This window comes from Hydra viridissima, unplaced genomic scaffold (genome assembly GCF_058129835.1).
Source record: "Hydra viridissima isolate aposymbiotic clone 2 unplaced genomic scaffold, HvirCarnegie_v1 scaffold_1, whole genome shotgun sequence".
NCBI classification, from domain to species: Eukaryota; Metazoa; Cnidaria; class Hydrozoa; order Anthoathecata; family Hydridae; genus Hydra; species Hydra viridissima.
Window position 1 is genome coordinate 12,384,440 of NW_028324300.1, and position 106,690 is coordinate 12,491,129.

General features: G+C 28.3%; 6 protein-coding genes, 1 long non-coding RNA gene and 2 pseudogenes across 16 annotated transcripts; 4 read left to right on the top strand and 5 right to left on the bottom strand.

The window, feature by feature from the left end:
* Nucleotides 1–4,076: 4,076 nt before the first annotated feature.
* LOC149893385 (uncharacterized) lies at nt 4,077–4,576 on the bottom strand. Its single transcript, XR_016447083.1, has 2 exons — nt 4,449–4,576; nt 4,077–4,280 (listed from the first exon to the last, which is right to left on the bottom strand). It is a non-coding gene; the product is annotated as an uncharacterized LOC149893385 (long non-coding RNA).
* A 12,253-nt stretch (nt 4,577–16,829) lies between these two features.
* On the top strand, nt 16,830–30,638 carry LOC145187978 (atrial natriuretic peptide receptor 1-like). 5 transcript variants are annotated; one of them, XM_090071845.1, is made up of 16 exons: nt 16,830–17,024; nt 18,976–19,875; nt 22,816–23,111; nt 23,223–23,358; nt 23,620–23,835; nt 23,990–24,092; nt 26,436–26,577; nt 27,367–27,441; nt 27,711–27,788; nt 27,881–28,135; nt 28,219–28,312; nt 28,478–28,639; nt 28,864–29,306; nt 29,390–29,458; nt 29,695–29,869; nt 30,015–30,638. In XM_090071845.1, the coding sequence occupies exons 2-16, from the start codon at nt 19,185–19,187 to the stop codon at nt 30,311–30,313; spliced, it is 3,234 nt and encodes a 1,077-aa protein (XP_089927971.1). In that variant the 5' UTR covers nt 16,830–17,024; nt 18,976–19,184; the 3' UTR covers nt 30,314–30,638. The 5 variants fall into 5 exon arrangements, with proteins under 5 accessions (XP_089927971.1, XP_089927960.1, XP_089927964.1 ...); XM_090071834.1 differs by lacking the exon at nt 16,830–17,024 and adding an exon at nt 26,956–26,994 and having other exon boundaries at nt 17,291–19,875; XM_090071852.1 differs by lacking the exons at nt 16,830–17,024; nt 18,976–19,875 and adding exons at nt 21,970–22,006; nt 26,956–26,994.
* Nucleotides 30,639–31,233: 595 nt separating this feature from the next.
* Nucleotides 31,234–39,138, bottom strand: LOC145187424 (uncharacterized). The gene is made up of 4 exons (XM_090072199.1): nt 38,981–39,138; nt 38,122–38,463; nt 34,717–34,878; nt 31,234–31,615 (listed from the first exon to the last, which is right to left on the bottom strand). Exons 1-4 carry the CDS (start codon nt 39,051–39,053, stop codon nt 31,500–31,502), a joined length of 693 nt encoding a protein of 230 aa, XP_089928325.1. The 5' UTR covers nt 39,054–39,138; the 3' UTR covers nt 31,234–31,499.
* Nucleotides 39,139–39,414: 276 nt separating this feature from the next.
* On the top strand, nt 39,415–41,927 carry LOC149893386 (uncharacterized). The gene is made up of 3 exons (XM_090069270.1): nt 39,415–39,518; nt 39,874–41,328; nt 41,398–41,927. The coding sequence occupies exons 2-3, from the start codon at nt 39,879–39,881 to the stop codon at nt 41,925–41,927; spliced, it is 1,980 nt and encodes a 659-aa protein (XP_089925396.1). The 5' UTR covers nt 39,415–39,518; nt 39,874–39,878.
* A 1,228-nt stretch (nt 41,928–43,155) lies between these two features.
* On the bottom strand, nt 43,156–47,133 carry LOC145187711 (phosphopantothenoylcysteine decarboxylase-like). Its single transcript, XM_090069281.1, has 6 exons — nt 46,979–47,133; nt 46,692–46,799; nt 45,048–45,086; nt 44,843–44,932; nt 43,572–43,740; nt 43,156–43,308 (listed from the first exon to the last, which is right to left on the bottom strand). The coding sequence occupies exons 1-6, from the start codon at nt 47,069–47,071 to the stop codon at nt 43,229–43,231; spliced, it is 579 nt and encodes a 192-aa protein (XP_089925407.1). The 5' UTR covers nt 47,072–47,133; the 3' UTR covers nt 43,156–43,228.
* A 10,555-nt stretch (nt 47,134–57,688) lies between these two features.
* Nucleotides 57,689–66,246, top strand: LOC145202481 (uncharacterized; annotated as a pseudogene). Its single transcript, XR_016448794.1, has 18 exons — nt 57,689–57,862; nt 58,259–58,306; nt 58,737–58,813; nt 59,335–59,383; nt 59,480–59,574; nt 59,717–59,800; nt 59,930–59,964; nt 60,469–60,512; nt 60,698–60,757; nt 61,071–61,135; nt 61,239–61,280; nt 61,794–61,970; nt 62,190–62,366; nt 62,791–62,850; nt 63,381–63,431; nt 63,579–63,616; nt 63,711–63,801; nt 63,953–66,246. The product of XR_016448794.1 is annotated as an uncharacterized LOC145202481 (transcript).
* A 2,400-nt stretch (nt 66,247–68,646) lies between these two features.
* LOC145187613 (uncharacterized) lies at nt 68,647–102,069 on the top strand. 5 transcript variants are annotated; one of them, XM_090075513.1, is made up of 20 exons: nt 68,647–69,714; nt 70,056–70,344; nt 74,118–74,179; nt 74,424–74,592; nt 74,782–74,849; nt 76,194–76,306; nt 84,502–84,608; nt 86,020–86,223; nt 87,787–87,920; nt 88,231–88,388; nt 89,761–89,876; nt 90,174–90,336; nt 91,916–92,001; nt 95,395–95,484; nt 99,858–99,953; nt 100,072–100,251; nt 100,720–100,891; nt 100,995–101,156; nt 101,265–101,706; nt 101,869–102,069. In XM_090075513.1, the coding sequence occupies exons 1-20, from the start codon at nt 69,434–69,436 to the stop codon at nt 101,957–101,959; spliced, it is 3,183 nt and encodes a 1,060-aa protein (XP_089931639.1). In that variant the 5' UTR covers nt 68,647–69,433; the 3' UTR covers nt 101,960–102,069. The 5 variants fall into 5 exon arrangements, 3 of the variants coding, with proteins under 3 accessions (XP_089931639.1, XP_089931647.1, XP_089931660.1); XR_016448808.1 differs by lacking the exon at nt 91,916–92,001; XR_016448810.1 differs by lacking the exons at nt 91,916–92,001; nt 95,395–95,484; nt 100,720–100,891; ... (1 more) ...; nt 101,265–101,706; nt 101,869–102,069 and having other exon boundaries at nt 100,072–100,250.
* Nucleotides 70,720–73,641, bottom strand: LOC145187986 (uncharacterized). Its single transcript, XM_090075545.1, has 2 exons — nt 72,856–73,641; nt 70,720–72,287 (listed from the first exon to the last, which is right to left on the bottom strand). Exons 1-2 carry the CDS (start codon nt 73,502–73,504, stop codon nt 71,209–71,211), a joined length of 1,728 nt encoding a protein of 575 aa, XP_089931671.1. The 5' UTR covers nt 73,505–73,641; the 3' UTR covers nt 70,720–71,208.
* Nucleotides 78,606–79,441, bottom strand: LOC149893387 (uncharacterized; annotated as a pseudogene).
* Nucleotides 102,070–106,690: the final 4,621 nt, after the last annotated feature.

A 106,690-nucleotide genomic window follows, 5' to 3' on the forward strand; every position in this document is an offset into this window, starting at 1 on the left:
CATTGTTACGAACTAAGGTATTAAAGGTGAGGTGCTGTCAGAATTGGTTCCGCCATAAATACCTTTGCGCCGTAAAATCTCTATAGCGTTCTTTTATTTTTTTTATCCTTTAATCTTCGCAAAAAATTTTAAATCAAGTTAATTGAGACCACCCTTTAAGTTTGGAGTCTTAACGTTTCATCGACGGGCCTTTTTAAATGTTTTTAAGTACAAATGAGATTTGAAAATATCAGCTTGTAATCAAATTTTCTGATGTGATTACAAGCTGATGTTTTCAAGTCTCACTTAATTATTGCCGACCTTAAGTAACTTTTTATTAACTTGTTAAATCTAATTGACAGAAAATATTTATCCGTTGTTAAATTATTCTTCAAACAGGTCTGTATTTTTGATGGAATCAAAATCATTATCTCTGAATTCTTTCAAAAAAACTTTTTTATTACTAAAATTGACCGTTAGCAAAATCTAAACTCATCATCACGGCTAAACGAAGTAATCAGAATTAATTTTCGGATCTATTTTCCCGAGTCGTTCCAGCAAAAAATCTTAAATCATTGCAGACATCATGATTCCACGTTGGAGATTGAGATGGCAGCTCTATAAATCTCCTTTGGTAAATGTTAAATAACCATCAAGTTCATGCTCTTCAATTTTTGATTGTTACAGCGGAAAACTCATCCAACCATAATAAAATAATTGGACAGAACGGTTGAAAAAAGAAGCCATGAAAGAATTGAAGCAGGAACAATTTAGCTGATCAAAATTTAGACTTCTGTGAAAACGATTATATATTATTTAACAGTAAAAATATATATTTTTTTAATTTTGATATTTGTTTCTCTGAGTTTACCCCAGTCATGAAAGAGCATTTAGAGCGGCATTTAAATTAAAAAATATAAAACCCGAGATGAATTTATTAAGCCACAAAAACAGAAATTAAAGAAAATCTAGGCTATGTTAATACAAACTTAACTTGTTCTTGTTCTTAATACTTCAATAAAGAGTTCTTAACTTCCTAAAAATTTTTATTTCTTTGTTGCTTTTTTTTTAATATTTAACTATCTTTAAAATATTTTCTTTCAGCATCACAAGCTATTTTCAAATTATTTTAGCATTTATCTGTTTATAAAGTTTTCAAAGAATATTTGAATTAAATAATCCCATTTAAAAAAAGTTAAATGATTTCGTAGATATACATTTTTAGCTCTACATTTGAGTACTATAATTTCTTCAATATTCAATTCAAATTCACTATATATATATATATATATATATATATATATATATATATATATATATATATATATATATATATATATATATATATATGACCTAATAAAAAAACTGACTTATTAAGAAAAAGCAGAAAGAAAGAAAACTCAACGACTTATTGTCGATCAAATAGTTTGCGAGTTGTAATAATTGTTGTTATTATTTTAATCAAAACTTATAAGTTTCTAGGTTATCTTGAGTAAAAAAAAACAGTTTGAAAAATGCTTGTTGAGTGATAAGCAAACAGTCTCTATTATAACCTGTATGGAACACATTAAAGTCGAATTGTAGAGCTTATCGGTATATATTGCGGTATTTCCTAGCTGCTTCATCCAGTTGTATCAAATTTATCATTTTAGCAGACATCTAGCTTAAAATTAAATTCCATATTTTTAACTATTAGTGCAGAAAAGGTTATTTAGAATGATACGAAACTGACCATAAGAAACTAAAAGACTCTTGACCCTACACCGTTTAGCACCTTTGCACAAGATTATGCATGAACAAGTAAGAATGTTCCCAAAAGTTTGATTTCTTATAAAAAAAATTTAAAGTCGCTCGAAAATTGTCACGCGTATTCTTACTGGCACACCTGTAAAAACCAGAACGACACACCTGTAAAAACTAGAACAACACTCCTGTAAAAACCAGTATTGAAACGACACACCTGTAAATATCCGGTTATTGAAACTGAGGACTTAGAAAGAAAAGTAATCCCTTGAAATTTCCAAAGAAAAGAAAAAATTTTCTGAATGAGTTTTTTTTAATGCTCTAAGTCATTTTTCGGCGGGGGACACCCATTTTGATACAAGAGAAATGATATGTTGCTTAGTCTATATAATATAGAAACAAAACATTTGATTAATTTTTAAAAATAAAATAAAAATTAAACATTTAATTTTTGATCAGTTCGCTGTGCAGTAGTATCTACTTGCTTAGGTTAAAAGACAAATGCAATTGTGTTTTTAAAACATTTGAATCGGTTTGCTACAATTAAGTTTGAAATAAAATGAAATTTAATTTTAAATTCTCTGTTCACCACGAATAGTTTTTAATATTTATAAGCTTTTAGAAAAAAAGAAATATACATATCCGTTTACTTATACATATGCATATGCATATGCATATGCATATCCATATACATATACATACATACATACATACATACATACATACATACATACATACATACATACATACATACATACATACATACATACATACATACATACATACATACATACATACATACATACATACATACATACATACATACATACATACATACATACATACATACATACATACATACATACATACATACATACATACATACATACATACATACATACATACATACATACATACATACATACATACATACATACATACATACATACATACATACATACATACATACATACATACATACATACATACATACATACATACATACATACATACATACATACATACATACATACATACATACATACATACATACATACATACATACATACATACATACATACATACATACATACATATATACATACATACATACATCTATATTATAACATTTCGAGTTTCATCGAGAAGTCATTAATAAATAAAATTCGTACAACTGCAGTTGTTTGAAGTTGAAAAATGGAAGAAATAATTTACAAACCAACTGTTTGATATGATTATTCGAAAATTAGACTATTTATAACTTGCAAGTGGGTACAAGCTTCTGAATGCTTGTTTTAGTTGAATTTTGTAGCAAGAATTTAATTTTTATTATTTAGAAGCTTTTACGTACTTTTACGAAATTAGAATGATGTCACAGATATTCAAAGCTGAAATGAAGCTAAATTTATGTCAGTTTCAACTGGTTATGATATTGAGAATTAGCTGAATCAATGATGTCATAAATTGATCATGAAGTAATGAATAATACTGAAGTAGTAAAACAAGCTTTTGTATGTAAATTTGTTCCGCCTCAAGCTTTATTTAAACGGCTTGTGCATTAAAGCGTAAAATTTCGCAACTTCCTAATACATTAATTTTTTCCCCTCTTTTTCAGTTTCTTTATATACATAAAAAAATGCTCTGCCAGCGTTTATATTTCTTGATCGATGCATATAATACTTCACCACGACGATTAAGAATTTACAATCTTTAACCACAAGGAAAAAAAAAAACAAAACTTAAACGTTAGTAATAACAGTCACATCTAAAATAACCTTAACTAAATTTCAAGACTCGAAGAGTCGTTGCTATGCAAGACTCACGTCCGTTGATGTCAACTTTTATCTAGAGCAAGATTGCATTTTTCAATAACTTTGTTTTTATTTACCATAGTATTATTTACCAACGGTTAACTAAAAGATAAGAGGGGAAGGAGGAATGAGGAGGCTTGCAAATGTCCACTTACCCGTTGCCCTCGAAAATTAAAAACCAGCGGTAGTAATGTCACATAAGTTATCCAAAAGTCTTAAAATGAAGTTAACTTTATGATTTAGTTGTTTGTTTATGAATGCCTTTTGGTCATTATTAATAGTATTTTGCAATTCATTATGGCTGTATGCTTCAACACAATATTAATGCTTAATTAAGTTTTTAAAAGAGCATCAATTCTATTTTAAAAAATGAACTATAAGTATAAATTAAAATAAAAAGTTTAAAACAATCTGACTATACCTACAACTTTAACCCTATACAAGTATAAGTTATGGGCCACTAGAAACACTATGAGCTTCTAAAACACAACGCCAAAAAAAGGTTAATGATTAATTTCATTAACAAAAAATACGCAAAATGTGTAATTTGTATTTGTAGGTAATTTAAAAAAAATTTGGAAACAAAAAATCATTTTAATGAAAAAGTTTATTTCTGTAGTTTCATCTCGTGTATCAGCGGTATTTTTTAATAGTAGCTGTTTGTAAATGTTGCATAAACAATAAGCGTAAACAACAGTACTGTTTCTTCTAAACTTGACTTGACTGGACTTGACAAAAATGCATCACCTAAACATTCACCCAAAGATGTATAGCAGTTATTTAAACGCTCAAGAATAAGAACAGTTAGAGCAGACGTTTCATCATTAATTCTTAGCAAATTTCATTTTCACAAAAGAAGGCATTTATTGTTGGAAACAAGATTATGATCTACGTCACGAGCAACAAAATATCAACCTTTTAGATCCAGAACCATTTTAATTTCATCGCATTTAAGTAATTAACACATAAGCTTCATAACAATATCGCCAGATTTAAATCGGGCTAGGATTCCCATTAATCGAATGATTGATGAAATTCCGAAGAGATATTTTCCCATTACTTTCAACTAATTTATTTAGCTCTTTTTAACGTTGGTCACGTTTTTTGTACAATTTGTTTATCCTCGCAATGACTTTAAACTTTAAAAATATCTCTTAATAATTAGCGGAATTTAAAAAATTCAAAAAATTAAATTCCGCAAAACTTCAATTGTGTTTCGTTCGCAAATTAGAGTTCATATGAAATTTTTTTTACTTTAATTTCTACACTGACATTTTGTAAAATAAACATTTCGTGCTTTAGAGGGCTTCTTCATTGAAGTTTACTATTTAATTCTTTTTATACTTAGCAACAATACCTTAAAATAAACTGAACAGTTACAATTGGTCATAAACGTTTATTTAATCACTTATAGTTATAAATGATAGAACTAAATGCTTTTTCTCTGCTCAGTTTAATAAAAAGATGAAACCCCTCAAAAATTAATTCCGCCTTTTTACAGATTACTTTTTATAGTTTTACTATTTTATAGTTTTAAAAATTTGCAAAAAAATGCAAATTTATTAACACCAACTATACTTTTAACATAATTTTGAAAAAAGTACAAACTAGTTTAAGTGCGTCGCACTTTATTACGGAAACCAGTTTGATGTTTAGTATACCTACGCGGTGTTCAATTATATTCGTGTCATTTCACATTGTCACAGCATGAGTTTTTTTCTTTTTACCATCAAAATGGTCAAATTTTAGAGCTTTATATGTAATATTCTTAAAAGATTATTGATAAATTATGTTTTAATGAATATATATTTAACACGACACATAGTTTTTCATTAGCCTCTGCGTAAAAAACTTTATTTAGGTGTGCCACGGCGTGATAAAAGATGTCAGATTATTATTTAGATTAAGCTCTTGCAGACATTTGAAAGATAAAAAAAGATCTATGCTTCAGATGCTTTAATGACTTCTTATTAAAGTTTTTATTCTTTTAACACCATATTTTTTATAGTTTGCAAGCAAATTATTGAGGCGAGTTTATCTCACAGCGTGACCAAAACAAAAAAAAGTCAAAGCATTAAACTTTTTAAAGCCGAGTGCATCTTTTATTTCGTCACAGCTTTATGAAACTGTGACTTTAACAAGTTTTTTTTTTTGGAAAATCTTTTGCGTTGCTACTATTTTTATAGTTCCTTCTATCCCATCAACTGGTTCCTAAATGGTAAATGTGCGTGTGTATGTGCGTGTGTATGTGCGTGTATATGTGCGTGTGTACGTGCGTGTGTATAAATGTATGTGTTTATGTGTTTATGTATGTATGTATGTATGTATGTATGTATGTATGTATGTATGTATGTATGTATGTATGTATGTATGTATGTATGTATGTATGTATGTATGTATGTATGTATGTATGTATGTATGTATGTATGTATGTATGTATGTATGTATGTATGTATGTATGTATGTATGTATGTATGTATGTATGTATGTATGTATGTATGTATGTATGTATGTATGTATGTATGTATGTATGTATGTATGTATGTATGTATGTATGTATGTATGTATGTATGTATGTATGTATGTATGTATGTATGTATGTATGTATGTATGTATGTACAGGGTGACCACAAAGTATCCGCACAGATAAAGAGCTTAATAAAAAGCATGTAGAAAGTATTTGGAACACAAATTTTATTTTAAAACATTTATTGAACTATAACAATTATGATTCAAAGATTGAATACGAATTTTCCTCCATCAGCAAAATAACAGGCCTGTAGGCGTCTCGGGAATGCTTCGACGGTGGCGAGCAAGTAGGCAGGGTCCAGAGAATCCCAAGCTTTCAGTAGTGATTTTTTTAAACTTTCAATATTTTTATGCGGCTTTTGGCATGCCTTTCCTTCTAGGACGCTCCAGACTGAGAAATCCATCGGGTTAAGATCGGGGCTCGATGGTGGCCATTGAGAAAAGTTGATAAAATCAGGAAAAGTTGCCGCACAAAAATCCTGAACTGTCTTCTTTTTATGGGCTGGAGCTCCATCTTGCATGAACGTCCAAATACGATTTCCAAGTTCTTTTTGAGCCCAAGGAACAATTTCTTTCTTGAGCATATCCAAATAATTGTCACCGTTGACCTTTATACCTTGTGGAACAAATATGAGCGGTGTCTTAACATGAGCCGTTATCCCGGCGAATACCATAACTGAAGCAGGATGAGAACTGCGTGAAACCGAGACATTTGGTTGAGATTTTGCCCAAACTCGATCGTTCTGCTTATTAAGAATGCTTTCCACTGTAAAAATCTTTTCGTCAGTGAACAAGATGTTGCGATAATCAATTCCGTTGAAACGGTGCAGAAGTCTAAGAGAACGGTCTTTACGTTTGACTTTAGCTGCTTGAGAAAGAAGTTGCGACTTGTTCTTCTTGTATGGTTTGAGCTTAAGCTTCTTTTTGATTATCTTTGCCATTGAAGTTCGTTTTATCCCCATTTTCTTTGCGAGACCTCGAGCAGATTGATTGGGGTTCAAACGCAGGCGATCGCGTACCTTTTTCACATTGCTCGCAGTGATCACTGTTCGAGGTCTTCCGGATTTTGGATGATTAGAACTTGTTCCCAACTCGTCAAAGCGTTTAATTGTGTCGTAAATTGTCCGTCTTGGCGCATGTAAACGGTTCTGAATGTAGCTCGCTGAGTAGCCTTTTTTGTGAAACTCGATGATAGATTGACGATAAGGAGAAACGCGCACCATTCTAAAAAAACCAATTGAACATAGTTTACAAAGTATATAAAGTAAAGTAAATAAAGTTTATGACATAATATTAACCAAAAACAACAAATAAATAAGAAAATACATAAGTGCTTTTATGCTTATATTTTCACAAGATGAAACCGTCTCGTGTGCGGATACTTTGTGGTCACCCTGTATGTATGTATGTATGTATGTATGTATGTATGTATGTATGTATGTATGTATGTATGTATGTATGTATGTATGTATGTATGTATGTATGTATGTATGTATGTATGTATGTATGTATGTATGTATGTATGTATGTATGTATGTATGTATGTATGTATGTATGTATGTATGTATGTATGTATGTATGTATGTATGTATGTATGTATGTATGTATGTATGTATGTATGTATGTATGTATGTATGTATGTATGTATGTATGTATGTATGTATGTATGTATGTATGTATGTATGTATGTATGTATGTATGTATGTATGTATGTATGTATGTATGTATGTTTTCCAAACTTTGATAGAAACAATAGAAGTTTTAAGGCTGTATGGATTCAAATGTTTCACCACTCGCAACTCGATTGCTAAACTTGATCATCTTGAATCTCTTATTTTTAACCTATAAAATATTTTAATTAACTTCAATTTGCTAATTCAAGTTTAAACAACGCTCTGTTGTTGCAATAGCAAATAGAATAGGAGATACCTCACATGTTAATGTCACTCTATTAAAATCTATGTTCTGTAATAAACCTCACACATTCTGCTTCCATCCTACTTAATTACTTTTTAGTTTATCTTTATAAACAAACAAATTAGTTTATGCTACGTAAAAATTCTAGAAGTTTGGTAATTCAGATATTTGTTTACAAATGTCATGGCTTCGAAATTCAATTCAGAAATGGTTTCAAATTGCAAGCAGTCTTTTGTCTAAATTACAAGCAGCCTTTTGTCTAAATTACAAGCAGCCTTTCGCGTTTTCTTGTTTTGATACCATTTTTTTTTTTTAGAATTTGTTTAATTGTTTCAACAGATTAATTTCTGTATTTTACCTGTGTTTTAGACCTGGAATTCAGAATAACTTCATACTTGGACAAATATTTTTTAATAAATCATTAAAGCTCCTTTTGTTTGCACAATTTAAAAATCGATCCTTGATCAATTTAAAAAAGTGAACCATTACTTTTCGCACGTACATTTTCTAAAAATCATAACGCTTGATTATCAAAAAAATCTGAATATGTGATAAAAATCTTTTGGGGGCCCCTTAATCCGCGATGTCTCTCCCCCCCCCCCCCTCTCACTCCTTACGGTGGTGAGGGAGCTTGAACATTGTCACTACCTTAAACAAATCTGATTAAATTACATAGTAGTTTTCTGTTGTTGTTGTTCTTTTAAATATATCTTTAGATGGAATCTAAATTATTGCTTTATTTGTAAACCTTTTAACGATGTATCAAACTTAATACGTTAATTTACTCCAAGTTGATTTTCCTTCATTTTTTTATGCTGATGATTTTTTTTTATGAAATTAAATCTTTTAATGAGTATGAAAAACAATTTTTAAAACTATCAACAGATCTTTGATGCATCTTTTCGTAACTTCAAATAACCATTTTAGCCGTAATTTATATAACAGTTTGCCACTTGTGGCAAACTATTATATAAATTTAACAGAGATAAATATAACAGAGATAAAACACTTGCATAATTTAGTTTTACTTCTATATATCTTCTTTAGTTTTAGTTCTATATATATAGAACCCCCCCCCCTCCTCCCCCGATACGAAGAGCATCTTAATGTAACAAGTTAAACACGGTTTTCGCTAGGTATAACTTTTTGTTTAAAAAAAAAATACATGCATTTTTGGGGTTCGTTATATCAAGATTCTGTTGTGTTTCTTTATGTTTTTATTTTTGTGATCGCTTATTTGTTTTTAACAGAACATCTTGAATCGGTGAGCTTTACAAATCAAATTAAATTTTTTTGATCTCGAGACATCACATGCGTTTTCCGGCACGAATTTTGTCGACTAAATTTTGTTGTTAAAAATAACGTCATGCTTCCTGTAAACATTTCATAAATTCATCAAAACTCTGTTAAAATAATTCTTTAAGTATTTATTATTTAAACCCTCCCTTAACACTTTGTCTATTTAATTGTAACGATCCTTTGATTAAAAAGATCTTTTAATTCAAAAAAACCAATCGATTTATTTCATTTTGGGAGAGGTTGCGGAAGAGAGATGTTACGATTTATTAAATTAACGTTCGAAATTTTTTAATGAAAAAAAAACAGCAATTAACAACGATAAAAAGTTTTATAATGAAAAATTTTGGATTAAAAAATTATACAGATTTTAGAATTTAAGATCTGCAAGAAATTCTCATAGAGTTTGTAAAGTTAAGCAGATATTTTTTAACTCCGAGTGAGTGTTGCTTAGATAACACACGTCGTTTTAGAAGTGTAAATTCGCAAACAAAACACTAATCTTATTATAAATATAGGATATTACCATATCTTTAGATATGTAACATAAAATATGCTTCTTTAATCAGTTCTTCTTTTTTTAAACTATACTTTGTTTTCTTTACCATTATGAAGAATATTTCGATAATTTAATCCAGTTGATTTGAAACTTTTTTGAAAAATAAACGAATCTATTATTTATATATACAAACCATTATTTACATAGTAATAATATTTATCATCATTTCATCACCTTTATCTGTAAAAAGGTATATGACGTTTCGGATTTATGTTATGTTGTTGTGTTTAAGTTATTTTTTAAAACAACTACACACATATATAGCAATGAAAACTGGTCCATTTTTTTGCAATGATGAAAAAGAATTTAAACAACAACATGTTTAACTTATCATCTAGTAAAACAAAAAAAATGTAGTTAATTAGCAGTGTATGTTATTAAAATAATCAAGCTTCTCATTTTCTCACACTTTTGGCTCTTTTTTTTTTTTTTAGATCAGCATCGTTATCTATTTTTATCATCATTCATTCTAAAGCTTAAAAAAATTAATTTTTTTCCCACCTTTTTTTCTAGCGAATCTGTAAGTATATTAACTTCTTTTTTTTTAATAAGTTAATAATGAAAGTTTAAATTTTTTAAATAAGTATGTCTTGTCGAAATAACACTCTCCGTAGGAGAGGACAAGTAATTTATGATCAACTTAATTAAAAACCTATAGTGCGATTATAATTTCTATTGTAAAAAGGAAGGTTACTAGAGTAAAGAAAAATACCAGCGGGTTCAATTCAAGGCCATATCTTTTTGTTGCCAAAGCATTTTGTACGTGAGTTAATAAATAATGCGTTTAATTACCCTTGTTGGCGAATCGATGTTAATAGAATAATTTCTGTTTCGCTTTTAACGACATAAATTATTCAAGACTTGTTTTAAATAGCGAGATGAAATTTTTAAATTTGAAAGAATTGAAGTGAATAACTGAGGAATTTGATTAAATACTTGAGTCCGGGATAAAAAAAAGAGTTTTGGTTTTGGTTACCACTTTTAGTATTAAAAATAAACAAAAAATCAACAGAAATAATTCGGTGGCTGTATAATTGGTTAAATTGTTTTAAATGGAGTTAGTAGAGCTGAAAAATTGTTTGACAAAATGGTAGCCAGCTGTTTAAACGTTATCTTTTTGAAGAAGCTAATGTATGTTCAGAGCAATGAAAAGAGTTATTTACATGGCTTTAAGTTTTATATATTGCTGGTATGAGTAGGTATTCAAAGTTTGAACGTATATTTTGTTGTGGGATTATGAAGTTATCTTAAAAAGTAACCTAGTCTAGTTTAAGTATATTATATTCTAAGTCAACGAAAGGCAATATTTGTGAAACATTTGTTCTTCGATATAAAAATGATTTTTTTTTTCATCCTTTTTTTTAAATATGAACTTTACACCTTTTTACATAAACTCTAGACCATACTGAGACAAAGAGACATAAACAACAGCTCCTCATAACTTTTATGGCCAGGATAAACTTGCTTAACTTATTGAACACGAGTTTTCAGAATTTTCATGCTGAGATTTTTAATTTTCAATTTCGAAGTTCATTATCGATTACATCAGTTGAAAGTGACAAGCTGCAACTGATGTAAAAGTCCACTAACATGTTCGTCTTAAAATGCAACGAATATGACTTAGATGGTTTAAATATAGCAAAGTTGCTTAAGTTACTGTTAAATATTCTCTCGAAAAAAAAAGCAGCGTGAGAATGTGCATTATTAATGAAAATTTTTAAATGTTATTTTTAAATAATTAAATTGAAGCTTTAACATGTATTGAATAAATTTCTGTAGCACTATGAAATTCTGTTTCGGGTTTATTATACATATGGTAATATATATTTAAGGGATTTTGACCCTGTGAAAATGGTCTCTATTGCGAAAGAATGAAAGCACGCACAAGCTCTTATTGCTAAAGATTTAGCCCAACATTTTTAGACAAAATGTAAGAAATTTCAAAAAATGTGACGTACAAATATTTTTAACGATGAGCAACTTTGCAAAAATTTTTAAAATTTTCTTGAGTATTAATGTTTTATAAGTATTTTACAATTTAAACCCCGTTTCTGACAATAGCTTATTATACGCTTTCTCACGATAGGTCATTATTAAACTTGATTCGTGTATTCTAAAAGCATTAATTATGTTTTTAAAATCGCTGTTAAAAAAGATGACAAAGAATCAACAGAAGTACAATAGAAACAAGCCTGTGTTTTCAAAGTACAATAGAAACAAGCCTGTGTTTTTCAAAGCGTGTTTTTGAGCATTTCTTTTTTTTTTTTTAATTCTTTTAGGCAGACATAACTTTAGAGCATCATTGTTATTCCATTTTTTCCCATTCAAAAACCAAAGACTAAAGTATTAGTCAGATTAACAGTTCAACGATTATATAGAGAGATAAAGAAAGCTATTAATTAAATATTAATTAACAAGTTGACGATATAAAATCAATTTAATGATTTCATAAACACTCATGATAACAATAATTTAATACTAATTTATATAATTTAAGATTGCTGACTTTTTTTTGTTTTCACTAATTTTCACTTTTATTTTTCTCTTGTATGTATACATGGTTATTGAACATTTAAGTCTATTAACATGGAACAGATAAGTCTATGAAAGAAACAGTTAACCTAACTAAGAAATCTTAAATGTGCTGCAACGAAGTTTTTTGCATTGCTTCCTACTTTTTGTTTTTCTGTTTTTTGTTCGCTGTCCGTGCAAAAAGTGTAGACAATTTTCAGCATAGAAATACAAATTATGAGTTTTATTTTACAAAACATTTGGAACTCTTGGTTGTTACTCTTTTCACTATTTGGTTAATTTCCTCGTTCGGGAAAAAGTTTTGTCAGCTTTTAACATTTTTCTACTTTTTTCAATTTTCCGAATGGCGTTTTTTAATTTGCATAAATTAAAGATCTCTGTTTTTTTTTTTAAATTACATTTCAATATCTGTATTTAAAACCTTTTTATTCGTTGTCATGGTACAATTTTCGTTGAACGGCCTTTCTTTTTAAATTTCAGACTTCTTCAAAGTCTTATGTAAGTCTTTTGTTTCCATGTTAAAAAAAAAAAAAAAATACGAAAAAAAAGTAAATTGTTTTTATTTACCTCAATATCCTGACGTTGTTTATTATTTTTTGGGTTGGTTTTCGGGAAAAACGTGCGAGAAAAAAATCTTGTGTTGTTTCTTTTTCTATAGTTTTTATTATTTTTAAATAAAAAAGTTCCAGCTTTTCCTATTAAACGCACTTCGATTCCTTTTCCTTTTAATAATAATAATAATAATAATAATAATAATAATAATAATAATAATAATAATAATAATAATAATAATAATAATAATAATAATAATAATAATAATAATAATAATAATAATGATAATAATAGTAGTAATAACAATAAAAATAATAATAATAATAATGATAAATAGTAATAATAATAATAATAATAATGATAAATAATAATAATAATAAAAGTAATAATAATAATAATAACAATAAAAATAATAATGATAATAATGATAAATAATAATAATAATAATGGTAAATAGTAATAATAATAATAAAAATAATAATAATATTAGTAATAATAATAATAATAGTAATAACAATAAAAATAATAATAATAATGATAAATAATAATAATAATAATAATAATGATAAATATAATAATAATAAAAGTAATAATAATAATAATAACAATAATAATGATAATAATGATAAATAATAATAATAATAATAATGGTAAATAGTAATAATAATAATAAAAATAATAATAGTAATAGTAATAATAATAATAATAATGATAGTAATGATAATAGTAAAAATAATGATAATAATAATAATGATAATAATAATGATAATAATAATAATAATAGTAATAATAATGATAATAATAGTAATAATAATGATAATAATAATGATAATAATAATGATAATAAAACATTTTGCTAATATATTTATGTTAGACATGAGAAAAAATTTGAATACATTAAGAATTTGAACTAAAAGAGCAAGCATTTTATATAGAGCTATATATAAAGAGCTATATATATAGAGCATGCATTTTTCAAGAACCGAAGCGAACCTGTTATTGAGCATTCTAATTAATGGTGAATAACAAGTTTTTCTACTAAAAATGAGATTAAAAAATAGCAAAGTTCTATAATTGGTAAATTGATAAGCTAAAAAAAACAAACTGATCATCAGCACTTTTGTAATAACAAAAGCTAACAAACTTTACTATTTTTAATATCTTGTATACTAGTATTTTTAAAAAGTGTTTTAAATCAAAGCATTTGCAATATGAGAAATACCATGTTTGTGTATATTCAGTCTACACTGATTTTTACCAAAGTTGTCTATAAACTCAAAAACTCAAAAGCAAGAATGCAAGGATCGAATCCAAACTTGAAATCAAACTTGAATGTTCAAGTCATTTTTAAAAATTGACTTAAAGATGAAAGATCGATACCTGAAATTTCCATTGTTGAAAGTTAAATTTCGATTTTATTTATTTATTAAGAAAATTATTATTATTAATTATAAAAATTATTAATTACAAAACAAAAATTAACTACTATGACAGAATACCAAGAAATTACTAAACAAAAAAAATACACTGTGAAACAAGTCGTAAAAGTAAAATATGGCCAATGACGTCACTACTTAAAAAGACAAACGTGGGTAAATTTGAAGCTGGTCAACCATTAATGCATGGTTAATTAACTAATGTGTAATTAGTAACCGACAACCCTTTATGTCTCTTTGTCAAATGTTTCTTAGAAAATTTTAAAAAAAATTTCGTGGAGCAAACTCAAGCATGCAAACGTGAAGCGAACCCGCGGAACTTCTATAAAATTTACTCAAAACTTAAAAGACTTTAAATACCAGAGTTGAGCGATTTAGGAAAAAACTCAGTTGTAATTAAATTTATTTTCATTTTCTTTCAAGTTGTTCGAAATTTTCTTGTGAAGCAGATTTAGGATCAAAATCTTTATAAATATTTGAATATAAATATCGAGGAAAAGTAAAACTGAATCATAATGATCAAATTTTTTTTTGAGAACAATCGAAGAACAAAAAAGAAAAATTTTAAATTTTATTGTTTGTTATCTTTCTTTTTTTTTATTCTTTCTATTTTTATAAATATTGATCTGATTATGCAAACAAAATGAAAAATCACCTACGTCAACAGTAAAGAGCAGTTAAAGTTACTATATCCTACGGAAGTATAAGCCACGTTTAACCTTTAGCGTCCATACTTCTCAAAAGTTGAGAAATGTGGCATGTCTTTTTTTTCTCCTGTTGTCTTCAATTATCATTTAAGGTCTTTGTATTTCTTTAAAATTTGTTTCAATTTTCCCTTAGAATTACCTCGTCACTTCAAGCTCATTACATCCTCAATAAATTTTAAAATGGCTAAAAATGAAGTTAATTAAAATGAAAATTAAATATTCTAAAAATAAGTTTAATGCTAAGAAAAAACCTAAACGTTGAATGATAATTTAATGAACCAAACAATAAATAATGAATCAAATCCAAAGAATATTAAATTAGCGGTCAGCTTTCTTCTTCAGCGTATTGAAGTAACAAAAGTTGTAAAATAGAAAAATTTCTGTATTTTTATTTCCTTCTCATTTCATTTTTTAACGGTTTGTTTAAGTTAATGACAGCACAACATGCAAAAAAAATCAGTAATAATGTCGACGTTAAATATTTTTTGTAATATATAAAAATGTCAGTTTCTTATGATAATTCGAAATGATTATTATGATTATTATTATTATTATTATTATTATTATTATTATTATTATTATTATTATTATTATTATTATTATCATTATTATTATTATTATTATTATTATTATTATTATTATTATTATTATTATTATTATTATTATTATTATTATTATTATTATTATTATTATTATTATTATTATTATTATTATTATTATTATTATCTATTACTACTAGCATTATCATTACTATTACAATAATAGTAATAATAGTAAAATTAATAATATTGATATTAATAACAGTAATAATAGTAGTAATAATGATAATAAGAATAACTAGTAAAACTACAAATGTTTTGTAATAAATTGGATGACTGTTTTCTTACACTGTTTAAATCTTAAATTTTTTGAAAGTAAATAGCAAATTAACGCAAATTAAAGAGCCAGATTAAACTAAAATTTTACAACCAAACCCCAAATAAAGCTACAGGTTAAGGAAGACTTTTATTAGATAGACAAGCTTTAATCAATTAATTATCTGGCGATTTTGTGATTTTTCATTTCTTGTTTTGAAAAAACGTGCGTGTTTAGAGGTACAAGTCTGCAGCACGCACGCGTGTGTATATATGGGCAAGTCACACTTAAGTGTGCATTCTTTAAAATTGTGGGGCAGTTTTTGTGTATTACGTTTGGAATGTGGATAAGATAAGATCTTTACGTCGATGGGAGCATTTGTTTGTTCTTTAGATATAAGTTTTCTTAAAAAAAAAAGTTGGTTTACTTTTTTTTATTGGCAATATGTCAGACTTGTTCAATTTGAGATATTTAGGATGTGGGCGAGTGAGACAATACAGGAGACTGAGAGTGTTCCGGTATGAAGTGCGCTAAAAACACCTTTTCTACCAGGATACAAAAAGTCATTGTTTTTTCTGTCAGAACCATTTTTTGAGAAGAAAACATTTTGTCGACGTTTTAATGGTGTTTTGCAAACAGATTAATCAGACAAGCGCACACAATTCCTTTAAAGTAAAACGCAACGCGAAAGAACTCTGCGGAAGTTCTGTTTTCAAACTAAGCGCGAAGATTTGTTTATGATAAGCAGAAAAGCTAAACAATATAGCTATAAATAATAAACGAAGATAAATATATAACAAAAGATATTTCGCATACTATTAATATTACTACTAATCTTAATTATTGAACTATTCAATAATCAGTCTATGCACGCGGCGTTTTATAATACATTTATCAAAGAGTTTAAACCTTTTCGTAACGGAATTATAAAATCAAGCATTTTGAAAGGATTCGCATCTGAAAATGTATTGAAGAATAGCTGAATGAAGCCTTTAAAAGCTTTACCGCTCTAATCAAAGAGGAACCTAAAGTAGAAAGTATGGAAACGAATATGGGGCTGAAGAAATTTAGTTTACATGTTGATCCTAGGTATATTCCACTCAAATATGTAAGTTTTTTTTTCCATTTTTCTTATGGTTGCTCTTCTCCATGTGAAAAAATCTTGAAAAAGTTTTCTTCACTTATTAAGTGAACTATTTTACACCTACTGCATCAATGACGCAACTTGTCTCAATCTCTATTTCTAAAAATCTTTACTTCATGTATCTGCCGTTAGAAGTGTCCTCTTTATCGAGATTCGGATTTAAACGTTGTTTGAAATATTTAAGTCGCTACGTAAAACAAAAGCTACCATTTTGTCAAACTTTACTCACCTTTTTTTTTCTTTTTTTTTTTTTTTTCGTCTACATCTTTTTTTATTTAGAGTAAGAAAAGGCATGAATATCTCCGCCTTTATTGTAACCATAAGATATATTGTCAATATATTTTTCAAATGTTCTCGGGTTTGCGCTAATTTTGTTTTGCTTGTGTTTAGTGGTTTTTTATGCTAAGATATGAATTTCCTAATAGTTCATCTTTATACTTTAACAGAGCGAGGCAGCTCTCAGTTAAGTTTAATTATGCGTGGTGCCATTTCAATATAATCGCTTTAAAAAGGAAATCAAAATAACAATGATATTTTAATTGACGTTTTACATAAGTGTTTGTATTGGTCACTTAGACTTCGTTTCAGAAACTGTTCTTGTTTTCTTAGGCTACATTCTTACTGACAGTTGAATTATTTTAACGTAATTTCTTTAACAGATGAATATTCCAGACTTAGAAATAACTATTCTTTTTTTTATTTAACACATAATTTGATAGAAAAGAATATTTATCTAATAACTAGAATATATGGAATAATTATCAAATAATTATAATTTTTAGTAGCATGGAATAATTATCATGTTATGACTTAAATAGTATGAATACGTTAGATGTAACATTAGATGTAACCATTTTACAAAGTAATTATTTCAAAGTCTACATTTGTATAATTTGAAAATTTCACAAAGTATAATTTGTATAACTTTAAAAAAAAATTTGTATGATTTAAAAGAATAATAATGCATAGAAACAAAATCCTACTGTGGAAAACAATACAGCTAACTAATAAAATACAGACAAAGTTTTGCTCTGCAGGAAATCGATCTCAAGGTGATATACGGCATAGTTCAAAAAAGCAACACGTCTGACTTTGATGTTTTTTCTCAGTGTGCAACCAAACTTTTTTTTAGCTTAAAATCATTGAATTCGATTACTTACACGAAATTTTCTTGAAAGGTTTTAAAGTTTGGCCACCAGATAATATCTACACTTTCTCTTTATGATGTCATAAACGTAAACCTACGAAATATGAGGCCATGCTTGTTTATTTTTATAAAAAAAGATAACAGTTGTCATTTTTCATTAGTATTTACAAATCAAGTTTATAATACTTTCCAAAAATATTCCGTCCCCTCGGCTTAATAGAAAGTAAAAATATTTTATAATTATTGTGAATTTTATTTGTAAAACAATCCAGTTTTAGTTGGGTACTTATGCCGCAAAAACAGATGATTATTTAAAATCTTCCCTTACATATGCATCAAATTATCTTTCTATTTTAGCTTCGTAGTTGACTCAAGTAAATGAACGACAACCTATTCATATTATATTTATAATTATTGATTGGTTATGTTATTAAATTGCAAATTTAAATTTAAACAAAAATGTTTTGAGACTTTAAAATTTAGAAAGTGCTTTGACATTTCTAATCAACTGAACAGTAATCAACATTCGTACTGAATAACAACAACAACAGCTTTGTAATTACTAAAATTGCATTAAGTATATTTTTGTAAAAATGAAAACTTCCTTTAAGTGCGTAGAAATTCAAATATGAGTGAAATATATTTTTAAACATAGAACTAAAGTTTTCTCTTTGTTCTAACTAGAGTTTTAATAATTTTTTAAATAAAAGTTCCACTCAAACAATGCTTCCTTGCGAAAAATCAAATGGATTTATTTGTATCTTACAGCATTGATCTCGTTAATTTCAGAACTCAGCTTGCCTGGAGCAAGTTGGTGTATATTTGTGTTAGTGAAAAAGAAGCTGGACACTATTTAAGTAAACAATGCTACAGTTGCTCTCTGGTAGAAGAATTTCTTTGATTGAGAGCTTGTGAAATTATTAATCTGGTGAACTTACATTAAAGAAAAACAAAGTGTTTTTGCTCAAACAAGGAAAATGCAACTTAGTAACATCAACAAAAATCTTACATGGCACTTATTTGTAATATTGTTTAGTACAAAGTGGGTTATTTGCAAAAATCTAACAATTGGTTTATTTGTTCCGTGGACGGGTTCCTGGCCTGTTGGTAAAAATCTAGCCTCCGCCGCCACTGTCGTCATTAACGATATTAAAAATGATCCGAGCTTGCTTAAAAACTACACTTTATCGTTTGCATGGAAAGACTGCATGTGTAACGCTCAACAAAGTGTTGGAGAGACAGCGAACTTTAATAACGAAGTATTCAACGGCAAAAAGGGTGTTGATGTTTATATCGGACCCTATTGTACAGATGGATGCCAACCGAGTGGCTTGCTGGCTGCTTTTTATAAAAAACCAATGATATCCTACAGCTGCTCCGGTACAGATCTCTCTGATAAAAAACTTTATCCAACGTTTGCCCGAACTATAATGCAGGCTCGCTCATCACCCGGAACATTTATCGAAAAGTTCGGACTTGTAATGGATGAATTCCGTTGGAATAGGATAACATTAATAGTGTCACGAAAAGCAGCGTGGACATCTTTGGGGCAGGAGGTGTTTGAAAAGCTGTATGCAAATGGAAAAACCGTACAATTCAAATACACTTACGATGACGACAACCCTGATTTCCATGATATTCTTGTGAAAGGAAAACGAAATGCACGAAGTGAGTATTATTTGTTACTATCTTTAAAAAATATATATTAATAATTGACTGACGTTCTTTACAATTTTAAGAAGAATTTCTTAAAATTTGAAGAATGAATAAAGATTTTCTTTTCTTTTTCTTTTTTTGCAAACATACCTTTAGATATTAGAAGCATCAATTTACAAATACCTTCTAATAATTGAAGAATTAATATCATAGTCGCATTTAAATTGCGGTATCGAAGCGAAATTATTTTCTCGTTTTTTTGTCAACTAGAGTCCATGTCAACTTAATAAAGCGGTTTAACCATACTTCTTTATTTTGTTGAAAATTGGCACAGTTGAAGAATTCAATGAAAAAATTATCCTAGAGATGTTAGGATATCCATTTGAAAGTGAAAGTATTTAAAATTTTCTAAAGATATTCAGCTTTTAAATACCCCCCCCCCCCCTCTTTTCAAGGGCCAGTATAAACAGTAACGTAATGAAATTATGTATTTACAATCAGTTTTCTTAGGGGGATCTGTTTTTGATGGTTAGCAACCTCTAAATTAAAAAGTTGTTTGGTTGTTGGCAAAGTTGTTTGGTTATTGGCAAAGAATCTTTATTTTTAGTTCAGCAGGTTTTTGCACTGCTTTATCAAGACGCAAAGATTAGTTTTTTCTTTTAAGTCGCTTTAGTAGGTGCTATGTTTGAAAAATGATGATGATGTCATCTGTACTTTAGGAAATATTTGACTTTAAATAACAATACTCTTCAACTGATTCATTCATAACTAAAAAAAAAAAAAAAAATCGGTTTGGAAATTTTAAAAAATTCAACATTGAAAATTTTAACTGTAGCGAGCTGTAGCAATGATTGTTAGTGCTACGATGGCTGGAATGTGGTTAATGGATTTAATAGATTTATTTCTAAACTGGCTGATTGAAAGATCGTGCAGGACCATCTGCATATCTAATGGTCTCTGAAAACTTGCTTTTGCTTTGACTTTTTTCAATGTGCCTCTAATACTATCACATGTAGATTTACTTACATGTGATAGTATCAGAGGTACATTGAAAAGAGTAAGGCTGATTGCAAAGTTTAATTGTGCTTTCATATCAAAATCACATTGATGATTTTTTTTTTCCCCTTGTGTTGGCCAGTACAAGCATCTGAAAAATACTTTGTTTTCTTTATCAGTGATATTTCGGTTTTGATACAATTTCAAATAATATTTTGTAGCTCATGGACAATATCAACTTCATGTTTCAAGTCATCTGAGATAATACAAAACGACTTGCGAGTCAATAAGCTGTTAATATTATTGTATATTACAACTGGATGTAATGTGCACTGAAGGTTATTTCAATGAAAACTCTGCTTCTCATCTTGGATTACAAAGCTATAATTCTTTGAATAACTCACATACCCACTGATGTTTAGGTTTCAATTATAAATGAACTTGCAGAGACGTGCTGCTACTAAAAGTTTAATATTTCCTCAAGTACAGATAAATTGATTGTAATTTTTTAAAAATAGCATCTATTACGGGAGCTTTAGAGAAAAAATTTTGCCTATTGACAAAGCACTGCAAAAATTTGTATAGCTAAGAATAAACTTGTTTTGCAAATAACTTAACAATTTTTTAAACAGATGAAAAAAAACAAAAAAAAAAAAAAACTTTTTTTTTTTAAATGTAAGTCTTTTTAAAACTTTAAAAAAAAATTTTTTTTTCAAGTCAGTGCTTCTCAAATTTTATGTCAGAATGGCTTTTATTAAAAAAAGTCTGTCGGCACCAATTATATATTGTATATATACTAGATGTCTAACTTGCGGGATTTTATTGGACGAAAAGTGAAGCCGCTTTCTTTGTTTACAGATTGAATCCGCCATTTGTAATAAGGGCAAAAGCTATATCCGACGTGCGAAATAAAAGTTAAAAATGCATGTTTTTGCCCGAATTAGAAATGGCTTGCACGGCTTCACTTTTCGGATCGAAGTTAGACATTTAGTATATATATCATAATATATCATTGGTAATATATCATTGGTCGGCACATCCTCACCCCCAGAACATCCGTAAAAAAAAAAACATTTTTGTTAAACTTTACGCGCCTGCTTTTGCCCAACCGCGCGCTTCCCAGTTTCGGTGCTGATATAAGGAAAGGGTAATACATGTCTTAAATAAAATATATACCAAATTCATGATATATATTTTGAAAAGGAAATGGATTCTAGTGGCTAATATGCGGGACTTAGAAATTATTGAATAAAGACTATAGATAAAATTTGTTTTACCTTAAAAGGTATAACAAATTTTAGTCACTTCAATAATTTCCTCTACATTGAAGAACTGGTCTGATACCAGCTCTTCAATGGAGAGGAAGAGGAACCTACATTTTTCCCGTGTGTGGATGGAATGATATAAAAGCTATAAATTCAATAAATCAACTATAAAACAGAATTTCTTTTTAAACAAAGTTTTTAACAGTTAAAACATTTTTCATGAAGTTTACTTATAAAATATAAAATAAAATTTGCTTCAGGCAATTACAAAAAGCAAAATAAATGCATATTTGTTTGAAGAACTAAACAATTTTGCATCGATGAGGCAATTCATATGAAGCAATATATATTTTTTTTTCAATAAACATTCACATACAATTAAAAAATATGTATAAATGTTGAAAAAACAGGTTTCGGATTTGATCAAAAGCTTGTTTAGTGGAGTGAGAACAAATAAGCATTCTGGTTGCAATTTAAATATTTTTTCATCTAAAAATTGTCTAGTCAGTCAAACAATTTTGACAGAAAACCTAGATTTCAAACATTTAATTTAAACATTTTTTCATTTTTACCACTTTATAATTTAACTAAACAGAATGTTAAATTTTAATAAACTGCAAGTGTTACTTTTCCAAGTAAGTTAGTTCTGGTACAAATAAGAGCTGCTTTTAGCATTATTTTTCTGTTTCAGTATTTGCCTTGTTTGGTTATTATGATCAGATCAGTCAACTTCTTGTTGAAGCACGGAAGTTGGGAATGTTTAATGGAGAATACATGTTCATTACAATGGACTTTAAAATTAATCCTGATTGGAAGAACAAGGAGTTTCTATCAGGATATAACATAAGTACTGCTTTTTCTGGTTTCCTTGATATCAGTGCTGAACAACCCTCTGACCTTGGGGATCAATATAATAATTTTACTCAAGAAGTTCGCACTGCAATGAGTCAGTATCCATTTTTTCATAATATGAAGTCTGATGATGAGGTAACAACATGATTTTATAAATAGATATGTTTTTTTACATGTATGAATTTTTAAATGTGGATGTTTATGCTCTAGGTGCAAAAAGAAATATATTCTTACTTTTTATGCTAGGTAAATAAAGATGCAGCTTTTCTCTATGATGCTATCTATCTTTATGCATATGCATACAATAAAACATTAGCACAAGGTGCAGATCCAGATAATGTAACTGAGCTTATGAAAAGAATATTTCATGCAAGATTTCCAGGTACTAATTTTAACATTTAATAAAACTAACAAGAAGATATTTAATTTTTTTTTTTTTTTTTTTTTTTTTTTTATAAATAAGGACTAAAATACAATATAAACCATATAAACCATACAAACCATACAAAGTGGAGCTTAACAAAGCTCCATTTTATATGGTTTTTTAGTCATATTTTTGCTCTACTTAATTAAAAATTAGTACCATTTATTAATTATTTAACAATACTAGTCAGAAACTTTTTTATCAAAAAATATTCTGTAGGGAAGTCTGGTCAAGTTGTAATTGATCACAAAGGAGACCGCATCCCAGTGTATGTGCTGCGTAGTTTTAAGGATGGAGAAGCTGATGTCATTTACACCTATGAGCCATCCAGCAATAAAAAAAAAACTACTGGAAAAAGTATTTTGTGGCCAGGTGGTCGCTTAACTGCCCCCTTAGATGAGCCACCTTGTGGTTTTAATAATGAAAATTGCCTAGGTATATTCTTTGTATTTGTATTAAGTAATAGTTGTTTATTTTAAAGATATATGTAAATTATGTTTTTAAAGAAAAGCATTTTATATGAATTTCATTAGGATTTTAACTTTAGTAAAAAATAAACAATAAGTTCTTTTTTATTTTTAAAAATCAGCCAAAGATAAATCATTAGGTCAGAGCACCTATATTCAAACAATTGCCATAGTGTTTGTAATGGTATTTATTCTTGCAGCTACAGGTGGATTTCTCTATTATAGGTAACTCTTTTATTTATTGTATTTTTAAAGTTTGTTTTAAAGTAAATAATATCAATATGGTAGTATATATATATATATATATATATATATATATATATATATATATATATATATATATATATATATATATATATATATCCTTTATTCTCATCCTCCTTTTCTTCTTTTTCTTCTTTTTTTTTTTTCTTCTGTTGTTATTAATATTGTTACTATTATTACTAATAATCTTAAAAAGATAATACTTATTACAGGATATGGGATGGTATATTTTAGAAGTATAAATCCTTTACATGTCTGTTTGTCCAAAAAAAATATATTGTTTAAAGATAACTGAAAGATTGGACAATTTGGAAAAATTGGAAAGATTCAATGTTAAATCTCATGTAGAGGGACAATTTTATTTTCTCAGAATTTTTACTCAAAGGTTGACTTGATAAATTTTCCGTAAAAACTAACAAAAATGGTCTTTACATTTTATGTCTGTATTTTTCATTTTGTTTATCAACCAAGACAAACTTTTAATATTTGTTAATGCTTTTTTTGTTTTTATGCCAAATTAAGTTTTTACGAGGAAAGTTATCTAAATTTTCTGTAAAAATATTGCACTACCAGGTGGATCATGTAAGGGCAAAATTTCAGACCAATTCTCAAAAACAACACCATTACTTTACCAGTTCTGATCAGATTTTAAAAAATTCAAAAATTGGTCAACTTTGTACATGTTTAGGAATATCATTTGAAAGGCTCTTCCTCAGCTCCAGTAACAGCCTGTGCTTGAATTACAATTTTTTAGGATATAGTCCTTAGGATAGCCAGTCAGGTCTTGGAAAATCCCTTTGTTAGAGAAGTCAAATTTAAATACACAAATTTTTAGTGGATCTTCTTGAAATATGCTGAGAAATTCCATATTGAATAAAAAGAAATTCAGAGAGAATTGTATAATTGGTCTTGATTCATAGGAGAAGTTTGGTTTCAAAGATATTGAAATAACCTTAGTGTTGAGCTTAAGGCTTTGCTTAAAGAAGACTAAATCGTAGGCAGCCTAAACACCATGATCTGGCTAGGGTATTTATTGTAACTTAAATCCTGGTTTCTTCTGGAATGTTTTTGGGAGACTGCTTAGTGATTTATTATTTCTTCTGTTGTGAGACTTATCTATTAACATTTTCTACAATGCATTTCTCATCAGTAATTAACTTCACTTATTGTCCTTCTTACAAAACTAATCTAATCATCTTACATCTGTTAAACCTAAAAGCCTTTGATGTTGTACTAAATAGCTGATCTGATGTCAATCTTGACTTTGCCCCAAGTCTTGTTCTAATGGTTGCTTTTGACACCTTGCATTCTTGGGCATCTTATGGATCTCACTGGCTTATATGGGTTTACTGGATTTGACCTTAAAAACTAGCTCACTTGTTATAAAAATGTATTCTTTTACTTTCCTAGGCTTTAGTACATCCCCATAGACTTGATTTTAATTTGATTTTTTAAATGTTTTTGACTCCTAAGTACTTCCACAATCTCTAAATTATTCTTTTGAGAGTGAAGAAAATCACAGATAGCCTCTTTTTTTGCTTTATAATTCTTTTTTTTTTTTATTCCATTACTAAATTCTGTAACTTTGAATTTACAAGACCAAATGATAAGTAATGAAATTTTTAGCTGATTCTGTGTAGGGTAAATGACAAAAAAACTGATCATTCTGAAATTCCGTGCTTACATGCACCCGGTAAGAAGTTTAGTTATAGAAAATTTGATAAAGTACCATCACCATTTGATAGGATAACTAAAAAATCTTATAAATTAAGTCTTAGCTACAAAACATGTATAAATACTATACGTAACTTTTCAATTTTTTCTCTGTCAATAATCTAGAGCTGTTTCATAGAAAGTTGTGTGATAATTATCATTGATTCTTAATCTTTATGTTCTAAACATACTAAATTATATGAATATTAAATTTTTAATTACTACTTTTTTACTTTGATTATTACTTTTAATTATTACTCTGCTTTGAATTTAATCATAAGTAAACTGTATTTTAATAAACCCTTCGATTATACTGTAAAAAAACATCTTTGATACCTTTCTAAAAATCGATGTAGAAGATAGCAAATGGATATAATCTATTGCTTTAACTATTACAAATTATTACTAATTTAATTGCTGGTAAAAAGTTAAAGATTTCTGCTACAGATTTTTACACACTTATAAATATCTAACTGACCATTTTTATAAAACAGCTCCCTGGCGTTTTACCGTTTTATAATATTTTGAGTTTTCAAGGGCTAGTTGTTTGCATAAATCTTGATTTATTTTTTTTTTTTGTTGGTTTTTTAGGCGAAAAAAGTTTGAAAAAGATCTCCTTGGGGAAGGTTTCTTTGTTTCTTATGACCAAATTATGAGTGGTAATCTTAATCAAAATGGAAAAGCTAATGGATCCGTAACATCAAAAGCAGCCATTGTTACTGGTTTATTAACAGTTGAGTGTTTCAACTTAATTGTTAATAGTCAAGTAAATTAAATAGATTTTAGTAAGAACAGTTTTCAAAACAATTTTTTAAATTCTCTGGAAAACTCAAAAGAATTGAATTTCATTAATAAATCAAAAAAAAAAATATGGAGGAAATAGTTGCAAAGTTTTGTTTAACTAAAAAGTATTTGCAAAATCTCTTTAGAAACATGAATAAGTTAAGAATTTCATTGATTAAACATGGGTCTTTATCTCTTTACCTTTTTGTCTTTGCAAGTTGATCTATAGTGAATTGCAAGAACTCAAACATTTAATACATATAAATGCACTTTTACACAAGAAATTTTAAAAATGCATATTTTAACTCAAATATTTTGTTTCTAATAGTCTATCCTTCCTGATTACTCAACTTCTGCATGGTCTCATGTAAGTAGGCACAAATAAACAATAAATGCAAAAATCACAACCTTTTGTAAACCTCTTATGTATGTTCCTTCACAATAAAATTGAAGGAAGATTTAGAGGTTTTGATGCTATATCCTTCATAATAACTTACTAAACATTTTTTACGTTTATTAATGCTTTTCTCTTTTACTAATACACATTAAATTTGCTAAAAATATTCTTTAAATTTACTAACAGGTTTTGTTTATATTGTATGATAATTGTATGTTGATATATTGTTTTTTTTTTTTTGTTTTGTTTTGTTTTGTTTTGTTTTGTTTTGTTTTTAAAAAGCAATGTTTTTTTTATTGGTGTAGTTTTTTATTTGAGTTTGTTTAAATTAATTACTATTAGTATCCAGAATCTTATTCAATGGTGAGCGATACAGATAGTATGGCAGAAAGAAACAAATTGGTTGTACGATTTAATGTATGTTCAATATTTGGAGTTTTTAAATAATTTTCATAATTTCTAATGATTTTTTAACTGTGTTATTTGTTCACTGAAAATTTTTTTTGATTCGTTAAACTTATTTTGCCTTTTAATTTGTTTTTATTTTAAAGGATAGTATATATATTTATAATTATCTATACCAGATAAGAATATTTTTAAAATACTTTTTATAAATACTATTGTTTCTTTTATAGACTATTTAAGATCAAAATATTAAACTCTTTATGAAACCTTTTCTGTATTAGGGGGACCATGTCAGGCTGAAACATTTGAAAAAAAATACTGCTAATATGTCAAGAGAAATACTTCTAGAGTTCAAAGAGGTAAATCTGCTTTTTTTAAGTAATGTTTTTATTTCTACCATATTGTTCATTACTCTTATGATTTTTAGTTAAGATCTTTTATTCTTTTTCAGGTTAGAGAACTACATCACACTAATCTTTGTCAAGTGGTTGGGGTTTGTATTCAAATTCCTAATATATGTATTCTGAACCAGTATTGTTCTAAAGGAAGTCTTCAAGAGGTTTTACAAAAAGAAGAAATTAATATTGATGGTATGTTCAAAATGTCCTTCGCTACAGACATTGCAGCTGGGATGCAAGAATTGCACAGGAATGGAATCATTCATGGCAGACTTCATTCAAATAATTGTTGCATTGACAATAGATGGGTAATTAGAAACCTTTATTTATAAAACAAATTTCATGTTAAAAGTTTTTTAGTTCAAGTATATGTTTATGGAAATTTTTTTAGGTCTGCAAAATCACAGATTTTGGAATGGACAAGTTTCAGCAGGATCATTTTAATAACAACGATGAAGAGGAAACTGAATATCAAAAGTATAGACGTGAGTTTTTTACCAAACGTTAATTATTCTTACTTAAATTTATTAAGATAGCAAGCTCTTTTCTATATGCAAATTCATTCAGGACATGATGATATGATTTGATAGATATGTTTTAATATGATATGATTTGATAGATGTTTTGATATGATATGATTTGAACAATAGATATGTTTTGGACTGCACCTGAGTTAATCACCGACATTTCTAGTGGACAAAAAAAGAAAAAAACAAAAGAAGGAGACGTTTATAGCTACGGTATAATAATGTCAGAAATTGTTAATAGAGAGGACCCTTACGCAGAATATGTTGGAGAAATCGAAATACAAGGTGATTGGATTTTATTCTTTGATTACTTTCATGGATGTGCTGCAGTTTTGTAAAAAAAAAAAAAAAAGATTTTTATTTTAATAATGATTCTTCGATTTTTTTCATTAATTTTCTAATTTAAGCTTTAACAGTTTGTTTTAAGATTAACAAGTCTTAATTTACTTTTGCACGTGCAAATATGCAAGAGTCATCATAAAGAAGATTTTTGCACTTTTTGACTTTAGACATCATAAAAAACGTTTCTTTGAGACTAACACCACCATTTCGCCCGAAAATACTATCCGATAATGATGTTAGTGAGCACTATTTAGCATTAATGCGTGAGTGTTGGAGTGATTTTCAGAATCAAAGGCCCAGTTTTGATAAAATAAGTGCACGTTTAAAGAGAATGGCTGGTCGCCACGGCGGAAATTTAATGGACAATATGATAAAAATGATGGAAAAATATACGAATAATTTAGAAGAAGTTGTCGAAGAAAGAACTAGTCAACTTAAAGCTGAGAAAGCAAAAACTGATGAACTTTTATATAAAATGTTGCCCAAGTCTATAGCTGAACAATTGAAAAACGGTCAGCAAATAACAGCTGAAAGTTTTGAGTCTGTGACGATATTTTTCTCTGATATTGTTGGTTTTACATCATTGGCATCGACTAGTACTCCAATGCAGGTATCTTTTTAAAATCAATCGGATATCCCTCTTGTTTACAATAATATATTTGCATTTCAATGATTTATTTCTTGCTTTTTTAGGTTGTCGATCTTCTCAACGACTTGTATACGTGTTTTGATAGATGCATAGATAACTATGATGTTTATAAGGTCTTTCATTTTACACTTTCATTTTTTTAATACTTTTCTTTTCCATCATAAAAATTTAAAAGAGAAATAAAGGCTTTGTGTTAAATGTTAACCATTTTAAAAAAAAAAAAAAACTGTTTGTATTATCTTAAATTCTTAACTTTTAAAATTGATGATTAATAGATGTTTTTTTGAATTTAAATGGAAAAGCTTTGGAACTGTCTAATTATTAAAATGTATGAAAAATTTATGTACAGGTAGAAACTATTGGAGATGCGTATATGGTTGTTTCGGGTCTTCCGACAAGAAATGGCATTCTTCATGCGGGAGAAATAGCTACAATGTCGCTAGATCTCCTGCATCATATAATATCATTTAGAATTAGGCATGTTCCAGACCATCATCTTCAGCTGCGAGTTGGAATACATTCTGGTAACATACTTTACACATATACATACTTTTATTCTATAAAATGTTTTTTACCAGGTAATTCGTAATTCCTGAAAATACGTTTGAAAAGTGTTAAGTTATTTTGTCAAACGCGTCCAGAAATTTAACTTTATGGTTGTATTTTCAGGTTCTGTCGTGGCTGGTGTTGTTGGTTTGAAGATGCCCCGATATTGCTTATTTGGTGATACTGTAAACTACGCGTCGCGTATGGAGTCTAGCGGTCTAGCATTACGTGTTCATGTTAGTCCTGAGTGCAAGCAACTACTGGATGAATTAGGAGGTTATTTACTTCAAGATAGAGGATCTGTATCTATGAAAGGAAAAGGGACCATAAACACATATTTCCTCACAGGGAAAGTCGGTTTCACCAAAGAGTTACCAGATCTAAGCTTAGCTGTAGGAATTGAGATGCACGACTTTAAATGATATGGTTTCAATTATTTGAGAAAAATTGATACCAGGTGTTATTAAACTCAGACAGGATAGCCATTTGAGGTATACAGGTTATAACTGGCCTAGCGTTTGAGTCCCTCAAGAAAATGTGTAAAGTCAAAGTTCAGGTTTTTAGATGTAATTTATTGCGAACTATTTGGAGGCAGACATCGAGCTGAAACACTAACAAGACACAAACCACTGATCTTTTTAATCGCTAAAAAGTTCTCATATGGAATATCTGACAGTTTTCTCCGATAGAGAGAAACGGAATTTCAATTGAGTTCCGTAATCTTTTAAGACATACAAAATGTTCAAAGTCACGAAGAACCCTTCAACGTTTAAATGTTATTTATTTACAACTTTCGTGCAGTTTTTTCGTCCACTTTTTTAAACGCTACTTTAATACTTCCTTCCATCTTTACTCTCAATTTTTTCCCTTCAAGATTTTTGAGTATCCTACAAAATCTTTTCACAGATTTTACGAAGACAGATGCTTTTTTCAAATTTCTGCCAATCTACTTTGAATACTTTCAACAAGTGACCTCTCCCGCTCTATTTCTCTCTATATATTTATATATATATATATATCTTAGTTTTTAATTTTTATCGACTGTAAATAAAATTCTTTGTACCCTGTAAGGGTTAGTGCTAATGTTTTTTAAAGATGGCTAATTTAATTAAATAAAGAAGTTTTTAAGTCAAGCTAGTTGGCGATCTTATCTGTGAAAACTTGAGGCACTCATTCCTGCATTTGTACCGAGACACCGAAATTTCATTTAGAGTTAATGATTTTTTTAAGGGAATAGTTTTTAGCTGTCGGTTGTTTATTGAACGAGACACTGCTAAAATTAAACAAATAAGAATTTATCAATTAGGAATTGAATTTTTTTTTTAAGTAAATATAACGCAATAAAAACCATGAAGTTGATTTTTGCCAAAAGTAAAGCATACAAAAGGTAAAATTAAAATAAAACAAATTGAAAAAATGAGAATATTGAAAAAAATCGAAGCAAACTCTATGGCGATGTTGTAGATACAAATTATTTTTAATCTCTAAAATAAATTTTATAAATCCTGTTATGCTTGATAAAACAAACAAACAAAAAAAAAACATAAATATATAATAGCTGATATTAACAATATTTACACACAAAATGATTTAAAGTTTGTTCAATTGTTACGATTCTCGAAGTTCTTCATCTAAGACATCTAACGAGAAACTAGAGTCATTCTCTATATTCCACAGTAATTCTTCATCAGTGATACTTGTCTCAGCAATTAGAGTTAAAAGGTCTAAAAGAAGAATATACAAAGGGATTTAGTAAAAACAGGCAGTAGTTGCCATTAAATCAAGCGATAGTAAGAAAGTTTCAATTTAAGTAAGAAAAGTCTTACTTAAATTAAAATTTTCTACTTTTATAGTTGGAACAAAACATTTTGTAATATAAAAGCATTTTAAAATTCAAGGGACCATTCTAATTTCACACAAAAACACGGCAAATACATAGCTAATTTAAAATGTGTTTATGATAAGAATGGAGTTTCCGGTTTTAATTACGAGTGCCATTTTGCTGAATTATTGCGGTGTTTCGTGATATTTTCGGTAAATTGACCGTATTGTTAACTTGCTTAATTTGAACTTCAGCAAAACTTCTACTTCAACATGTTTTTTTACTGTATTTTTTCAATTTATTGTCGTTAATGCAGCTTTAAACCAAATTTTATAATTCGTGCATGTTTATATAATGACATTTTTTAAGAATGAGCAACTTTGATTTGGTATCATTGTATCAAAATTGTCTCTGAGGACCCCGGGGTGCTTTTATCATTAGTTAATACAGTAAGTTAACTTTGTTTAGGCTGCTATAGCTTTCCTGACTCTTACTAAGTTAGAGTTTACTATTACACTGATTCAAACGTGTGGTACATTTTTGTCTAGATTTAATTACAAGAGATTCCACACACATTCTAGCAACAAGGTGACAGGAAATATGGGTATTCAGCGGAGAGCATGAAGCGCACAGCTATTGATGTAAAACAAAACGGGATGAGCATTAAGAAGGCTTCTTTCCTTCACAAGGTCAACAGAACCAAACTGATTAATCATTTAACGGGGTTACAGGAGTGTTCTAATTGTTAAGCCGACTTTGCTAATTAACGACGAAGAACGAATGGTAGTGCGCACTTATTAAATTCAGTGAGTGAGGATTCAGTGTGGATTGAAAAGCTGTGCAGTGAATTGTGAAAGATAATTTGCAGAGGGGTGGTTTTGAGCATTTATTTCAACATAGCAAACGAGGCATCGATTGGTTCTATGAGTTTGAGAAAAGGTGGAGAAATGACAAGATGAGTGGCTCAGCTACTCCAAGCAAACAGGACATATGTATGTAATCCATCTGTTGTGAATGACTTTTTTCAAAAGTTCACATCAGAATATGACTTCTTAAGCTTGAGAAGGAAGCCTCAGAATGTTTTTAATGTCGATGAGACAGGCATTTAGACAAATGTTGGCAGTTAGATGATGTTCTGCAAAAAACCCGCACAAGACGATTGCAACCTCGACAAAATGCATGTAAATTGTACAGATTTGCTGCTCAACAGTTGAAATCTGCCGATGCTTGTAGTGTATAAAGGTAAACACCTATATAACATATGGTGGTATCTGGTGGTAGATCTGGTGATAGACGGAAGCAATTCAGAGTCGTTCAAAAAGGTATTTGTTGCCATAACTAGTAGTCTGAGAATAGGACAAAACTGTTGATTTTCACCAAAAATGGCGTGTTTTTACTTTTATCTGGTGGCGTAATTGGTTTCATCATTTTTGGATCATCAATCAAGATGGCCGCCGATTTTGATGGAGCCAATTGCACCACCAGAAAAAAAGTAAAAAACGGGCGCGTGTCAGGCGTACATTAACTCAATGTCTCAACTCAGAAAAGGCAATAAGGAGAATGAGAAAAGACGAGTCACACAAACAATAGAAGCATTTGAGTTTGCCATGGTAAACTAAACTATGCTAAAATAGGTGACAAACTTAAGATTGTTTGTTAAGGTCTTAGCGTTTAAGTTAAACATTCTAAAAATTTAAAAATTGAGTATGTTCAATGTTACAGTGCCTGAATATTTACCAGCTAACAACAGTAAGCAATTATGAAACCGAAAAGAGGCGACTGTTCCCCTGGTTTGTTTAATCGCAATCATTTGGTTAAAACGCCATCGCCGTTATCAGCTGAAAGCTTTTATAAGTTTTAATACTCGCAATATTTGCAAACCTTCTTTTTTTCAGGCCTGCAAAATTTCTTAGACATGATTATCTTTACTTTGAACACTGTAAAGTTTTCTAACTCTGGATTATAAGATAATAAGTAGGGGTAACCTTGACATAGGCGTCAAAGTCTTACTTTAACTAAAAATATTACTTTAACTTAAATCAAATGTTGTTCTATTTTCAGAGTTAGCACTTGATTATTGCTATTACCATGGTTGATTATATGTCGAGTAGAATGATTTTAAAGCAAATTTTGCTGATGATATAACAAAGAAGACAAGGCCCATAACTGAAACACTTAGCAGCTTTACTTGATTTCCGACAGAATGAGACTTAATTGGTCGATACCATACACTTTTTTTTTGAAAATCCAAAGAAAGGAAAAATGGTTATAATAACTGATGAACTTATTAGTTTTTGGGGAAAAAATTAGCTTTCCAATTTTGAGAAAGCAAACAATATTCTTTTTGTTATAAACCTAGTGTTCAATTTAAGTCTGGACTACTGGCAAGTCAATGTCAAGTGTATGTACAAGTCATTAGTCTTTATGTTTAGGTCTTGTGAAAAGGTGCATTATCTTTTTAAAAATTGGTAGGATGACCTGGTTCATGTAAGAAATCAATTAATTGCACTGTTGTGATTGCAACTGTTGTTTTCAAGGGTATCAACATAGAATTATTGATTAAGATGACTATCAGAATTCTTAAGACATTAAGATCATAAAATATAAGATACACATAAGATCATTTCAAAGTATCCTAAATTATGACAAATTTTCAGAAAATATTCATGTAATTAATTATTCATTTAGATTCTATGTAAAAGTATAGTTATTTTAGCATACATAAACTTTATATATGTATATAGGAATTTATAGCAGTAAAGTGAGGCACAATTTATAACTTAATACCAAAAAATACAACTTTTTTCATATCAACAAGTAAATAAAGTTCAAGTTTAATTAAAGAAATCAAAAATTTGTTAGTTAGTTTTTCAATCTTTTTTTTAAAAATAAATATTTATCAAAAATTTCCTTTAAGATTTTCCTTTAACTTTGTTGCAAAAAGTGTACATACATCAAAACATAATGAATAACTATATAGTAATTAGATCAAACTATATATACCTTCATTGGGAAGATTATAGTTGGTATTTTCAAATATTTGCTGCTGAAGGTTGGTAACAATAGCTTTATAGTTCAGTGGATCATCTTTAAACAGAGTGATATTGTATGTTGGTTGATAATTCATAACTTTCTCAATGTATTCTGGTAACTTGATTTCATGATCTTGAATACGCAATAGCAGTTTAAAAATTCAAAATAAATAATCAGTCTTTTGGATTTACATGGGCATGAAAGGCAGATTAAAAATACACCAATTAGCATAAAAAGAGTATCTTAGCACAGCATGAATTATGAATAAACAATAGAATAAATGTACAACTAAGTTAAGAGTTAACACAACACATTATATTCTAAATTATAATTATCAAGAAAGCAGCTAATACCATAGATTTCCCTAATTCCAAACAAAATCGTACTTAAAGTTGAATAACTTTGTTTACTTTTTGAATTTCATATTAGTTTTTTTAAATAAATAAACTGGAACCTAAACTGAATCGAACCATATTAAGCAACAAGTATATTTATTATAAAAATCCTGTTAATTTTTAAATTTAAAAAGTAAAGTTTTCATTCGGAATTAGGAGCATGTGTTCCTAATTCCGAACATACATATCAAATCCCAAAAAATGGCATTTAATTTAAAAAAGAAAATAATTTATACTAGCGTAGACCTATAGATTAGAGTTAGGTAAAAAGATTTTTAAAATTTAAAATTACTTTTATTTTAATGTAAGGGTATAACATTGTGTTGGTGCAGAGTGTGCATTATCTATTTATAAGATCCTGTCTTCCATTATTTTTTTGTAATCAGAAAAAAAAAAACCTTCACAGCCCCTGCCTGTTTCTGTTAGTTAACCAGAAGAAATCTCAGTTATTAGTATCAGTATGGTTGCAGCCTTAGCGAATGCTTCCTGATTAATTAAATAGGAAGCTTTTTTTATTACGCTAAGATATACAAAATGTTTAGAAATTTTATTACATTAAGATAAACAAGACATTTTGAAATTCAATAAAAAGGTTAAAAGCAATTATAAGTTAATGTCGTTAAATAACAATTGTTAAATATTGTTAATTACTTGTGCATGTTAACGCTAACTTTTTCAAAAAAAAGTGCATTCCAAAATCTGTTCGGAATTTGGGAAACGTTTTAATTATGCAGAAAAGTACTGTTTTTAAGATCTTACGAAGTATTGCTAACTTTAAAATTTTTTTTTTCAGATAATAATCATCATCAAATTCTACATCAAACAGTACGCAATTTAAATTGTCTTTTTTTTTTTAAGTCGGTTTTATATTTTTGGTTTTTCAGGGTTCTAAAAAGTGTTTTGCTTGCAATTAAAAAATTTAATGTTATCAATATACATTTTGAAAATATTTTTTCATATTCTTATTACCCTAGTCTTCCAATTTTTTTAATCAGTTTTCCATTTAAAAATCCCACAAAAGTAAAAGATGTAACAATAAGTGAACTAAAGCTGTTTGGAATTAGGGACTGTTTGGAATTAGGGACTGTTTGGAATTAGGGAAATCTACGGTATTGTTTAATATTCATCGAGTCTGAAAGTTCAATTGCAGTTAAACAATTATTAAGCTACAACATAAATTATTTTTTTTTACAAAGTAAAAACTGTCAAAAAATCATATCCCTAAACATGTTTTCAACAACTCTTTGCTGCCTTTGAAACTCATTAATGTATTATTCAAATATGCTCAACTCTCTGAGATAAATCTAGCAACTCTCTGAGATAAACCTAGCAAAATGCAGCTTTCCACTTTTCTAAAAGTGTTTAGCATCTTTCTGCCTCACCTATAAAAAAACAGCATGCTGAATTTCATTTTGTTGCACCAAAAACCCAATGGCCACTGGTCACAACAAAAGTTTCATTTAAAAAACTTTTAGTGGTTACTCATTCTCCTAGATGTTGTACATTATCTTCCGAAATATTACAATGCTTTACTGATAAAATTGCATCAGTCAATCGTCTATAATCTGGAGATAACAAGCTCCAAATTATTACACTTAAGTTTGAAATCATAAAACTACATATAGGCATTAAAAAAATATAATTTAGAAAACTTGTATGTGGATTAAAACTGTAGTGGTATGTGAAGAGTCTTCTAACCATTTTTGACAATGATAAATCTTTTTTCAGAGTAAAAAATGGAGTTTTTAAAATACTATGTCAATTCATTTTTTTAAAACTTCATAATAGTATGTTTGGAAAGTGATAGTGATTTTCCATATACCTTAATCTGGGTCCTTATCAACAGTTATAAAGTTAAAATGATGGCATTCCAAATACAAAAAAGGAAAATGTAAAAGGGGAGAAAAAAAAAAGGGGGAAAAAGAGGAAGGAAAACATCTCAGTCAACTAATTTTTCTTCCATTTATAACTCATAATGCTAAACTTATGTTTTACTAACAAATATATTGTTGCTGTCACAACCAAAGTTTACAGGACATACAAAAAACAGTTTATTTAGTCAATATCATGTAATCAGCTGTAAATCTTTGTGAATTCAATAATCTTGTAAGATATAATTAAGCAATTAAAAGTTAATATAATTAAGCAATTTTTTTTTTAATTTAGACATTATTTTGTAAATTTTGGACATGTGATCAGCCTCAATTATTTTGACTAAAGTGGTTTGCTTTTGACAATGACGATATGACTATATGATTATTATTGTATCTATTCTACTAAATTTTACAACATCATTCAAATTTTGACACAGCATACTAATTTGAAACTTATTGTGCTTCAAAAATTTTATGCTAGTATAAAAAAGAAACAAGGTAGCACTCAATAATGGAACCATACTATTAAATTTCTTAACCAATTGGTATTAAACAACTTTATTTACAACCAAACATGCACCATTATACTTTAATAATCTATATTGGTGAGTTTCCATTGGATACAACTTATTTTAAATTGCTCTAGATTTTAAGTGTGAAAATAGTTTAAAATGCAGTAAAAGGTAAGGATGACTGGGAGGTTTGGGACTGGGTTGTAGAAACATTTAAAAAAATTAAGTCTTACTTGAGATCTGAAGAATGTAGAAAATTATATCTTTACAGAAGATATCTATCTCTTTTTGCTGCTTAAAATGCAGTTATAACTGGGAACAATACAAAGACTGTTTAATAAGTTTTTATTAGGGTTTGTTTTTAGAACACATACAAGAGAATAATTCAATTAATACATGAACTCATTTGCATCTGCCAAAGACTAGATTAATTTTTAAAGATAATAGCAAGCCTCTAAAATCTCTGTGAAATATGCAAACACTAAATCTTCATATTTAACTGTAATAAAGTAAATCAAGAGTTACTTATTAAAACTTTTTTTAAATTCAAATGAAGTAATATGAAAGTAATATAAAAAAAATCATAAAACTGACCTGTATCAGTATTAGGAGCAACATATTCAATTTCATCTGGCTCTTGATCCTTGTTCTTGAAAGGTAACTTTACAACATTATTTGCACTTTTATCATCCTCAAATATCTTAAATGAGGAGGTTGCATTTTTAACTTTATTATTTGATTTAATAACTGCAGGTGTAGCAATAGATGACTTGATCACTTTAGGACCTGGAGTGAAAACCTTAGAATCTTTTTCACTAGTTTTTTTTGTGGAATGTTTTGAAGGCTTTGATGTTTCGAATGACACTGTTTTTGATTGATGTACATTTTTAATATCTGTGAGAGCTTTTCTCTGTAAATTTCCACCTTTAGGATGTACTAAAGGCAATAAGTTAGACATTAAAGAATGAATAGCATTCCCATAGCCAAGAATTAATTCATCAAAGCTAGGAAATAATACTAGAGGGAAAATGATTTAAAGCTATAAATTTTTTGTCTATAAAACTTTTTTTTAACCTAAGGTATGTTAAACAAGAATAAGATATTTAAATTAAGCGAAATTTTTTTACCATGCTTTTTGTAAAAGTAATAGATATTTTTAACAAATTGGAGAAACAGTAACATATTTGGTATATTTACTGATTCTTGTTTTAAAACTTTTATTTATTTCTAAAAAATTTACTTTGATATTTTAAACATACTTTAGACGGCTATTATGAACTAAGGAATGATATTCCTAATTATTTTTGCCATGGTTATTTAGGAAAGATTTTTAGGAATCAAATGTTTACATACATGAAACCTTTTAATCTAAAAACAAAATTAAATTCCATTCTTATAAAGATAGTAAGTTTATGCATATAGAACGTATCTTTTTTTTAAAAGAAGTTCTTACATATATTAAGATTTGTCGGTTGATTTATTGTTGAAAACATTGTAGAGGTCATTTCGTTGAATAAGCTATTCATGCGTTGCAACAAGAATTTCGAGCCTTACACTTTTATATACATCTGTCATACGCGGCAATCTTCTAAAAGTCATTCATCAAAATAACAAAACAATTTTTGAACCGGTTCACAGTGGGCCAGGTGGTAGACAAAACCTCAAAAAAAAATATTCGAAATACTTCCAACTACTCAGTATATTATGTATATAAGAGCATAATAAATGGTTTAAAACATTATTTGTAGTTTGGTAGTACATCATAAATGTACAATTATCAATTACAATTGGATATATTTAGAAATTCATTTATTAATTTTTTTAATAGATATATCACCTATAACTATGACAACGAATAACCTTTAAATTATTTAACATATGCGAAATTAATTGACACATTAATAAAATTTAATTTTATAGCTTTACGAAAAATGCCACAACAAATTCCAAGGTCTTGTATTAAACTCACAGTTTCATTTTGAAATATAAAGGTAAGATTCTTATTTATAATATTAAAATATTATATTAAAAGTGACGCATATAGTTTAGAACCTGCTGGAACCGCTTATTAATGTTAAAATAAGTTAATACAATATATGTATAGCCTGTTGGTGGTGTTTAATTCTGCTCTTAGCTGCCCCTTTAAGTTTGGTAAACATTTAAAAAAAGATATTTTCGTAAAATGCTATTCGCGACAAACCTATTTTTTTGGTTTTAGGTAATAATAGGTGCTGTGCTTATTATACTGGCCTAATTAAATGTAGCTGAAATGAAAATAATGACCATATTTATGTTATATTTTTTTATAGTGGTTGCACTAATAACGTTAAAATAATTTTTTTGTAGTTGATATGAAGATTAGTGATGTCCATAAACGTATACGGCATGACCAACTAAAGCCTGGTGATAAATCATTTTCTATGTCTGTAGAAGCTATTCTAGTCTCTATGAATTTGGGTTCTACTGGATGTGCTGCGTTTTTAAAAGTATATCAAAAGAAATGGAAGGATGCAAACCGGGGAAATAAAAAGTTTGAAAGTAAAAATAAAAATTGGTTGGCTCAGGACTTTAAATCTACATACAGTAATAATATATCTGAGTCTGATAATTCTAGTCAATCACATAATATTGGTGGAAGACCAAGTTGCTCCTTTGAAGACGCATCTGACAAAACCAAAAGAAGAAGACTCAATGATGTTATAAATAATTTTACTACTGATGAGTTGCTCCACTCAGCAAGGCTTAAATTAAGGAATGAGTTTAATTATGAGGCTGCCAAGCAAGTTGCTGAGATATCAGAACCTTCTAGTCAATTTAAAAAGTATACACCTAATGAAGGTCTGGCATTAATTATAGATGGTGGCATGTCAAAATCAACCTACCAACTTATCAGAAATGGAGCTGAAGAACGTGATTGCCATATATATCCTTCATACAACAACATAAGATTGTCTAAAGCTAACTGCTATCCAGAGAACATCTTTGTTGATGATTATTCAGCACAAATACCACTACAAGAATTACTAAAACATACAGTAAAAAGACTCTGCGAGGTGCAAGCTCCTGTGATCAGCACAATGCTGGATTGTTTGACCCGGTTGACTTTGCGTTGCAAGGCCGGGTTTGATGGGGCTAATGGGCAAAGCGTGTACAAGCAAGTGAGTAGTGAGGAAGCTGGAGATCGTAACTTAAAAAAAGAAGAATCTCTGTTCATTACTTGCTTAGCACCACTAGAACTCAGTGGGTTCTGCAATGATAAAGAAGTACTATTATGGCGTAATGACAAGCCATCATCTACTGCTTATTGTCGTCCAATAAGATTTTCTTTTCAAAAAGAAAGCAAAGCTGTTGTCCTAGAAGAAGCAAAATATTTAGAATCTGAAATAGAAAAATGTAGTATTTTTAATGTTACTTTTAGTGGAAAAGAACTGGTTGTCAAAAGTATTATAGAACTGACCATGATTGATGGCAAAATTCAAACTATTCTGTCTGATGTGACTAATTCAACTCAATGTTGCTCTGTGTGTGGTGTGTCTCCAAAAATCATGAATAACTTAGAAATGGTGCTGAAATTGGACAATGCTAGTAACTTAGAACTGAAATATGGTCTTTCTAGCCTGCATTCCTGGATTAGGTTTTTTGAAATGGTATTACATATTGGATACAAGCTGGAAACTCAAAAGTGGCAGTCTAGAGCTATTGAAGATAAGGAAAATGTTAAGCAAGTGAAGAAACGTATCCAGACAGAATTTATGAATCAAATGGGACTGGTTGTGGATTTCCCAAAAAGTGGAGGATCTGGTAAGTGAAATTACATAAATACTTGTATATGAATCATCAGGTTAACTATCACATATATGCAATTTGTAGGTACCAGTAATGATGGAAACACCGCCCGACGAGCCTTTGCAGACTATCAATTAACTGCCAAAATTTTGAAAGTAGATGAAACTCTTTTATTTTATTTTTACATCATTCTAGTCACTTTATCATCTGGATTTGAAATTGATAATGTCAAGTTTAAAGAGTTTTGTATTACTGCTCTTAAACTTTACATATCTAAGTATTCCTGGTATTACATGTCACAATCAGTACACAAAATTTTAGTTCATGGTCATGCCATCATTGCTAGACAGTACTTGCCAATTGGACTGATGTCAGAGGAGGCACAAGAGGCCCGCAACAAGGATTTTAAAAAGTTTAGGAAAGATTTCAGTAGAAAGACTTCTAGAATAGACACAAACCGCGACCTGGTTAACAGACTACTTGTATCTAGTGATCCTGTCATAACATCATTAAGAAAAGGTCATAACAAAAATAGTAAGAGTTTTAAAAAAATCCCCAGTGAAGTTTTGGCTTTGCTGAGGGAATCAGCTCCACCTTCTTCTAGTTCTTTGTAGCTAAACACAATTTCTTTTTTGATTTTTTGAAAAGAAGGTTGATTTAAAAAAAAAATTTTTACTAAGCCTATTAATTGTAATTTTGTTATTAAAAACTAAAATATTCTTGATAAAAATAAATATTATTTCATGTATAATGATTATTTATATATCGAAATGGGTTTGGGGAGCAATTGGGTAATAATTAGGTTTTGTCCACCATATCCTATATATCTGGCCCACTGTGCGGTTGTTTATTTAATCAATTTTTATTCATATCGCTGTAACGGCCACTAAAAGTTTTTAAAATCGACGAATAGCGGTATTAATGAGAGGCATTATAGAATGTATGCGGTAATTGTTTATCATAACCACTTAAAATTTTATTATAATTTCATATACAATAGTTTTATATCATAACCACCTAAAATTTTATATTAATTTTATATACAAAAGTATACTGCTAATGGTTTGTTGTTGGCACTGCTGTAAAATCCATAGTTAAGAAGACTTCAGGTAAGGCCTTAACTTCTTACACGTATGCTGGAATTTCTTGATAGAGTGTTGTAGTTCATTCAAGTTCGGGTGTTGTTTAACACAACCCTCTGCTTGAACCAGAGCCCATATGGAGAAATCCATTGGTTCAAGTTCAAGACGGCCATTCAACTTTAGGCCGTCTTTAGGACCAAGTTTGCCGTGTGACGTGATGCCCATTTTGCATTACTCTTTTTGACATTTGCTAGAAGAACTTTCTCTAGGTACTCTTTAACACCAATCCTGAAAACCTGACGGTAGAATCTTAAGGACTAAGATCGTTCAGAGCAACTTAAGCAAATACTATAATCTGGCTCAGGTGTTTTGTCTGAAAACATTGCCAGAAGTAAAAGCCTTTACAATTCAATTGAAGTAACTTTACTTCAGAAAGATCTGTAAGAGCGCCAAATTATTACACATATTACAAAGAATAAGAAAATATTTTAAAAAAGTGTCAGAGGAAATTTGATCAGGTTATGTGTCGATGACCCCTAATTTGGGTTTTCAGGCACCCGACTTAAAGTAAAAAAAGTGCAGCCCAAACCTCTATTAAAGTCAATGTTTGTATTAAACTCTCCTCCGTCAAATCAGAATGTTAGATAACCATGTTGGAAACCCACCCTAACAATATTCCGCATAAATAAGATATCTTATAAAAGAAAAAAAGGATGTAAATTATAATTCTTAATTCATTATAAGAATGTATATTGCGATCTTTTAATGTTCTTTTATCTTTCTTAAAAATTTTCCTCTTTAAATTTGAATATATTGCTAAAGGAGTTTCATTTCTACAAATCTGTCGATGAACGATGAATCTGTCGATGAACAAATTCAACAATCGAACATACTTCTTCCATTGCACCAATGCCTTAAAAAAAAAATCAAGATTTTACATTTATGCTGTAAATGTTAAATTTTAGATTACATGATGTGACACAAAACCTATAATCTGTTATTCTTTTTTCGCCCACTCCCAAAAACCTCCAAAAAAATTAAAAGATAAAAATACAGATAGCGCTAGTTTTTGCAAAACTCATTGAAACTGAAAAGACACAAAAAAGTTCATCTCTTTCATTAGGTAACCCTTTATCTCACACGCTCTCATCTTCCAAAGATAGTTTATTTGCCTACCTGTATCACCACAGGCAAGAGTTTTTTCTATTGGATCAATAAAAAGACAACCCAATTGTTTAAGTGTTGAAACATGAGAGCTTGTTAATGGGTTTTGCCACATTAAAGTATTCATTGCAGGAGCGCATATAATAGTTTTTTTAAGGTCCCAGGCACGAAAAACACAAGTCTAAATAGAATAAAAAATACAAATACGTTTTTTTTTTACAAATTTTACATTTTTCAGCTTTTACACATTTAATCTTCCCATATATGTTCATGTTACAGAAGCTGATAACTATGTAAGTTATATATATATATATATATATATATATATATATATATATATATATATATATATATATATATATATATATATATATATATATATATATATATATATATGTTCTTACATAAGGTAAGTATGGGTATTAAGGCCCGGCGAAAATAAGGCCCACTAATCCAAAGTTAGGGAAAAAATAAATTGTGAAACTTATTTTCGACATTGAAATATTAGAGTTATCTGGTTTTATCACTGGCAGCAAAAAAAAATCAGCATTTCTTTACCGCGCATTCGACAAAGGTGGGCCTTAATACCCATACTTACCTTATATATATATATATATATATATATATATATATATATATATATATATATATATATATATATATATATATCTTACCAGCTTAACATATAATATAGCATACTAAGATGCTGTTTATTGTGAATTTTAGGCGTTTTTTTTGTTGTTGTGAAGATGAGCTTTTTTTCTTCTGGGAAATGTTTTTTTTTTCCACATTGTTTTAATAAAGAAGTAAATTTATTAGAAGTAGGAATAAAGCATCTTAATGTGTTGCATTATTTTAATCAATTTTCAAATCAAATTCTCTCTAGATATAATCAATTGAATTGCATTAAAGTTAATTTAGAGAATTACCTGAACAGGCATGGAAATTAGATTAAAGAGTTATTTAAACAAGAATGGAAAAATTTAAACAAAAATGGAAAAGTAATTACATTGAATTTTCCCATGCATTGATTTTGATAGGTATCCTCATAATGTATATAAATAATTGATTACAATAGGATTACACAAGTTAGGGGAACTCAATTGCAAACTGGGATTACTAGTGACAACAAAATAGACAACAAATGTTTTTTTTGTGATCATTTTATACTTTATTTTCATACTTAATATATTTAGATTATAAACTCTACATTTAATTTTAAACTGTAATTGGAAAAAAAAACTATAACAAATTTTATTTTCAAAAACAGATGTAAAACCTACCAGTAAATTATCACAAAATCCATTTGCAAGTTTTGCCATTGTATTGGCATCAAGTGGTGATATAAGAAAAATATCAGCCCATTTACTGAGCTGAAAAAAAAATTTTTTAATTAAATGCAGAACTAAAAACATTTAAAATTCAGTTCTTAAAAACCAGATAAAAATTTTTAACTCTTAACTTAAATAATGTAAAATAAAAACTTACACTAATATGTAAAATAGGATCCCCAACCTGCTTCCAATCCTTCAATTAAATATAAAAACAGTCAAAAACCAATAAATAGAATCTTCAATCCATATTTAACCAACAGTGTCAATCAAAATCAGCATCTTTCACATTAGTTGAAACTTCTATCTTCACTACAAATTGTAAACCTACTTCAGAAAAGTAACTTGTCACATATATATTAAATCAATACAATATATATCAATAAGATATATGAATGAGATGATACTTTAGAAGTATAATAAAAATATTAATACCAAGCTTTATAAAATTTTCCTTGATCTCCTTGAGCATTTAAATATTTTTAAAACCCAAAAACTAAAAACTCCTTTTAAAGAAAATAAAGGGAAATTAGTAAAATTATAAACAAATCTTGGAAAATTTATCAAATTGAATTAGCATTTGGTCCTTAAATAAGTTTCTGCTGTTTTTATGTAAAATAAGAGGTTCATTTAAATGAAGTTTTTTAACTACAACCTAATCCCATCTTTTAAGTTACATTACTTTTAAGCTTCATTACTTTTAAATAGCTCATAATACACAATGCCTTTTTGATCCCACCATATACACAGTATGACCTTACACACATGCATATTCCATTTTACCATTGATGCAGACTCCCAGGGTTTCACTTATGATTTCTTTCTTTTAGGGTTATTATAATAAATCTATTTCTCATCTCCAACTACAGTTCTGTGAAGATGACTTCCTTTCATGCCTTTAAAACAACAGTTCACAGATTGATAACTGCCTTTAAATGTCTTTTTTCTTCCAGTCATGTAGTTGCAAATTCTGACACTTGTGGATTAGCCCCATCAATTTCAAATGCTTGTTCAGTCTTCAACATTTGATGAGTCTGACAGATCTTTAAGTGTTTAGCATGGATCTTTGTTGAATTCCAATTCATCTTTAAATTTTGTTGCTGCCCTAGTACTATCAATTAAAGTAATAGTACTTAGAAAGCAAGAAAGGGTTGCTCTCAAGTGATGATAAATACAGTAATTTAAAAAATATCTTAGCACCTCTCTTTTAAAAAGGCCTGATTGAAATCAAATGGGCCTGAGAGAAAAATTTCAGTACTTGAATATGTCAATTTTGGAATGGTTAAGTTTATATTGATAATCTGTTTTCAAAATCTTACTTAACTATATTTAGTTTTCCTGAAAGAACTAATTGCCTTAAATATTTTTAATTCTATAACCACCCAAAATTCTAGGAAAAATTAATTGTTAAAAGTTAGTGTAGCTAAATTAAAATATTCAAATTCCTAGGGAGATCAGAGAAGTTAACTATTTTTTTAGCAAGTTTTTGTTATTTTAAAATGATGTTATACATTTTTAAAAATTTTTGAATTTTTTTCTATTTTGTTATGGCAAAAAAAAAGCTTTTTTCTCAATACAAAAACCTTTTAGTTAACAGACTAGAATTTTAACAGTTTTTAACAGTTTTGTTATTTGCCAAGTTCATTAAATTTTGCATTTCTATTTTAAATATTTACAAATTCATGCATTATATCACTCAAAAAAAACCAAAATTGAATAAAATACTGCAGAAAAAAATGATTAAAGATATAAAGAGAAAAAAAAATCTACTACTTTAATTATCACAGCTGGTAAAATTTACCTTCCATTCATCTAAATCTCTATAAACTTCTACTTGTGATGCTATTACTTCTAAAAAACTTGCAAGAAAAAACTCTGAATTTTGTGTGAGGATAAGTTTGATGTTAACCTATAAAAATAGCAGATTACTTTTATATTAGATTCAGCATAGAAATAAATTATCAATCCTCATAACTATCTAAATATTATTTATCGCTATACTTTTATTGTACCATACACATATTTTAACAGAGCATTTGGTTAAATATTTATAGATTTTGGTCAAATAAAAATAGTTTATAAGCCTACATCATTTTCTATTTCTTTCAGCTGATTTAGAAGCTGGGGTATTTTTATTGCTGCAACGCTGCCAGTACAGCCAATTAATATATTTACGGTCATTTTAATAAAATTCAACAGGAAACACCAGCCGTTAAAGTTGACTACCGCAAAAGTCGTTTAAAGGCGACAACCTACTTTGACGTAGATATATAGATTTAAACTAAGCAATGCACGGTAGTGTCCCCCCAAAAAAAGTTTGCATGCATGTTTTTCTCATTCTCTGATGTATACTGAGTTCTTATGTAACACTAAAAAAATTTTCTGATCCCTATTTCAGCAATAGTTAATATCTCAATTTTTTCAATTATGATAAAATTTGTGGTTTTTACATTTTATTAGATGCAGGCTGAACAATGTTACATGACTTTTGCTGCTCCTTTTCCCCAAAGAATATGGAAATTTGTTTAGGCAAGACAACAATCAGTTGATCTGGACGGTCTTGTACAGACTGTTCATTGAATCACAAAGTTACTCAATGCTTGTAACCGATTGAATAATTTTTGTGTTTACTGTCTATTATTTTGTTTTAACTGCTTTTTGTCTATTATTTTAATTTAACTGCTTATTGAAATAACTCAGAACATTTCCATTGGTATGTAAACAAAATTGCTGGACATCTTTCAAGTAAATTATATATTTCCCTATGTACATATACTTGAAATTTACTAATATGGCATAAATATTACTTGAAAATTTTGTAAAGATATTATGATGTAAATTACGCGTGCACATTCAAATTGAAAAAAGTGTAATTTTGGGACACCCTAAAACATAGCTCGTGAATTAGGCTGCTCTTTTTTACCCACCTTACAAGAAAATAGTTTTCGAAAAGAGATGTCATTATTCATTTATCTGAGATTTAGCTAGGGATTGCAATCCCGCATTGCGGGATCCCGCATTAATTTAGCGCATGCAAGATCCCGCAAAAACTACTGCGGGATCCGCGGGATTTGCGGGATTTTGAAACAACTGCTTTTAAACAAAAAAGGTCAATTCTTTTAAACAAAAAAGACAAAAAAGATATCAAATTAAAAGTGTTTATTGTATTTGTGAAACAAATCAATTTAAAAATTTATCTTCAGCTATTAAAATATTTTTCTTAGCTATAAATATAAAAAAATCATTCAAAAATAAGCAATTATTTAGCAAAACATTAGTCGAACTCGTTCAAATTTTTTTTTGTTTAATTAATGATTACGTTGAAATTTTCGCTAATGAGTATGTTCAAATTTTTGTTAATGAGTATGTTGAAAACGTGAATTTGAAAACGTGCGTGTATAATTGTAAAAAATATACTTTTAAAAACTACTTTTTAAAAAGTCTTTAAAAATTATTTACATCAAGATTTTAAAACAAAAGTACTAAGCATGTCGCAAATTAAAACTATATGGAATTATTTTAAAAAAAGTGATAATGAAGAAAATGCGAAGTGCATGTTATGTTCGGCTATTTTAAAAATTAATCAAAGATCAACTAAAGGGTTATTAATCCATTTAAAAACTAAACGTGGCACCGATTTAAAATCAAACGTTTTACAACAAGACGGAGCTTCAACTTCAAAACAGCATGAATCAGTTGAACTAGAGCCTAAAATATACATCGACTGCGAAGACGAAGAAGTAATTCCATCGAAAAAAGTCAGAACAATTGACACGTTTTTCGTAAAGGAAATTTCTATGGAAAAAAATGGTATAGCGCATGGTTGCAAAAGATGGCTTTACATTTAATAGTTTTTGCACATCTTCAGATTTACGGTACTTGTTTCCAAAGAGTGGTTTCCGGCTCCCTACTTCACCTAATACTATAAGATTGATGGTAGTTAAATTCTCAGATTCTGTAAAAACCGATATAATGCAAAAACTCACATCACTAAAAAAGCAAAATCAAAAGTTTTAGATAACGTTTGACGAATGGGCATCACAAAATAGTCAGAGATACTTAAACTTAAATGTACATATAGAGGCGAAACACTTTAATCTTGGATTGATTCGAATCCATGGATCTTGTAATGCAGAATATTGCGTCAAGTTAGTTTCAGAAAGGCTAAATAGCTTCAATATTGACCTCCAAGAAGACATTATTGCCATGACCACTGATAGAGCAAGTGTGATGGTAAAAGTCGGTAAAATGATGTCTTGCTATCAACAGCTATGTTATGCTCATGGAATACAACTTGCAGTTATTGATATCTTACACAAGAAAAACAGCGGAGAAGTCGAAGAATCGTTTATTACATATGAAAATTGTGAAGAAGAAGATGAATGTGGTAAAACTGAGGATGATGAAGCTATAAATAAAGAATATGGTTTGACAATGATTTTGGACCGAGCATCAGCTGAATTGGTTAGCAATTACAAAGATCTCATGAAAAAAATGAGAAAGGTTGTAAAAATATTTAAAAACTCTCCTGTCAAAAAGGAAATATTTACAGAAAGATATCCTACAAGAACACGGGAAAAAGCTTCAGTTGATTCTTGATTGTAACACTAGGTGGGACAGTATGTTCGATATGTTAGAAAGATTTCATAGACTAAAAGTGTGTATTGAAAAAGCCTTAATTAATGTTGGGTCAGAAATTCGTTTCACCCAAGAAGAGTGGTCCCAAATCAATGACTTAATTATTTGCCTGGCACCACTAAAACTTGGTCTCGAACTTTAATGCAGAAGAGAATCGAACCTTGTCACGGTGGAAACAACTTTTCAATTTATGCTAAATAAATTGCGAAAGCAATCATCACTTTTGAGCAAAGATTTAGCCGCGGCACTTCGTGAGAGGTTTACACAACGTCGCACAGTGACTCAGAACGATCAAAAAACGGTAAAAATTAAATAAAATTTGACATAAATCGTAAATCAATAATGTTATATATCAAAATAATAATTTTTGGGTCAAAGATTTCAAATTTATTAATAAATTTTTTTTTTATGCGTAGCTTCGACGCGTATAACGCGCGCTTATGCGCGTATACGCGCGTTTAAGGTGACTATACGCGTACAAAAATTTTTTTTTTCAAGTTTTAGAATCTTCAAGACAAACACATTATCTTGATATATTACTCTACTTGATATTTTTATAAAAATGGTTTTTAAAGGAGGTTGATACATAGAGAAAAAAAAACTGAATTTATTACATTCATTTTATTATTTACATTACAATTAATTTAATAACTTCATCTGGTAACGGTTTTCCTCGATAGCTCTTATGTTTTCTAAAAGATATGCTTGATACTTTTGGATCTGATCTTACTAGAAGGTAGTGCATCTGATTCATCATTGTATTTAACCTTGAAATTTTTGCTGTGTGCTTAAGTCTAGAATTTCTTATCTGTTTATTTAAACTCTCCAGTGCATCTTCCGAATATACCCCGACTGGTAAAGGTAATTTATGTGATATGGAAGAACTATGAAGCAGCAGTTTATGTACAGTGGGAGGCATAACATACCAGTTGTACAAACTCACTATACGTTTAGCTGTTTCAGTGCAGTATAAATCTAATTCATTGATATTAATAGAATATCCACAAGATATGGTTATGAGAATATTATGCAATCTTTCAATTATATCACAATCACCTTTAGTAATTTCAGAAAAAGCTTTACTATTTTTAAATGCTCTTCTGGCAGTATTGCCGTCATTGGTATTTCCAGACCCAGTTTTAGGCATGTCAACATATAAGCTTAACCGTTCCCTGAAGAGTTCCTGAATCTGTTTTTTTTTTAAGTCTACAGATAATTTTTCCTCAATTGTTTTTGGCTTATACTTTTTAATTTCAATTTTATAACTCAAATGAAGAATAAATTCCAAGCATTTTATCCAGCAATGCAAAGCTGAAATTCCAAGCCCCAAGGCTGACTCATTCTCAGTTTTTGCTTTTAATAAATCAATATTGTTCATTTCGTTGGGTTTAGCATTGCAAACATTGCAGGATTGAGTGGATTTTGTCTCTGTAAGTGCATTAACTACTTTATTATCAAACATTGTAAGATCAACTCTATAGCTGATATTAAAGGTCACCTTTCTTCCTGCAATATCAAAAACTTTGCAAAACATCTTTAAGGTATTTATTTGATTTTTTAGATCTGATTCTTCTTCTCTGGATAAAATTGGACTCTCTTTTTTATATTGTAGATGAAGAGGTCTACAAAAGTGACAACTTGAAGGATTTGCATTTTTCCAAATTTTGCCATCTTTTACTTTGAGCAATAAAGGCACAAAAGCTGTACTAAAAAGATTTTCTTCACTCTTAAGTTCTATACTTGTGATGCTTGTTTCAAAGTATTTCTGTTTATAAACACTTTGGCTTGATGCTCCATCAAAACCAATCTTTCCATATAAAACTCCAAATATTTCGTTACCTTGACCACAATTAGGCATATCAATCATTTCAGTTATTCTACTCACAGTGTGATCTAACATGCTTTGAAGAATACACTTTGCAGAAATTTCAGAAAAATGTATATTCTCAGGATAACATTTCAATTTTTCCACCAAAATATCGTGCAAGGTAGGATAAATATGTACATTGTGAACAAGAGCTGAGTTTCTGATCATTTGATATTGTTTATCACTGAGATCAGTGTTCATTTTTAATGCAAGAGCATCCTCTACACATCTCTAAAAGATTTGAGATATTGTTTTTTAAAAAAGAAGCTTTTTTTTTTTCTCCAGCAGCATTTGCACTTTTTGCAGAAGCTAAAAATAGAGCTTCATGATGTTCAGTGGCTAGTTCTTTTATTTTTTTTCTTTTGCTTTGCTCTCCAAGAACATTCCATTGCTTATGGGGCCTTCCAGAACCAAAATGACAATTTTTATTGTTCATAAGGTTTCTTTGAAGCCAACGATTTTCTTTTTGTATAAATGTATCATAATTTCGTCCACATTGTGTTAGTTTTCTCTTCACCTTTGAAATAAATATAACTAAAGCAACCTTTACTTTATTTAAGTTTTCTTTGCGAATTTCTTCAGTATTTTTTATTTCATTAAGTAAATCCTTCCATAATCTTAATTTATCCACTCCTAGTTCACGTATCTTTGGGATAAGATCTAATCTTTTCATTGTTATTGTTTTTAAGAACCATCAATATAATAAAACTAATAAATCAGAAACATTTTAAATTACATTATATATTTTTTTACTTTACACTGTTTAAAATTTTATTTTGTAATGGCTTTAACAATTGTCACATTGTTACATCCTGTAATAACACTATTTTACTAAGTTAACTTCATATTACAGGAAATACTAAAGTTGTTCAGTCAAGCTTTTTCAAACATGTTGTACCTATCAAATAATAAATACTTTTAAAAATGGCGGAAAACGAGGTTTTTAAGTGTTTATCAACATTTTTATTTCTTTAATAACTTCCAATACCGCAGGAGACCGCAGTAATCCCTTTATAATTTAAAAGTAGAAATGTTAATTAACTAGAAAAAATGTATATATTTTTGGAACTCGGTGGAACATTTTTTTAGCTGATATATAAACAGAAAAAATACAATTACTTGCAACCTTTTTTTTTAGAAAAGTCTTTAAATTTTAACAAAAAAATTAGACTTTTTTTTACTTTTGAGTAAAGTTGAAATATATAGAGCCAAAAGATTATCTTTAAAATAAATATGCACTTTTATTTAAATTAAAAATACTCTATTTTAGTTAAATAAAAATCTCACATTTTTCAGATTTCTTTGAAAATAATATCAAATTTTTTTACTTCTTTTAACTATAAAATACAAAATAAAAGTTTTATGAAACAATTATTTATACTTTTGAAATAAAAAATTATTGCAATTTAATATTATTTAAAAAAGGGCACTTAACTTATAGAAAAGTTGTGAGGGGTTTATTACCATTTTTTTGCTGTTTTGAGTCACTGTGCGTCGTAATAAGAATTTAAATGGACTACTAGTTTACTTAAAAAATCCGACGAAGAAAATGAACTCGAAGAAAAAGAAGCTGTAGATTTTATTAACAATTCCCAAATACTTATTCCTACAATTCTATCGCTGAAAAAAGAATTGGAAAATCAAGCACAGAATGACAAGAACAGCTGGACAGAAAATGTAAAGGAGAGACCAAATTTAGATTCTTTAAAATTTGATAAATTATTGAAGCCGGAAATGTCTGCCTATGAAAGTAATGGAGTAAGAGGCACGTTTCTAGATATAGCGCATAGTTACTTGATGACCATACCACCAATAAGCGTAGAGGCCGAGCAAGCTTTTTCAGCTGCTGGTTACATATGCAGTCCTTTGAGGAGTAGATTAAGTGATGATACTTTAAGTAGGGTCTGTTTCTTAAGAGCCCATTTCTTACAATCATTTTCTCAATTTGATATTTCAAAAAACAAATAAAGCTAATAGTTCTACGTAAAGCTAAAAGATGTTCTATGTACTTTGGCTTATCTTTTTGTTCATTAAATGTTAAGAATTATATTGATTTACAAATGAATTGCGTTTTTTGGCTTTATTTACCTTATCTTATCAATCTAATAAGTTGAGTATATTTTTTCTAAAATACTTGAAAGAAAAATACAATTGTCATTTTGCCTTTTATAATGTGCATAAGAAACCTACTAATCCCGCGCGGGATCCCGCGGGATCCGCACAAAAATTAAAAAAATCCGCGCGGATCCCGCGGGATTGAAAAGTGTGCGGGATTGCAATCCCTAGATTTAGCTAAATAAAAAATTAAGAAGCTATAAAACGTTTTGGATACAACATTTTTTTAAAACACGCACAAGTATTAAAAATACACGTAGAGTCAAATTAAGTTTCACAATTAAAAACATCCCCGAACCTTTCTTCGCTCCCACCTTTGCTGATAATTTGCATTTACATTGAAAATGTAAACTGCAAATTATCAGCAAACTGCCGACAAATTCATGACGAATAATCGCCGACAGAATACGCACATGAGAATTAGAAGTACACAAGAGTTTTTTCATTGAGAAAGCTCTTGTTGACTTCTAATCCATTTTCAGTATTAATCAGAAGAGGCAGCAATAGTAAAAGAGAATAGCTTCAATCTCTATTACCATATTTCCGGTCAGAGTGGTCAAATATCAATTTCTATGGTTTCCAGATTTTTTAAACCAGTATGAGTAATATTCACAAACAAAAAAACTTTGATGAATAGTTTTTTTGGTTTTATTTCACGGAAAATTAAAGATTAGTTTGAAGACTTAATATATAAACTACAATGTTGCATATAAAACTAATAATTGAAGAAATAAAATGATCAGTTTTCAAATTGTCTTGTAAAATTTCAACTTTTTAAACCTTGTCTTGAGAATTATGTTTTGCTTGTTCATCTTCTTCTCAACAACGAACATTGCTATAAACGCTTGATATTTTTTAGGTGATAATTGTTGTTTTACGTAAGAGTCGTATTGTAAAACGAGTTCAATTTATTAATATATTATAAGAGTATTGTTATACAAAGATGCGATAAACACAAAGAAGAGATCGTATATCACAGATCCAGTGGTAGAAGAGTTGCTCGAGTCCGTTGTTGTTTGACAGGTTATTTCAAGAGAGCGACGCTTCGATGATCACGCTATTTATACATATTTCCCAGGGGGACATTAATTGTTTTATGAAGATTTGATTACCGCAACAACAATGAAGTGAACAATAAAGTAATATAGCAATTCAACGTTTTTTACCTCGCTGTTATGTAAGCCGAAATGATTTGAACTCTCATTTGAGGGTTACAATCTCCATTAAAATTTGTTTTTAAAACAATATATTAATGCACCCTCGCTACAAACAGAGGCGATGGGCTTATAACACTCCAGAGTAAACGTTCTATAAACTTCATGTTTGTATGTGTGACGTAGAATGCGCACTGGTTATACTTGACTTCTTTAAAGTCTATATTTCTGTAGACTGCGTTACGACATTATTTTAGTAAAGATATTTATAGCGTTTAAAAAGCTTTATATATATATATATATATATATATATATATATATATATATATATATATATATATGTTAATAAAAAACATCAAATAATACGAATTCTCTAAATACAAATATTAATTTATGATGAAATTTTCGCTGGATTATGGTTACCAGCATCATCAGCTCGATAAATTATTTTAAATTACAAAAAACGGTTAAAATTAACTGACGTCAGCAGTTGAATACATCTAGGAATTTATTTGACGTCAGCAGTTGAATACATCTATTCAACTGCTGACGTCAGTTAATTTTAACCGTTTTTTGTAATTTAAAATAATTTATCGAGCTGATGATGCTGGTAACCATAATCCAGCGAAAATTTCATCATAAATTAATATTTGTATTTAGAGAATTCGTATTATTTGATGTTTTTTATTAACATAACATACACTCTTATACAAGATGTCAACATTCAAATCATATATATATATATATATATATATATATATATATATATATATATATATATATATATATATATGTCTATGAAAATATGGATCGCGTGATCTCAATATCGATATTACATTGGTATCGTATCGTACCAGATGATAACCGAGGTTTGATACCGATTATCTAGCAGAGATAAAACAACCGAGTTACGGTTTTCAAAGTCGTATATTTTTTGTTCGACTTTGAAAGCCGTCAGTTTGGCGAAGTTTCTTAAATTAAACTAAGTTGAAATCCGTTAAACTTCGAAAATAATTAACTAATCAATGCCGAAATTCGTTAAACTTTGAAAAAAAGTTAATTAAACGATGTCGAAATCCGTTAAACTTCGAAAAAAAATTAATTAAACGATGTCGAAATCCGTTAAACTTCGAAAAAAAAAAAAATTAGTTAAACGATTATGAAAGCCGTGAAAAGTTGTAGCTTTAACTTTTAATTGACTTTGAAAACCTGTAAAAAATGTTAAAACTTAATTAAAACAATAATGAAAGCCGCAAAAAGTTGGAAATTAAATTTTTACGGTTATGAAAATTGTTTAAATTTGTTTACATGATATTTAACGAATTTGAAAAACTTATAACTTTGTGTATGTTATTAAACACGATTTAAACATTGTAAAAGATCAAACAAATATGCAAAAGAGCCATCGCTCGCTGGTTTAGCAGTATTTACCTGAATGAATACAGGGGAGATAAGGCCTGATGAAAAAAGGCCTGATGAAAAATACAATGGATAGAGCACTGACACCCATTGTTCATCTTATGGATAGGTGTGCTTTTCTGAGGGACAAAGAAATTAGAAAGAAAAGTGTTACTGGAGTAGGTCCTTTCATGGTTGAGCTCATTGTAGAACTCGAAAAGCGATGCCCAAGAGGAGGATCTGGCATTATGCCTTATGCTGTAGGCTGCCTGCTATGGTGTCAGGGATGAGATTTTTGACAAGTTGAAAGACAGTCATCCTAAAACAGTAGACTGGATGTCAAAACAGCGAGGTGAAATAATTGTCTCAACTGAGATCACCCATGAGCTTCTTGAAGATGATGGTTAGATTGAATTTTGGAAGGCAGCAGCAGAGGTAATCGCTATTAAGTATAATATCAAATAAATTTATCAAATATTAGCTAAATTTGCTTCTACTAATCTTAGTGCAATCGAACAAACAAAGTCATAAAAATTTTAATTTGAGGATACACCCCCCGCCCTTCGTATGACATCGAGGGGGGGGGGGAGAAAGGGGGCTGGTCAAAGTTAAACTAACTTTTTAAAAAGTATTTGAATTTAAACAACTTTAGATTAAAGTAAACAAAGTTAAACGAAGTTTACTAAACGTTTAACTTCCTTCCTTGCTTTTAGACTGTGTCCAGCCAATTCAGGTAGATAAATGCTACAGGTAGGGTCCTCCGATTACCGTCGAGTGGGCAAAATTCAGAGAAACAACTGTGATAGAGTTGAAGGTTGATGTCCTTGACTGGTGGAGGACACATCTCTGAGAGATGCCCATTTTGGCAGGACTTGCACGGGAGTATTATTGCCTGTCAGCCTCAAAAGCCTCATGTGAGGCGGCCTTTAGTGAAGCTGTACAGATGGTCCACGAAAAAAGTTGCAGTTTGTCTCTAAAAACTACTGAGAAGCTGGTCTTTATCAACCGCTCCATGTAAGAGCAAATGGCAGATAGATCTGCTCCAGACAGAGATCAAAATGATGATGATGATGATGATGATGATGATGATGATGATGATGATGATGATGATGATGATGATGATGATGATGATGATGATGATGACCATAGTTAAATTCGGTATTGCAACCTTTTTTTTCGTTTATGTGGATTATTTTTCGGTATTGCAACTTACGCGTTCGTTTTTGCAACTTAGGCTTCGTTTTTGCAACCTCATCATTCGTTTTTGCAACCAAAAAGTGTGAAAATTCGTTTTTGCAACCCGCTAAAGTTTAAATCGGTTCCGGTTACAATACGTTTGAATTTCCGCCATTAAGTTTTCTCGAGGACTCGATTGAAATTTGTTAAAAGATGTTTTGAAAACTTTTATTGTTATTATGAATTTAACTTTATGAAAAGATTAAAATATATATATAAATATAACTTAAGCTATATTTCAAAATAGTTTTTTAATTATATACATACAAGGTGTGATGTGTAAACAATTTAATATTGATTTAAGAGTTAGTAATGATTTGCTATGTTGATTAGTAACGCACCTTTAAGTTGCTAACACAAAAAAGGTTAATAGTTAATTGAATTGAAAGTTTCAATAATGTTTGGTCAAATATAGATACTATTTTAAAATGGTTAAATGCCAAGTATGCTCGGGGGACGCGTCCTTATCTGGAACTACATGTGCTCTATGTAAAAAAATAATTGACATCCAATGCCATGGCGGAATAATTGGGGATGGCTATGTTATCTGTAAAGTATGTGCAGGTATTAAGTTGTTGATGTTTTTATTTCTTTTTTTCCCTAACTTAAGCTCTAATACTTTAAACATAAACACATTTTAGCATTTTTCAAAGATAAAGAAAAATTCATTCAGTTGCATAAAATTCAGTTAAATGAATTGTTCCTTCTAAAGAAATAAGCACAAACTATGGCAGGGATTTAACTAGGAACTGAATGTTTTAAAACTAAAGCTGCAGGTCTATTAACATATCAATCATAGTCAATATTATTCTAGTGTCAATAGGATGACAGATTTAAAAGTGATGATTGTCTCCCTGTGTCTGAAGTCTGCCCAGTCTCTCTTATATTTCTTTAAATTTCTGTAAGAGTTCCAATAAAAATAGAAAATAAATCTATATATTTGATTATTTCATTATTTAGGTTGCTGCAAAATATCCCCAACAAAAAAAGATAGTTTAGTTGGTAGAGGTAAACTTTTAATTGTTTATTTGTAACATTTTCATAAAGTTGTTACAAAATTTATTGCAATTTATTTATTACAAAGATATAGAAATTTATAATTATATGATAGTAGGTCAGTTTTATATTTTTAGAAAGATAAAACTAATTAGTTATGTAAAAACACTTGTTAATTATCCACAGGGTAATTAATTTTGATAAATAATCAAGAATAGTAATATAGTAACCAATAAGAATGAAAAAAACTTGAAGAGATAAGAAATTAAACTCACTTTTTGGATATCTCAACCAAAAAACCTTTTTCTTGACTGGGCACAAATTATTAGAGAGAAGAATCACTATTGCACACAAATTATTAAACTTTTAAGGGTTTTAATTTTATGACTCTTAAAGCTAAAGCTAGTAATAATTTGAAAATAAATTATTTTGTTTATTCTAGGTATTCAAAAAATGACAAAAGAAAAAATAGAGGAAATTGCTTCTTCTTTATTACTTAAATCAATATTTTCTGGTCAGGTATTGCTAATACAATTTGGATGTTTAAGTTTAATTTTTTAAAAAAGAAGAAATTAACTTTATTTAGGTTGTATATTAATATAACAAGTCTGTTCTGTTACATTTTACTTAGGGCAAGTGAAGCTTTTCAGTTATGTTGAAGGCAACTCACCTATAAAATAAATAATAATGTGTGTATGTATGTATGTATGTATGTATGTATGTATGTATGTATGTATGTATGTATGTATGTATGTATGTATGTATGTATGTATGTATGTATGTATGTATGTATGTATGTATGTATGTATGTATTTATGTATGTATGTATATATATACACATATGTGTGTGTTTGTGTGTGTTTGTGTGTGTGCATGTGTCTGTGCGTGTGTCTTTGTGCGTGTGTGTCTGTGTAGTATATGTGTATATTTAGAATAAATATAGAAAAGTAAAGGCAGGTGAAGCTTGGATGATTACATTAATAATAAATGTAATGAGAAATAAATTAGAAAAACTAACATGTCAATGCATTGACTTTTAGGTTTACAGTTACAGGCATGATTTGTTTAACGCAGGAAGACAAAGTAAAAGTATGTAAAGTTGCATGTTTTTTGAAAGTTTTTAAGATTTTAATTAGTTAAAAAAAAATGCCCTAAAATTTTTTTTAAAATTGTTTTATCTACTAGAAAATTTATCTGATCAAGAACTGATTGATTTGTTAAGTGAGGACCAACAACACTATCTATTTAATGCTTTGGCTCGAACATATAATTCTATTAAAGTAAATATCAAGTTCTAAGTTCTTTATTACATCATCTAATAATAAATTTAAAATATATTTGTTATGTTATAGTGGCTTGGTTCAAAGATCTTTTAAGAATTTGAAAATTTATTGTATAATAGTTAGCTTTCTTTCACTTTAGCACAATGAATATGTTTTTAAAGTACTGGTGCCAGAAGCAGTTATTTATCTTTTTGCTAAAGTTGAGGAGATGTCAAGAATTCAAGTATTTTGTTGAACTTTGTTATATATTGTTCAGTCATTTTAGTTATCTTCTTTTAGTTTTAGTTAATCTGTTATTTTTAAATTATATTAATTTATGAAGTTGTTTTATACTGTTTTGATTTATTGTTAGGCTGAAGTTTTATTAATGTCTTATATTTCAGAAAGGTAGTTTATTATTCATTTTAGAATCTTTAAAATATGAGTTGTTAAGTTAAGTTTAATTCATGCTGCCTGTAGTGATAACATTTACAAAAAATATAGTCATGGTGTTAACAAAATATGATTCAAATGTGTGATTATTCAGAAAGCAGAGGAAATGGATTTGCAATATAAAAGTTATATGCAATACACAAGTTGTTTGTGGAATAAAAATATTGAAAACCTTTATGAGATCATTGTAATTGTAAAGTTTGAAGTTTAAGATTGTTGTTAAATTTTGGTGGTTTTAAGGAGAGCATTCAAGCTATTTTAAACAGAAAAATGCAGTTTTTCAAAATTAGTACAAGTATTCATAATATTCAAAAACCATTATAGTTGAAAAATTTATTCATTATTTCTTATTTCTTTTTTTATTTCACATGTCATACAGTTATATATTTCACATATCATATAGTTAACGTTTTAAATAACATCTGATTTATAATGTTTATTATATATTTGATACTTCAGAAATCAAGAAATGTCAGAGAGTGATGAAAGTGAAATATCATCTGGTAAAAATCTATCAGATCAGTTAACAGTTTTAGATAGTAAAGTCATTCAATTGCAAATAGTACTATTTGAAAGTCAATTTTTAACTGCGTTGTATGTTAAATTTAAATTATAATTTTTTTGTAATTTTATGTTGTTTTTTTAAGCATTTTTTGTTAATACATTAATTGTATATTATTTATTTCAGGCTGTGGAAGTTCTTTTTCACAAAATTTGATGGAAAGACTAAAAAGATCTCAAATAGCCAGTATGTTTTCCCCATTAATATGTGGAAAATAATTATAATATCAAAAAAGATAATAAAAATAATAATAATTGGCAAGAGTTACAAATAAATAACAATCAGGAAATGTCATATGATTAAAATTTATGTATCTTGTATATTTTATCTTTATAACGATTATTTATGTCATTTGTACAATTATATATTTTATTTTATAACAGTTTTAACTAATTATTCTTAGTTAATTGTTAATTTGAACAGCTTTAAATTTTAGTTTTTTAGGTTTTTTTACTTTCTTTGTTATTCTGTTCCTTAAAATATTTTGAATGGTTTTTAGAAAATGAGCGTTTACAAAGATGGTCTAATAATCAAGAAACTACAAGAGTTGAAAAAGAGGAAAATGTACTTTTTTAACTATGTATTTAGAAATGATTTATTTATATTGAAAATTCTTTATCTTTTAACATTATTATTTATAATAACATTCAATATTAATATTTTTCAGAAATTCATAATCAAAGAATTGCTATCAGAATTAGTATTAAGGGTGAGTTTTTAGTAAAAATAATTTGTATATTTACGTATACACTGATGGTATCATACTGAAGTAGGTGAGAGTTTTAGTGCATACGTTTTCTAATGAGTTAGGGTATTGGCAAGTGCCAGGTCTATGCATATATAAGACATCTATTACAGCATAAAATAAATTATTTTTTTCTTTTTTCTGAAAAAGATGTTTTAAATTAGATATTAGATATTTAGATATTAAATTAGATATTTATTTCATTTAATGTTTACAGATTATAATTATTAGTACTATGTAGACCTAACAGTATTTTTGTATTTTTAATCTTGGACACCAAGATGTCCAACCTTAAAATCTTTTATATATAAAAAGGTCTCAAAAGAAGCAAAATTGTGTACAAGTTTTTAAAGTATTGTATCTTTAAAAAAATTTATAAAAAACATCTTTTTTATTATGACTTAATGCAACAAATTTATTTATTCTTTTTTTACCTATTTGGGATTGTTTACATAAAATGTTGTATTCTTTTAACAGGTTTGTTCAGAATTAGATGAAAATATTCATTTTAAAATTGAAGCAATACATGTTAGAAATAAAAATGAAGTTGGTCAAGTTGAAAAAACTACAAAAGTGGTTGATGTAGAAGAAAAATATAAGGTGGTTGATTTTGGAATAGGAAATAAAGTTATGGATATTGAAGATAAGGATGAGGTGAGTTAAGTTTTATTATGTTTTTTTAGTTTGTGTGATCTGCAATGTGTTTTTTTTTAAACAAGGTATCGTCAAAAATTTATTGAGTTTTTAATTTATTTCTTTTTAATATGCTCTGCTTTAAAAATGGACCATAATCAAGTTTAGATTGCTTTCACTAAATATTTATTATTTATATAAAATTGATTGTTTATGTAAAATGTTGTATTCTTTTAACAGGTTTGTCCAGAATTAGATGAAAATATTCATTTTAAAATTGAAGCAACACATGTTATAAATAAAAATGAAGTTGGTCAAGTTGAAAAAACTACAAAAGTGGTTGATGTAGAAGAAAAATATAAGGTGGTTGATTTTGGAATAGGAAATAAAGTTATGGATATTGAAGATAAGGATGAGGTGAGTTAAGTTTTATTATGTTTTTTTAGTTTGTGTGATCTGCAATGTGTTTTTTTTTAAACAAGGTATCGTCAAAAATTTATTGAGTTTTTAATTTATTTCTTTTTAATATGCTCTGTTTGAAAATGGACCATAATCAAGTTTAGACTGCTTTCACTAAATAGTAGCACAAAGTAACATCTTACATATGTTGTTAACAAAAAGACCATATTCAATTCCTAACCGTAAGGCAGAGAAGTACACCATAAGTGCATATTAAATGTTAAATCTATTGGTCTATTTTATAAGCAGGGCTGTGTATGTGTTTATCTTTGTATTTTTTAACTTTTTAAGACTTGTTAGCTTTTTTCTGCTTTGTTTAGATTTTTTTTTTTTGAATTTTTTAAAATGTGTTTGAAGTTCGTAATAAAATTTATATGTTTAGGGAAAAATGTTAGTACCAAGATCATCTTTAAACTGCAGTGTGGATGCAATTGAACTCAATGTAACTTTAGTTTTTAAAATTTATATTATTATCAATCCAAATTTCATCTTTTGAAGAATTCAATATTCTAGTTCATTGATTAAACACTATCATTTAATTCAAACTTTCAATTTTCAAAAAGTAGCCAAAAGCAATAAATAAAGTTAGAATTTTAATTGAAGGCTAACTTGCAGCAAACTTGCAAACCTTGTTGATCACCAGTTGACCTTTTTTTTTTACTTCAAATTTATTTTCACTTGTATGAATATATGCCTTTCGCATAACAATTTGATTTGCTTTTTCATGCCCAACTATTTAAGCATATGCTAATTGATCGAAATCTATAAATTTTAAATTTCTATAGATGCTCAATAAATGAACTTAAGTACTTAAACATTTTTTTCCCTTTCTTACCCAAATAATGTTGTTATTATAAACCTTCATTTTGAAAATTCACAATTTTGAACTCTCTCATCCCTTTTGAGTTAAAAATAAAAATGTCTACTGTATTATAAATTTTTTTATTTTTTTATTTCATGTACACATTTTAGGAGCACTTAAGTGATATGACCAAAGTGTATAAGCAGTTTGGAAAAAAGTTTGTAAGTAAATTTTTTTTTTAAGTGAAACTGTTTGTCTTAGATACAGTTACACTTAAGTACATTTAGGTTTATAAAATTTTTCAAATACATGGTTTTAAAAGATTAGTGTTTTTATCTTGTTCAGTTATTAATTTTTTTAAAATTTAGTCTAAGAAGAATGAAGCATTGAACAATGATATTCATAGGTTGACATTATGATCTATTAAGTATTTATACATATAAATATAGCTATAAAAATTTATATTTTATTGTATAGATTGATATTTGTTTTTTAAACAGTCGAGTTGCAATGAATGAAAACGAACAAATAAAAATGGGAAGTATTCTAACAGGATTTATGAAAGTTGGTTTAGTTTCTGAGGCTGAAAAGGTATGGTGTTTTAAATATTTTTAAAAAAATTGTTTAAGTTTTTTTATGCTATTTAATACAAAATAGTTTTTTTTTTAAAATATATTATTACATTTTAGTTTCTTTAAAAAAACACTTATTTGTATTGAGTTTTTGATTTTTGTTGATAAAGTTATTCAAACAATGGAAGAGTAATGTTAAGTTTAAAAAATGCGACGATTTTAATGAGGCAAAAAAGTCTGTTCGTCAAAAGGTTAAGTGCACAGAAACATACTGTGATGCATACATCATTGATCTTCCCAGACATCTTAGAAATGTACATAAAATTGATCCTGAAAAAGCAAGGAAAGCTAGAGGTATTTTTGATCTAAGAAAAACAAGATATTTAGGTGAAGAAAATGCTAAAAGTAAGATAAAATACAAATGCCCTATTTGCAGTATTGCTACAAAAAATATACATGATCATCTGTATCGAGCTCCGCATCACCTTAAAAATGATTTGGCAAAATATAGAGAAATGCTCAACAAAAAGCAACTTTATGATGGAAGCAAAAATTTTGCAATATCTGTTTCACAAAAAAATAAATTGACTGAAATGAATCCTGTTTTACCAAGTTCAATAGGACCAGAGCTGATGAAGAAATTGCCAAATGAATCAGTCAATTTTCAAGCTCCTTGCATACCAAATAAACCTAATAGTAATGTAGAAGATAATGTTTGTGATGAATTTAATGAACCAAACTTATTGATTGAAAAAGAAGAAAATAACATTCTATGTTTTCAAGACTATCTTCATACATTTCTTCTTTACTTAAAAAGTCCATCAGGAGGAAAGAAAGATCCCCAAGCTGCAATAAATGAAATGCATCAAATTAGAAGAATGGTGGAAGTCATTTTACCAGATTCTCTAATGCTACACAACCTAACTGTTTTATGTTACACAAGTCTTTTAAACCTTAAACTTTTACAAGAGAAATGGTTCCCTTATACTGAACACAAAGGTTATGAGCCAGGTACTCAACGTTCTTATTTGTTATCATTGAGTCATTTCATAAATTTTCTTCTTCGCTCTAAATTAACTCCCACTGTTCCCAATGTTGTTCCTTGCATTCTATCACCTGATGTTCTTAATGTTTGTCAGAAGGAAATTAGTAACTGGAGAACCTCTTTGCGTGGTGAAGAAGCACTAAGAGAATATGATGTAATGATGGAAGATGCTGAAAATATAATTCCTAAAGAATCTTTTCAAGCTATAATTAAAAGTGATTTTTATCAGGATATTGTCAAAAATGTCAAATGTATTTATAATAATTACAAAAGCAGGCCTTCAGATTTTCTAATTACTCGAACTCTGTTTACAAATGTTAGAGACTGCATTTTTTTTGGTTTAATAACCAATAATATTTCACGATCAGGAGCTGTTTCAAGTATGACAACTTCAGAATTTCGAAAAGGGACTTTTTCACCAACAGGAAGTTTCATTATTCTAGTGAGAAAACACAAAACTGCTAAACAATATGGTCCTTGTCAGATTATATTAAACCCTGATCTAAAAGTTATGTGCGATTGTTATGATCAAATTATACGTAATGGAATTCCAGGTAAAATGTCTGAAAATTTTTTTATAACGTGGTCTGGGTGTGCGTTTGAATCTGGGGGAGTTTCAACCCAATTAAATTCTTTTTTTTTAAAATGTTTACCAAACGAAGATGCAATTGAAAAACGATACAGTGCAACAATGATTCGAAAAAGTCTGCTTACTTTTTTTTATGATAACCATCCTGAATATAAAAGCAAGTTAGCAACCCTTATGAAACATAAGGAAACAACAGCTCAACGATGGTATTATTTAAACAAAAACAAACAAGACACATGTGAGGCTTCTGAAAAAGTTACTGAGACTTTATTTGGAGACATTAATGTTGAATCCAGAACAAAAAGTCAAAGCTCAAAAGTTTGCTCTATATCGTCATCAAAATTAACTAATGTCGAAAAAGAAACTTTAGATTTTGAAGAAAATCAAAATCCTGAATGTTCACAGGTATTATGTTCTGAAACCAGTGATTTGAGTGAAAGTGATGAGGAATACGATTTTTTAAAAAGTAATTCGTTTTCAGTATACACGAAAAAAAGTTGGACCACAGATGAAATAAACGAGTTGCATAAATTGTTTAACATTTCCAACAATTTAACATTAACTCAACCTTTAATTCGTGAAATTGTTGCAGAAAATGACATCCTAAAACTTCGATCTCCAAAGCAAATTTACGATAAATTGCTCCATTTAAGGAAATGTAAAGTTGTAGCACTAAATGAAAATGAAGAGCCACAGTGTTTGAAGTTTTCATTCAATTCAGAACAATTAAAAATAAAGAAGCTAAAGAGCTTTTTAAAGACTTTACTACTGAGCAAATTGTCGCAAAAGTTCGTTATGAAAAAAAGAAGTTTTTCTACAAAAAACTTTAATAGGTATTTTATATATATTTTATATACCTTACTATAAATATACCTAAATTTTATATACTTCCTTTACCTCTCCTTTTACTTCTCCTTTTCTTTTTTTTCTTTTTTCCTTTTCTTTCTCTTTAAAACTGTCTTCCTTTTTTTCTTTTTTTTTTTGTTTATTGAGTTTTTAATAGTTTTTGGTTGTTTTCGGTTGTGATATTTATCATTTATATATATATATATATATATATATATATATATATATATATATATATATATATATATATATATATATATATATATATATATATATATATATATAAATAAATGACACACACCGATATATACTTATATATATATCGGTTTTAATTATTTTTGGTTGTTTTCTGTTGCGATATTTATCATTTATTTATATATATACACATATATAAATAAATGACACGCACACCGATATATATATATCTGTTATAATTATTTTTGGTTGTTTCCTGTTGCGATATTTATCATTTATATATATATATATATATATATATATATATATATATATATATATATATATATATATATATATATATATATATATATATATTGGTGTGTGTGTATATTTCAAGTTTATCAATAAATTGTTGTGTTGGACACGTTAAACCTCTCATATAACCTTTTTTTTAATCAGATGAGTAATATGATTTTACTTCTATTAATTTTGTATATTTCCTTTATGTGCTGTTTGTTCACATAAATCTTTTAACAAATACTTACAAAAAATTGATGTAAACTTAAATCTATTACTTTAGAAGAGTTAATAGATTTTCATTAATTTAACAGCAAACTAAAACAAGGGGTGTAAGTGTTGCATTTTTTTCAACAATGTATACTTAATTGAATTATGAGCTATCAATTTCTTGGTACGTTTCTTTTGCAACAATTACTTTTCATGATTTTATCCCAAATTTTTTCCCATGATTTTATCTCAAAAAAAAATTACTTTTCATGATTTTATCCTGTCACATGTGGTTTAATCTAATAATTTAAATTATCTAAAACTGTATTGTGAACTGTAATTATTAAAGTAAACTGTAATTATTAAGTAATGTATTGTAACAACTGTAAAAGTGTATCTAAATCTGATATAGATTAAATATTCTAAACAACCATACGCCACCAAACTATGTTTACTATACTTATTTAATACTTAGAGTTTTTTGCCTGTTAAAGCTGAAACAAATAATACTAAAATGTTTGTAAATACATTTGACGTAACTTATGACGTAGTGCGATGCTTGAGATCAAATCTCTGCTTAACCGGGCACGTCAACCTCTTTTTGAGGCGGTTTATAAAGACTGTTACCTTACGTGTTGTATATAAAATTACAAATGTATCCGATACAAAACTAAAATACTCAGTTAAAAAAGTTTAGCTAAGATATAGGTAGAGGGGCGGCTGTAGGAACGAGCATTTTCAGAATCTTAAATAAAATATGTTCAGTTTACAAGATTCTTCAGATTTATTTGACCTAAATTTTATAAATCTAATTAGGCGTGTAAATATTACCTTTTAGCGTTGTGATAAAATTTCTGTTTTTATAAATTTTTGGACACCACCCCACACCTCTTAATAGGAAAACACTAGCTGTTCACTTTCTGTTTCTAATTCGCTGATTGCGTAATGTGCACATACGTATGAGCTGAGGGTTTTAGATACCTAAAACAGTTGCTACTACGGCCGAACCTGTCTTAAACATCCTTATCAGATCCAAAAAATAAGTCCCTAGAATTTCAAATGGGTCATAATCCAGCGCCAACTCATTTTTTGCATTTTGTTCTTTTTGTTGAAACTCTAAACTTTTGAAATTGTGAAAATAATTATTTTTTTAAAAGAAATATAATTAGATTATTACTAGAATTGGCATTTTTTCTAAAATTTTGACATAAAATAATCAAACAATCATAGTTTTTATTAAGGTTCGGTATTGCAACCTTTGTATTCTCGGTAATGCAACTTTTTTAACATATTCATTATACAGTTAAAATTGTATTTCTTTTCGATGGTAAATTATTCTATTATCTTTCATACCAAATGTAAGGGAACTCATCACCTATTTCCATTATTACATTTTTACAAAATAAAAATTATGGTTTTTTTAGTTTTTTCATGAAAGTTATAACTCAAGTATAATTAGTAACAAGTTATAGACGGTTTAACCAAAACAAAAATTCATGATAAATTTTGTTTTTGGGGTTATATGATAAAGGTGATCATTACTTTTTTAGGGGTGATTGACTCCTATTAATGTTTAAAATCATATCAGAACAAAAGTTTAACCATCACCCTAACTTTTCCTGTAAACTATAACAAAACATTGAAATTTCGGTAATGCAACGTGCCGTTAAATTGGAATAAAAGCGCAAGGTTGCATTACCGAACAAGTTTCAACATACTGATGATGATGATGATGATGATGATGATGATGATGATGATGATGATGATGATGATGATGATGATGATGATGATGATGATGATGATGATGCAGGGTTGTATAGCTATCCCGCAGGATAAAACTATTCATATCGCTGAAAAGTACGTTTTGAAAAGTTCTCAAACTCGTACAGAAAAAGAAATGAAAAGCACGTTTGTAGTTCGTAAACTCACACAAAAATTGGACGGTAAAGCAATAGTCAGATGAGTCGAAGTTTAGGCTAAAAGGTTAAGATAGTAAACGAAATGTGAAAAGACCAGTTGGCAAACTATTAAAACGAATCTACACAATAGAAACCGTGAAGTATAGGGAGGCCACGGCTTTAAGGTTTATGGTGTTGTTTTGGTCCGTAAAAATTCTTGCATGCAAAATTCTTGCGCTTATGATTTTCAAAAAAGTTTCATAAAATTTAAATACCTTTAACTTAATTTCAAAATTGTTTTTGTCTTCTAAGTAACATGAACGCATGATTATTTGCTCATGCTTATTTTAGCTCTGCTGTACGTACCTTTACTTGTTTGACATTATTTAGTGCATAGCTAATGAAATAAAGAATTAACTACAATTTGTAGTACAAATAGTAATAATTAAATGCACAGATATAATCTGGAACAAAGAAATCCCTGCAGTTTCTTAAGATATTCTAACTGTCTGGTCATTTGGGTTTTTTTTGTCAGTTTGATATTTGTTATTTATCTCAAGTTTAAAATCGCAAAGAAAAATAAAAAACAATGTCAAAAATAGATGATAATGTTAAGCAATTATTGCGTTCTGTACTGATATCAGCTCCTGGTGTAAAGCAATCCTTTCTAGAGAAAGAGTATTTTGACATAACTGGTGATATTCTGCCATGGAGAAAATATGGGTTTAAAAAAATATTTGATTTTCTAAAAGCTCTTGAAGGTGAAATAGTAAGGATGGAGTTTAGCGAAATGTTTGTTGATAATATTATATATGCAGTCATAGATGAATCTAAATATGTTTCCCAGCATGCTATTAAGTTTGCCTCAAGGTAACTCTTATTAATTTTAAAAAAAATTTTTTTTTTTTTAACCTTAAATGAATATGCATTTTTTCACTTAACAAAAAATTCAGAAAATTCAAGTTGATCCCTTAGATCCCTGAAGTTCTTCCAGGGTTACAAGTAAAAAAAGTTGTATTGGCAAGTTTACTTGTTGTGTTCAATACATTTCAATAATGAGTACTTAATTTTTTTGTCTCATTTAATTAGCATTTTTACCTCATTGAGAGAAATAAAAATATCTCTTACAAATAGCATTTTTTAGAATCTACTTGGAGTTTATTGCACTATGTTAATAGCTTTAAATTTTTGTGTATTTGATTAAAATTTAGATCTATTTCTACATTGCCTGGAAAAAGTCCAGACGAGATCAAAGCTTGGAAAGAAGAAATGTCAAAGAAAACTTCTCAATCACAAGACAAAAATAGTTTACCTCAAAATAATAAACCTTTTAATAAACAATCATTAAAAATAAATTCAGTTGTCAACAAAATGAATTCAAATGAGAAAAAAAAATCTTTCACTGAATGGGATCACCTTGATCAACTTGTTCCAGATCAGAGTGGTTATTACATGTTACGTATAAAAAATCAGTTCAGTAGAGATCTTGCATCAAAAAGTGTGAGTTAATACTTTGATCTACTTATTTTAAATATATATACGTAAAAATTAAATAATAAAGAGATAAATGATAAAAGCAAGTAATAAGAAAAATTTAAATTAAAATGAGCATCTTAGTGGTAGGTTTTTAACAATAAATTCTTCTTGAAAGGTGGATGTGTTTTCTTAAATATCAAATATCAATTAAAAAATGTATTTATCTGTAGATACAAGTAACTGCAGTTTTACAAAGTTTGTTTCTGATCTAATTTATTTAATAATGATGGTTTTTAAAATAAAGAAGATAAATTTATGCATACTTAGTTATTGTTTGGAGGATTTTTGATAAAATCAATTAAAATTAAAAAAAAGAAAAAAAAAAGAAAAAAGAAACTAAATTCAATAATCTTTTTTGCATTTATCAGGAACCTGAAAAATTATAACATTTCTACAGTAAATAAAACATCTTTAAATTATCAAATTTTATTGCAACTTGTTGTTTTGCTTGATTACTACAAATCTTTCATTTACATGTATTAACTGTGAATAAATTTAAAGTCTTAAATTTGTTTTTTTTTTACTTCTATTTCTTATAAACATGATTCTAATAAACATGTATTAACTGTGAATAAATTTTAACTCCTAAATTTCTTTTTTTTTACTTCTATTTCTAATAAACACGATTCTAATAAATGATTTAATCTTGTATGATTAATTTTTTTTCTATTATTTATTTTTCTTATGAAGGACTTTATACTTTGTTGTATAAGTGAAACTATTCTTAAATAAATAAATAATCTTTCATTACAAATGAAAACTTTATGAATTTCTAGTCATAAAATAAACTGGACAACTTAACTTCTTAAAATGCATTGAAGACTGTCATCAATCCATATATTGTAATTGTGGCAGTGGTCTTTTCTGCGTGGATTTATCTGGATCACCGTTTATAAAAATATGAAAATCTGGTTGTTTGTCTCTGTTAGAATTTTTGGTTTTAAGTTTTTTTTTCTTAAAATTTGAAGTAGTTTTTTTTAAGCCTAAAACTTGTATCTCATCTTTTTTTGTGTCTTCTTTTTCTTTTATGGTCAAGGAAATGTTTGGCTCCTCATTGTGTCTCACTGTAAATGTGCCATCTAATATGAATTCTGGCAATTTAGTCTTGAGTTTTTTTTTCCATTTTTTAGTTAAAACCTTCATCTCCTCCTCAATTCTTATCTCTTCCTTTGTAAAACCTGCTATGTTAAAGTTTGAATTAATTCTCGTGGACTTGAACTTAAGTGAGCAAAGTTCATAAATAGCACCAAAGCAAAGAAAAAATGCAATCATACTTGCACAACATATTAACACTTGTTCGTAAATGCCTGATTCAGTTGTAAACAAAAGATTTGCTTCTATTATTGGGCTTGATATATCTGGTAAGTTGTTAAACATGTCATAAACAAATTCATTAATTATATCCTTCTGATATTCAATGTATTCATTAATCAAGTCATATAGATATTCATCATAAATAGCAACACCATAATAAGATTGGTCAACATCATTAACTACATTTCTTACAAATAGATTATTGTCATTGCTATTCATTTGTTTTTGAAGGTATTTTTTTGCAGTGTAAGAATCTATTAGAAAGCCACTTATTAATGGTTGATTATTTTTACTTTTCGTGTTTTCTATTAATTCCTCAACTGTGTTCATATAATACTGCTTTGCATTCCCTTTCATGAGAAGGACTTTTTCAAAAACATGGTTGTTTAATATTCCAATTTTTCCACTGTCCACAGTAGCTTTGTGACGGTTGGATACTTCATTGATTGCAGTTGTTAGAGCTGCAGTCATCAATGCAGTTATGGTAATTCCACAAAGTATCCAAAACATTGCAAATAGTTTTGCTAAAGCACTACTAGGGGCTACATCACCATAACCAACTGTTGTCATTGAGACAAAAGACCACCAAAATCCTAAATAAGAGTAATAATTTATTTGGCTAAGATTTAACTTATTATCTCTATTACTGTATATGTTATCCTGTTTTCTTCCACTTAATTATTTTATATTTTGTTTTAATTGGTTATGACCTGGTAGTAAAAGTTGCTGAGGCTCTCCATTTCCTGCTTCTGCACTATATTTGACCCAGGGGAGCTTATTCAAGATTTTTAGTTAATTTTTTAACTACTGTTTTGTATTTAAAGTTAGTCAAAATAAGTTTTATTAAAATATACAATTATTCATGCATATTCTTCATTTGATTTTTTATTATACAGGTTTTCATACAAATACTGCCTGAGTTACAGGGTGTTTTTCATTAAATTTAAACTAAAATATTTATTTTGAAGTTGTAACAAGTTACACTGTATTTTATTACATTTTTAAAATTTTTCAATAAAGTAACTTATCAAAATTGGCAAACAATGACCTTTAAAAATTGGCAGAAAAGTATCTTGTTTTGACTATCAACAGCAATAAAACTTAAAATAGTGAAAAGTCATTGCATTCTAGCTAGATTTTTTTAAATTAAGATGTTTTTACCTTCAAATGATCCAGGTATAAATCTCCTAGGTAACTGATCCTTATTATACCAGGTATCTAGAAACCACATCACTACTCCTGCCCCAAATGCTAACATTATTGCTACACCAAACAAAGGCCACAGATCATAAATAGCTCGTAATACTTCTACAGCAAATAATTTTGGAGGAATGGTCAGTGCTGTAATAAACATAGCTGTTGGTAGCTTAATAATAGGAATGGTTAAAGGACTTCTTGTAGTATTCACTCTGTTTGGCACTCCTTGTGTAAACATTGGGTAAAGAATATCACTTTTTTCTTTAGTGCTTATGTCAGTTAGTTGAGTTCGATTTTCTACTTTATTGAATGTTATCTTTAAACAATTACCACAGCACTGTGATAAGGCGGCTGAAATTATTTGTTGAAGAACTGCCTCAACAGGCCAATAATCTGCACCAATAGTCTCATCATCTGTAAATGGAAGCATGCTGAAGTATGATACTGTAATGTTTTTTTTACAGATTACTTCAACCTTTTGTGAGCAGTTTCTCTCCCAGGATTTCCTGTTTTGCTGGTTTAAATCTCCATTAAAAAAAAAATCGACATTACATCTTGGTTTGAACTTAAAACTCTCTGCTGCAGTCAGACTCAAAACAAATAATAATAGCATTTGTTTTTTGTTTTTTTTACAATTACTTTTACTTCCTTATTTCATTGTATGGAGCATGAAGTTTAAAAACTTTCTACTCTTCAGATGAATTTTGAATTAATACTCCTAACTAGAATGTATAAGCTACTTCATGAATTAAACAAGATTCATTTAAATTTTCCGATAAAATTATGTATATCTATTCAATATGTTAAAACAGTTGAAAGTATGTATTCATATTTAACTGTGTTAAAATATTTTAGTTTAAAATATGTATATATAATTTACAATTAAATTAACAATATGTAAATAAAGTTAATAACAAATTAAAATATTAATAGTTGTTATTAAAATAATGATTAAAAATATTTATTAAAAAGGATGATATTAATAATTTAGTAGTAAAAGAATAATGGTAATCAAAGCACAAACAACAATAATGACAAAAAAAAACAAAAAACAACCACAGATAATTAATTCAAATAGTATAACTCTAAGCTTTGGTAATAATTCATTTACCGCAAATAATTAAGAAGTATTAATGCTCTGCAACTCAAGTCATTTTTTTCCATCATTTTTTTAGTTATTAGATACTTATAAAATAAAATTTATTTCAAATTAAAAATATTTTTAGAATGACTTATTGCAACTTTTTGCAGCTTATCAACCATACAAAAGCATCGTGTATAGAGACAGGTACAAGTTCAAAATAATAATCATGTAATCCAATTATTTTTTCATCAAGTTAACATATGAATTTATGTAAACTATCAGTTTATGTAATTTTCAAATTTATTCAAACAAAGATTCACTCTCTTATTTTTTTTGAGTTTTTAGAAGACTTATTGAAGCTCTTGAAATAATACACTTCAATTTGGAAATTTCAACTTAAATTTGTAAAATTTTTTCTTTATTTCATAACGTTTGAAATTCTATTTAGGGCTGCAGTAATGAAGTTTAAGAATTTTTTTGATGCATTTCAAGCATGGAAAATGAAGCATTGTGCTTACCTTGGCAATGAGTTGATATATGTTTTACCTTTTACTGAAAAAAAAAAAAGCACTCCTTATAGTTTGTTGATATCTAAATTGCCTGTTGGATTGACAGTGGTAAGTACTTTATCTGCTTTTTTTTAAGGTATTTTAAAAAAAACTGTTTGGAATAGTTTATTTTTGAAAAAATTTTCAGCTTCATATTTTCTAATTCCAATTTTTTATTTTTTTTTGTATTTAATGATCATTTTTAATTTGTTATGCAGATTTTAATTTATAATTTTTTATATGCTAATTTTGTCTTAGTTCACACTAGTAAAAGCAGTGAATGAGTATGGGAGTTTGTTTTCAATTGAGCCAAACATCAAATCAGAGTTAGTAGCTTTTTTTTCTCACAAAAGATATACATACATACATACATACATACATACATACATACATACATACATACATACATACATACATACATACATACATACATACATACATACATACATACATACATACATACATACATACATACATACATACATACATACATACATACATACATACATGTATATATATAAGTGCGCATACACAGATGCGCACTCATGCACACACATAGTGAGCAGAAAATTAATGAACCAAGAGCTTTTTGCTTTTAATTTTTTAAACTTAGTCAAAGTTAACTTCATATTTTTTTTCTTTTTTTTTTTTTTTTTTTATTGAAAATAAATGTTAAAATCATTAAGATTAATATTATATTTTAAAGATTCTATTTGCAATTTTTTAATTTTAGTTTTCACTTTGTTTTAATTTGCAAAGATTGGAATTCTTTTAATGACAAAAATGATGGAACAAATCACTAGTTTTAAAAAATTTACATGGAAACTTTGCTGTAATCAAAACAAAAAGAGGTCTATTGTTAAATCTCCTTTTGCTTTGATTACAGGTGCCAAATGTTTTGGCATTGGTTTTACCAAGTTTTTGTGTTTATTTGGGTCAATTTGGTCCCAACCTTTCAAGACTTTTTTTGATCTTCTTTCTTTGTTAATAACCTCCTATCTTATGGTCTCCTATCTTATGATCTCCTATCTTATGGTCTCCTATCTTATGGTCTAAAATTGCCAATAAATGTACTCAGTTACATCTATGTTATCTGCAGTTGGCTCTACATGAATAAGATTATAGCAGTACTAAGTAACCTGTTTGAAAGTACTTGGGTCTGTCATTAATAATTCATGAAATGTTTTTTTTTGTGTAATCGGTGTAACTATGACTTTTAGTGTTTTTGTTGATTTATGGTTCTTGTTGAAGTTTTTATGCTTACTATTTTATATCTTTCTGTTTATCTATTTTAAAATCACCAGATATACTAAATTTGATTGGCAGCTCCAAATTCAATAAACATTTTATTGGATACATATATTATTCAAAATGAAATATTTTGAAACAAGATAATTTGTTGAGAATTTAAAATTTAAAAGATTGAAATTAAAAATATATTTTAGCAACTTAACAAAATTAGTCCATAAATGAAAACTTGGCCATAAATGAAAAATCCACAGGCCATTTTAAATACAACATATCTGAAATTTGGTGGAGCTATAGATATACCCTAATTACGGTAAATGTAACATTACTCAAATTGATATTCAAAAAAATAGGTAATTAAAACTAAAAATAAGTTTTACAAAACCTGACAGCTTAATTACTTTGTATGCTTTTTTTTAAAGCTGCATAAAGGTCACTTACTCATCTGAAAATGGATTGAATGAAGCAGAAAAAAAGTTGAAATCACTTCCTGTTAAAAATATCCAGTTTCCAATTACTGTTAAAAAGTGTTTTGGTAAGAGAATTTTTAATTTAAATAAGAACTTCATTTTTTATTTCATCTTTTATATTGTTGAATTAAATTAAGCAAAGTCGACTTTTCATTTGATGTTATACAGAGTTGATTGATGCTTCTATAGAAAAATATTATTAAGTGTGTTAGACATTTACTGACATCTATAACATAGATATCTTTTTGTAAAACATTTGTGTCAAAGGGTTTACTTTTTAAAAACTTCTTGATTTCACAAATGAAGAAAACTTTAGGTTGCTTTTTGGGTATATGTTTTTTTGGTTGAAGTTTAGCTCTCTTTTAATAATTAAGCTGTTAGAATTAGGAAAAGGATTTTCTAAGTAATTTCTTTTAATAAAATTCTTTCATAAACAGCATTTTATTACAAGTCTTAAAAGATTTTATTTTGAGTTAGGATAAATTGTATAAAACTAGCAAAAAGCAACCCATAATACGGGTTATGGTCAGTCTGTTACTTTATTTATAGCGGCTGTTTTCCACTATTTAAAGTTGCAAAACCTTAACTAATACCCTTTTAGAAAAACGCCTTCTAATTGAAAAAATTAAACCATCTGTAAAATTAAAATTATGCGGAGGTAAAATAATTTACCAATTATTTAACATTATTTGAGTAACTTACAACTGACATAGGTCATATCAGTGTAAGGCAAACCATTTTCCTCAACATTACTAAGTTCAACACAATACGTTTTTAGTTACTGACACAAAATAACAACACTTCATCATGCTTTAAATTGATAAAAAAGTAAAGCTAAATTCTTGTTATTTTTTATAACATGAACTTTAATTAGAACGTAAATTATACATGAGTTATTAATTTTTTTGTACCCCCTTGAAACATGTTTCTTTAAAAAAGGAAATTGTCTTTAAAACATTAAATGCACACAACTAAATAAATTTATTAAAAATAACTAACTAATTGAGTACAAATACGTTTCAAACAAAGAAAAAGTTAATTTACAACGTGTATAACAAATTTAAAAAAATATGTAAACTTTGTTCTTTTATATTGCATTAATGCGTCATACGACAAACCTAAAATAAAAATTGTAACAGATAAGTAGACTTAGTAAAAAAAAAACTGGAAAACAATTTACCTGCTTTTCGGTAACCTGTTGCCATACTTAAACTGCTGTCATGATGCAGCTTGTCGGTGTTGTTTTATGACGTTATTTCATCTTGGCTTTTAGTAAACTTTAGTTTAATTTAAAAGACAGATTTAAGATATTTTAATTAATAAACAAAATAACAAATGCTTCAAGGAGCCAAACTATAATCATTAAAGATAAAAAATTAAGTTGATATATAAATAAATTGCATTTATACAGCTAAACATATTGCTTTAGCTTATAGTAAATTTTAAAGGCAGTGAGTTCAATAAATTAAACTACCAATTAATTATTTTTAACAATAGAATGTAGCATCATATTATGGTGATTGGGTAATGAATCAATTTAACTATTGGTATCATATTATGGTGATTGGGTAATGAATCAATTTAACTATTGGTATTTGGTATTGCTCAAATGTTAACAGCTCTAAAATTGAAAATAGAAGGATATAATAAATATTAAAAATATTTGCAATTTTATTTAATCAAAATATAAAGCATAACCTAACCATTTTCACAGGATGAAGAGGATGCTAAAAATATTAAAAAAAAAAAAAAAAAAAAAAAAAAGAGAGTAAATTAAAAAGGGTTAAACTTGTGAAAAATAAACCAATCTGAAAGGAAACTGACGATGTTTCAGAACAAAAGGTAAATTAGTATCTGAACATCCTTTAAAAGGATCCTCCTCTTTGACAGGTATTGTTCCATTCCCAAGTTTTAGCCATTGGGAAAATTCACCTTTCCCATCTTGTACTCTCATATTTTCAGTTAATGCAAACTTCTGCACCCATTGCCAATGCAAATAACATTTTATACACAATTCTGCTATTTCAGCTGGTTTTCCTCTTTTCACAACAGGCAGAATTTGCCTTAAGTCACCAGCAAAAAGAATGATTTTTCCTCCAAATGGAAAGTTGTTGCAAATATCTTTTAACAACCTATCAATTGCATTTAAGGCATGTTTAGGTATCATAGATGTTTCATCAAGCAAAAACTAACTAACTTGTCTTAAATAATGCCCGTGTATAGAGTTAGGGGTTACATTACATGTGCAATTATCCAATATTGGAACAGGAGGTTTGATTAAGCCATGCAATGTAGATCCATTTATATGAAGAGTTGCTGCTATGCCAGTCCATGCAGCTGTAGCAGATTTAAAGCCTTTACTTATGATTTCAGCAATCAAATAATTTTAAGTAAAGGTTTTTCCACTACCAGCTGGTCCATCCATGAAAAGCAATCTAGAATGTTGATTTTCTACACTTGGTTGCTCATTCAGTGCAGCAAGGATAGTATTACATACATTTAATTGATTGACATTAAGCAACAGTCTCATTCGATTGGCTTTGTCAATAGATTGTTAAACATTTTCATCAAAATTTTCTAGATTTAAGCCTGTAAACTCATCAATAACAGGCAGATTGTAATCAGCCAGAGTTTTACCACTTTGGTTTATAATCTTTTCGATTTGATGAAGAGTAGCTTGTTCAGCTATTAGACATGGGACTGAGCGGTGAATGAAATCTTCCATCATAAAAGCTTTGTATATATTCCAGAGATGTAAAGGATTATCAGGTTTACAAAAGGTCAAAATAATTGATAACAACTGTCTAGTTTGCTTAGGCATACGTGTTAAAACCGCCTCAGAAAGAGTATTCTGCCATTCAGTGTCATCTTGCAACAAACCTTTCAAAACACATGCTTCATGAAACGTTTCAAGGACAATACCATTAACAGTACGCACATCCTCCCAAGATGTTGCTCCTTTTGCTTGCAAAAGTAACAGTCTAAGAAAAAACAACTCTCCAGTTGGATTAACTTTATACAATTTTGCTATCACCTTATTACCACCCCTTTGTCTAACCTTCCATTTACAATGTTTGTTATCAAATATAGTGATAAGGAATGTCTACATACGAATAGCAATGTGCTCTTTCGTTTTCAGTTTTTAACTTAAACCATACCATTAGGTGCGTATCTCGTTGAGCTGCACGATCTAAAGCCATTAGTTCTGCTCCTTCTCTAAAATACACTAATTGATTTTCAGGTAGATGTTTACCAAGTCACAGCACTTTGAAAACACAAAAACAACATAATATAAACATATGTACAAACTATAAACACAATAAATGTGTTTAAATATGTATATAAGTTTAAATATATATCTTATATACATATTTAAACACATTTTTAAAACAGTTATGTAACACATATTAACACATACACAAACAATAAAAAAACACTTTACAGTATTATAAAAACACATTGATAAAACAACTACAAAGCACTTATTACCACATACATATACATATCAAAAAAGCATATATGCAAACAATAAACGTGTGCAAACAAAAATTTTAAAAATGACGCTAGAAAATTTAAAAAGATTCAAAGTAAACAAAATATATATTTACAAACAATGCTCTTTACCTTCTTTTCTTTTTTCATAAGAACTATAATCCTCATAATAAAATCTAACCTTTACATACAATAACATGTGACATGCCATGTCAGTGTTGGCACAAAAGTTTAATTTAATTTTCTAAATTTTCTAAAAAAGAACAAAAAAAGTTAATAGCATCACAGAAATTTCAAAGTTGTAATAACCATTTTATGGAAATAGCATTAGTGTAACTTTAAATGACATCCATACCCCTATTTTCCTTCTAAAAGATGAAATAACAAAAATAAAACTGCTAAAAGAAAAACTAAAACAAACAAAATATAAACAATTTAAAAAATTAAAATCCTTTCTACTTTAAATCCTTTCTACTTTTTCTAATAAAAATTTAAATCCTTTTTACTTTTTCTAATAAAAATGTATATATAACTATTTTATATACTTACTTCAATTATAATTTGACCTTAACGATGATTATTTATCTTAATATGATTCTTTATGTAATATATCTAAACTAATAATTAAATTCCAAAAGGAAAAAAGTTTTAACTCGCTTAAGAGATCTTTCTACAATGACCGCGTGCATTTAGAAAATGCGCTTTTTCAAAGCCTAGTAACTAATAACAAAACTACGTTAAACATTAAACATTTAATATATGTGTGTATGTATGTATGTATGTATGTATGTATGTATGTATGTATGTATGTATGTATGTATGTATGTATGTATGTATGTATGTATGTATGTATGTATGTATGTATGTATGTATGTATGTATGTATGTATGTATGTATCAGTGTCTTGCATACTTTACTTTAAGCTGTCAAAAGCTACAAGGATAAAAAATCTAAAAACAAAAGTCCAGTTGTTCATTAAATATTTATCTTTGCACATGGAAATGGTGATGACTACTGTTACATGTTTCCCCTGGTATACAAAGCCAACTGTAAAGCATCTACCTTCATTTATACTATGGGTGCTACATGTGTGAGTAGAAGTGGCTTATGTTTTCTACAAGAATGAATTCCATAAAGTATCAACAACTATTGTAAAATCACCTGAAATTAAGTAAAAGTTAAATTTAATGCTGAAAAGGATATTAGTTATATGTAAATAATAAATATGGTGAACTGTTATCTGTTTTCACTAATGCATAAAAAATGTTTCTTTTTGATTTGCTTGTTGCTTTTGTTACTTTTTCATTAAACTTAATTTACTAAATTTAAAAATTTTCTAACCTTCTGAGTTTCACTGTACATAATGTGGAAGTTACCTCTTGGGAGTTTTCTTAAAGATTTTAAATGACAGAAAATGTAACTGTAAAAAAGCAAATAAATAAATAAAAGCAATTTTGATTAAAACTTCTTAAAAAACCATCTGCAATCTGTTTTTTTATTAATTTAGTTTCACAAAGTCATGCAACATTTAACAATAAATTTAGTTTATTAAGTATGTATCTAGACATTTATGTTGTAATGAAATGCTAAAAGAAATATTGTTACTGCTACTTGTTTTTTAATCAATGAACACTTATAATTTTACCAAAACTTTACAAATTCATCCACCATGCAAGTATTCTGTTGACTTACTTTATGAAATGAACAATGGCTTTGGTCTTGCCGTATAAAGTGAACAATGGCTTTAATATAACTGTATAAAGCAATCAATGGCTTTTATTAGAGATAGAAAATCTGTTTATGATTTTCTATAGATCTAATCCTTAAAAGCAAGTCACAATTGTATACTCTATTGAAAGTAATTCTTTAAAGGATGTTTCATGTTATTTTAAGGAGTCTTGGAAATTCATCACAGAATGCAATTTTGCACATTTTTTTGTGAAAAATATGACTTTTTGGAAGAATACTTAATTTTAGATGTGAATTTACAATGTAACAGTAAGCAAAACATCTTTTTACTTTTAACCGTTCTTTCAGGATACAATTTAATTCATTCATGGTTTATTATTTTTTCCACCAAAATCCTGTTCAATAATATAACATCAAACACTAATTACACTACTGCATTGTTTTGATATTGCTTGCGAAAGTTAACAGGGAAAAATGATTCAGAGAAGTCAAACTGAATTAATACCACAAAATCATTTGTGTTGCAACTTGTTGTTACTGTTACAAAGCAAATTTTTTGTTTTTGGTGGAAAATAGATAAAAAAAAAAATTTAGATAATATTAACAGTGGATCAAAAAATTCAAGCTAAAATAATGTTTAGTGTACACTTAGTTGTCTCCCAATAGTTTTTCCCAATAATGAATACTACTGCCACATACCCAACTTCTTTATTTTAATCTTACAGATGAAAATTTAAAAGTTGGATAAAACACCATGAATTACCATAAACACCAAAAATTACATCTACTTTTCTTGTTGAAGAAGAGGCGAAAGATAAGGATTATACCAAAAAAAAAATATTTTTGTTATCTTTATTTCATGTAGCAGAATTAAACTAATTGTGGATCTTTTGCATATCTTATATATACATTTTACATATCAATATATTTTTATCATATATATATATATATATATTTGTTTTACCAAAATTTTAAAATGAAAAACAGTCCAAATGAGCCTAAGTGTACATTTCAAAAATTGACTCCACTTCTTCTGTTTTGTAGCCTTACTCCACTATTCATTTTAAACATAGCATTTTTAGTCTTTTACAATTAAATTTTTTACCTTTTCTTTTAAACAAATATTTACTTATTATTAATGCAGCATATTCAGCTTTTTGTTTTAAACAAATATCTATGCATAGATATGCAAGATATATAAGATATACAAATAATATATTTGTTTAAAACAAAAAGCTGAATATGCTGCATTAATAATAAGTAAAGAAAAGGTAAAAAGTTTAATTGTAAAAGACTAAAAATGCTATGTTTAAAATGAATAGTGGAGTAAGGCTACAAAACAGAAGAAGTGGAGTCAATTTTTGAAATGTACACTTAGGCTCATTTGGACTGTTTTTCATTTTAAAATTTTGGTAAAACAAATATATATATATGATAAAAATATATTGATATGTAAAATGTATATATAAGATATGCAAAAGATCCACAATTAGTTTAATTCTGCTACATGAAATAAAGATAACAAAAATATTTTTTTTTTGGTATAATCCTTATCTTTCGCCTTTTCTTCAACAAGAAAAGTAGAAAATATTTCTAAAAACATTTCCAATTTACACATGAAGCAAAAAGAAGGTAGATAAAATAAGTAAAGTTAGAAGATATAAAGGAAAATATCTATAATTTGTCTAACACAGAACAGCCACTAAATAACAAATAAGAAGTTAAAAAGAAAAAGAATACTTTGTTGAACTTTGGTGTGTAAACACTAAAGTTCATCATTACTCTCTCAATTACTTGAAAGATCCATGATGTAACTACAAATTTATGTTTTTCCAATCTCTATGATGTAGCTAAAAATTTACGCTCTAAATCCAACCAGTCTAACCTTGCTTAAAGGCCATTAGATAAGAATTCTTCAAACTGAATGCTATGATATTTTTGGGTGTGGAGCATTGAAATCGTTAAATAAATTAGAAGTTTTTTCATTTTTTTTTTAACAGCACTTTATGAAAAGATTCACTCATCTCATGACACCCTCAAGCTGAAGCTTTTGTAGGCTGATGAGAACCCTTTTGTTATTGAAGGAATGCATTTTTGTATATTCAAGTTTATGATAATGTACCTAATGGAGATAATGTATTGTAGCATGGGGGTGGGCAGCAATTACCATTAAATTATGAAAGAATAACACTTGGTGAGGAGCATTTTTTTGACAAAACAGCATTTGGTGTTTTTGAACTCTTGGAGAGTGTTTGTATCTTTGTAATGTTTTTAAATGTATACAATAGTTAGTGGTTTTAAAATGGTAGTAGCTCAGCAAGTTTGTGACAGACTATTCAGATCAGTAACAAAGTGCAATCTGATACAATAAGATTTGATTCAATAAGGGGATTACAATTGATTCAATAAGGGGATTAATGAAAAGCATGGTCAACCTAGTTTTAATGTTCCAATTAGATAAGGAGTTATTTTTTGGAAAAGACCTTTTGAAGCTTTTTTGAAATTAATTTTAAATATAATGGTGGAAGAACCATGAAAAAGAGCTAAATTCTGGCTCTTATCTTAAAATTCTAGCTCTAAATTTATTGCTCTTTGTTCAATAAAACCTTGAGAAAATCTGTATCAGAAGTTAAAATATATTTTATTTAAGAAATAAGGGATGTCAAAAAGGAGGGAAAACGGGAATGAAAAATTATGAAAACTACTCTAGAACTTAATAAAAAATTAACTAAAAAAAATAAATGTTCAAAAAGCTAACTTGTATTATTTCGTTCTATAAATTGTTTTATAGTTTAATAATTGCTTTATAGTTTTGTTTCTCAAAAACAAAATAACATTTTTTAAAACTAAGGTTATCAAAAAAATCCTGTTAGTTTTTTAAATTTTTCTGGTAATACTGGTAGTTTGATATTTTAAAATAATGTTTGTTAAAAGTTCTGAAAGTTTAATATCAATGATTGGAAATTCTGATAATTTTGTTCTTAAAATTCTAAATGTCCAAACACCAAACTTTAATTAAAATTGAAAAACTAGTTAAGTTCTAATTACAAAAGTTTACCAATAAAAATATACTATTTAGATAGTGGAAATCCTACATCACCAAAAGTTGTTGCTGATGCTTTTAAACAACCATCCTTCTCTAATGATGTTTCAGATGATAAATATATAGAATCAAAGAACAGAGAGGTTAGTTTTTGTTTATCAATACAACTTCTAGTTCTCAAACCTTTTCCTAATAAATGTTAAAGCCAAAATAACTACTAATAATCTAAACAAAAGGATGAATAAAGCAAGATTAAGGATAGGAAGTTGCAAGTTGGATATTGGAGTGTAAAAATGCAAACAGCGATTCTGAACTCAGATTTAAGCAGAAAGATTTGTTATTGAGGTAAAACTTCCTCACCTGTTTTGAATTGACATTTGTGCAGCTGCACAACTTACTATGCTTAGTAACTAAAATGTTAAACTATATATTTAATAAATCCTTAGTGAACTACAATAATGCAAATAAGATTAAATAATTTTTACATAACAGAACTTCTGCAAAAAAACAGGCTAGTATCATTTTGTTTTTGGTTTGTTGACCTCTCTTCTATTCTGTTTTTTCTCTTCTATTCAGCTGTTTTACGGAAATCAAAAAAAAAAAAAACTAATTTTTATATTTGAGATTTTATTAGTGTAAGTATTACCCGGGTAAATTATCAATTATTTCTCTCTTTAAATTGCATGTTATTGGTAGAATTGGCGCATTAAAATCAAAGCATCAAGGCTATTATCACCTAACCTGTTTTTTTATTTTGGAAAACAACAACAAAGCGGAAAAGATCTTTCTAGTTCTAATGATGTTGGTTGGGTTGCTACTTGTGCTTTGAAAAATTTTTGAGATTTTCAGTACTTGTTTGGTTAGCTTCAAATAAGTTCACCTCTTTCTTAACAATTTTAGATTAAATTTCATCTTTGCTGTTAACTTGATGGAAGCAAGAGCATTGCATATTTCTTTAACTTTCACCAGTTCTTTATCGGAAACCTCAAAACTTGCTCATGCAATCATTCAGATTGTTACTTAACTTTTGCAGCATTTTAATAAGGCTAATCCAATGAGTTTTGCAATCCAAAAGCGAAGGTGTTCATTTTCCTGAAGGACCAGATGTTATGAGGTTGAAATTTGTCATCATTGTTGACAGGGCATGTAAGTAGACAAGACATTAGCACGTCATTGTTATCTTAAGAAGAGGTTTTTCTATTTTTAATTTCATCATTTTGTTATACTCATCTTACATGGTTTACAAAATACATTACAAACACAAAGATAGATTGCATGTGCAAAGCAGGAAAAGTGAATAAAACTAGTTCAAGTTTCATCATGACACCTCTCATCAGTGATTGTTGCTACATTTTGATTGTCTAAGTTTAGTTATACAGAATTTGGTATACACAAGTAAGTGAAATTAACCCAAATTACCTGGGTAATTTAGAAAAAAATTACATGTATAATGCATAAAAAAACAACTCAAGTCAAACCTAATCTAAAAGGAATTAATCATCCTTAAAAAAATAGCCAGAGTTGAATTTTTTGTCTTAACTAAATTTTCCTCAGGATCTCTCTGTAAAAGAAAATGTAAAGGACCTTTCTGATCGAGTATGTGGTTTTAATTTGGATTATCGTGCAGCATATGAAATGTTTAAAGCTACAGCACACATGAAGCCACGAATATCATTAAACCTTTCAGATGAGATAATGTTTACAATTACACATCCTGTAGATGCCTGTAGGTTCTGGGTAATTGACATAGATAAAAAGGTAAATTGTTTTTAAGTAATTTGTTCTATTTCAATAAAGGTTGTTTGAAAATGTTTTTGTTTTTAGCTCATAAAATTTTATAATAAAAAATTTAAGTTTCTATAAGTTTTTAGTAAAGGATTTCAAAAATACTATTGACCTAAATTTGTAATACTATTCATATTTTTCAAAAATGTAAGTGTAGGCTACTCGAACATATAGCAAAAAAGAATCAACCAATTAAAAATTGTGATCATTTGAACATTTTTCATAACTTTAAGTATTTTAGTTTTATGAAAATCACAGTAAATGATTTGTGTTACTAAATTATACTTCATTTACCAACCAGCTGGTTAAGTTTGAAAATTAAAATATACAGCTTTAGTCCTTCATTATAAGTATATAAAGTTCCAAATTTCATTTAATACTAAAAATCCAAATTCCACAACATTCACAAAACAAAAATCAATTATAAACTGCTTGCAATATTTTAGAAGAAACTTCACATATGATAATTGAAGTTGCCACATTTCAAAGGTTTTAAACATTTTAAATAAATAATTAGCTAGTTGTTCTATATGAAGGATGTTGTTTTTATGATTTTATTAGAAATTTAAATAAAAATTGCATTTCTAAAAATAAACATAACCACAATAAGTTGGAATATGAAGAAAAGACTAAATAGCTAAAAAAGTTGTGGAATGGTGCTTTTGGTTCAAACAAAACTCTTATCGAAGCTGTTGAAATTTATAATTCAACCCTAATAAAAGTTATTAGAGTTAAAACACAAATGAAATAAAGGGTAACTTTGGTATGCATAACTAAGAGTTAATTTTTCAATAATTCATTTCTGTATTACACATTTGTGAGACCTGAATGAAGCATTTCAGTTGCAAAAATATCTTACACCACTCAGTAATCTTGGCTAAATGTCTTTTTTAGGTGATACCTTCTAAAAATGTTTATTACCTTAACCCATTTCCACATGGAGTACAAACAATTTGAAGTTAAGGATAGTATGGGTACACACACACTATGATTTTAACAATATATTTTAATGGACTATATTTTTTTAAGTTATTTCCATATTTACTCGTGAAATTTGCTATTAATATTTTTTTATAGCTTATATTTTCTTTTTAAATCAATAAAATGGCATGCCTAGGCACTATATACTGCTAAAAAAAAATGTCCATGCAGTAAGGGTTTAAGTTTCATTATCCTTAAAATTAGAAAACATTAACAAATTCCTCTAACTTTTTTTAAAGACTTGTGATGAAGAAGGGAATGTTCATTATCAGACAGATTTAGTCATTTGTCACTATTTAAATTCACTTTTTATAGCGAAATGAAAATGGTAATAGTTGATTTTATGTTCAAAATAAAACAAACTTTATAATTCACTGCAGTAATTTTAATACAAGTAATTTTGGTTGCAATACTTTCAATTTTAGTTTCAGAGAATTATAATTTGTAATTTTCTGAAGAACAATCTAGTGAAATTCTAATTTGGTGGTTGATAATTTGATAATTACGCAGACATTCTCATTGATTTTGAAGTATTTTTTACATTCTTTTCTTTAGGATGCTCTTCATAAGCTAGCTGAAATTGAGAGTAATTTAGCTGAAAATATTTCTAAGACTAAAAAATGTACACAACTTCCTCAACCTGGAGAATGTGGTTTTGCACTTTATTACGAAAATAAATCATGGTACAGGTATTAGTTATAAAAAACTGGAGCTATTTTTAGGTTTTAGCCTTATATAGGTGAGCAATTTATTTAGTACAAGTACATAAGTTTTTCCCTAAAGATGATTTTAAAATAGGTAAAAAAAAAACCCTTTCAATTATCAACTTAGTTCTAAATGTGTTTTGTATTATTTTTAGCCTATCAACATAATATTATAAGCACTATAAAGTTCTTTACTTCAAAATATTTTCATTTGTTTTTTCTATCTACAAATAAAGCATATATTTGAAAGGAAAACATTTATCTGTCTTTTGAGCCTGAAGTTTTATATGCTTAGATGTTGGATAATGAAGACAAACTCAGATCGTATGGATATTGAAGTATTTTGGTGTGATTATGGAAACACTGGTGTGGTTTCCATAGAAGATTTCAGAACAACTTACAATAATGATATATGGTCACTTCCTCCCCTTGCCATCCTTTGCAAATTTTACGGCAAGATGTTTTTTTTATTTCAAAGTAATTTAAGGATTTTGAACATGACAAGAGCTTTTAAACTGAACTTTAAAATGTATTACATTTTTAGCTAGGAAACAATTCTTTATGATTTTGCCTGCAATATTTTTTGTCACTTCTTTATGTTTTTGGCTGCAATATTTTTTGGTCACACTTAACAATCCATTCTATTATTTCAAACTTCCTTCAAAATTGGATTGTCTTTGAGTAAAACTTTGAACTTATTTGCGAGTTAATAATAATTGTTAGAGAGTTTTTATTTAAATTGTTATAAATAATTGAAAAATTTATAAAATGAAATATAAAAATTATTATCCTAATTAACTACAACATTTCAGCAATAAAGCAATCAAAATGACTGGAAAAACTATTGATAATATGACAAAATTTAAAATCATAGCAATTAATGAAAAAACTACAACTATCAAAAAAACATCAGAAAGCAAGAAAAAAACTGGTGTTTAGCTCATAAAACTCAGTCTAACAGCATGTGGCACAAATTTCTTTTCAGCGATGAAATGAACAAAGAAAAAACCGAGTAATGCTGGGAAGAATGCCACATGAAAAAATTTAGATATTGGATAATTATTTGATACCTTCTATTAATATTTTCCAAAAAGACATAAGAATTATCTTTAAACAAGATAACGCTCTATGTCATACTACTACGATTTACTAGCAATCGTTTAAAGTAAACAACATTAGAATCATGTCTTGGCCTGCCAATTGTCCAGATTACTTAGAGAATTTATGGTCTTGCTTAGGCCACAATCTTGGTAAAATTGAAATAAAAGATCTGGACCAGCGGAAAAAAAAAGAACAAAATTACTGAATAATGTTCCAAAAGATGTTACTCAAAATTAAGTGAATTCCAAAACAAAACAAAATCGTTTAAAAGTTATAGGATTGTCAACAAAATATCAATTTCATTTTTTTTTTTTTTTTTGATTTGTTAATTTTGGCCACATTTTTAAAGTATCTAATTTCAAAATTATGTTCTACAATAACATGATGGATTGTTAATAATGGACAATACTTTATATATTTTCACTTTTATGGATACTGGGATTGTAAAGCGTATACTTTTTGGATTTGTACTTGTTTTTTAATGCAAATAAGTTCTTTTAGCATTTAAATGTATTCTTTTGAACTCATTTTAAATGATAAAATCAGTTTTCCAGATGAATAAAAGGCCACCTACCATCAATGAGTAGCTACCAAAGTTTCTTCCCAAAAAATATGTTGTTTCTTTTTCATAGGTTACTCTAATAGCCATTGAATGTATCAGGACCTTTTTTAAATTGACCTTTTTTAAAAAATTAAAATGTTTAAAAAAATTGATTCTTTACAGGTTATGAATGTAATCTTGATGATGAAAAGCGTCATTTTGGTGCTATGCGAGTATCTGATCTTATGATGGGTAATGTTTTTGTTGCAAAAGTCATCAAAACTTCAACATATTCACAGGTTAGTAAAACAATCAAAAAGTTGTTAAAATGTGTTTTAATATATAGCATATATTATATAATATAGCATATATTATATAATAGCAACTGCATCTTTTGTGTCTTTTTTTGTGCATGTTTAGAGACAGGCAAAATTCATGTTTATATATATATATATATAAAAAGGAAAACCACGAAAAGTGCACAGCAACAAAAATGCTAGATTCTCAATAAGAATGTGTATTTTGTTGCTGTGCACTTTCTATGGTGAATTAAATAAGTTAAATTGGTTAACTATAATGTCATTGATGTTATTTAGCCTCATATTGTGGAGTTGGATGATGTCAAGTCATGTGGTGCAAGCAGTGTTGCTTCTACTGAACCTGTTGTTAGTTGTCTAATGGAAGAAAAATTGATTAAAAAAGTACCATGCAAATCTGATAGTGTTAACAATGAATGTGGCATATATGTTAACAATTCAGGTTGTTATAAAATTTTTTAGTAAGATCATAATATTGCCTGTATTATGAGTTAAATTAAAAAAAAAAAAGTTATACAAACTACTCGAACTAAATGTACAGCCATTATGATTTGCAATTACATTTTACATGTTGGCAATACATTTACTTTTTTCAGCAATTATGATTTTTTTATTTCTTTTCTTTATGAAAAAGGAATTAAATAAAGTTAAGTAATTGAATTAACTTATTTAAAAATTAGATTGATAGTAATAAATTAAAATAATCAAATTATTTGAAAAAACTTAATTGTAGTTAAAAAAAAAATTATCTGTAAAAACATATTTAAACAATAGTTCTCTAAAACTTGTGTAACTAAAATATGCATATGAATAGTGGTTAAATTTTTTTTTTAATGAAAAATGCACTTGAATTTAAAAGTTTATTTTGACATTTTCTTACAAGTGTTTTTTTTTTTTTTTATAGTTTAAAGTAACTATTTAATGTAATTGTAAAGAAATATGAAGAAAGAAATTATATAAAGTAAAGTTAATTGATCTTAAAAAAATAAAACTATTAGATTATTTCATTGCTTGATGCTTATAGTTTTATTTCAAAGCTGCATAACAGGTACATTTTAATACTTACTATATTAAACATTACATAGGCAAATGTAACTACATAAATCTGTTTTAAAAAACACATATTTTACCCCCCCCCCTCTCCCTACCTACATTATAGAAGAGGGTGTAATTGAAGTATTTAAAGTATTTGTGATTAGATTTTTTTTGGTATTATTGTTCTTTAACATATTTACCTGTTTTCAATAATAAGGTAGCATCTTTAATGAGAAGCATTATGGCAATAGATGATACTTAAAAATTTGCATATGGTCATAGCCTCATATTTTACAGGGGAAAGTGCAATTAGAGAAAAAAAAAGAGTATTTTGAGTGCTTAAGCTGTTTATTTAGCTATATTTCAATCAAGTTTCTTTATATAGCTGCTTTTTAAATTAAGTTTGGTGCTAAATCATTTTTTTTTTTTGAAAAAATTGATTTAATACCAAGCTGGTTCAACAAGGCATTTCAGAAGAGGTTTCTTTATTTTCCAATGCATTACATATTTCTGTTGTACAATTAATTGAGATTTTATGCTTTCCAGTTGGCTCGACAAGCAGTTTCTTCTCAATAAAACTAATCCCAGCAGCTGGGATGAGTTTTACACTTGCAGGATTTTGAACAAATTAATTTGAGTACTATTTAACTAGAGTATCTAGTGTTTGAGTGATGTAATTAGGGTAGAAAACATATTTGCCATTGGTTGTGATGTGACCAACAGTAAAATAAAGTTTTTTATTCATTGATGTTTTGGTTGTGCACATGTTTTGATTTTCATTTTATTAATCTGTCTAAAATCAAATACACAAGATAAAAAGTTTTAAAAAGTTACAAAATATATATTATCTGAATCATAAGTGCTAATTACAATCACATTTTGTTTTTGCACAAAATGCAAGTTTTCAGGTACCAACTGTTAAATGATTTTTAGTGTTAATGATCTTTTTAATACTTAGTGCCTCAACTTTTTATTTTTTGTTACAGAGGATTTACAGTTAAGTAAACATTTTACTAATGCATCAATGTTTCAATATGAAAATGAGAATCTTACTGTCGGAATGATATCAGAGGTAATTTTTTAAAAAAGTTTTTAAATTAGTTTTGAACTTGACTGTCATTTTTTTAAAAACAAGGTTTTACGGGGTGAAAGTTGAGTAAAAAAACTGATAAATATATTTTGATTATCAAATCATTTGTCTTGAAAATGATTTCAGGGAGTTATAATCTTATAATTGATATGTAGCATAACACTGCATCACAAAGTATTGATTTTTGAGTAATACTCAGGTTTTTGACCTATTAAAATATTATCAAAGATTATCTGATTAAATTTTTTCTTAGTATTCAAAATCATATTTTGTTTGTATTTAAACTTTTAGTCTCATTAAGATTCTGCTGTTCAATGCCAAAAGGAAGCAAGTGACTAATTTTTGAAAAACACTTTATTTTTAACTTTGGAAGCAACTGACACAACCTAGTATATTTAAAAGTTGTTTACTGTGTTCCTATTGGAAGAAATTGCAAAAAGAAGCTAGTAATAAGATGATTTTGGAAAAACAATGGTAAAAGGAAGTAAGTGCGATTCAAAGTTTGTCAGGGTTTTTTGTGTTAATTTTCCAAAAACATGATACTAATAAGACTGGTATTCATTTTGTGTAATCAAGACAAAAAGTGAACAAGCATTTGAAAACACATTATTTAATGTTCAAAAGAAAATTTAAATTCAGCTGCACATGTATCATTATTTGAGAAGGCTTCAGATCTCTTCAAAGATCTTTTTGTCATATCCTGTTTATCTATTGCTTTTTTAAAGTTTTTCTACAAATTTCCTAGTGTTACCTTAAAACAGTTCTAATGATTGTTTGGACTTGAGGACCTTCTGTGACAATCATATCAGTATACCTATCATAAACCTTTTCCATGTCACCATTTTTTTTTTCTGTAAGCTATCTCTTAATTGACACAGATTTGTAACTCACTCTGAAGTTTTCCTGTTCTTGCTTATTTCTAGGGGAATTCTTAGTAATGAAGATTCATTAACCACCAATGCAGAAAAAAAAAAAAAAAAAGTAAGAGATGAGGAAGTGTACATCATCTACTCCCACCTTGTTTTTGCAAGAAGAAATGTTTAGAGAAACTAACAGAGAATTCAGTCACATGTAGCACCTCCACTGGATAAATGTAAGCATCACACCCCACCCAACAAAGTAATGTAATAGACTACATAAAGTCTTTCAACCCAGCAGTAAATCATTGTCAAAGAGAGTATGCTCCCAATAGACTCTACTTCCCATCAGAATTGTCTATTAAAGACATGCATAATGATTTCAATTTAAAGTTCCAGGAAATGCAATGTGTTATGAATACTACAGGAAAGAAGCATGTTGAGAGTGATGAATATTAGGCTTGTACTTTATGCAATTAATGGAAGACACATATTGAATCTGCAAGGATCAGTATTTTTTTCATTACTTTCATTAGATTAACAGAGTTCATTAAAAATCTGACTTTGATTTGGGTAATGAATAACAATTTACTTATCTATTGAGATACAAAAAGGTCATTGTGCTACTCTGACCTCCAGGTGTAAAAACATCTGTTTTTTGCAATTATTTGATTTATTTATATTTGAATTATTTTGATTATTTTTGATTATTTTTTATCCTCTGATTGTCTTCCAACAAAAATGTGTTAAGTCCTCAATGCAGGTTGAGGGGGGTGTTTCAAAAAGTTCAACTCCAATTTATGGATAGCAATGATTAGGGGGTCTTGAGTTTATGTTCTTCTCAAAATTCCAAAAATGTCACTTCCTTTTGTTAATGGACAGTAGGATTAAAAGATGAAGAATTGAAGGGGAGGAGGGGTAAATATGTATACAGTCAGAGAAATAAGTATCTGAACAAAAGATTTTTTTATGGAAAACAAACTTTGTCAGGTTTTTTTCAGAAAAACATGTTTTTGATAAATACTTTTACAATTATTCTAAAAGCAAATTTAATTACGATTTTATATAGCAAAAAATTAATCAACAGTAATTAACTTGCATTGCTAAAATTTAATGATTCCCAAAGGAGTGTTAAAACTTCAACAAAAAATAATTATCCAAAATGTTGTTTTGTAAATGATGTTTTGAAATTGATTATTAAAAAAAGATTTTAAATTAATAGTTTTAGAAATATTGTTGTTTTACAATGAGTAATTTTTTATAATTGACTGATATTTTTTAAAATTCATTTGATTTACCATTGATATCATCAAGTATGGGAGTTAAAATCAAGGAATGGTCCCAAGCTCAGCGCAATTTGGTTATTGACTTGTTCAAGCAAGGTAAAACATTTAGGTCAATAAATAAAGCAACTGGAATGGCATTAGGAATCATCAGCAATCTGATTAAAAAGTATAATATGTTTGGATATGTGCAAAATCAGCCAAGATTCAGAGCTAAGCGTAAAACAACATCAAGAATAGATTGACAAATTGTCAAGATGGTGCAAAAAAATGCTTTTTATCAGCACCAAAAGTGTCAAGCCTCCTTGAGAAAGATTTTGGGTTACAAGTGAGCTCATGTTCTATTTGAAATTGATTGAAAGAAAGTGGATTCAAAGCAAGAGTTCTGCGCAAGAAACCTTTCCTTTCAAAAATCCATCGAAAAGAAAGACTTGCATTTGCTAAAAAATATGTAAAAATATGCCGGTATCATTCTGGAGGAAAGTTTTGTGGACAGGTGAGTCAAAGTTTAATCTTGTGAAGTCCAATGGAGCTCAAAAAACATGGAGAAAAAAAGGTGAAGCATTCACACTCAGTTGTGTTTGAGGCACAGTAAAATTTAGTGGAGGCAATGTTATGGTATGGGGATCGATGACTTGGAAAGGAACAGGAAAACTGGAGTTTATTGATGGAATTATGGGCTCAGATACGACAAAGAAATTATTTGAATCGATGCCATGTTGAGTTACGGAAGTCATAAAAGCTAAAGGCGTTCCAACCAATATTAAAAAGTTGTAAAAATAATTACTCAGAGAAGCGTTAATCTTTAAGTCTTAATCTTTAAAATTTTGTTTGGATACTTATTTAATGCTAAAAAATTGCATAGTTTAAAATGTATCTTAATTTTTTATCAATTAAATATTATTATTGATATTTTTTTTTTGTATATTGAATTCGTAATAAAATTTTCTTTCAGAATAATCATTTTTTTATTTCTGTAAAATTTTTTTTTTTAAATAACCTGACAAAGTTTATTTTCCATAATAAAATGTTTTGTTCCGATACTTATTTCTCTAACTGTAGAAAAAATAAATATAGAGTAGAGAACTTAAGCTTAAGCAAAAAAAATTGTTAAAGTGATCATTAAAGTTGTTTACAAAAAAAGAACAAAAAGATAATACAGAAAAAAAATCATTTAGTAATTTTTAAAAAACTATTCAATATTTAAAGTATAATTGTTAAGCTTTCTTTTATAGGTTCATCACCCTATGTTTTTTTACATACAAAATGGACCATTGGAAATTCGAACTGAAATTGAAACTTTATTACAAAATCAAATTCTGAAGGTTTCTTACTTTACTTTTTAGTACAAAAATATTAGTTTTTACTATTTTCTTAAATATATGTCTGTTACATTGAAATTATTATCCCGGCTTTGTAATGCATTCAGAAAAACAGTTAAAGACAGTGGCCGAGGGTGTTGGTGTAAAGGCCGAGGGTGTTGAATTATTCCCAAGAACAGCACCTTGAAAACCAATCATTTAAGTCCCAAATTAAAGTCACATTTATAAGATTAATGCATATTCAAGTCACACAATTCTATTGTGTGACTTAAATTTGTGTTCAACTCCACTTTTTATGTGTTCAACTCCACTTGTTATGCAAAGTTCAATTTGCTTATTTGTTAAACTTATAGATAATGTTAAACTTATCCCATTCCAGTAACCAAATAAAAATCAATGTAAAGGTTAATTTAATGAAAAAATACAAGAAAGAAAAACAGCAAATCCCCAAATGTTTTACTACTTTTTACCAATATAAATATAGTTAGTCAGGTCATACTTCTAGGAATGCAGTTAGAGTTATAAATAAGTGAGCAATGCTCATAGTTTTCTTTACATTCATCTCTGCACTTGTCATTGTTATACATTTCACTAGCAAAAAATCACTCTTCGTTGTTTGCCTTTACTTTGATTATCTTTCCCATGAATTTTGTGAAAGTACTAACATTTAAAATATAATTTCTTCCCTGAAATTTGTATTTCAAATCTGTTATGTATATTGGAAGTAATGATAGCATCATAAAAACTGACAGATATTTATTGATAGTTGATGATAATTGATAATACCATTATAGTTGGTAACAACTAAACAATAAAAATTAAACTTTAACTTTTGGCATTTGGAAAAACTATTTTAGAAAATCAATTTACAAAATTTATTTTGGCAAAAAGTTTTTTAAGTTAAATAAGTGCAAAAAAATGCAGTAAGTTGATTAAACACCAATTGAATTTAATGTACTACATTTTCTACCTAAGTCTTCATTGTTACACCAATATTGTGAAAAATATGTTGTGTCCATATACCAGCTTACCTGTATTTATTTCAAATATACTTATTCCAAGACCGGAAAAAACCCAGCTTCTTTAAAAAATATTACCTGGTTTTTTTATTTTTAAGGTTTTTTTTTCTTAGGGTTCGTCATTTATTGTAACGCAGTTTAAAAAAACTTCACTCGAGTACTCAATAGCTCATTGATTAGAGTAATTGTAATGAACTCCAAAGAAAGACAACTTTGTTGGTACTTAAAGTTTCATAATGGCATCTTTAGTCACAATATGTAATTTATAAAAAGATTAAATTTAGTTTGTTTTCTTTGGGTTTTATTTCAGTTTGGTTTTTAGTTTCACCATTTAAAAGAGCAACAGTTATAAAAAGTCAAAATAATTTTTAATTTTTAAAGTAGTAATATTTTCTGTTAAATAGTATTTTTTTTAAAAAAAAAGGTAGCTGCATGCAAAAGCATTTTGCCTTCAATAAACTGGCTCACCTCTTCAAGCAACTTGATACACAAAATTTATTTATAATTGAAACCTAAACATCAGTGGGCATGTGAGTTTTTCAGAGAATTACAGCTATGTAATCCAAGTTGAAATCTAGAGTTTTCATTGAAATAACTTTCAGTGCACATTACATACAGTTGTACTATACTATAATATTAACAGTTTATTGGCTAGCAAGTTGTTTTGCAATATCTCAGATGACTTGAAACATGAGCTACAAAATGTTACATCAAGACCGAAATATCACAGATAAAAAAAAACAAAGTATTTTTCAGAGGGTTGTACTGGCCAACAAAAGGAAACAAAATCATTAAATTGATTTTGATATGAAAGCACAATTGAACTTTGCAACAAGCCATGGTATCTGCATGTGATAGTATGAGAAGCATATTGAAAAGAGTCAAAATAAAATCAAGTCTTCAGAGACTACTAGATATCTAGAGTTTAGAGCCTTTCCAAAAGCTTGAATTTTGAATATTGCATTTTTAAAGAGATTGCATACTGTACTTTCTAAAAGAAATAAGTTAGGAATATTTTAATTAGCTATGACATGTTGTGTACCATTCCAGGAAGCCGAGTATTTGAGCGGAGTATTTGAATTCAATAAGAAAAATATTAGTGAATTGGTAAAAAGTTCAAAATATGAATAATAAATAGCAATATATTTAAATTATATTCTTGCACGCTCATGGGCCTGCACGATCTTTCAATCAGCCACAGTTTAGAAATAAATATATTTACCCATGAACCACATTCAACAAGCACTGGTTAAGCACGTTAATATACAGTTAAAGTAAAAACTTCGATTTAGTAACAAACAGATTTTACAGTCTGAACAAAAATATTTGAATAACTTGTAAATAAAATATTCCTGCATTTAAAATAAAAAATTTTCAAATTTGAATTTTTAAAAATATTTTCCCAAATTGATTCTTATTTTAGTCATAAATTAATCTGTTTAAAAGTATTATTACATAAAGTCAAATATTTCCCTAAAGTATAGATGACATCATAGCTTTTTAAACAGCACCTACTAAAGCAACTTAAAAGAAAAAGTTAAAAAAATTTTTTTTTTAAATCTTGACAAAACAGTGCAAAACCTTGTGAAGACAAAAGTAAAGATACTTTGCCAATAACCTAATCACTTTTTAATTGAAATGTTGCTAACCATTATAAACAGATTCCCCATGAAAACTGATTCTAAATGCATATTTCATTCCATTACTTTTGGATAAATATATACAGATATATTTGTTTAATTTTGTAAACTGGGCTTAAATGGGGTATTTAAAAGTTAAATATTTTGAGAACCACTTTGAATCAGATATCCCAATCTCTCCAGATTACTTTTTTCATTGATTTTTTCAACTGTACCATTTTTTAAAAAAATCAAAGAGGTATGGTTAAGCAATGTCATGGAGTTGACATGGAATTACTAAAGACTAAATGTATTTACCGCTAGTCTTTAATCCCATGTTAACTCAAAATTATTTACTATACATAGATTATTTATTATACATAAATTATTTATCTTGTACAAAAGAAAGAGTATCTAATAAAGTTTATAACAAAATATATTTACAGGATTATAGAATTTTTTTTGCTGAATATATTTTTGTAAACTATGTTAATACTTTAAATAAAAATTATAAAAAAAAAAATCAGTTTTAATTTTAGTCTAGTAAGAATTTTAGTATATTTTTTGTGTTCATATCTAAGAGTATTTATTTGTAAGAGTTTGTTTAATAATCTGCCTAGCTTTATATTTACAGAGGTCTATTGGTACATGTACTGGTTTTCCACCAGTACACATTATAATAGACCTCTGTAAATTAGTTTTTGTGTCTATTTTCATTCAACAAAGTAAGATGAACTTAAAAGTGCTGAGGATGGTTAGTCCTCATCAACAAGTTAGCAACTTCATACATTTGCTTTGTCCTAGTTTAAAAACTGCTACAAAAAAGCAAGTATTTTGAAATTCAAAAAAAAGCTACATCAGCCAATTTATTTCCTTCACATCAATAGTATATTTTTCACTTAACTCAACTTATTAAAGCTAGGTTGTGATTGCAGCAAGTTTAATTTATTTTGTTACCTGTTGAAACACTTTTTCTGTGATAATTTTGCAAGAAATATTTCCTTTAGCTGAACTTTGAAGTTTTTTTTAACTATTTTTACTGTTAACAATTTATTGTCATATTTGTGTTTTTTTCTCTTTCCTATAGAGACAGGATGTGCAAATTTTTTCACGTGATTTTTCTTGCTTGGGGTCTTCCACTTAAACTTTTACATTTATTTACTTTAACAAAAATTTTAATTTAAATATCAATTTTATAAAATAAAAATGGTTACCAAGTAAATAAGTTACTTGTACTAGTATAAACAATAAGTAATACTAGACTAATGATATAGCATCTATTCACAAACATCCTGCTTCCTGCAAACTTCCTGCTCAAGTTATTACTTGCTATCATGTGGTTCATAAAATATTTTGTGTTTGCAAATTTAAAAAATACGGCACAGATGTTACAAAGTATTTAACATCTGTGGCATCCCTACATTTGAATTACTCCCTCTTTCCCAAGATACTATTTCAATTTCACAAAAGTCTTAGAATAGAAATTGAAACAGTATTTTGGGACGGAGGGAGTATAATTTAACTTAAAGTAATTTACAAAACCACAAGTATTTGACAAAAAGGAATTTTTATGATTTTACCGATATACCAAACCTAAAACAGCTTAAAATAATTTGAATTAATTTAAAGTCATTTTACTTTTTCCTGATATATTTTCTATAAATACTTTGTAGTTATGGTTACTAAAAACATTTTAGATAAAAAGTTTTTGATTGTTTCCTTGTCTTTTTTCTTTCAGCCTGCTAGGAAATTTACCAAAGACAGTTTACTAATTTATGCTTGCAACTCAAGGCGAAAGCGAGTAATGGTATTGCAGCAAGTAGAAAATAATGAGGTATATTCAAATATTTTAAAAAGAATCTTACTTCATGCATTTCATAAAAACTCAATGTTATTCAAGTTTTACTGCTAATATTATTTATGACAAGAAATTCTTTTCAAAAAAATTGCAGATTGATATTCTTCATGTGGACTATGGGATAAGAAAGCAAGTTGAAGCATCTTCTTTATTTGAGATAAGTCAAGATTTACTTGATAAGCCTTTTCAAGCAAGACCAGCATCTTTAGCAATTCCTGAAGGCTTAACTTTCCATGAAAAAGCAACGGAGTTTCTTAAAAGCTTGTTAAAAACTGTAGGTTTTTTTCTTCTCTTTTTTGTTAAACTTGAAATAAATGAAAAATAAATAAAAAAGGCTGTTTAGATAATCTAAGGATTGTTTTAAGATGCTACTTGAGTTCAAGCTCAAGTAGAGTTTCAGTAGTACTTTTTCTGTACTATAATTATTATAACAATATAATTGTATGTATAAAACTGTATGCATGCATGCAAACAGGAAGGCAGGATAACATACCATGCATACAATTACAAAATTGCATGCATGCATGCATGCATGCATGCATGCATGTATGTATGTATGTATGTATGTATGTATGTATGTATGTATGTATGTATGTATGTATGTATGTATGTATGTATGTATGTATGTAGGAGTGAAGGGATGTAGGGATGTAGGTAGGTATACATATGCATGTATGTAATCTATTCAAACAATCAAATTTAAATGGTCTGTCAAGGAGAGTTTTTTTATTACTTTCTTTAGCCCATTCGAATAAATGTGATTAATGAAACTGAAACTGGGAAAGTCGATGTTGAATTATTTTCGATAGACATGCAAAAGAGTTTTACTTTGGAAATGCTGCGTACTGGATTGATTTGTAGTAGTGTTAGCGAAAAAGCTATTTCAGGTCAATCGCTTAAGCACACTAAAACAGGTATCTCGTTGTTTTTTTTGTGTGTATGTGTCCATATTAAGTTCTTTGGATATTTTCACCAAAATGTTTTAACAGCCCCTTTAGTTAAAGTGTTTTCTTACAGTTAAGAGTAGTAACTTAAGTCTATCTGGCGAAAACCAAGATGTTATCTCAGTGAATGACTCAAAAAATAACAAAATCGAGCATGTTACCAATCGGATAAAAAGTTCTTCTGATGGTCCAGTTAAACGCTGCACATCGCCTACATATCCACCTCCAGATACAGGTATCTTGTATTTTTTATGTACATGTGTGCTTTTTTCCATATTAAGTTCTTTGGATATTTTCACCAAAATGTTTTAACAGCCCCTTTAGTTAAAGTGTTTTCTTACAGTTAAAAGTAGTAACTTAAGTCTATCTGGCGAAAACCAAGATGCTATTTCAGTGAATGGTTCAAAAAATAACAAAAGTGAGCATGTTACCAATCGGATAAAAAGCTCTTCTGATGCTCCAGTTAAACGCTGTATATCGCCTACATATCCACCCCCAGATATTCTATTATCTAATCGAATTAATTTTGAGCGTCCGGAAGTAAAAATTCAGCCAAACCAAGTGATATTAGGGGTCGGAAAAAATCGCGATGTCATTAAAGTTAATTGTATAACAAAGAAGCTTGACGAAGAGGACGTGGCTGCAGTTATAGAAAAATTTAAACGAGAGAAAACCTCTTATTTGGAAATGTTGAAATCTTTAGAAGAGCTAGTAAGGATGCCTGACGAATATATTTACGAGACTTACAAAGAGAAAAAAAAGTATAAGCTACAGCTTATGCTAAGGTGAGTTTTTTTATCCAATCAAATTCTGTATATATATTTTTCAGATTATATTACTATTTAATGGAGAAAATGTTAAAACGATATAGCTGCATATAAGGTTTTATGCATAATTTATGCATAATTAGTAGTTTTTTTAGTAATTAATTTTATTGACTTATTTAGCATTAAAGATCTCAATGTGCATATGAATATTGTCGATTCGGAGTATAAAAGATTTACTTCGGAGATAAACGATTTACTATCCAAAGTATAAGTCAATACAGAGATAACTCTAAACATAAAAGAACCATGTAAACATTTTAATGCTTATGCATTTTACTTTTAATAGAAATTATTGGGTTTTAGATAAATTTACACGACTTATTTTCCTTTGATTTTAATTTTCGATATCTTACGCGGAACATTATTGGCGTAGTGTGTAACGTCGATATGAAAAGTCTAATTGGATTTATTAAGTAATTTATCAAAATTTTTAGGAAATTTTTTTAAAAAAAAGCATAAGTAACTAAGTAGACTAAGTGTTGAAAAAGAGGCTGTGTTGAAAAAGAGGCCTTTGCAATTCGTTTGTTTTGTTGTTGATTGATTGTAATTAGATTTCATTGTAATCATGTGTAACTTTCAATAACCAAACAAAACCAAAACACATTTTGGTTTGAAAATTCTGGTATCGATGAAACTCTTACGAAGTGACAGTGAAAATTTGAGAAATCCTGACGCTTTAAAAAAGCTGGTGCAGTTGTGCTTAGAAACGAATGGAGCAAGAAAAAAAGATAAATAATAAAAAATTGGGAATTTAAAAAAAATTCCTTCATTCTGGAAATGTCAAGGATTGAGTAAAGAAGAATTATGGGCTTGAAGTGGGTAGCATAATCATTAGGAGACTGAATGAAGTTGATTTGATTTGTTGTTTTTAGCGCAAACCCTTCGTTACTAAAAAAAAATTTAAATCCAGAATTGATTGGTCAGGGAACATCAGAATAAGGAATTGGGTGGATTATTTTCTGGAGCGATGAATGTAAGTTCAATCTACTTGGATCTGATGGTAAACGTCGCGTATGGCATCTGCTCCAGAAACAGATCAAATCGAGACTTGCAAATAAATACGTTATCTAAGATCAATACAACGTTTTTATGAATTGGGCGAGAGAGGTCTGTTGTTGCTGAAAGTTGAGCAAGAAATCTGACAATTCTTAAATAAAAAATACTTAAAGATTTGAAGAAAAAAGTGATGAAGTCGAGAAAAGTGATATTGTTCTCTATTCTTTTCAAGTGTAAGCTGTAGGATGTCATAAAGCTCTCTGGTTTGATATAAATCTAAGTAATATTTTTGTGTTGTTTGTATTTAAAAAAAAAATTTATTCTAGTTCCAATTTTATTTACCTTTGAACATCGCGCAGTTAAACTTGAACCGTGCTTTAAGTGGCTGCCGTAAGATAAGAACTGTCCTGTGCACCAGTAAATGTTTGGATGTTAAAGATGTCATAAAAAGCTGCATACTGAAGTCATCTTCAGGTACATCCATGGGATCGAACAGAAATTGTTAAAAAAAACCTGACCATCAATTCCGATTAATATTTATTCAAGGGATTTCGCTGAATTTGGCATAAGCTTGAGACAATTTTAATTCATTTACAGGGTGCAGCAGAGATTCGCGAACTTTTTAGAATATTTCTTAAAATGAATTTTTAAAACACTAAAAAACTATATTCATGGAATATTAATAGGGGAAAAGTTGAAGATAAATACTTTTCCCACCTTAACATTCAAATTAGTTTCCTTTTTTTTGATCACTACCTCAAGCCTAGGGCGGAAGGACTGGCAGGTGCTTATTATACAGTCCCTTGACATTAATTTCCCAGCACGGGTAATTGATGACTTTAGTGACTTGACACTTAAGTGGGCCTTTTTGCAAGCCATACTCTCAACTACGCTCCACATACTATAGTTAAAGGGATTCAGGTCAGGACTGGATAGTGGCCAAAAGTGTTTGGGTCAGAAATTAGCCATATTGTCCTGAAGATATTGTTGAGTTTTTCTAGATCCATTACAAGGTGCATTGTCCTGTTGAAAGATGTAGTTGTTTTCTGGGAATGTCTTCTTCAGCCATGGCACCACATAGCGTTTTAGTAAGCTAATATACACATCAGAGGTAACGTTTTCTTTCTCGTTGTGTGGATTGGTGGACATTTCTCTCCATTAGAAGCGATGATTCCTAGCATCATGATGGACTGAGGGTGCTTGGTTTGATACACAGGTGGTGCTTTGTTACTCTTCTGCACAATGAATCTGTCATTACACCTATCTATCACATAGTCAACACTAAAAAGTTTTTTATCTGAGAAAAGATTAATTGTTGACGAAGCATTACTTTTTAACTGATTCAGAAGTTTCTTTGATTGCTCCAATCGTATAGTATTTAGTATTTCTGTCAAAAGTTGACATGAAGGTCGGGCCACATTGACTTTTCCAAGTGTTTTTAGAGTTCTTCTGACTGTCCTCTCATCAACATTGAACAATTTTGCTGTTTTTCTGATGGATACAGTAGGATTCTTTTCAGCATGCTTTTTAAGCTTTTCTGTAAACTTTTTATCAACTTTTTGTTCACTGGAGAGGACATTTTGGCTCTCTCAGCACTGTCACGTTTTTTTCACTTTGTAAAATGTAGTTTTAGACACTCCAGAAACTAAATTTTATTCACGCGGGTTTCCCTGCACGTGAAGTGATTAAAGCTTCGGTTCTTTTGGCTTCCATTGTAAAACTTTTAACTAAAATGTTTTTTATTCACAATTTTATTAAAACCTAAGACAGTCATTAGGCCGGGTGAATAAAAATGAGCAATTGCTTTTACGCAGTAAAAAAATTTACGCAGTAAATTGGTCAGCTTTAAGTGAATAAAAACTTCAACAACTTTTCTTAAGTTTTTATTCACGTAAAATTGAGCAATTACTGAGTAAATTGCTTACCTTTACGTGAATAAAAATATGAGACGAACTGCTGAGGTTTTTGTTCACGTAAAGCTGACCAATTACTGAGTAAAAGCAATTGCTCATTTTTATTCACCCGGCCTATTGAACATTAATCACAAAAACAAATTGCGGAAGTATTTTATTTTAATCACAAAACCTAGCCAAAAATTGGTTTGCGAATCGCTTCCGCATCCTTTACAATGAATAGGTTTAATAAGACATAATTCCTTTTTATCAACACCACAATCTAAATGAAGAAATTAAACAAAAACATGCGTTCTACTTACCGTGAGTGCATGCCATTATGAAAAAACAACATCTTAAATTTTTCAAGGTCTCCACAGCAGCATTAAATTGAGTGCACATCATTACATGAATTTTAATTTAGTCTTAATCAGGGTATTATACCGTTTTACTGAAATAAAATTACAATAACTATTGCATTGTTTTGATAAAAACGATTACAAAAACGATTGTAGCGTATTACTTTACATTAAAGTAGAAAAGCTAACGTATTTTAACGTATTTATATTTATCTCTGACGAACTTACTATTATTTTTGCTATTTTTTATTTACGGATTAGCAATATATTGCAAATTTTTTTTTTATACATATTTAGATTTCGCATCTCTATCTTGTTAAATATTTCTAAGCTCTAAATGGCCGCAAAATATTGCCTGTCTGATGATAGCCTTTTCATTTACAGTTGCCCAATTTACCATTCTGGCATCCCTTCCCCCTCCCATTATGTTTCAGTAAAATAAAATCAATCCTTAAATATTAGTTGTACCCTATTTCAAGGGTACAAGGGTATATAGTAGGCAACTATTAAAACATTAAATTTTGACAATAAAATAGTTTTTTTTATTACAAAGCCAATATATTGTTTTTGTATTACAAAGACGAATTACAATGCAAGATTTATTATTATTATAGTGGGTCATTACAATACTTTTTTTTTTCAGATATTGTTATTGTTTTGTAAAGATGAATTGCAATACAATATTTATTGTTATTGTATTACAGAATTACAATAGTTGTAAATCACAAGTGTCGTTATTGTTTCTAAATTAAGTTAATACAATAACAATAATTATTGCTACTGTTACTGTTTTCATTACAATTACAATAGTCCTAACCCTAGTCTTAATGTTTTTCTTTTTAGTAAAAAACTGTTAAATTAAGATAAAAACACCTCTTCAAATCGAATTTATCAAATCAACAATGTAAATAAAAAAAGAAGTCAAAAATTTTAGAAATATTTAACACATAATCGGTATTATTCTTTGATCACCATCGGATTACTTTAGTAACCTGATAAAAAGGAATTGTATGTTGTTATGGATAATTAAACCTACGTAAAAAAAAATTTCAAAGTGTTCCCAGTGTGGGGAACTATAATAGGTTTCCAAGAGACACAAATGAATTCATTTTTTTAGTAACTTTACTGTATTTTACTGTCATTACTGTATTATCATCTGACAGCGAATAGACTATTTACAATACTAACTCTTTTTATATATAATTTCCCATACCCACCCAAAGATCACATAACGGCCTCATCCACAACAACAGTTGATATTTTACAGTGGAAAAATCCTTGAAAAATAATTGGTTTTGCAAGTTACTTAGTGCAAAAATAAAAGGGTTACGGCCAACCGACATTTTTTTTTTGCATGATTTCTTGCTATTATTCTAATAAGAGTCTACAGTGGTATAAAAATCAATATTGTGCCCTCCCAATAGCAGATTACTTCTCCTAATATTCCTGATCCGAAAGAGCGCTATCAAACTAATTATCATAGAGGTTATATATTTTCATACTTGCATTTTGGTAACGCATACCCTCTAATATTACCAATCACAAATAAAATACACACGCAAAATTAGATAACATTTTATGCTGCCACCAGACAATTGTAGTTTAAATAAATTTTTGTTTTAAAAACAATGTTAGTGTTTTCAGAGCAATCAATCCTTGCAATATTCATTGACAATTTTTATAATTACACTGGTC

What these genes read in the sequence shown, in the direction of transcription:
- LOC145187711 (XM_090069281.1), bottom strand. Translation starts at nt 47,071, where the DNA reads ATGACCGTAAATATATTAATTGGCTGTACTGGCAGCGTTGCAGCAATA. An exon ending in GATTTTGTGATAATTTACTG is followed by an intron (nt 43,741 to 44,842) that starts GTAGGTTTTACA and finishes TATTCTATTTAG; the next exon opens with ACTTGTGTTTTTCGTGCCTG. An exon ending in TCTTGCCTGTGGTGATACAG is followed by an intron (nt 43,309 to 43,571) that starts GTAGGCAAATAA and finishes TTTTTTTTTAAG; the next exon opens with GCATTGGTGCAATGGAAGAA.
- LOC145187613 (XM_090075513.1), top strand. Translation starts at nt 69,434, where the DNA reads ATGTCAAAAATAGATGATAATGTTAAGCAATTATTGCGTTCTGTACTG. An exon ending in GCTATTAAGTTTGCCTCAAG is followed by an intron (nt 69,715 to 70,055) that starts GTAACTCTTATT and finishes ATTAAAATTTAG; the next exon opens with ATCTATTTCTACATTGCCTG. An exon ending in CTGTCGGAATGATATCAGAG is followed by an intron (nt 92,002 to 95,394) that starts GTAATTTTTTAA and finishes TTTCTTTTATAG; the next exon opens with GTTCATCACCCTATGTTTTT.
- LOC145187978 (XM_090071834.1), top strand. Translation starts at nt 19,185, where the DNA reads ATGCAACTTAGTAACATCAACAAAAATCTTACATGGCACTTATTTGTA. An exon ending in ATTTCATGCAAGATTTCCAG is followed by an intron (nt 23,359 to 23,619) that starts GTACTAATTTTA and finishes AATATTCTGTAG; the next exon opens with GGAAGTCTGGTCAAGTTGTA. An exon ending in GCGAGTTGGAATACATTCTG is followed by an intron (nt 29,870 to 30,014) that starts GTAACATACTTT and finishes TTGTATTTTCAG; the next exon opens with GTTCTGTCGTGGCTGGTGTT.
- LOC149893386 (XM_090069270.1), top strand. Translation starts at nt 39,879, where the DNA reads ATGAAGATTAGTGATGTCCATAAACGTATACGGCATGACCAACTAAAG. An exon ending in CCCAAAAAGTGGAGGATCTG is followed by an intron (nt 41,329 to 41,397) that starts GTAAGTGAAATT and finishes TGCAATTTGTAG; the next exon opens with GTACCAGTAATGATGGAAAC.
- LOC145187986 (XM_090075545.1), bottom strand. Translation starts at nt 73,504, where the DNA reads ATGCTATTATTATTTGTTTTGAGTCTGACTGCAGCAGAGAGTTTTAAG. An exon ending in TATACCTGGATCATTTGAAG is followed by an intron (nt 72,288 to 72,855) that starts GTAAAAACATCT and finishes ACTCTTATTTAG; the next exon opens with GATTTTGGTGGTCTTTTGTC.
- LOC145187424 (XM_090072199.1), bottom strand. Translation starts at nt 39,053, where the DNA reads ATGAATAGCTTATTCAACGAAATGACCTCTACAATGTTTTCAACAATA. An exon ending in ACCGACAAATCTTAATATAT is followed by an intron (nt 38,464 to 38,980) that starts GTAAGAACTTCT and finishes TATTGCCTTTAG; the next exon opens with TACATCCTAAAGGTGGAAAT. An exon ending in CTATAATCTTCCCAATGAAG is followed by an intron (nt 31,616 to 34,716) that starts GTATATATAGTT and finishes TTCTTCTTTTAG; the next exon opens with ACCTTTTAACTCTAATTGCT.